The sequence below is a fragment of the Musca domestica genome, unplaced genomic scaffold, assembly GCF_030504385.1.
Source record: "Musca domestica strain aabys unplaced genomic scaffold, Musca_domestica.polishedcontigs.V.1.1 32, whole genome shotgun sequence".
Classification (NCBI taxonomy): domain Eukaryota; kingdom Metazoa; phylum Arthropoda; class Insecta; order Diptera; family Muscidae; genus Musca; species Musca domestica.
This window is the reverse complement of record NW_026712311.1, coordinates 3,814,444-3,937,428: the sequence shown is the minus strand read 5'-3', so window position 1 is coordinate 3,937,428 and position 122,985 is coordinate 3,814,444. Positions and strand designations below refer to the sequence as shown.

The window sequence follows — 122,985 nt, the reverse complement described above, 5'->3', positions numbered from 1 at the left end:
GATTTTTTTAGAACACTGGTTTTCCACTAAAGCCTTGAATTCTAAAAATTTCGGAAATACCTCAGACTTTTTCTTGATTGGATAGACAAACAGTTTTCTTGAGTAGTCATCCACAAATGTCAACAAAAAACGAGCTCCCGAGAACGAACTTTCTTTTAGTGGACCAACAACATCCGAATGAATAATTTCCAATAGCTCTTTGGCTTGAGTACCGACTTCTCTACTCACTTTTCGGGTTTGCTTTCCCTTCACGCAGACAACACATGGTTCAGAACATTCTTTGCCAAAATTTATGCCAACATTTGCGCTCTTGACATCACCCAGTTTCGCATTACAGATATGCCCCATCCTTCGGTGCCACAAATTGAAATCATTGGCCATGGTAAAAGCTTTACCCTTTTCCTCTTTCGAATTGCATTCTAACCGGTACAATTGATTCTGCGCAGTTGCCGTTGCTATAACACGTCCATTTTTATCAGAAATGCGGCATTTTTCACCTTCAAAAGTCACCCTTTTTCCATTCTTAGCCATTTGTCGAACGGAGAGTAAGTTGGTACACAAATCTGGAACATACTCCACGTCTTTGATTGTAACACATCTCTTATTTTTTCCAGAGCCAACTTCAATATCAACATATCCAATGGAGTCCACTACGAGTTCATGCTTATTCGCAATAATCACCTTTTTATTAAAAACATCACGGATGTTGTACATGTGGTTCTTCTCATTCGTCATGTGGTTGCTTGCTCCACTATCAACGTACCAGGCATTTAAACAATCTGAACTTGAAGTGGATTCCGTAGCTTTTGCACACGCGCTCACATCGGTAGTTGTAGCAAATAAAACATCCGACTTCTTTTCATGCTTCCTTGTAGCTCCATTGTCATTTGGCTTCAATTTGCTGGGACAATTTCTTGAGATGTGTCCAAGTCCACTGCAATTGTAGCATTTGATTTGCTTCTTACCTTTCTTGATACCTTTAGATTGTAACGCCGATTCTTTTTCTGGAGCTCGATCGAATTTCGCATCTTGAAGTAGAACATTCTTCACCTTATCCACCGTCAATTTCTCCTTGGTATTTTCCACGGCCATCACAAGCGGTTTAAAGTCATCCGTTAATCCAGCTAACATTAGAGATGCAGTCAACTCATCGTCAATGTTTAAGCCAGCATTTTTCACTTTAATAGCCACTATAACGATGTCATTGACGTATTCCTGAATGGATCCATAGTTCTGTAGCTTGATGTTCACAAATTGCTTCAGCAATTCAACTTTTCTGGTAAGGCCCGTATCTTCGTACGCATTCATCAATGCACTCCAGGCATTTTTCGCGGTAGTTGAAGTTGCAATGTGGCCGTAATTGTCTGGTTCAATCATCAATGTTATCTCGGCTAAAGCTCTCGCATTCAATTCAGCATCAGCGGTATTATCAACACATGCCTTCCAGCACCCTTTAATGACCAGATATGATTGCGCTTGCCTCTTCCAAACATCAAAGTTTTCGCGTCCACGCAATCTTTCTAGCGGAAAAGCTATGTTATTACCAGCCATTTTAATTTTTTTTCACAAACGTCACTAGTTTTCAATATTAAAAAATGTATCTATTTTGTTTTGCCGAATATTTTTTTCAAACGTGACTAAGGCCCATAACCTGTTATAATTGAATTCGTTTATTGAACTGAAAAAACTGAGAATACATATTTGACAACAAACATATTGATATCAAAGCCTATTAAGATTATGTTAATAATATTGGACAAAGTGTTTTATGCTAAAGTACAATATTTGATTCAATTCTCAACAGTTTTTATATTTTTTCTTTGGTAAATAGAACATTTTGTTTATTATAAATATTTTATTTATTTAAAATGCGTTCAATAAAACAGCATCTATGAGTCGTTATAGAAATAATTAAATATGTATGTTAGTAATTAGTTCGGCGATTTTGTTTTCTATGTTCATTTTGCTTACCACAAAATGAAGATAGCTTTTTATTTGTTTGATTTTTTTTTTGTTAAAGCGTAATTATTGCTTATTTTACTTGAGAATAAGAAAAAAGGAAAGGGAGTTTTAAATGAAAATGTTGAAAAAATTGGTATAGACAAAAACAATATAATATTATTTGGCTAATACACGACAGAGGCAGAAACATTGAATATCTCGACCATGATCTACACATCGTGACTTTGCCCCGTCTCCAAATATTGCAGTGTTCGGGTCAACCACGCAGAATAAGTGAGTTTCACATTTTTCACACATTGTGAAATGTGTAGTGCCTGCACCAGTGTCAAGCCTTTCAAAGGTTTTGGCTTTTTATATAACTAATATCAGGGGAGATATTCAAAGGAATGGAAAACAACATGAATTAGTAAAGTAATGAGTATTTTCATATATATGTAATGTATGTATGTATGTAAGTATAAGGCGTTTTTGCAACATTTCTTTGATTTATTTTTTTTTTTTTTTGGTTTTTTCTTTATACAATATATAATAGTTTTTATTTTATATAATAATAATGCCAATTAGTTATGCATATTATAATTATTAGTATAGAATAAGGCTATTCAAGTTTAATAAACATTTGTTTTGTGCATTTTTCGCATGTTCTGTTAGGATTTGTTGTTTATCATTTTTGTTTATTTGTTAACTCAATAGTAAATGTCATTTTGCTTTTGCGTTTCAACGATTCAGAGACGAAGACATTTCGTCATAATACACACTATTTTTTTATTATTTTAGTCTTATAGCTGCTAAAAAGGGGAATTTCGATTGAAAAAGTTTTTCTTTTTTTTATTTTTGATTTTTCATTTTAAATATAAATATATTTAATTTGTACATACATACACATAACAGATTTAATACAATTTGATTTTGTTTTTTTTTTGTTTTCGTTTAAATATAACATTCACACGTTTATTAACAGGGTTTCTTTTTTCCGCTAGATGATGTATATGTAAATAGTTGATGTATTTATTTGTATATATGTATATGTATGAAGTAGTATGTAAATAAATATATGTATGCTAAGAAAACATGTTAAGTTGTGCATTTTAAATGCCATGTTTATGCTTTGTTTTTGGTAAGAATCACATTAGTTAAAGTATAAAAGTAATAGATAGGTAATAGATATAAAATTGAGATTTATGGAATTTGCTCGTGTTTTTTGCGGAGCTATGATTTTTTTCCCAAACTTGCAAAATTTTAGATAAATGAATTGTAGCATCAATGGATTATTACGGAATATTTTCCCGCGTTTAATGTTGGATGCCATTTGCCTTAAGATATATAGTGTCATTGCCCCTTAGAATGTGGCGTATGGCAAAGAAATTTTTGACATTTGATCCTTAATGCCTCGAATTGCATTAAAGAAGAGTGCTTCGCCTAGCGCTTCTCAGAAAGTTGGAAAGAAATCTAGTTTAGTAAAAAAAATTCCAGGGTGGTGTTTTTACCCTGATGGGGTTATTTATTTAGAGAATATCTCTGCACCCGAAAAGGTATTAGCACAAATTGTATCGTTTTCGAAAGGTAAAAGTGGCAGCTATAATTTGGCATCAATTTCGTTGACGCCCCATAATGGGCCCTTTTTCGACTATTTGGGGATTTAATATAAAATCGAGGTCCAAAAAATCGATAATTTGACTAAACTTCCGAACAGTTTCCGGAGTCAAGAGTTTTTACTAAACTAGAGTTAAGCCGAAATTTTTTATAAAAACAGATTGTGTTTAAAGAGCCGTAAATCGTATCTCATGGGATAATCTTGATAAAAAAATACAGGTAGCCGCTAGACACTGCTGGTGATACAACGAAATGTCAAAACAGTTTTATTCAAAAATTTGAATGAACTTTACTTAAATTAGTTTAATTTGATAAAAACGCATATCTTAACAGCTTCTAATAGATATCACATTAGGAATATGTAAAAATCAACTTATTTTTCGAGAATTTTTTATATATTTTTGGCAACATTCTTCTGTCATGGGCTATCCTTTACCACAAAAATATGGAATTTTGTGTACATTAATCAAAGCTCAATACATGATTCCGATAGTGAAGGGGAAGGAAGGAGATAGTTGAGAAATCTTTATTGTATAAATTTAGAGAAGAGAGAGAGAGAGAGAGAGAAAGATGACAAGTGATGCCATGTAATTTTTTTGAAATGAGAGTTGTTTTTTATAATGATGTCACTACTTGATTGATTTTGTTTTTTCTTTTCTTTTTGCTTCAATTTATAGTTAATAGTTAAATCTACTTAAGTTATAATTATAGTTAGCAAGTAAGTTTGTATTGTATATATGTACATTTCAAGACACTTTTACTGAACCATTATTATTTTGTGTGTTTTATAAGAAAAGGAAGAGAGAAGAAATGGAAATGGTGCCAAGATTTAGTACAACAATTTAAGTAAATCACAACGATGGCTCAATTATAAGAGGTCTGGCATTAAATGTGAAAAGGCATTTGGTCTGTTCCAGAACTGCAAGAATGTAAAAGTTTTTACTGCAATAACCGTGTTTCCCTTTATGATATCGAAGAAAATTACAAAATTAGTAGATTCTTGTAGGTACAGGAACCTACAATTGTTGTTAATGAGGTCGTAGTACAAAAAAATAATAATAATAATAAAATAAAAATAGCATCAAGAGCTAGTAAGGAGAGCGTTTTTGACAGTTTAGTTACGGAGAATTTTTAAATAATATTTTTCAACGACCATCTGTGAACGTGGATATTTAAATATATTTTTTCAACGACCGTCAGAGAACGTGGATTTTTAAAAAAATATTTTTTCATCGACCATCAGAGAACCTGGATTTTTTAAAAATATTTTTTTCAACGACCATCAGATGACGTGGATTTTTAAAAAATATTTTTTCATCGACCATCAGATGATGTAGATCTTTTAAAAATATTTTTTTAACGACAATCAAAGGACGTGGATTTTTTTAAAAATATTTTTCAACAACCTTCAGATGACGTGGAATTTTTTAAAAATATTTTTTTAACGACCATCGGAGGACGTGGATTTTTTAAAAAAATATTTTTTTAACGATCTTCAGAGGATGTGGATTTTTTAAAAATATTTTTTCAACGACCATCAGATGACGTGAATTTTTTTAAAAATATTTTTCAATGACCCTCAGATGACGTGGATTTTTTTAAAAATATTTTTTAAGGCCAATCAGAGAACGTGGATATTTAAAAATATTTTTTCAACGACCATCAGAGGAAGTCTATTTTTTAAAAATATATTTTCAACGACCATCGGAGGACGTGAATTTAAAAAAAAAATATTTTTCTACGATCATTTGTGGACGTGGTTATTTAAAAATATTTATTCAACGACCATCTGAGGACTTGAATTTTTTTAATAATATTTTTTCAACGACCATCAGAGGACGTGGATATTAAAAAAAAAATTCAACGACCATCTGAGGACGTGGATTTTAAAAAAAATATTTTTCAATGACCATCAGATTATGTGGATTGTTTAAAAATATTTTTTCAACGACCATCAGAGGAGGTGGATATTTAAAAATATTTTTTCAACGACCATCAGAGGACGTGAATTTTTTAAAAATATTTTTCAACGACCTTCAGATTACCTGGATTTTTTAAAAATTTTTTCAAGGTCCATCAGAGGACGTGGATTTTTAAAAATATTTTTCAACGACCATCTGAGGACGTGGATTTTTTAAAAAATAGTTTTCAATGGCCATCAGAGGACTTGATTTTTTAAAAAATAGTTTTCAATGGCCATCAGAGGACTTGATTTTTTAAAAAATATTTTTCAATGACCATCAGAAACCTTGAATTTCTAAAAAATATTTTTTTAAAGACCATCGGAGGACATGGATTTTTTAACAATATTTTTTTCAACGACCATCAGAAGACGTGGATTTTTTAAAAAAAATTTTCCAAGGATCATAAGAGAACGTGAATTTTTTAAAAATATTTTTTCAACGATCATCAGTGGACGTCAATTTTTAAATAATATTTTTTTCAACGGCCATCAGAGGACGGGGATTTTTGAAAAATATTTTTTTTCAACGACCATCAGAGGACTTTGATTTTTTAAAAATGTTTTTTCAACGACCATAAGAGGAAGTGGATTGTTTAAAAAATATTTTTCAACGACCATCAGAGGAAATGGATTTTTCAAAAATATTTTTTCAACCACCATCAGAGGACGTGTATTTTTTAAAAATATTTTTTCAACGACCATCAGAGGACGTGGATATTTAAAAATATTTTTTCAACGATCATCTGAGGACGTGCTGCGTTTATTACCTATTGATTGAACCATGGTTTAGAATATCGAGAATCTGCTGTTTACTTGGCACCACTTTTATAAACAATTAATATTTTTGGAGATTTTTTCCCTTAATCCCCACATAGGCTTAAGTGTAACTTTTATCTACTGAGGAGAAAGTACACACTCACTAAACAGAAATAGAGAAACTGGTTCAGGGATATACATTTCATATAGTTTTTGTTTTTTTCTCAGGAAAAAAGGATACAGAGAAATTTTGAAAAGTAGAAAAAGAAGAAGAAGAGCTACTACATTTTTGTTTCTTTTAAATTTAATACGTTGGCAAAAACAAATTCGGTTTAATTTTTTCATCGTTGCCACTTTCGTAGTTATTAGTACAGATAATGCGATGAAGCCTGAGCCCGATATTGTTTTGGTGTTAGTTTTATTAATTTCGGATTAAATGCACCCAATTGAGCCTCGTTGGTTGACGATGGGGGCGGGGGAACGGGATTCGAACGAAAACGTGTCCTTAGGAATTTCTGCATTGAACGCAAACGTATGAGCGGAGCGCATGGTGATTGTCGCAGACTGTTGTGATTGAGTGCCCAATAAATGATGGGACTCAGGGCGGAGTATAAATAACCTGTGAAATGGAATGTAAACAAAAATCCGTAGTTGCCACCAGTATTTGGTTGGGGGGAGAAGAAGTAGTAAATCTACTTACCCAAGAGTAAATTAAAATATCGCGATGATTTCGAACAATGTTCCTTGTAGCCCATAATCCGATAGATGACACAAAAGACATGCGGCGTCCAGCATATAATGAATATTAATGCGGAACCAATTAGCATGTTGGCTAAATGGCGTCTTGAGCGCAGCGTGGAGGTTTGTGGCAAGGGTATGCCCGGTGTAGCTACACGCCGACCCCGTGTTGATGAACGATGCATCCTCTGCCTCTGCGAGTGTTCACGAATTTCACGCATTGCCCTGGGGGAAGAAAGAGGATGAAATATTCGTATTTAGAAATGAATATAAACGCGACCCCAAGACAAGTTCCGTTCGTCCATTAAGACGACTTTCAACTCGTCTAAGGGGACGACTTTCAATTCGTCTATAGAGACGACTTTCAAGTCGTCTATAAAATATGACTTTCAAGTCGCCTATAAAAGACGAATTTCAAGTCGTTTATAAAAGACGACTTTCAAGTCGTCTATAAAAGACGACTTTCAAGTCGTCTATAAAAGAGGACTTTCAAGTCGTCTATAAAAGATGACTTTCAAGTCGTCTATAAAAGACGACTTTCAAGTCGTCTATAAAAGACAACTTTCAAGTCGTCTATAAAAGACGACTTTCAAGTCGTCTTTAATAGACTTTCAAGTCGCCTATAGAGACAACTTTCAAGTTGTCTATAGAAACGACTTTCAAGTCGTCTATAGAGATGACTTTCAAGTCGTCTATAGAGATGACTTTCAAGTCGTCTGTTAAAGACGACTTTCAAGTTATCTATAAAAGAAGACTTTCAAGTCGTCTATAAAAGACGACTTTCAAGTAATCTATAAATGAAGACTTTTAAGTCGCCTATAAAAGTCGACTTTCAAGTCGTCTGTAAAAGACAACTGTCAAGTCGTCTATAAAAGACAGCTATCAAGTCGTCAATAAAAGACTTAGAAATTGAAAGTCTATAAAAGACGACTGTCAAGTCGTCTATAAAAGTCGACTGTCAAGTCGTCTATAAAAGACGACTTTCAAGTCGTCTATAAAAGTCGACTTTCAAGTCGTCTTTTATAGACAACTGTCAAGTCGTCTATAAAAGACGACTATCAAGTCGTCTATAAAAGACGACTATCAAGTCGCCTATAGAGACGACTTTCAAGTCGCCTATAGAGACGACTTTCAAGTCGCCTATAGAGACGACTTTCAAGTCGCCTATAGAGACGACTTTCAAGTCGCCTATAGAGACGACTTTCAAGTCGCCTATAGAGACGACTTTCAAGTCGCCTATAGAGACGACTTTCAAGTCGCCGATAGAGACGAATTTCAAGTCGCCGATAGAGACGAGTTTCAAGTCGTCTATAAAAGACGACTTTCACGTCGCCTATAGAGACGACTTTCATCCCCATCTACAAAAACTAAAAATGTCTTTTTAATTGACTTTCCTACCTTGGCGATATGGGATTCTTTGATTTGATGAAATGCCGCGTCGTTGGTGGTATACTACTGCGGGGATTTAGATTTTGCATTTGTATGTCGCCACCACCATTCGATGTGTCATCTGTGGCACCACCACAGCCCGCCGCCTGATGGGCATTGGCAACTCCCGTTACAATCACCATGTGGGTTTGACGTCTTAATATTGGCATCGGAAGTGGCAGTTCACCGTGTGCTGCACGAGCTGTCAGCGACAGTGCACATAATTTCCTTCGAACACCATAATGATTCAGGAGCACCCCGACACCGGGCAAAATGAAAACAATAAAGGTATGTATCAAAATGAAAACAACAAATACAGGATTGGCAGCAGGATCCGAATGGCAACTTATGCTAACGTTGGGAAATTCCCCAGCGGAAATGGCCGTTGGAGTGGGGATGGTTGTCATTTCGGATGCCAACAGCGAAGACGACGACGATGATGAGGATGTTGATGTTAATGCCGACCACGGTGACGTTGTTGGCAATGGTGGTGGTGATGTAGGTAATGACCGGTGTGTAGCAGCGACGGCAGCACCAGCAGCAGCAGAATTCTTAATAACAACTGTGTTTGCAACAATTTTATAGATAAATAAAAATGGAACACTAACAATGGTTGATGTCATCCACGAGAAAATCGCCAAGGAAACGTGCAAATAACGACGTTGACGTAGTTGAGCCAGACGAGGATGTTTTACGGTTGCATAACGATCCAGTGAAAGTAGAAAGAATGACAAAGTACTGGCAGCAACTGGTGTGGCCTGAATTGAAACAAGAAAAAAGCAGAACAAAAAAAAAAAAACAATTAATGTTGACAAAATAGGGTTGGTCAAAGTAAGAATTACACTGTGGAACAAAAAAAAAATCCAGTAAAAAAGCTGTAAGTTCGGTCGGGCCGAATTTTGATTACCCTCCACCATTTGAGACGGATGTGACAATTAAAAAAAAAACAGAATCCGTTAAAAATTCTAATAAAATCTTAAAAATACCGAATATATGGAGGTACCAATATATCGTGGCTATACCAAAACGTGGACCTGCACAGACGATTTTCTGTCACAGGCTGTAGTATTCAAATACCAAATTTAAAAGAATTCCGGAGAAAATGTTGCTAAAACCATTAAAATACTGAATATCGGAAGGTACCGTTATGAGAGGGCTATACGAAGGCTTGGGCCTGAACAGACAATTTTCTGTCATAGGCTGTAGTATCCATTTCGAACTTCAAATACTAAATTTGAAACATTTCCGGTGAAAAATGTCGCTAAAATCATCAAAATACCGAATATCGGGAGGTACCGTTATATGGGGGCTATACGAAGGCTTGGACCTGCACAGAAAATTTTCTGTCATAGGCTGTAGTATCCATTACGAACTTTAAATACCAAATTTGAAACATTTCCGGTAAATAATGCCGCTAAAATCATTAAAATACCGAATATTGGGAGGGGCGAAGAGTAGGACTCGAAGAGTAGAGTCTACTCTTCACTTTCTTGTTTTGTGTGGAACACCCCTTTCCACTTCTGTTTGAAAAATAGGGTGGAAGCATTTTTGCTCGAAATAGAGGAAGAGTATAAATGAGTAGGAATACAATAACGATTTGACAAGAACTGTAAGAGAGTACTCGACAAGAGTGGAATCTGCTCGATTTTGAACGAATTTTGTTTCCACCCAAAAACGGGAAAAATGCTCAATCCTACTCCAGCGACATCTAGAAATTTAGTTAGCACGATTTTTTTGCTCTCAGTAGTGCTCCTACTCAAATTCGAGTGATTTTTACTCTTTGAACAAATTTGAGCGAGTTTTTCAGAGGTCTGGTTTAAAGGTGTTTTTAGGTTAAGAATAATTTGGAGTTGTTTTTAAATACTAATAAAATTGATTTTTTTTTAATTTTTTGGAGGTTTGTTACTGTTGTAGATTTTAAGATTCTTTTTCTGAATATCTGAGATTATTTCGATCATTTAGGGAGATTTTTTTTAAATTTTATTTTAAGCCAAACTCACCTGTATAAAATCAATAACTTTACACAGCTGCAATGGCAGAGTTCTCGTCTTCCGATTCATGGCCAGATTGAGCAGCGTTACCGGTGCCGATATCCCGGTTACCAGTAAATCTGCAATGCACACGGCCAGCAGTAGAGGATTTCGCAGTCTCACCGATGAAGCAGAGCATAGGGTCAGCAGCAGTGTGGCGTTGCCCAGAACTCCACCAAATACCACAAGTCCATAGGAAATTGCCATGAATAACAATGTTAGGGAGGGTATTGAGTTTTCATCGCGATCTCCATCATAGGGGCTTATAAATGTCAAGTTTTCATAGCTGTCAAAGACCCCGGCACCGGGGCCACCACCATTCGAATTTTCAAAGGAATCTTGTTGCTGTTGTTGTTGTAAAGCTGCATGATTGATAAAATCCTGCGAATCATCGAATATTTGCGAACTCAATGTCGAGCTGTAATAGTAATCCGGAAACTGGGTCCGGAATAGGCTGGCATCAAACGCCAGTTGTTGTTGCTGCTGTTGGTTCAAGTGGTGATGATATGTGTTCTCCCACCATTGTTGTAGGCTATTACTGTTCATTATACCTTTAACTGTTCCGTTGTCCACCACAACAATAAAAACCTGGCTGGCTGGCTGATGTCTCTGGGCAGCACCCCCCTCATATCCAAGGCATTATTCTGTAACAAAAAAAAAAAAGGAAAACATGAGGTGAGGTGGTGCGGGGCGGTGAAAACAAGCGGTAAAAAGTTGACTAAACAACATAAAATGGAAAAATAGGAAACTAATTTCATTACTTCAACTTGTTGTCCATTGTTGAAAAGTTTCAACAGCATGCTGCCGCATGCAATCACAAGAGTTCGTTCAAGTCAAATGTCATTAACTTTCACCCCGAAGGGGTCGAACAGACAACAGACAACGGCCAACATCCAAGCACAGCGGACAATAGTTTTTAATATTCAATTTTCAAGCTTTACTTGTTCGAAACTAATAAAATCGTTTCAGCGTTTGAGTGTAAATGTTCTGCAGGAAGAGGAAGACGAAGATAAAAGAAACTGATAATTGAGCAAAAGAGAAGAAAAAAACACAAAAACTATTAAGGGATAACACAACAGGAAGATATAAGCACAGTTATCAGGTCAAATGCTAAGTAATGTTAATATCTATGCCACACAATTAGTTTTGTTTTAAATAAAAAGAGGACCTGTTAAGGGTCTTGGGTAGACGGCTAAGGGCTGTAGCAAAAGTTGGACCTTTATTGATATTTTTTGTGATTAGTGTTTCTACATGAGAAGAACTCAAAATGTCAAAATTTGATGAAGTTAAATAGAAAGACGTGCCGAAAAGTAAGAAAATCTTAAAATCAGAGTTATCCTTAAATCGGGTCTATTTCAAAAAATTGGCCGAAATGACCCTATTTCTGTTCCAGTGATTTTGAAAATCTCTTCTTTCAAATTTTAAAGTTTTTTAATTTCTCTATCCAAAATGTTCGAAGTATACCTCAAAATATAGGAGACCCATTGTACAGGGTGAGATAAAAAAAACTGCAACCAACTTCGGACCGCTGTCGTTTCTCAGCCACTACTTCGACCGCTGTTAAAATTATTCCAGTGACAGCTCAATACAAGCGTACAACAGGGATTTTTATGAGAATTTTCCAGAAAAAAAAGTTATTCGTGATGGAATTCAAGCGTGATAGTGTGATTTCTTTATATTTGGCTGGGAAACCCACAAGTGGCTATCGTTAGAGAACCCCAACATTTAAATGTGAATAAATAATTTGTGTCTCGTACCATCGTTCGTTACCGTGAAACTGGTAGCCTAGCTCGGCGTCAAGAAAGTAAACGGAAGAAAACACCAACTTCAGCAGAAATAGTTTGAAAAGTAAAGAAGCGACTTGATCGCAACCCGTGTCGCAGTGGCCGAAAATGGCTCGTGAGCCACCACAACTCAAGCAACGTCCATGGAGAATATGTGGGCCGTCATAACAGCCGATGGTCACTCTCCGCTCGTATTAATCGACCGTGGCATCACAATAAATGCCGAATGTTATCGCAAAAATATTCTGCAGGGTGTATTAAAGCCTAGGGCACGCAAACATTTTGGACGCAGACATTGGACATTCCAACAGGGCTCAGCACCATCGCACTCAGCACGCGCCATCCAAGAATGGTTACAAAATGAGGTTCCTCTCTTCATTTCCAGCACACAATGGCTACCAAAATCTCCGGATACCAATTCGTTGGACTATTGTGCCTGGAGTATTTTGGAAAACAAGGTTGTCACTACAAAATACCAAAGTGTCGATCACCTCAAGCAAGCGCTTCGCCGGGCATGGATCAAAATACCGCAGAGCAACATTCGGCCAGCGTGTGACGGTTTCATTGGCCGTTTGAAGGCCATAATTCGTGCCAAAGGTGACCAATTCGAACAAATCTAAACTTATTCTAAAATTTGATGCTATTTCCGATTTTTTTGCTTTCATTCAATAAAATTAAAAAAAAAAAATAAAAATTATAGCTTTTGACCTTGTTGCAGTTTATTTATCTCATCCTGTATCATTTGATACGGCTACAACGTGTCTCATCGAAATAATGGTTTTAGACCCTACATCTCCTTGGACCAAATCCGTTTCGGGACATTTGGAGTCGATCTAGCGATGTCCGTCCGTCTGTCTGTCTGGTTGGTGCACACGATAATTCTCAAAGGGAGTATCTGATTTGATCCAAACTTGGTACATCGTAATATTTTTGTCAAAATTATGTCGAGTTCGGAGATGAGCAATATCGGTCCAATTCTTCTGGTACCCCAAAAATGTCAACATTTTCAAATAAAATAATTTACTGCACAGAAAGAGAAAAGATAATCCGATTTTTCTCCAACTTTGCAAATCCTAATATTTGCATCAGTGCTAGGTCAGATGCGAAAATGAACAATATCGGTCCACTCCATCAAGTACCTCTCCCACAGAGTAGTCAACATTTTGAATAATTACAAATCGCATAAAATGTGCACTGAGTGAGAAAGGATCAATAGATTTTGCTACAAATTTGTAAATCCTAATATTTGCATCAGTGTTAGGTCAGGTGCGAAAATGGACAATATCGGTCCCTTTCTTCTGGTACCTCCCTTACAAGGGGTCAACATTTTGAATATCCATAAAGCTCATAAAACACCAAATTAACTTCCGATTCCATTCAGAATTGGTACATCTCAACATTTCCATCAACACAAGATCTGTTAGAAGGATGGTAGAGATCGGATTATTTCTTCAGGTACTTCCCCCCACAAGGTTCAAAGTTTTGAACAACCAAAACGACCATAAAAACCGAAATAAGCATCCGGTTCTCTTCATATTTCACACATCAAAATATTTTTATTAATCCTAAGTCTGGTGTGAAGATGGAATATATCGATCCACTCCTTCTGGTACCTCCCCCACAAAGTGTCAAAATATTGAGTAACCATGGAGCTCATAAAACGCGAAATTAACATCCGATTCCATTCAAACTTGACAAATCTTTATATTTCTATCGACACATGATCTGTTATAAAGATGTTAGAGATCGGACCATTCTTTTGGTACCTCCCCCAGGATTATAAAATCCGAAATGAACATCCGGTTCTCTTCAGATTTCACATATCACAATATTTGTTATTCATTATTTCAATTAACGTAAAATATGTTGTGAAAAAGAGATCGGACCATTCCTCCTGGTACCTCCCCCACAAAGGGTCAAAGTTTTGAATGACCAAAAACGGTTATAAAATCCGAAATAAGCATCCGGTTCTCTTAATATTTCACACATCTCATTATTTCTACTAAACCAAGGTCTGGTGTGAAGATTGAATATATCGGTCCACTCCTTCCATCCACTCCTTCTATCCACTACATTATTCACCGTTTTTTTTGTTTCAAATTTCATATTTGAAGTGCTTAATAGGTACTTCAATATATGAGAAAAAATTGTCTATTTATGTTCAGGTCTTCGTATAACCCCTAAATATCGGTACTCCCCTATTTTCGGTATTTTGATGATTTTAGCGACATTATTCACCGGAATTGTTTCAAATTTGGTATTTGAAGTTCGTAATGGATACTACAGCCTATGACAGAAAATTGTCTGTGCAGGTCCACGTCTTCGTATAGCTCCCATATAACAGCACTTACTGATATTCGGTATTTTGATGATTTTAGCGACATTATTTACCGTAATTGTTTCCAATTTGGTACTTGAAGTTCGTAACGGATACTAAGGTAGAAAATTGTCAGGGCAGGTCAACGTCTTCGTATAGCCCTCATATAATGGTACCTCCCTATTTTCGGTTTTTGGATGATTTTAGCTACATTATTCACCGGAACTGTATCAAATTTGGTATTTGACGTTCGTAATGGATACTACAGCCTATGACAGAAAATTGTCTGTGCAAGTCAACGTTTTGGTATAACCCCCATGGTACCTTCCTATATTCGGTATCTTGATGATTTTAGCTACATTACAAAAAGATTTTTTTCAAGTTTCGCATTTGAAATATAGCTTATGACAAAAGTTGCCTTCGTCGCATAGAGCTTATTATAACGGAAAATTGGCAAATTCGTTCCAAATTGTGGAGGGTATTTAAAGTTCGGCCCGGCTGAACTTACAGCTTTTTTAATTGTTAATATTTAAATCTCTCATAACTTGCGAAACAGGTCAGCAATTCCATTCAAACCTGGTATATCTTAATATTTCCCTCAACAAGAGATCTGACGTGAAGGAGTTTTTTGACCCAAGTATCAGAGGGAACCTCCTCCACCACAAAAAGTAAAAGTTTTTACATTTACAATTATAAGCATAAAATTGAAAATAAATGTTCGATTTTTTTTTTACTTTTTGCAGGTCCCAATATTTTTCTCTTTAGTAGGGGAGGAAATACTTCGATCCACTATATCTGACACCTCACGCATTTTTTAACATTCTCTAAAAATTTTCACATATCTCATATCAACTGATATAGTCGGAATGTGGCACGTGGTAATATTTTTATTAGCTATATATCAGAGAAGAGTTGGACAATGTGGGTCAACTCCTTCGGAAACTTCGGAACCATAAAGGCTCAACATGAGGAATAATTAATACTGATGCCAAAATATATTTAAATAAGTGGACTGAGGCTATACATCCGTCGGCAAAAACTGAATGATACTTTACCCCCATTTTTGACTCGCGTAAGATCAGCGATTTAACGGCTTTAGACTATTTTTTGTGGAGATAAGGTGAAGCTCATGTCTATACAGACGGGAAGGAAAAGTTGCCAAGGTTTAACCAGGAAAAACGATTCTAAATCTCTGTTCGTACATTTGCCTTGTTTCATATTAAAAATATTTTTTAAGCCCTTCTAAGTCTCTGTAGGCTGTAGCACTTATTAGAGCAGAATCTATATATTTCCATTAAAGAGTAAAAAACTTCCATTCTACTCAGGGTTATCACGGATTTTCAACTCTTGACACCCACTCTCTACTGTCCCCTTCACTGACACTTCCTGTTGTGATTTTTAGCTTTTGTTGCTGCTGCTTCTGCTGTTGCCGTTGCCGAACATCATTGTAATGTTGATGTGTAGTGGTATTTGCCGTTTTGCAATTTAATCTTGTTTATAATTTTAACGATTGCGGTCGATGAGATAGATGCCTTTGCGGTTGATGGTCGTTTAGCGTGAATATTTCATATATTCGTGTGTGCCGCTGTTGCTCTTAGTTGTTGTTGCTGTTGTTTTTGTTGTATAATGAATTCGTTAACACTTCATTGCAAATCATCCCCCTCAGTTGGCACGATAAAGTTAGAGACATTGTGTGGCGCCCAATGCGGGGTTGGATTTTGTGTGTGTACATAGTAGTACCTTTGTCCCTACAACAAACGAAGGAACGAACGAAAACACCCACGCATACAAACACAACCAGCCAGTCAGTCATGTTTGAAAACATGCTGCTGGAACAGCGAACTTGATTTGTTTGAGATCTGTTATACAAACATATACAAACCCACCTATCTACATGTGTACGAAGATAGGCTGAGGCCTGTTTATTTATGTAGATATACTAAAGGAGTCTTCTTCTTCGTCTTTTTTGTCACATTCAGCCACACACACGCACAAGGTAGGTAAAAAGTCAAAAAGTCTTTAACCTGTTGAATTTTTGAGGGAATAACAAAGAAGCGATGTGTGTGAATGTGTTCGCACGCAGTTGAAAATTTTTTGGAGCCCTAGAACAAATGTGGATTTTAAAAGATTTTTTTTGTCAAGGCCTAGAAAAGGAGTAAATTAAAACAATATATTTTTTTCAGGATCCATAAATGAATATTAGAAGACATCAGTGGTGGGATTCTCTGACTCATTTTTTGAGTTACCGACAAAAATCGGTAACTTTGTAACCCGAAATTTTGATATAAAAAATAAGTTAAAATTGACAACACTGGTATATGTCGGTAGGTCTTAGCGACTACTTTGATTTCGTCGCTATCTTACCGAAAAATTTCGTAAATTATCGAAATTATGAGCATTTTGATTTAACCGACTTTTGTCGGTAACTCAAAAAATGGGTTAGAGAATTCCACTACTGAAGTCCTCATACGGTCCTCGCCTCACCAGATAATTTTCATTTCGGTTTTAAAAACATCCGACATCATTATGCCATGTTCCACTCATTATTGTTGGACCACAATGAATCTTCCGATGAAACATCAGCGCGTAAAACATCATCATTGAAGCAAGCCAAACCATTCAACCGGATAATGTGTGTAACTGTGCTCTCGTGCCCAATGGGGGTTTCAATTTTGTGGCGCGCTGTTGTTTTGTCCACTTGTCAATGAAGCGTGTGAATCAATATACACGTATGTATGTGTGTGTGTTTGTGTTACTTCGCCATTCATATCCTTCATGTGGTGATGGTGTGGGAAGTTAGGTCACCATGGTTGGCAGAAAATTTTCAACATCCGCCAATTTGTCTACATGAGACCTATCAGATATGTCAATGGAGAAAATTACTTGTAAAAGTTCTTGTATCAGTGGCATGTGACCTTCGATGTAGGGAAGGCCTGTTATTGGTGTTCTGCATATAGAAGGTCTTCTATAGGTCTTATGGACACACTACCTATTATAGAAATAAAACCTGTTATAGAGGAAAAAACACTTATTTTGTACTTTTTAGTGGCAATACTAGTAAGAGAGAGAGAGAGAGTGAGAGAGAGAGAGAGAAATGTTGTATTTGCTCTGAGAGAGAGCTGTTTTGCCCAGAAAACAAGTAAAAAAGTTTTAGTGGGTTTTGACGACAGATTTATACCCCCAGCCTTGACTTATGATTATTCACACTGTTGACCCTTTATGGGGGAGGTTCCGAAGCTGTTGGCCACTATTGACCAATTCGTATCTTACCTAAGACTTCCTCCTTTAAACATTTTTTCTATGTGCAAATTTTTGAAAAATGTGGAAATATGCATGAGATTACGGGGATAGCGGGCAGAAGAATTCCATTTTCATACTTCATCTAATACAGATAAAAATATTGGTATGTGCGAAATGTTAAGGAAATCTAAATTATCAAATTTTATTCGAAATCATAAATTTGAGATTTCTGGTTAAGTGAAAAATTTAAATATATCAAATTGTAAAGGAATCGCCGAGTTGTTTCGCAAGTTATGACAAATAAAAGTATTGGAAATTGTGAATCTTTGTAGGTGAGGTACCAAAAGGGGTTGGCAGTTGTATATCATCTTCACAACAGACCTTGCGTTACTAAAAATATTTGGATGTGTAAAATTTGAAGGGAGTTGGTTGCTTACACAGCCTTCTTTGAGCGTTTTGTTTTTCAAAAATCTTGGACCCCTATGTGGGGGAACTACCAGAAGAAATGGTCCGATCTGTACTATTTTTATAACAGATTTTGTGTCTATGAAAATATTGAGATGTATCAAGTCTGAATGGAATCGGATGTTAATTTTGCGTTTAATAATCTCCATGGATATTCAAAATTTTGACCCTTTGTGGGGAGGTACCAGAAGGAGTGGACCGATATATTCCATTTTTACACCGGACCTTGGGTTATTAAAAAATATTGTGATGTGTGTAATTTGAAGAGAACCGGATGCTTATTTCAGATTTTATGATCTTTTTTGTTATTCAAAACTTTAACCTTTATGGGAGAGGCACCAGAAGAAATGTTCCGATCTGTACCATCTTTATAACGGATCTTGTATTGATGGAAATATTGAGATGTGCCCAGTCTTAATGGAATCGGATGTCAATTTCGTGTTTTATTAGCTTCATGAAATTTAAAATGTTGACCCTTTGTGGGGAGGTACCAGAAGGAGTAGACCGATATATCCCATTTTCACACCGAATCTTGGGTTAATAAATATATTGTGATGAGCGTAATTTAAACACAAACGGACTCTTAAATCGCATTTTATAAGAGTTATAATTATTCCAAATTTTGACCTTTTGTGGGGGAGGTACTTGATGGGGTAGTCCGATATTGTCCATTTACGCACCTGGCCTAGCACTGACGCAAATATTAGGATATGCATAGTGGGAGCAAAATCGAATTATCCTTTCTCTGTCTGTGCAGTAAATGATTTTCTTTGAAAATGTTGATATTTTGTTGGAGAGGTACCAGAAGGAGTGGACAGATATTGCCCATCTCCGAACTCAATCTAAGTTTGACAATAATATTACGATGTACCAAGGTTGGATCAAATCGGATACTCCCTTCGAGAGTTATCATGCACACCAGCCAGCCAGAGAGACGGACGGACGGACGGTCATCGCTAGATCGACCCCAAATATGGCATTGGTACCAAACGGACTTGGTCCAAAGAGACCTATGGTCTAAAACCGTTATTTCGATGAGTCACGTTTGAGCCGTATCAAATGATATAAACCCTCTCTTGCCATATGGCTGAGGGTATAATTAGGGAATATTTTTGGTGTGTTTTTGGGAAAATTGATGCAAATATTTTCTTGATATATAATGGAAATAGAGATTTATTTTCTTTGGTAACTTATGGTAATATTTGATGAAGAATATTTTTTTCTTTAATGCCATCCTTGTAAAATAATGCTTTGTTGGAGATTTTTGCACACATTTACACAAAAAACGGGTTTAACCCTTAATTGTGCTGTTTAATGACACCTGACGTCTTCTAGGATCTATAGTAAAATTGTATGATAAATAATTTTGTAGAATATTTTGACTTGCCACGATTCCGTTAGAAGGGAGATTTTAAGCTTATTTTAAAAAAATATCAAAAAGACCCTTTTCGGGGTAAACATTTTCGACCAAAGTATTCGTTGTATTTTTTATTTCCTACAATGTAAGGATTCTAAGGTATCTAAGTCCGAAATTTTTCAAAAGTGTGGAAGAGGGGTACCTTGCCTACTCTATTTAGACTACTTTTGGAGTTAAAGTTTTAAAACACCGATACACGTGTCTTCTTTTTTATCTCTACTTTTAAAAAATTGAATTTTGCCGCATAATATTATCTATTGAATAAATTTTACATGTCGTTCATAGGACACTGTTATTTCAAGGTCCAAGATAATCGTAGATTTTTAGAGGTTATTTTTTCAATGATATATATTTTATATTTTATTATATGTTAGATTTTACAAAGAATTCTGAAAACCTTTAGACTCCTCCTCGGTCTCATATCCAAGGCTCTCATTTTCAGCTCCTCCAAAAATGCTCCACTCCCTGTTCACCCAACACGAACCCATTTCCATTTCCACCAAAAACTCACTTTCCCTCGTTCAATGATTAACGAGTATTGAGTCCATTACATTGATGTGTGGGTGTCTATTACGTGTTTGGGTGTATGTTTTTTTTTTCTTAAATGATTTCATGTAAAATAATTAAAATTTGATACCAATGCGAAAATGAAATGAAATGCGACGCACAAGCACACAATCATTTCATTTTATTGAAATATAAATTACATTTTTATCATATCATCCATCCATCCATCCATTTCTACGTCCCCACCTAATTGATTGCGTACATTTTGCGTGTAATTACAATTTGTCCGGTATTGAAATTTCGTAACCGAAATGAAAATGGACAACACAGGTATAATTCGTAATTACTTAGCAGTTTTTTTCTCAAACTAAGCTAACTGCCCCTTGGAGAGGCACAGTGCAGGTAAATGTTACATAATTTTGATAAAAATTATTTGTTTTTTTTTTTTCGGCCATAGATTATAAAACATATATAATTTTATGAGAAGATTAATATCGTCTTTATTTAATACCTAATAGGATTTTCCCACGAAAGACTTCCTAAAACTATGTCTCCAATTTCAGTCCTTGTTCTATTAAAATATGAAATGAAAAATATTTCCTTTATAATTTTTACATTTAACCTCTATAGAAGTTATTATTATAAATTTTCATCGAACGAGAATTAAGGCCCTGGAATTTTTTTATTCAAATTTCTAATCCAAAAACTCCCCCCAATGTGCCACCATTATTTTTTTCCTTTCTTCTTTCAACTAAAAGCATTTGTTCCAATTGTAACCTATCTGGCAATCAAACAAACAAAACATTCATTTGTCCTCTCTTTCTCATTCTCTCTCACTCTCTGCCGCCGCTGCTGCTCCCCTGCTGTGCTCATTCGAATTGGTTTCATGTTTATTGTCTCTATGAGATAATTAGTGCGTATGATTAATATCGTTTTGTGGCGTTTAACTTTTTCATAGTTTTTTGCTTTTGCGTCGTTTACGAATTAATTTGTAATTTAATAAACCGCCAAACATTTGAACATTTCTTTTTTTTAATGGAATTAATGTAACAATGAGAATGCAGTGGGTGGCAATGACAATGACAGGTAAAAGGGGACTATTGAAGTGAATGAAAAGAGAGCCTTTACAGATGAGCTGAGAGTATGTATTTATAGATGATCTGAACAAGGGATTTATTTAAGAAAAAGAGAGGGTGTTGTTTAGAAGAAAAAATAGAGGTGTTTTATGGAAAACGATTGAAAAAGGGATACGCTAACACAGTTTGGATAGAAGTCCAAGAGGAAGACTTTAAATAATAACCGGAAGAAAGTCTATACAAAAGACCAATTTTAAAGACAAATGGAGGGCGTTTTTTATAGACGATCTAAAATAGATCTTTTTGGACAAATGGTCTTTATAGTCGACTAGAAGTTTGCTTGATAGACCAGCTGATAAAAGTGGTTTTAATAGACAAGTCAGATTCCCATCTGACTCCAAAAAAATTCCAGAGCTGTGTGTACCAGACGAAAGTTTTCTGGAATGTTAATAGAAAACCACGAGGAAGACTTTAAAGAATACCGGAGGACCAATTTGTAGACAAGAGGAGTGAATTTATTATAGACGAGCTATAACGCTTTTTTAGAGACATCTATAAGAGAGTCTTAATTGTCCTTTGAAAGTGGAACTTAATAGACCAACTAATAAAAGTAGTCTTAAAGATGAGATAGATATGAAACTTCCTAGAATTCCCGAGGCTTGTTTCCAAACTGGAAGGAAGTTTTAGGGAGAATATTTAAAAGTTCAAGGTGGGATGTGTAAACAAGTTTGAAAAGAATCGCTGACATGTTTCTCAAATTATGAGAGATATAAGTATTAAAAATTTGGACTATGGCATCAAAAGGGGTAGGCGATATCTATCATCTTCGCAACTGGAATGTGTGAAGGTTGGACGGAATTACATCCTTATTTATTATGAGCATTTTGACCCATTTGTGGAGAGGTATGAGAAAGGCTGGGTCAATATCTATCATCTTCACACCAGATCTTGTGTTGGAAAAAATATTGGAATGTGAGAAATTTGAAGAGATCCGTTCGTTTATTTCACATTTTATGAGAGTTACAATAAAAAAATGTTGGCCCCATTTGTGGGCGAGGTACCAGAAGGAGTAGTCCGACATATACCATCTTCACACCATACTTTGTGTTAATAAAAATATTTAGATGAGTGAAATTTTAAATGAATCGGTTGATTATTTTGCTTTTTATGACAGTTATAATTAATTCAAATTTTTACCCCTTTGTGGAAGAGGTACCAGATGGAGTGAACAGATATCTACCATCTTCATACAAAATCTTATGTTAGTAGAAATATTGGGATGAGTGAAATTTGAAGAGTATCGAAAGCTTATTTCGCCTTTTAGAGAAGTTGTAATTATTCAAAATTTTAACACCTTTGTGGGGTGGTACCAGATGGAGTGAGCCGATTTTTTCCATTTCCACACCCGATCTTGTGTTAATAGAAATATTGGAACATGCCGAGTTTGAAAGTAATTAGATGTTTACTTCGCATTTTAAAAGCTTCATAGTTATTCAAAATGTTGACCCTTCGTGAGCGAGGTAAGAGAAGGAGTGTGTGAAATTTGAAGGCATTTTATTTTGTATTTTATGTTATTCAGAATTTTGACCCTTAGATAGAGTTATGCAATATTTACCCCACTTGGTCAAGCACTGACACAAATATTAGGATCTGCAAAGTTTGAAAATAATTAAATTAGGTAAATTATTCTGATTTTTTATGGGTTAGGCACCAGAAGTAGTGGACAGATTTTGCCCATCTCCAAACTCGATTTAAGTTTCAAAATAATAATACGATGTACCAATTTTGGATCAAATCGGATACTTCCTTCAAGAGTTATCGTGCGTACCAACCAGCCAGACAGACGGACAACCCTAGAACGACTCCAAATGTCTTGAAACGGATGTGGTCAAAAAGACATGGGATCCAAAATCGCTATTCGATGAGGCACGTTTTGGCCATATTAAATATTCTATACCCTCTGTAGCCATATGAATATTTTATTCGATTTGTTCCAAATTTTGTTAAATTTAGATCACTTTTAAAGCTAGGCACACTTGTTGGATATCTTCCCGAAAAATATTCAAATTTTGGAACAAAAAATCATTAATCTCTTAGAAAGCAGAAAGCGAGACACAAATGTGGTTAAACGGTTTTGTTGTTTAACCATGTTTTGATTTTGAAATGACATCTGTAAGAAAGTGGCGCCCAACATAAAATTTTCAAAATCATAACAGTGTATAAACCCATAGTACTTTCTATATAATTTCTATATTTTCTATTAACATTTCACCCCTGCTATAGGGTTTATATGCCCTTGCAGCGATTCAAAAATTTATCAGCTCATATTTACTTGTTATTGAATATCTTAATGCCTTCTCTTAAGGAGCATTAACATGCTTGCGCCTCTTGACAATGCGATGGATGAATGAATAAATGAGTGATTATATGTCATTATACAGGTGTACTCATGTGTGTGCGTGTGTGGTGAGAGTGTAAAGGGTGTGTGTGTGTGTAACTACGACCTTCATGCCATTCGATGAAGAATTCGTTTTTTTTTTTCATCTTCTTCTTCTTCTCATTTGCAGTGATGAGAAGAATGATATGTATCCTTCATAAATACTTGACATTTGATATGGCCACAATCAACTAAACAAAACAACAACAACAGCAGCAGCAGCAATAACAACAACAACAGCAAAATAAATCATGTGGAAATGTGTAAATGAGGCTATACATGAAGTCAATATTCCACATCGCCACACAATTGGAAAATAAATTTAAGATTGGTAAAGGTTTTTCTAAATGAATGGAAATGAAAAACGAAGGGCAGAAAGTGGGGGAAATGAAATTGGAGGAGATGGAAGAAACACCCATTTGACTTCAATGGCGCCCAATAATGCTAGAACCCAAGTCATTTAAGGATACGTGCAGAAGATCCATTGGAGACTTTGTAGGACTTATATAAAGTCAAAGCTGTTGACTACCTGATGTAACCACAAGTAACGAAATTGATCAGGGAACGCTGCAGTTATTGATTTCATCACAACTCCTGAGGATCTTAAGCAATTTTTCCGCAGGAAGGAACCCAACTTAAAAATTGAAGATTGGAAAAGTTTTTCAAAATGAATCTAAATTGAAGAATGAAGGTATAGCGACAGAATGGGGGGAAATGGAATAAGGGGATTGAAGAAACACGCATTTGATGTGATGGCGCCCAATAATTCTTTAACACAAGACTCATAGAATTTTAAGGATACTTGCAGGGCAGAAGGCCCATTGGAGACGGTATAAGTCATATGCAAATTCAAAGCTGCTGACTACCTGATGTAACCACAAGCGACGAAATTGATCGGGGAACGCTACAGTTAAGGGATCTTATCTACACTCCTGAGAATCTTAAGCATTTTTTTCCGAAGGAAGAAGCCAATCTAAAAATCGGTTACAACCGGTGCTAGTCAAAAAAGTCTAAGCCGAATTCGATAGCTAATCTAATATTGAGCATCTCTGGTCAGGTTGAAAATATGATAATGAGAGATTTGAAGCAATTTTACCGAAAGAAGGAACCCAAGCCAAAAATCGGGTATAACTGGATCTAGTCGAAAAGGTCTAAGGCGAATTCAATAGTTAATCTTATATTGAGCATCTCTGGCCAGGATGAAAACATCACATAACTGGTCTACTTTCACAGTCTGTCTCTCCGTAAGGATGTCTGGCTTCTTAACGGTCTAATTAACCTATGTAGTCATGGGAGTAAATTACAAGGGGAGGAACCCAATCTTAAAATCGGTATAACTAGTGCTAGTCGAATAGCTAATCTTATATATTTGGCATCTCTGGCCAGGATGAAAACATGATAATTAGAGATTTGAAGCAATTTTTCGGAGGAAAGGGACCCAACCTAAAAATCGGAATAACTAGTGCTAGTTGAAAAGGTCTAAGGAGAATTCAATAGCTAATCTAAAATTGAGCATCTCTGGCCAGGTTGAAAACATGATAATGAGAGATTTGAAGCAATTTTTCCGAAAGAAGGAACCCAAGCTAAAAATCGGGTATAACTGGATCTAGTCGAAAATGTCTAAGTCGAATTCAATAGCTAATCTTATATTGAGCATCTCTGGCCAGGATGAACACATCACATAACTGGTCTACCTTCACAGTCTATCTCTCCGTAGGGATATTTGGCCTCTTAACGACCTAGTTAACCTATGATGGGAGTAAATTATAGGACGGGTGCCAACGATAGTCCTACATTTAATATCCTTTGTCCGTAAAATTTAATAATTTGCCTTCGGGTTACCCTAATCAAATGCATATATTTCCATTAGAATACATGTTATGGATATATTAACACACACACATAGATATAACAGATACACACACACACCACAAAACAAACGGCAAAGATAATGAATATGGATCGAGGGTATATCCAAAAGTGGCCTTGCTCTAGTGTCCAAGCAACCTTCAAATATCAAACATAAATTAAAAATAACAAAAACAAAAACACTAGCACAGTAATAGCAATAGATGCTTACATATGTAATGCACAAATGTGAATATATACATGCATACATACACACGTACAGGTACTACCTTCATACCGAACATTTTATAGAAAAATAAGACATGGAATATTAAAGAACATATCATTTCAAAATAAAATGTCAGCTCGTATATGAAGAGACGACTTACAGCAGCTCGTCTATGAAGAAATGACTTTCACCAGCTCGTTTATGAAGATATAACTTTCATCAGCTCGTTTATGAAGAGATGACCTCTCCATCTCATCTATGAAGAGACGACTCTCTCCAGCTTGTCTATATAAGGACACCCTCTAGCCCGTCTCTCCCTCACCATATCGTCTATACGAAGTCTCCCCCTCCAGCTCGTCTAGTTGACTTCTTCTACAGCTTTTTTATATACAGACTCATTCTCCAGCTCGTGTTTAAAGACATCTTTAGCTCCGCTATAAAGATTTCTTTAGCTCGGCAATAAAGTCTCCCTCTCCAGCTCGTCTTTATAAAGTCTCCCTCTCCAGCTCGTCTAGTTGACTTCTTCTACACATTTTTGATATACAGACTCATTCTCCAGATCACGTTTAAAGACATCTTACATCCGCTGTAAAGATTTCTTTAACTCGGCTATAAAGTCTCCCTTCCAGCTCGTTTTTATAAAGACTCCTTTTCCAGTTCGTCTACATAAGGTCTCCCTCTGCAGCTCGTTTATATAAAGACTACCTCTCTCTCTTCAGCTTGTCTATATAAAGACTCCCTCTCCAGCCTTTCTCTCCCTCTCCATATCGTCTACATAAGGACTCCCTCTCCAGCCCGTCTCCCTCTCCATATCGTCTACATAAAGACTCCCTCTCCAGCTCGTATATAGAGTTTCCCTCCCAGCTCGTTTATATAAAGACTACTTCTCTATACAAAGTCTCCCTCTCAAGCTCGTTTATATAAAGACTACCTATCTCTCTCTCTCTTCAGCTTGTCTACATGAAGACTCCCTCTCCACCTCGTTTATATAAAGTCTCCCTCCCAGCTCGTTTATATAAAGACTCCATCTCTATCTAAAGTCTCCCTCTCCAGCTCGTTTATATAAAGACTCCTTCTCCAGCCCGTCTCTCCCTCTCCATATCTTCTACATAAAGACTCCCGCTTCAGCTCGTCTAAAAAGACTCCCGCCTCAGCTCGTCTATAAAGATTCACGCTTCAGCTCGTCTATAGAGACTCCCGCTTCAGCTCGTCTCCCGGTTGTCTTTAAAAACTGCGTTCAGCTCTCCACACCTCTATCTCTAATAGACCTTAAACAAATATTATTGAAAAACAAATAAAAAAGGTGTAAGTTCGGCCGGGCCGGACTTTGAATACCCTCCACGATTTGAAACGAATTTGGTAATTTTTCAAAAATTAAAATCCGTTAAAAATTCTGTTAAAATCTTCAAAATACCAAATGAAGCCGTTATATTAGGGTCTATACGACGACGTGGATCTGCATAGGCAACTTTGGCATAAGCCATTACAATATTCAAATGGGAAACTTGAAAAAAAAAATCGGTGAATAATGTAGCTTAAATCATTAAAATACTGAATATAGGGAGGTACCATAATATGGACCTGCACAGACAATTTTCTGTCTTAGGCTGTAGTATCCATTACGAACTTCAAATACCAAATTTGAAACATTTCCGGTGAATAATGTCGCTCAAATCATTAAAATACCGAAAATAGGGAGGTACCGTTATATGGAGGCTATACGAAGACGTGAATTTGCACAGACAATTTTCTGTCTTAGGCTATAGCATCCATTTCGAATTTCAAATACCAAATTGGAACCAATTCCGATGAATATTGTCGCAAAAATCATCAAAATACTGAAAATAGGCAGGTACCATTATATGGGGGCTATACCAAAACGTGAACCTACATGGCCCATTCTCAATACCAAAAGTCCTGCAGACATAATTTACATTTGAGTAAAATTTTATCCACCCACTTCATTTCGTTCGGAAGCTAAAGTAATTTCCACAGACGGACAGACGGACGGACATCGCTAAATCGACATGGAATTTAATGCTGACCAAAAATATATATATACTTTGTGGGGTCTGAAATGTATATTTCCAGGTGTTACAAAAGGATTGACAAACTTAATATACCCTTCATACATGGTGGAGGGTATAAAAATGTATGTGGAGAGGCAACATCAAGGATGGATCTGCATTCATGAGATCCAATGGCGTATGATTTATTTTTTTTTGGTGAATATGCGAAAGAAATCCCTCATACGCTTAAGTGTACATGCCCGATAGATGAAGATCCTGTGTTTAATAGATTCAATTTCAATTTCAGGGTAATAGTTTTACCCTGAAAGAATTTCACCTCAACAAAGGACATCAATGGTCAATTTTTAGGAAAACCAAAAACAAAACATTTTTCAAAAGTCCCAACCAATTTCTTTAATTACAACTTACCCCGTAAAATGATTGTATTCCTGTCGCGTGTTTTTTTTGTTTTAGTTGTATTATTTTCCTTTGATTCGTTTGTTGTTGTGAAAGGATGTTGGTGGTTTGTTCTTTGATTTGGTTAGTTTGTTGGTTTTGTCTGGTTAGTTGTGCGATTTTTGTATACCCCGATAATGTGTTTGCGGTTTTTCGTGTCGATTTAAATATTTTGTCGACGTTGACGTAGCCGTTTCTCTTAAAGAGTTGGTTGGTTGGGTGGGTTTTTTGTTGTTGCTTTGTTTGGCGGCAGATGGTGGGTGGGCGGTTAAATGGATGCTGGTTTGTTTGGTGGGTGGGTTGGTTGGTTGGTTTAGGTTGGTAGGTGGGTGGGTGGTTGGTTTGGTTGGTTGGTAGGATGCCTGGATATTTATGCACAAATACACACACACACTAACACAAATGTTCCTCTTTGCGAGCCGAGCAAATTGACTTTCAAGACAAGAAACAAACAAAAGAATTGACGTCCTCTACAAACAACAAAGAAGCAGAAGCAGAAGAAGAAGACGATGATGATGATGTGCAAAGTTGTAAAAGTTAAATGTGTGTTCGTGAGCCAACGTCTGCGTGTGTGTGGGTGAGAGTGAGTAAGTCTACGACTGGGTAGATTTCAAACAAAAAAAAATACTCTGAAAACAGCAGACATTTACGTTTGCTTAGAAAAATCAGAAATGTACCAAAATGGAAATAACAATGTAAAATACTGTCAAAAATTTTATTTTTACAGGGTACTTTTTCACAGAAGAAGTTAATTCGGTTTCTAGAGAAAATGTTAATACTGCAATGTTTTTTTTTTTTAATTCAGCGAAATTTTTCTATAGAAAAGGTCAATTCACCTAACTTTTTTCTACAAAAAACTACTTCAGAGAACATTTTCTTTGGAAAAGTCAATACAGGGTATGTATTCTATAGAAAATATCAAATCAGAATACTTTTTCTGTAGAAAACTTTAACTATTTTTTTTTTTTTTTTTTTTTTTTTGTAAAAAAGCTAAGTTTTAGTTTAGAAAAAGTCAATTAAGTAATTTTTTCTATAGTACTTTTGTCCAGAAAAAGTAATTTAAGCTATTTTTTTCTTTAAATAAGTCGATTTTACGACCTAGCGCTTTAGAAGAACTCAATTCTTCTATAGAAAAATTCAACTAAGGTAAACAATCTCTGCAGACAGTTAACAAACTTTTTACTATAGAATTGGGAAATTCTGCAAAGAAAAGCCAATCCAGCTGAACTTTGCTAAAGAAAATCTCATTCCATTTCAAAAAAATATTTAGAACAATTCAAAAAAGCCTGTTCCATAGAAAATGTCGATACAAAAAAGATATCGCTGAATTATTTTTTTTCAGAGAAAGAGTATTCTATTATTTCGGAAAAACCTGTTCCATAATAATTCTAAACCAGAGGACTTTTCTGCAGAAAGGAAAAAACCTGTTTCATAATAATTCTAAACCAGGGGACTTTTCTGCAGAAAACTTTATTTTTTCTAAGTTTTTTTTTCTGTAAAATCGAACTTTTAAATAGAAAAAGACATTAAGGCAGCTTGTTCTATAGAGAACGCCAACTCAACGTACTGTTTCTATAGAAAAAGTGAATTTAACAACCAAATGATATATAAAAAGTCACTTCAGGGAATTTTTTCTACAGAAAAACTCAACTAGGAACATTATTTTCTATAGAAAATGTCTACAAAATGTTCTATAGAAAATGTCGATACAGCATACTTTTTCTCTAGAAAAAATAATTCTGTGAAAAAAGTCAATACAGTGAACCTGTTCCATAGAAAAATCTAAACCAGAGGACTTTTCTGTAGAAAACGTCATTTCAGCTAAGTACTTTTTATACCATCCACCATTGTATGGAGGGTATATTAAGTTTGTCATTCCGTTTGTAACACATCGAAATATGCATTTTAGACCCCGCAAAGTATATATATTCTTGATCAACATAAAATTCTATGTCGATTTAGCGATGTACGTCGGTGGAAATCATTCTAGCTTCCGAAGGAAATGAAGTAGATTGATAAAATTCTACTCAAATGTATATTATGTCTACAGGACTTTTGGTATTGAAAATGGTTCATGGACCTACGTTTGTGGTATGGCCCCCATATGATTTAACAGACGTTGTTCACCGGAATTGTTTCAAATTTGGTATTAGGGGTTTGTAATGGATATTACAGCCTGTGCCAGAAAATTGTCTTTGCAGGTCCAAGACTTCGTATAGCCCTCTTATAACGGCGACTCCTGATATTCGGTATTTTGATGATTTTAGCGATATTATTCACCGGAATTGTTGAAATTCCGTATTTGCACTTCATACTGTGACAGAATTCATTTTGATGATCTGCATAGAATCACATTCTGAGTCGATTTATGCATGTCCGTCCATCCGTCCGTCCGTCTGTCCATGTATTTTTGTAAACAAAGTACAGTTCGCATTTATTACCCGATCCAGATTAAATTTTGCACAAATCATTTGTTTGGCCCAAGGACGAACCCTATTGAAATTGGAGATAATCGGTCAAAATTTAGATATAGCTCCCATATATATCTTCGTCCGATTTGCCTTTTATTGTGCACCAAAAGTGTAATATCAGCCCGAATAGTATGGAATTTTGAACAAACAACCAAATTTGGCCTGAAAATAATTATGCCAAATTTGATCGCATCGGTTCAGATATAGCTATAGCTCCCATATATATTGTTCATCCGACTTGTTATTTTTGTCATCCGCAGCCGTAATATGTATGCCGTAATATCAGCAAATCTTTTCTCTACAAAGTTCAATAAAACAAAAATTTTCAAATACTATAATTTAAAGAACTTTTTTTATAGAAAAATTCAGTTCAGTTCAAGTCAACGAACTTTAACTATAGAAGAAGCTAATTCAAAACACTCTTTCTACGGAAATATTCATGCAAACTTTTTAAAATTGTATTCAAAGTTCTATTCAACAAACTTTTCCTGTGGAAAAAAATTTAAATTCTCTAATTTCATCCAGTATTTTACATTTTTACCATTTAGGATTCTGATGCAAAGCCAAGAAATCTTCATAATTTCGGTTATCCCAGGCTGAAATCCACCAGCACACAAACACATTCACACACTGTCTCACGGATTGACTGACAAACTTTGTAAGAATGAGTATTTATCTTCCATTTGGAAAAAGACAATACTAACCTATTATCAAATATCAAACCATACGAATTAACATTTTGATTTATGTTTCGGCTTTCTTTGTTGCTAACTTTTTGCTTTTTTTTGTTTTTTGTTAATTCAATTTTGGTTTATGTAAAAAAGCAGGGAACGACAATGACGACGACGAGGAGGAGCAGACATCGAAACGACAGACGGCAAAAACTGAGTTATTGTGTCGCAGGCATTTTGTAGATAAAGGCACACATTACAGATTTTTTTTGTCTTGGCTATTTGTTACACCCTAACGGAGGAAGGCGATGTTACGGAGGGAGCTCTTTGTTTGAACAGCTTAAAAAGAGGGATTTTTGATTATTTTTTTCTTACAAGGATTTCAATTGAATTCACTATTTTGATTGCAAATTTTTTTGGGATGAAATTATTTTGTTTAACAAAAAAAATCTTTGCCACTTTCACTGGACACTCGCTAATACAGACACACACAAGTTCACTTGATAACAATGAAAAACTAAATATTTGCACCGTCTTTTTTTTGCTGGTGTGGTTGTTGTTGTTGTTGCTGCTTTTGGTTGGTACTCAATAAACGACGGGACAACTGATAAGAAACGACATGACTCAAAAGGACTACACGGAAGACTAAAAAAGCACAATTGAAAATTTTCTTCATATACAGCCAGCCATACGGATGGCTGGATGTATGGCAGGCAACAGTCGTCGCCCTCACCTCACTGTGGTAGTGAGGTGGTGAGGTGGCGATGGTGGTGGTGGTGCTGACAATGAATATACATAAGTAACTCTTGCTCCTGATGTTATTGTTTGTTTCGTTTGAAGCCAACACTTGGACACACACCAACACCTCTGTCTGAGTCGGCTTCTACTTGGAAATGTTTTGTGGGGAAAAGCTTTTTCTTTATGTTGTGGTGAGCATTTTGCAACAAAGAGCATGGAGCTTTCGATGTAATGTTGCTCAACATTTAGGGTAGTTGGGATAAGGAGACTTTGAATGGTGGAAAAATTACACTGTGGAACATAAATAGCGTTTTCAAATTTATGTTCCTTTTAGAAAATGGTTTAAATTCATCTATATTTTCTGTAAAAGGTCAATTTAGCAAACTTTGTTATAAAAAAAGTCAGTTCCGAGAACTTTTTCTATAGAAAAAGTCAATTCCGTGAACTTTTTCTATAGAAAAAGACAATTTCTTGAAGTTTTTTTTTATAGAAAAGGACAATTCCGTAAATTCTTATTAGAAAAGGTCAAATCCGAGAACTTTTTTTTATAGATAAAGTCAAACCCAAGAAATTTTTCTAAGAAAAAAGTCAGATCGATACACTTTTTACAGAAAAATTTAAATCCATGGACTTTTGGTATAGAAAAGGTCAAATCCGTAAATTTTTCTAAAAAAACGCCAATTCCGTGAAATTTTTTTTAAAGAAAAAGTCAATTGCGTGAACTTTTTCTATAGAAAAAAAATAATTTTGTGAACTTTTTCTATAGGAAAAGTCAATTCCGTGAACTTTCTCCATAAAAACAGCCTATTCGGCGATCATTTTCATTGAAATTTTTCTATAGAAAAAATCAAATCCGTGAAAGTCAATTCCGTCAAAGTCAATTCCGTCAAGTTTTTCTATAGAAAAAAATCAGTTCCGTGAATTTTTTCTATAGAAAAAGTCAGTTCCGTGTATTTTTTCTATAGAAAAAGTCAGTTCCGTGTATTTTTTCTATAGAAAAAGTCAGTTCCGTGAATTTTTTCTATAGAAAAAGACAGTTCCGTGAACTTTTTCTATGGAAAAAGTCAATTCCGTGAACTTTTTCTATAGAAAAAGTCAATTCCGTGAACTTTTTCTATAGAAAAAGTCAATTCCGTGAACTTTTTGCATGGAAAAAGTCAATTTCGTGAACTTTTCAAAGTTTTTCTAGAGAAAAGGCCAATTCCGTAAATTTTTTCTATCGGAAAAGTTAAATCCGTAAACTTTTTCTATAGAAAAAGTCAAATCCGTGAACGTTTTCTATAGAAAAAGTCAATTCCCTGAACATTTTCTATAGAAAAAGTCAATTCTGTGAAGTTTTTCCATAGAAAAGCATTTTCTATAGAAAAAGCCAATTCCGTAATTCTTTCTATAGAATAAATTAATTCCGTAAATTTTTCCTATAGAAAACGTTAATTCCGTAAATTTTTCCTATAGAAAACGTCAATTACGTAAATGTTTCCTATAGAAAAAGTCTATACGTAAACTTTTTCTATAGAAAAGTCAATTCCGTGAACTTTTTCTATAGAAAAAGTTGATTCCGTAAACTTTTTCTATAGAAAATGCCATTTCTGTGAACTTTTTCTATAGAAAAATTAATTTCTGTGAACTGTGAACTTCTCTAGAAAAAACAATTCAGTGAACTTTTTATCTAATCTATGAAGACACGCTCTTCAGTTCATCTCTATAAAGACTCACACTTCAGCTCTTCTTTAAGAGACTTCCTCTGCAGATCGTATATAAAGAGACTCCCTCCGCAGCGTCCACGAAGAGTTTATCGCGTTGTCTTTAGGCATTTTAGTCTTCTGGCCAGCTGGAGAATTATTGATGGTTCAGTATTGGAGAGTGAAGACAAATCATGCAGAGTTAGCTTACCCTTTGGAGCCTCTGTCTGGCTCCAAAAAGAGTCCAAATTTTAGGTCTGATTTCGCCATGGAAGTGAGAGATAGAGATCAACCGCCAAATTTTCTTGGATGTAATATAGACCCTTGCAGAGACTCCCTCTGCAGAGATAAAGAGACTCCTTCTGCAGCTCGTCTATAAAGAGACTCCTTCTGCAGCTCGTTTATAGAGACTCCCACTTCAGTTCGTCAATATATACGCCCTCTGCAGATCGTCTATATAATCTTCTATATAAGCTCGTTTCTTTAGACATCCCTTAGCTTGTCTATAAACACTTTCTTCTGCTCGTCTATAAAGACTCCTTTCTCCTTATTTGTAAAATCTCCCTCCAGCTCGTCTTAAAAACTCCCTCCGTCTCGTTTATAGAGACTCCCTTTAGCTCATCAAAGCTCAAAGCCTCCATCAATATCATCTTATAAATTTTTATCTAGCCCGTCCATAACGACTCCCTTCAGCTTTTTCGTTAAGACCAGGGTCGAAGAACTTAAAAATCTATACCATCTGCTAACGAATGCATTTGCCGCAAAAGAATTTCAATCTCTGAACATACCAATTTGTTAACATTTAAGAAAAATTCACAGGTTCTGTTTATGAGACTAATTATTTAATTGCCTGATCGGCACTTTTGAAATTAATTCTTGGCACATTCTTGTATGCAAAGCAGTTGGGTTGATATTTTAGAAATCATAAATTAGATAATTTATTGTCAGTAGTCATTTCAATCTAATAGAGTAGCTTAGAATCTATTATTAAAATTTTTGAATTTTATAATTTTGAGATAACTTTCATAATCCCACAGGTCTTAATTATACACTGTGCGAAATTGGTTGACTATTTTCGGTATGCCTTTGTGAAATGTTTCATGTTAATGCTCAAATTTCATTGAGTTCTGTAACAAGTCATACGATGAATGTCTTCCCCAGCCCACACATTCGATGTATTCCCAAATTGTCAATTTACGTTCTCCTTGCCCTCACGTCTGATTTATTGCCAAAATATCCATATTCCCCAAGTGTTTTCAATATCCCTTCTCTAAATTAGGAAATGATGGAGCGTCATAATTTCCTTTTGTCATTGAATTTTCATTTGATTTTTGATTTTGGATTACTATTTTTTTTTTCCGGTGTATATGTTTGAAAATTCTATAAGATTCTTAGCATAAATACATTAATATGAATTTGCATAAATTAAAATTCATAGTTCTAAAAAGACTTTCGTAATATGTTTAAGAATATCCCATACTAAAAAACCATTCAGTATTCATTCCATCTCTGGAGAAACATCAACCGGTAACGGAATATCAATTTTTGAAAATAAAAAAAAATAAAAATGAAATTCTTGCAAGTTGCTTTGGTATTATTGGCCTTGTTTGCCACGCTTTTCACAGTTGAAGCCAGAAGGTAATAATAAACCCAAGACCCTTGAAGATAACACCTAACAAAATATTATTGTCTTTCCCAGATATCAATTTGTCACCGCCAAATGTGTGGAACATAATACCAACAATCAAATCGATGGACCTTTGAAAATCTGCACCTTCCCACCAAAGCACACACCGGTGCCCCAGGAAGAAATTAATGCCGTAATACAACACATACAAACACTGAAATTAGACTAATAAATATTAAACAAATCTTTTAATTAAAAGATTTTTTTCGTTTCAATTGTTTTATGGTCATAACAAACTGTTAACCCAGTTGCAGGATTTTTTTATTTATCTTCTTCCTCTTCTTTCACATCATTTCTTCACTCATCATTCCAATTATTATAATGACTTTAAGTTTTAAATTATTATTTTTACTCGTTCTAGTGGTTTTACAAAAAACAAAATTGCTAAACAAAATTATCGCTCGCTCTTCGCTTTTTATTTTCAATTAGAAGCTCTAGCAGCATATTGCTTCATTCTAGCCTCAATTTCTGGTCGGAAATGACGAATCAAACCTTGTACAGGCCATGCGGCACCATCACCCAAAGCACAGATGGTGTGTCCTTCAATTTGTTTGGAGATTTCCCATAACATATCGATTTCAGATGGATCAGCATTGCCGGAAACAAATCTAGGAAGAAAATAAAATAATAAAATTTTAAAACTTTTATAAAAAATAGACATTTTTTTTTGTCACTCGAATGGTCTTCTATAGATAGGCCATATTAAAGTATACTACCAAATTTAAAGGGACTTCTAAATAAAATGAAATACTTAAAGCTTCTCATATAGATAGAGGACCGTTCTATAAAGAGACGATCGTATAAACGGCTTGCAATAAACAAAAAACCGATACTAGGTTCTTTTATGGACAAAAAAATATTTGAAAAGCTTAATCGGGTATATATTCGTTTACAAGGACCTTTTAAACGGGTTTCTAGCTTAGTAAACAGTTCAATCGGCCTTCTATTTGTAGAAGAGCATTAGGAGAATCTTCAACATATTATTTTATAGACCTAAGATCATTCAAAAGGATCTTATATGATTCTGCAAAATACAATCATTCTGCAAATCATTACCAAAACTTAAATTTTACTTAAACTTGACCAAACCTCTCCCGACTCACCTATCCATAATTTTCTTCATCCAGCCAATACCCTCGCGACATGGTGTGCATTGTCCACAACTTTCGTGTTTGTAGAATGAAATCAGGCGGGCAATTGCCTTAATAACATCTGTGGATTTGTTCATCACAATAACAGCTGCTGTACCCAACGAAGTTTGAGCCGCAATTAAGCCGTCAAAGTCCATAATTACATCGGTGCACACATCTTTGGGAATAATGGGTGTGGACGAACCACCGGGAATGACACCCAATAAATTGTCCCAACCACCAATGACACCACCGCAGTGACGTTCAATAAGTTCCTTCAATGGTATGGACATTTCTTCTTCAACAGTGCATGGTCGATTGACATGACCGGAAATGTTAAAAAGCTTGGTGCCAGAATTACGGGTACGACCGAAACTGGCAAACCATGCACCGCCACGGCGACAAATTGTTGGAGCTACAGCAACTGTTTCGACATTGGTTACCGTTGTGGGACAACCGAAGACACCAACATCAGCAGGGAATGGAGGCTTTAGACGTGGCTTGCCCTGTTTACCCTCAAGGGATTCAATCAAGGCTGTTTCTTCGCCGCAAATGTAGGCGCCAGCACCACGGTGCATGAAGACATCAAAATCATAACCGGTACCGCAGGCATTCTTGCCAATCAAACCGGCTTGATAGGCTTCAGCAATGGCCAATTGCATGTTGGAGGCTTCATTGTAGAATTCACCACGAATATAAATATAGGCGGCCTGGGCACCCATGGCACGACCAGCAATCAAACAACCTTCCACCAACTTATGGGGATCGTGACGCATAATTTCACGATCTTTGCAAGTACCAGGTTCACCTGAAAACAAGAAAACCATACAAATAACCTCACTTTAGCAACAATGGAATATCCCAAAAGTAACCTACCTTCATCGGCATTTACAACCAAGTACTTGGGGCGACCATCAGAGGGCTTGTTCATGAAAGACCATTTCATGCCACTGGGGAAACCAGCACCACCACGGCCACGCAAACCGGAGGTCTTGATTTCGTTAATGATCCAGTCGGCTCCCTTCAGTACAATTTCCTTGGTCTTGTACCAATCACCACGCTTCAAGGCACCCTTTAATCTCCAGTCATGGCGACCATACAAATTTGTGAAAATGCGATCCTGATCGGCCAATCCACCAAACTTGGTCTTGGTCTGTGGTGGTGGAGTACCGGGTGGTGGGGCCTGTGTGCCCTGGAAACGGCGTTGCAATGCAGCCGGAACGGCGCATGCTGCAATTACAAGAATTTCACAACATTACATAAATAATAATAACCAGTGTAATTAAATACTATATGCATTAATTGGAAAAATAAGACGGAAAATGTTTGCTGCTTTTCATAATGTCGTCGACGTCGTTGTTGTTGTTCTTAGCGAGAGAAAAAAATTACATAATTTTCACTTATTCCCAAGAAGAAATTGTCGTTAAATGACACGAATAGCCATCAAAGGCCGTATATTTGAGGAGATGTTTTTCATGTTAACACCATGTTTCTTCCAAACTTATGGAATTTCTATTAAAATTCTTACCAATTTGCGATTTTTGTAAAATATTTACTCGCACAAGTGCTCCTGCCATCGTCTTGATAGAATGACACGGTTGCTCTACAGTGTAACGACGACAGTACGAAATTACCGCAGTGCTGTGAGACTAAACAAAATAACACTGGTGGTGTGTGTGTGTATGTTTCGTGTTATCAATTGGTATTGTTTAGAAGAAGAGGGAGTGTGCTTTATACTATGCGATTCGCTACTAAGAAAATAATATATATGGAATTTTTGGATGTTATACTATTATTCTATTCTTTTTATTTGTTATCCAAGGTTTTAATGTCAGCGTATTTCTGTAGACATTTAAATGTAATATAATTAAATATAAATTTATTTAAACTTCTTTTTAATATTAATTTACCTATTTTTGAAACATGGTATATTAAAATGATACAGCTGACTAATTATTTTTTTATGAATGTGCACGACTTTTGCAATTTACAAAAAACTATTAAAAACTTGAAATGAAAAATACATATTTTTTATTTATTTGTTTGTTATTTTGTTTTCTTTTCATATTTACATAGAAGGCTGATTGAGGCTTTGAAACACAACCCTTTACTTTTTGTCAAATTTTCTTGAATGAGAGCTTTATTTTATCACCGATTGGCTTCTACTGAAGAAAAACGAATTTTGTTAAACAAAAACAAAAGAAATATAGGAATAAAGGTAAGAATACTTAAGGTAGTACACATGGTAAAAGAATACAGGTAGTCGCATCGACACAGCTGCTGGGACAATCAACTGTCAAACAGATTTTGACTAGAAAATCTTGAATGAAAAAGTATTAAAATTTGTAAAAATTATTGAAAAATACATTTCATTACAACCTCCGATTTGCGTCGAATAAGAAAACATATAAAAATCTACTTATTTTTGACAAAACACATTAAAAATTTTGACATATCAATGTTCCCAAGCGTTGATGCATCTACGAATCGAACTAAGTCAACCTAAAACTTCTTTGTTCCTCTACGAAGATGCCAGACGATGAGTTAAGCCAGTGAATACATAAGGGTGGAAATGCATAAAGCGCATATTTGGCTGGTTTAAGTCATCGCCTGGGTTCTATGTAGATGAACAAAGAAGTTTTAGGTTGAACTAGTTCGATTTTGGCCCTAGGCTTCTTTGTTCTTTTCTGAAGAAGCCAGCCGATGACTTAAGCCAGCCGATGACTTAAGCCAGCCAGATAAGCGCTTTATGTATTCCCACCTTAAAACTCTTTTTTTACTGCCTTAAGTCATCGGCTGGCTTCTTCGTAAAGGAACAAAGGAGTTTTAGGTTGACTTAGTTCGATTTTGGACCTATGCTTTTATGTTATTTTCTGAAGAAGACAGTGGGGGTACATAGATGGCTTGAAGTCTTCGCATGACTTATTTTATGACATATCATAAAGGGATGTCAGAGCGGCAATCAAATCCTGCCGTCGTTTCCCATTAAAATTTGAAGTTAATATGCCTCGCCGTGATACCAAGCTGCTTATATACCCTCGCCTTAATTGTATGATTATTTTTGCAACTGTTTTGACACATATTTCAGGCAAACTTCGTTCTTTTTGTAACGTTCAGGGGCGTGTGTGAAACCGTAGATTGGTTTGACCATGGTGACAGGAGGCCTACCCTATCATTTTGTATCGGCTATGCTCAGTCGTCCACACACGGCTACGTACAAAAATATTTATGTATGTCACAAAGAAAATATCATCGATTATGTTTGTTGTTGTTGCAGACTCAAAATGTTGTTGTGGTGGGTACCCCTAGATGACAATGGGTACCCCTTATCCCTCCCATGGGTTCTGTAAGAACCCCCATGTGGGCTTCAAAATATTTGAAGACCCCCAAAACTTTCGCTGGCTGTACCTCTTTCCTGCTTACATATCCTTCTTAAATAAATTTACTGGAACATTATTAATTTTCTTTAAATTCAGTCAAACAATTCATATTTATTCTTAAGAACAATTTATACTTAAGGATAATCTTTAGATTTACTTAAATCTATTTACATCCGTAAGTAGAATCAAATACACTAACAAAGAAGTAGCAAAAATAAAGCACAATTTAATATTAGGATACATACAAAAATTATTAAGAGAATTTTTGTTTGTTAATCCCATTTCTTGTGCCAAAATGCACTAAATTTATACGCCGAATGATACCTAACACCTATTGAGCTCAATGGTTAAGGCTTAGCCCCTTTTGAATAATTTGGACTGTACCGCTTTTAAATAAAGGAAGTGGGATCAACAATTGACAAATTGAATAGAACAATTATAAAAAAAATATATAGATCTGTATGAATATATATAGGTATATATATTTATATATACATATATATACAAAATTTTAGGTATAAGGATTTATAAATTTAAATTGGCTTTACAAATTACCCTTAAAGGTAAAAGAAAAAGAGATAAAAAACTTAAACTATGATTTTTAAGAGTACGCCGTCTGCACTAACTACATCAGCTTATAAAGTTCCAAAATTGTTATGAATAAATTCATATTTGAATTTCAATTTAATTTAAAAAAAATATAGCCAAAAAGAAAGAAATCTGAAAAAAAATCAGAAAATTCTAGGCTGCTAATTTAATTCCAATAAGAATGTAGTGGAATAATTTCTCAATTGGAACACAAGGTTCCGTTACCAAAAACAATTTCACAAGGGCACTAAACACGTGGCGAAGAACCGTTACTTTTTGTAGTAGCCAAAATTTAACATTAAAATTTATATAAGTCAACATGTATATACGTACATATGTACAAACTTATATACATATGAGGAAGGTTTTTTTTTAAAAAAATCGTTAAAACACAAAACTAGGAACACTGGATGTATCCGGAAAGTTTCTAAAACAGCTCGGCTGACCGTCGAGGAACAGGTTGCAAAAAAAACACAGGGCCCACCCCTCCCGTCTGTGACTGAAGGAGGTGGGTAACCCAGGGATGATGATTGACTGCTTCAACTGTACCCGTGTGATTGCGTACTTACTCCGTTATTCTCCTTTAGGCATATAGGATTTTCGGCTTACCACAATTTGGGAATATGTTGATATGGTCAGATTTCGGTCTCCTTAACAGTCCTTATATTGGGTAGCACTGCCCTTTAAAGATAGAGTACAAATTGACACGCAAAAATGTCCAATAACCTAACCTTTGGTCTTAGGCGGCGTGGTTGGCGGTCTTTCTTGGAACAGTGTCCAAGCAAAAATTCAGATTCTGCCAAAAAATTGAAAGAAACACAAAAAATGTTGGCGTTAAATTCCCGCTCATGCTAGGGAATCTTCTTAAAATCTCACCTTTATTATTAATCAAAACGAATTTATTCGGCACACAAACACTACGTTATCCACAATGATGGGTAACTTCAAATTATAATTGGAGAGGAGAATACCGGCTCTGACTGGTGTTAAATTGAAATTAAACTTTTCTTTTCCTCTGATGGCTTTTAGTTGTGCTGCTTCAAAAAACTTTTCTGCAATAATGCAATTTTTAAAGTTGGCTGCAGTGCGCCATCGAATTGATAGGTTGCCATAGATCGACTAAAGTTGACACCTGATGTCAGGGCTACCAACGACTGCGCACAATGAGGACGTTTTTACGCCGTCGCTTGCGTCGTCGGGTTGTGGTAGGTTAACACAACAAACCCGAACAGTCTACGAAGACCAGTCGGAGTAACGCTGATTCGGGACGTTAACCTAACTTTAAAGATCGGGTGGGGAAGAACCGCGACCCTGATATCATAAAAAAACAACAACAAAAATACAACAGCGGGGTAACTACTTCAAAGGTACTATATGTTGGAGGTCTTTCGAGTGATATACCCCTATCTTACGTCCTTGTAGATCCTCTATTTCATAAAGTGAGGTCCCTACCTTTTTGACAACTCTACATTTGACAAATTTCCGACAGAGCTTTGAATTAAGATGGCGGGCAGCGTCACTTAATACAAAGTTGCGTCGAAGTATTTCCTGTCCGGGCTTGAAGTGAACTTCACGCGATCTTGTGTTATAACGTGCCGCTGACCTTTCGTAGGAATCGTGGAGTTTCTCTTTAATCGTGTTTCGGATTAAATCGTGTATACTGTGTTTGGGAATAATTTCGACCGATCCGTCTTCTAAAGTGCCTAGTTTACTCGCTAAGGTATACGCGCTACCGTGTGTGATCATGTGTGTTCCGAAAAGGGAAAAATACGGTGAACATCCTATGGATGTATGGATTGTGGATCGAAGTGAACACTCTATAGCTGATAAATATCGATCCCAATCCTTCTGATCTTCGGATACATAAGTTCGAATCGCCGCAATAATTGTTCGGTTGACTCTCTCCGATGCGTTCGCTTGCGGAGAATATACCGCGTTTCGGATCTGAGTACAGCCGTATCGGTCTAAAAATGAAGTGAATTCGGAAGAAATGAACTGTTTTCCGTTGTCCGAATGGACGGTTTGTGGTACTCCAAATTTGTGAAAAACTTCACTTTCCAAAAATCGAATGACGTTTCTCGAGTTTGCTTTCGCTAAAGGCTTCAAAAGAACGAACTTTGTTAAGTGATCTAATACGATAAAGACGTATGCGTTACCTAACTTAGACCTCGGGAAGGGTCCTATAAAATCAATGAAAATTTTTTGAAAAGGTCTATCAGTGACGGTCTCGTTTCCCATTTTCGGTCGTAACACCTTGTTTGGAGCTTTCGTCTCTTTACACAAAACACATGAGTTTATATAATCTCGAACTTGCTTCGCCATTCTCGGCCAATAAAAATATTGTCGAAGTGCAGCTATAGTTCTGCCAATACCACAGTGACTCTTTACTATTGACTTGTGAGCATTTTCTATAAGTGATTCGGTCAATTCGGATGGAACCCAAAGTTTCCATATAAAATTCTCATGTATCGGTGTGCCATCAGACGGAAGTGTCTTTTTATAAACAAATGAATCTAAAATTTTTAAATCCGGAAGACTGTCTTGGTTCTCACGCACCATTTCAACTAATTGTATATATTCTTCATTCTTGAATTCGGGCGAGTTTAAATCAATCAAAGGCTTTTCATCAGTGAACATGTTGATTTCATCCATGTGTATGCGGGATAAAGTGTCCGCAACTACATTTTGCGACCCCTTACGGTGCTGAATATCGAAATTAAAAGCCTGTAGTTTTAAACTCCACCTCGCTAAACGACCACTGAGATCTTTCTGTCCCATCAGCCATTTCAACGCACTATGATCAGTAACAACAGTAAACGGCATCATCTCAATATATGGACGGAATTTCTTTATTGCACTGATCACGGCTAAGCACTCTCGCTCAGTGACACTATAGTTCCTTTCGGCCTTCGTCAACTGGGCAGAATGAAAGGCGATGGGACGTTCCAAACCTTCAGCGTCTAGCTGGAACAACACTGCGCCTAACCCTAAATTGGAGGCGTCACACTGGACATAAAATCTTTTGTCGAAAACTGGATGATTCAATACGGGACTTGTGGTTAGAGCTACTTTTAATTTGTTAAAAGCCTCGATTGCATTTTGATCGAAAGAGAAAACTTTGCCCTTCTTCAAGGTGCTGGTTAAAGCAGCTGTAATCTCAGCATAATCTTTAATAAATCGCCTGAACCAAGAGGCCATCCCTAGAAACCTACGTACGTCTCTAGTGGACTTCGGAATCGGAATATCAGTAATTGAGTTAATTTTGGAAGGATCTGGTTTTAATTTACCTTCGCCAACAATATACCCCAAATATTTAAGTTCTCTGCGGCAAAATTTCGACTTCTTCAGATTGATGGTCAGGTTCGCTCTGGACAACATTTCACCTACCTTACGAAGCAGCTCGACATGTGAATCAAAGTCTGGAGAGACTACTAGCAAGTCGTCGAGGTATACGAAAACTTTGTTCTTCAGTTCCGGTGAGATCACTCTATCCATTAACCGACATAACCGTTGGGCTGCATTGCATAACCCAAACGGCATGACAGTGAATTGATAGTGTGGTCTCCCCGGCACTGTGAACGCAGTCTTCGGACGGCTTTCTATTGCCAGAGGAACCTGCCAGAATGCATCCTTCAGATCGATGCTCGATATGAAGTACGTGTCTTGCAGTCGGCCTAACAAAGCATCAATAAATGGCAGCGGATATGCATCTTTCACCGTGACTTCATTCAACTTACGGGCGTCTAAACATAGTCGATTTTTTTCCCCTCTACGCACTAAGGTGACTGGAGAATTCCATGGGCTTGTACTTGGTTCAATAACACCTAGACTCAACATGCGATCAAGTTCCTGATATATAAGATTTTCGACAGCTGGAGAAACTGGATAGTGTCGCTGCTTTATTGGGACAGCATCCCCTGTATCAATCACGTGCTCTTCCAGATTTGTCTTTCCGAGACCATGCTTATCGGAATCAAGGAAACTTTCTTTAGCTTTCTCAAGTAAAGCTAATTCATCATCGGATAAGATATGCATATCAGAATCTACTTCTTTAGAACTGATCTCTAAGCTGCTAATAAGTTTTGGTGCTACACTGAATTCTTTCCAAAAATCTATACCACAATACATTGAATTCTCTAAGCCAGGTACAAGATAAACCTCCATGGTTTTCGTCTTACCATCGTACGAGAGCTCAACACTAACTTTTCCACAACAAGAAACTCGTTGACCATTCGCTGTACCAACGCTACACTTATATACAGGATTAATATTCAATTTTAATTCATCAATCAACGAAAAACAATTTTTGCCTAAGCAAGTTACCGTGGCTCCACTGTCAAAAAGAGCTAACACTGCTATGCCATTAACAAGAACTTCTCGAAAAGGTCGGGGATCATTTGATTTATTTTCGGAAAATGTGGCAGAAGAAATCGATAGTCTTTTGAAACGTCTAAGCCTATATCGTTCACGTGCCTTCAAGATACGTTTGGAAACACAAACACCAGTATTTACAGAAATTTCGCAATTAAATATTCGTTCTCGGATCTTTAAATATTTTGCCATGCGTACGTGAAATGGTAACGTCAAATCAGGTTTGGATCTAATCAGAGGTTCAGATTGTTTTGGAGTTACTAAATTGTCAACAATAGGTGGATTTTCGGGAATATGGTCTGAATCTAGTCAGTCCACGGTCTGTGTAGAAACTGATTCAGATTTAATAGGATTGGATGGACGAGTACTCTTCTTGCAATTATTGCACTGAGGAGCTGTTATTCCTGGTGAACCGCATTTAAAACAAAACAAAGATCGTTGTGAACTGGTACATTGTTTGAAAACATGACCGTTGTCACCACAGTTCCAACAACGAGAAGTTTCAGTTTTGGGGAAACTAGTTACCTTCGGTCGCAGCTTCAACTCATCAACTTCCTTAGTGATTTCTTTATAATCGGAATCGAAAATTTCATTAACCATGCGAGATGGTGCGTTCGTCCTAACCCTAGCAACTGACTCCCTGTCTAGAAACTCTTCAGCCTTCCTACATTCATTGCGGAGCTGTTCCACAGAATAAATATCAGCACTAAACAACAGATGAGCAATTCTGGGTTTTAATCCTGCCTTTATAATATCGATAACCTCATAGTCTTGGAGTGATTGCCTTAATTGGGTGCGCAAAATAGTGATGGCGTCTATATACTGAGTCACAGTTTCATCGCGACCTTGTTTCCTATCCATCATCTGCCTCAACACATCCAAGTTTGATTGGTATCGCTGAAATTCACGGGTCATATTCAATTTTAAATTTTTCCAGTTCATGTCTGGATATTGCCGAGTTTGAGCCCAGTACCACTGGTTAGCACGGCCTTCTAACAACAAATGAAAACCTTCTAATAATTCTCGCTCTGAAAATCCATAACTCTTCCACAGTCTCTCAACTCTGAATAAAAAATCCTCAATCTGTGGAGTTTTTGTAGTACCGTCAAATTTTACGCCCCATTTGCTGATGTATGGGTATTTGGGTCTACTAAAACAATTCCTATTATCAACATTAATAGAATCATCATTTGGAATATTCGAAACGGTTGGTGCATTAGTATGAACAGGTGCAGTAGGCATTGATGGTAATTCATGCGGCCAATCAACGCTCTGGGCTGCAGGATTGGATGAAGGACCTGCATGTGGACTCGATGTTTGCGAAAGGGCGGTCTTAACAGCTATGGATACAGCTTTCTGCATCTCCTTCCTCATCAGTTCAAGCATCGATGCTTGTGTCGCTTCCAGTGCCGACTCAACTACCTCAACAATTCCTGTACTATTAATTCTCTCAACCTGCTCACCACTGTTACCAAGCATAGTCAGGGGACTAAACGATGGCGTAGTGATCGTACTACCATCTTCAGTTACCTTATTTGGATTTGGCGAATCTTCAACATCACTAGATACTGTTCGATTATTTGCTTCTACACTGGCAGTATTACCAGAGGGTACCTCATCTTGCGTTTGGATTACCTGACCTGTTCGGCTATTCGACCTGGTACTAATACCATAATTTTTGGCTTTGCTCCAGTGCCTTGGTGCATGATGTCCAATCAAAAACAAAACGAATAAAAATTTTGAAAATCTAAACTATGTAATAAATTACTTAATCCGAAAAATAGAATTTGAATAAAACTCAAAAAAAAATGGAAAAAAAATTTTGCAACAGTGTCTATATTCAATCCAAGAACCAATAGATGTGTTACTGTTAATCCGTAACAAAAGCTTATAATAAAAAAAAAACAAAATTATAGTCAAAACTGATTACCGATTCACAAAAATCGAAAGATCTCAAATAAATTCAAAATCACAAACAAATCAAAACTTGAAAATCAAATATGATCAAAATGTTTCATAAACATTTGGTTTCTTTTCTTCTTCAGAAAATCAGATCATACAAATTCAAAAGGATATTATAAACAGTTTTGGTATCTGCCATATAAATCAACAACAACAATAAAATGAGTATATAACTATGATTAGTTATTTGCAACGCAATAATTTTCTTTTCAGAAAAAGGGAAAAAAAAATAAGTGAATATCTTCAATATGTCATAAAATCACAAGCCAAATAAAATATCGCAAATTGTCTTTGACCATAAATGTCAATGACTAATGACCATATATCTTCTATGACTTGTATTTAAATATACGATTTTGATATAATATTTTATCGCAAATTGGATATTATCATAAATACAATACTCCAATGACATATAAAATACCTTTCTATAAGGTGAAATTCTAGAAAATCATTATAATTAATTATGTTGAATCACTATTGACTGTCGTCATCTAACAACAACTCAAGACAGATTCAAAGAAATCAATACAAATCAAAAAAAAAAAAAAAACAAAATATGATACACCAGGATTAAACCTGGCCCCACGTTGGGCGCCATTTTGTAACGTTCAGGGGCGTGTGTGAAACCGTAGATTGGTTTGACCATGGTGACAGGAGGCCTACCCTATCATTTTGTATCGGCTATGCTCAGTCGTCCACACACGGCTACGTACAAAAATATTTATGTATGTCACAAAGAAAATATCATCGATTATGTTTGTTGTTGTTGCAGACTCAAAATGTTGTTGTGGTGGGTACCCCTAGATGACAATGGGTACCCCTTATCCCTCCCATGGGTTCTGTAAGAACCCCCATGTGGGCTTCAAAATATTTGAAGACCCCCAAAACTTTCGCTGGCTGTACCTCTTTCCTGCTTACATATCCTTCTTAAATAAATTTACTGGAACATTATTAATTTTCTTTAAATTCAGTCAAACAATTCATATTTATTCTTAAGAACAATTTATACTTAAGGATAATCTTTAGATTTACTTAAATCTATTTACATCCGTAAGTAGAATCAAATACACTAACAAAGAAGTAGCAAAAATAAAGCACAATTTAATATTAGGATACATACAAAAATTATTAAGAGAATTTTTGTTTGTTAATCCCATTTCTTGTGCCAAAATGCACTAAATTTATACGCCGAATGATACCTAACACCTATTGAGCTCAATGGTTAAGGCTTAGCCCCTTTTGAATAATTTGGACTGTACCGCTTTTAAATAAAGGAAGTGGGATCAACAATTGACAAATTGAATAGAACAATTATAAAAAAAATATATAGATCTGTATGAATATATATAGGTATATATATTTATATATACATATATATACAAAATTTTAGGTATAAGGATTTATAAATTTAAATTGGCTTTACAAATTACCCTTAAAGGTAAAAGAAAAAGAGATAAAAAACTTAAACTATGATTTTTAAGAGTACGCCGTCTGCACTAACTACATCAGCTTATAAAGTTCCAAAATTGTTATGAATAAATTCATATTTGAATTTCAATTTAATTTAAAAAAAATATAGCCAAAAAGAAAGAAATCTGAAAAAAAATCAGAAAATTCTAGGCTGCTAATTTAATTCCAATAAGAATGTAGTGGAATAATTTCTCAATTGGAACACAAGGTTCCGTTACCAAAAACAATTTCACAAGGGCACTAAACACGTGGCGAAGAACCGTTACTTTTTGTAGTAGCCAAAATTTAACATTAAAATTTATATAAGTCAACATGTATATACGTACATATGTACAAACTTATATACATATGAGGAAGGTTTTTTTTTAAAAAAAATCGTTAAAACACAAAACTAGGAACACTGGATGTATCCGGAAAGTTTCTAAAACAGCTCGGCTGACCGTCGAGGAACAGGTTGCAAAAAAAACACAGGGCCCACCCCTCCCGTCTGTGACTGAAGGAGGTGGGTAACCCAGGGATGATGATTGACTGCTTCAACTGTACCCGTGTGATTGCGTACTTACTCCGTTATTCTCCTTTAGGCATATAGGATTTTCGGCTTACCACAATTTGGGAATATGTTGATATGGTCAGATTTCGGTCTCCTTAACAGTCCTTATATTGGGTAGCACTGCCCTTTAAAGATAGAGTACAAATTGACACGCAAAAATGTCCAATAACCTAACCTTTGGTCTTAGGCGGCGTGGTTGGCGGTCTTTCTTGGAACAGTGTCCAAGCAAAAATTCAGATTCTGCCAAAAAATTGAAAGAAACACAAAAAATGTTGGCGTTAAATTCCCGCTCATGCTAGGGAATCTTCTTAAAATCTCACCTTTATTATTAATCAAAACGAATTTATTCGGCACACAAACACTACGTTATCCACAATGATGGGTAACTTCAAATTATAATTGGAGAGGAGAATACCGGCTCTGACTGGTGTTAAATTGAAATTAAACTTTTCTTTTCCTCTGATGGCTTTTAGTTGTGCTGCTTCAAAAAACTTTTCTGCAATAATGCAATTTTTAAAGTTGGCTGCAGTGCGCCATCGAATTGATAGGTTGCCATAGATCGACTAAAGTTGACACCTGATGTCAGGGCTACCAACGACTGCGCACAATGAGGACGTTTTTACGCCGTCGCTTGCGTCGTCGGGTTGTGGTAGGTTAACACAACATTTTGACAATTAATATTTCCCGTTTTTTTAGAAATGCAACAGAGAAACATTTGCATAAATCTGGTTTAATATAATGCCTCATTTATATTGTCAATTTCCATGAATACAACTGTACTTTAAATTATCTATGAACCCCTTTGAAAAGACAACTCGCCCGCTTCTGCCATCCAAATACTAATAACGGCGCTGCACTAATTGCAAATGAGTTTCATTTAATGCAGAAAATCTGCTTTATTTGTTTCATTGTTGCTTTGAAGTTGATCTAGTTCATTACATAAACAAAACCAGTTATCCTGCAAGTGATTATTACTTCATCAATGCTAATGTAGCTGTTTTCGATAAACTGAAATTGGCGCTTTTTTAAAAACACAAAAGCATTAACCCCGAAAGCGAAAAGAGAGGATGAGACAACAGAGGAGGGAGACAACTACATCGTCTGTCTGTTTTGTTAAATAATGGGCAGAATGTACTCAAAAGTTGACAGTTATTTAGGGGGAAAATACATAAAGCTCATATTTGGCTGGCTTGAGTCATCGGCTGGCTTCGTAGATGAACAAAGGAGTTTTAGGTTGACTTAGTTCGATTTTGGCCCTAGGATCCTTTGTTCATTTCCGAAGAAGTCAGCCGATGACTTTAGCCAGCCGGATAAGCGCTTTATGTATTCCCACCTTAAGTCCGAGGCAAGAAACAATCTACTTCCGTTTAATACATATTTAAGGCCAAAACACAATAAATGCTTGGATTCGATTTCTAGCGTCCAATGAAAAACTCTAATGCCGTTTTTTCAAAAAAAAAAAATTAGTAAAAATTTAGGATGTGTTCCAGAACCTGCTATTTGACACAACAAGTCTCCAGTACAGAATGGCATTTTCACAGTTTCGTTGAAGTTGATCAACATTTCTGAATGGCCCATATTTAAACAGATATGTAGATCCGAGCCAGAATCATAAAGGTGGAAGAATATAAAAAGCTTTTTTTGACTGTCTTCTTCGTAGAGGAGCAAAGAAGTTTTAGGTTGACTTAGTTCGATTTCGACCCTAGGCTCCTTTGTTATTTTCCGAAGAAGCCAATCGATGACTTAAGCCAGTCAGAAAATCTTTCTATGTATTCTCACCTTAAGAAAATTATATTATTCAAAAACTTATCAAGAATCGGGGAACCCTTTTCAGTCTTACGTAAACCGGTAAATATCATAATTCTAAATTTCCCACTCACCAAAAATCGCTTCATTGACATATAACGTAAACACAAAGCGTCTTTTTGTCTGAGGATTTTCTGTGTTCTGCAACAATATGCTGCCTGTACGGATGAATAGATGGTGGCAGTGTACTTTGTTTTGGGGGATATTGTGATGCACCTTGCAGGGTTTATTGTTTGTCTAACAAAAGCAACCGTAAAATCATCATACACAAAAGGAAAGCAAAGCATAGCACACAAAGCAAAGGAAAAACAACAGCAACAACAGCAACATCACAATGGAATAATAAGAACAGGGTAAAAGCGCCAACCTGCCAGCCAGCCAACTCTGTCTGTAATGTACAAAAACAACTCTTGTAAATCATTCGCTTGGATGGATGCATAAATGTGTTTGTGTGTACGACATGTAAGTAGGTTTGTAAATCTCCGAACAAAACAGCTAAAACATATTTATACATACATACTAATGGTATTATTTGAAATTGCAGTTCATTGAAATGTAACGTTGAGAATGGAAGTTACCTATGTAGTAACATTTAAGGTGAGAATACATAAATGGCTTTTTTGACTGGCTTAAAGGTGGGAATACATAAGCAGCTCGGCATCATGGCAGGGCATATTAATGTCGATTAATGTAGTTAAATTTCAAAACGTTTCATATGACATCATCTCATTGTCAAAATGTATATTGTTGGATGGGTAATTGTTTTCTATGCAGTGAAATTTAAAAAGGTAAATTATAGGAAATGTAGAGATAGATATGTTTATTTGAAATGACTTTACCATCTTAATTCTACCATGTAAATATGGGTTGCCACCATACGATTTTTCGTCTATTTGTAGCGTTTACAAAATACAATACGACAAAGTTCATGTATTAATTGTCAAAAGGTCAGAGTTTGCCTGTGAAGATAATTGCATGGTAGAATTAAGAAGGTAAAGTCATGCAATCATATGTTTACAATTTTTTCCAAAATAATTCATTTAACAACATCTCATTGTCAAAATATTTATTTATTAATCCACACAAATCAGAGATGGGAACCTGCTTTCTATGCAGTGAAATATGACAAGGTAAATTACAGAAAATGCACAGATGGGAATGCTTATTTGAAATGATTTTACCTTCTTAATTTTACCATGGACAGTTGCAAATAATCGTAAAGGCGGGAAAACATAAAACACTTATTTGACTACTTTAAGTCATCGGCTGGCTTTTTCGGAAAAAATAAACGAGCATAGGACCAAAATCGAACTAAGTCAACCTAAAGCTTCTTTGTTCCTCTACGAAGGTAGAAGAATACAGGTAGACGCATTGACACAGCGGCTGAGACAATGAAAAGCCAAACCAAATTGTAAAAATCGTTTAAAAAAATCCGATTGGCGACGTATGGGAAAATATATACAAATGTACTTATTTTTTAAGAAACGTTTAAAAAAATTTGTCATATCAACATTCCCAAGTGTTGATGCATCTACCTGTATTCTTCTACTATGAGCCAGCCTATGAATTAGGGTGGAAAAAGCGCATATTTGGCTGCCTGAAGTCATCGGCTGGCTTCTTCGTAGATAAACAAAGGAGTTTAAGGTTGACTTAGTTCGATTTTGGCTCTAGGGTCATTTGTTCATTTTCGAAGTAGCCAGCCGATAACTTAATGCTAGGAACACAATTGGAGCGAACGACGAATTTTTTCGCGGCGTATGTTCGTCGTCAAAAATAAAACACATATGTGTATATGGAAGTGCACACAATCACGGCACCGGCGAAAATTTCGTCGGTCGCCGCGAACTCAATTAGCTTTATTTCTATTTCATACGCCGGCGACCGGCGAACAAAACAGTACAAGGTGGCCATACTTGTACGAATTTTATATGTTTTAGTAAATAAAGTTACTTTTTACTTTAAAATTTGTTATGGTCACTCTACTATCTGTTACTCGTATAAAAAAAACATAATTAATTTGATTATTTATTTGTGTACTTGCGCCTGAGTGAAGATGGATATCAGTGAATTTATAATAGAGAAGATGGACATAAGTGAAATTATAATAGAGAACGTAAAGAATTATGTGTTCTTGTATAATTCATTGTAGTCAACAAATGAGCAAAAAGTAAACAACTTCATCAGCTGTTTTATAATTTCGTCGGTATTGTGTTCCATACGACGAATTTTCGCGGCTCATTTTGTCGTCGCGTAGGGCGAAATTCGTCGTTCGCTCCAATTGTGTTCCTAGCATAAGTCAGTCAGATAACCGCTTTATGTATTCACACATTTAAGCTAGTCAAAAAAGTTTTTTATGTACTCTCACCTTAAAATGTTGAATAAAAAGTAAAAAATGTTCCCTTTTTGTCCTCTTCTTTCGTTCTTTAACAAATATTACAGAAAATGCAGAGATGGGTATGCTTATTTGAAATGACTTTACCTCCTTAATTTTACCATGCTTATCTTGTTAAATTTTAAATAATCTCATAATAAAAACTCCTTTTCCGACTTAACTCACTTTCAAAATGAACGTCACATATACACATTGATAACAATGCGAACGAAGTATAGGATAACATTGTTTTGCGTGTTTTGTTATTACAATCAAATGGACACGTTTCCTTTCCTCCTCGCAGAGCTAGCTAGCCAAGTTAAACTAGTATTACTTGCATGTTGTTGTTTTTTTATTGCGACGTTGTTATTTGTTTGCTTGTCGCTTCCTTGGTCGACGACGCTGAGGACGAAAGCTCTCTTGCAAGATTTAACTAACAAGTTTGTGAGTTTATGACATCAGTACTATTCCGTTGTTCAGTTGTGTCGCACGTAAACGCGCTTTGCATCGCTTAACAGTTTGTGAAATATTACTCTGGCAGTATGGCTCGAATATGCTGCCCTTCCGTAGGGATGTGATTGCATTAGAAGTGATTGTGTTTTGTTGTTCGATTAAGGTAAAATAAGAAAAAAATTAACCAAAAGTGACTAAAATAATTGGTATGTTCCCGAACTGCAAGAATGTAAACGTTTTCACTACGATAACCGAGATTCCTTTTAGGAAAATTGCAAAAATAGTAGATTCTTGCAGGTTCTGGAACAGAACAATAGTGTAATATTTTTTGTGTAAATATTTGAGAGAGGGAGAGCTTGGGCGCCACTTTCGGCTTGACATGGCGACACTAGCATTGAGATGATAAACAGCTCTCTATGAAAAAACAGGACAATAAAGGTGAGAATGCATAAAACGCTTTTTTAACTGACTTAAGCCACCGACTTCTTCGGAAAAGGAGCGTAGTTCCAAAATCGAACTAAGTCAACCTTAAACTCCCTTGTTCATCTACGAAGAAGCCAGCCAATGACTTAAGCCAGTGAAAAAAGCGTTTGTGTATTCTCACCTTAAAGTTTATGTATGATTTGTCTACATACCAAAATTTTCAAAATCATGAATGAACAGTTTAGACAATAAAATCCACTCGTTTTAAAATGCCGATTCCGTAGTGTATACGGCACGTTAATCGTATTCATAAATCCAGTGAATATTATGTGACGTATACGCTATAGAATAGACACATTGTAGAATAATACAGGTAGATGCATCAATGCTTGGGAACATCGATATGTTAAAATTAAAAAAAAAATTCAAAAATAAGTAAATTTTTCATATTTTTTATACGTAGCCAATCTTTTTTCAAAAGATTTTACAAATTTCAAAAATTTTTCATTGAAATTTTTCAAATCCAATATTTGTTTGACAGTTCATTGTCTCAGCAGCTGCGACTACCTGTATTGTTCTACCATGAATATAGATTTGCGATCGAGTAAATCTAAACGTACTTTGATATGTTTGTTTATTTTACCGCCTATAAGGGGAGAACACATAAAACACTTTTTTGACTGGCTTAAGTCGTCGGCTGGCTTCTTCGTAGAGGCATTTTAGGTTGTCTTAGTACGATTTTGGTCCTACGCTCCTTTTTCTTTTCCGAAGAAGCCAGCCGACGAATTAAGCCAGTCAAAAAAACGTTTTATGTATTCTTACCTTTATTCTTTTTTGTCCAGATCTTTTGTAATTGTATTTGTTTTTTTATTTGTTTGTTGTGTCAAAAATTGTTAGCTCTTACTGCCTTTAAAAAAATGCTAGACGGTGAAGGAAACAATCGAGCTAGTGTGAAAGTTGTAGTAAATTACAATTCTGATTTAAGACAATGACATATGCCAGAAAAAAAATTATTTTAAAATTTTTAACTAGAAAATCGTTCTCGTACCTGAGGAACTCGTAAACATGGCCCTGGCTTTAGATTCGCAGAAATGTTGTTTTTAAGAGTTGCCAACTAATTTGAGAAAATTTTACTGGTTTTCCGTTTAAATCAGGGCAAGGCAGAGAGCCTCAAAAATTTTTTGTTATTGTATGTGTTTTGAAATAACAAAATATTGCAAGTGTTTTTTTGCCTGACTTTACAGAGTGAGAAATAATTTGTTATCTTTAAATTTTCAATTTAAAATTTTCTGTTTTCAAAACAACTTAGTTGGTAAAAAATTAATATTTTGACAGATAATTCGGAGATATATTTGTATAATTATTATTTTAATTATGATTCATTTTAAAATTAAAAAATATATAAGTTGACATTTTCACAATTTTTTATAAAATCTTGAAGTTATTTTTGTTTAATAATTTCGGACATAACATGCTAACCATCTAAGTTGACCCTTTAAAACGTAATACCGATTTCCACAGGCTGGCAAATAGTCGTAGAATTTTATGCTGATCAGAAACTCATATCCAGCGTTGGGTTCTAAAAGATTATTTTTATGAATTACAAACAGAATGATAAACATCGCATCTCGCTTTTTTTCCTAAAATTGACTAAGAATGTTCATGTCATTCCATAAAAATCGGAGGATATCAAAATGTCTAGTAATTTAGAAGGACAATTAACATGTGAATCCTTATACAAATTCTCTCAAACAGAAATCAATCAAAAATAAATCTTATCAGTTGTAATTTTTACAATTTTGGAAATATTTGTTTCAAATATGTAGTAAGATATATTTATGTGCTCAATATTTCTTACGGTGTATTTATAGAAATATCCGACAGCACCTTCCTCATCGACTGCTCGAATAAAACTAAATATTCTCCCAAAACCAATTTGACAGAAAATTCAAAACAATTTATTTTTTACAATTGTGTTGGTGAACACACAGATATCCCAAGGGATACTCTTTGCCTAGCCTTGGTTTAAATCAGGGCTAGGCAAAGAGTATCCCTTGGGATGTCTGTGTGTTCACCAACACAATTGTAAAAAATAACTTGTTTTGAGTTTTCTGTCAAAATGGTTTTGGGAGAATATTTAGTATTGTTCGAGCAGTCGACGAGGAATGTGCTGTCGGATATTTTTATGAATGCACCGTAGGAAATAATTGTGTACATAAATGTAACATACTACACATTTTCAGGGAGCTTTAAAGATTTTTCTTCTTTAATTGAATTTTTTATTGGCTTTGCAATATTTGGTTCAAATCAAATGCACTTTTCAACACTTTTGAATATTTAATTTTTATTTCTGAAACAGGTGTGACAAAGATGGCCATGGACTAATTTGGGTTTTGATTTGGTCACACAAAGAAGTATTTTCAGTTTCATTTCGATAGTGAATAAGAAAGGTTCTATATATCATTTAGTTCTCCACACAAATTGTTATTACTCATATTATTATCATTATTTTAATAATTTTCATTTCCATAATTTGATAAAACTTTATGAAAATATTTTTTTTAATTAAATATTTTTTGCATCATTCGTGTTATCTATTCTCTTACAAAATAATTTATAGTTTATTTAATAGTTTTAATATAACAGCGTTTTTTTTTTAATGAGTTGAAAAGTTTAATTTGCTATGAAACCCGAAATATAAAAATCAAAAAAAGCCAACAAAATATTTCTCACTGTGCAAAGAGAGGCAAAAAAACACTTGCAATATTTTGTTATTTCAAAACACATACAATCACAAAAAATTTTTGAGGCTCTCTGCCTTGCCCTGGTTTAAATACTTTCTGTGCAAATCATTTCTCTCAGACCGAATTAAATATTGCATCTCTTTTACAGGAAGTCTAACTTTGGATGCCAGCGGGAGATGACACAAACATGGCATGAATTTTAACAATCCTGGAATTTCTTCAAATACAAGCTAAGGCTATGTTTACATTGGGACCCTTCGGCTGACGTCATAATGCATTTGGTGTGAAATTAATCGTTATAAGCACTTTGACGTGATGCGTGACTTAAATGTAAACATGGTCTAAGACTATATATTCGCAATCCGTTTCTCTTCCTTAAAATTCTTTTAATTTCCTTTCTTGTCATTTAATCTTTGTATATAAATATTTCCATTGATATATAGAACTTATGCTAGGAACACAATTGGAGCGAACGACGAATTTTTTCGCGGCGTATGTTCGTCGTCAAAAATAAAACACATATGTGTATATGGAAGTGTACACAATCACGGCACCGGCGAAAATTTCGTCGGTCGCCGCGAACTCAATTAGCTTTATTTCTATTTCATACGCCGGCGACCGGCGAACAAAACAGTACAAGGTGGCCATACTTGTACGAATTTTATGTGTTTTAGTAAATAAAGTTACTTTTTACTTTAAAATTTGTTATGGTCACTCTACTATCTGTTACTCGTATAAAAAAAACATAATTAATTTGTTTATTTATTTGTGTACTTGCGCCTGACTGAAGATGGATATCAGTGAATTTATAATAGAGAAGATGGACATAAGTGAAATTATAATAGAGAACGTAAAGAATTATGTGTTCTTGTATAATTCATTGTAGTCAACAAATGAGCAAAAAGTAAACAACTTCATCAGCTGTTTTTTAATTTCGTCGGTATTGTGTTCCATACGACGAATTTTCGCGGCTCATTTTGTCGCCGCGTAGGGCGAAATTCGTCGTTCGCTCCAATTGTGTTCCTAGCATTACTCGTCCACAATGTATCACTGTAACCTAAAAAAAAATAATATTAAAAAAATATATATTCAATGAAATATTAAGCACATATAAGTAAATCAATTTATAGTCATATATAAAGATATTCTCTTAAATATAAGAAACTCATACAATATTATAATTATAAAATATTCTGCTTATGATTATGGTGAAAGCAATACAATTATAACATAAATATTCTTACAACAAAAAAAATAGTTCTGAATGTATGGTAATTTCTTCAAAAAATATGAATTAATTTAGTTATTAAGTCCAAATCATGTTATGATATTACAGATGTGTGATGTGACATATTATGTAACTATTTAACATCTTGAAACACATATTTAGCGCCATGTGTTCCCCCAGTATGTGATATGTCACATTGTATGTCTGGAAACTTTAAAAATAATTACATAAGTATATAGTTTATGAAAAATATAAAATAAATAGTGCCATATACTCTTATACGCATACTTAATAATAATAAAAAATAATACATATTCAATAAAACTTTGAAGCAAATACGAAAAAACGGAAATATATTGGAATTTTATTTGAATTGTTATTATGTTTACATTACGGGGTTTTAACGGTTTTACCTTTCTATGGCTCAACTAAATTCGGTAAACGGAAAACATTCTGTTATACATGTCAAATTTTGAGGGAAAACGCAGGCAGGATTTTAGTACGGATCTAGCATGCCTTTATGATATGCCACAAAATATGTCAGGCAAAGACTTCTTATGTACCCACACCTTTAGGCACACTAAAGATTTGTTATGTGTGTAATAGCGCGATTATGTTAATCTTTACCCATGTTAACCGTCAACGGCTGGCCAATTTCGGTGTGGACATAAAGACCGTTGACATAAAGGTGAGAATACATAAAACGCTCTTTTGACTGACTTAATTAATTGGCTGTCTTCTTCGTAGAGTAAGGCTGGAAATACATAAAGCGCATATTTGGCTGGCTTAAGTCATCGGCTGGCTTCTTCGTAGACGAACAAAGGAGTTTTAGGTTGACCTAGTTCGATTTTGGCCCTAGACTCCTTTGTTCATTTCCGAAGAAGCCAGCCGATGACTTAAGCCAGCCAAATAAGCGCTTTATGTATTCCCAGCTTAACAAAGAAGTTTTAGGTTAACACAGTTCGGTATTGACCCTAAGCACCTTTGTTCTATTCCGAAGAAACCAGCTGATGGCTTTAGCCAGACAGAAAATTGTTTTACGTATTCTCACCTTAGCAAATCTATTTGTGGTAGAATAATACAGGTAGATCCATCAACACTTGGAAACATTCATATGCCAAATTTTTTAAAATGTTTTTTCAAAAAACGAGTAGATTTTGATATGTTTTCTTATACGTTACCAATCGGAGGTTTTATAATTTTAAAGAATTTGAACAATTTTTCATTTAAAATGTGTCGTTGCGACTACCTGTATTCTTCTACCATAAAACCCATTTGTCAGTTTCATTGCATACGTCGAATAAAATTAACTGGTTTTGAGAGTTTATTTATGATATATACTCAATAAAATCGCTTAATTAAGTAATCGTAAACTAATTTTATGCTATGAAGAAATAAATTTTACAATATAATTAAAAAAATTACTTTAACAATTAACTTCATGCTAGGAACACAATTGGAGCGAACGACGAATTTTTTCGCGGCGTATGTTCGTCGTCAAAAATAAAACACATATGTGTATATGGAAGTGCACACAATCACAGCACCGGCGAAAATTTCGTCGGTCGCCGCGAACTCAATTTGCTTTATTTCTATTTCATACGCCGGCGACCGGCGAACAAAACAGTACAAGGTGGCCATACTTGTACGAATTTTATGTGTTTTAGTAAATAAAGTTACTTTTTACTTTAAAATTTGTTATGGTCACTCTACTATCTGTTACTCGTATAAAAAAAACATAATTAATTTGTTTATTTATTTGTGTACTTGCGCCTGAGTGAAGATGGATATCAGTGAATTTATAATAGAGAAGATGGACATAAGTGAAATTATAATAGAGAACGTAAAGAATTATGTGTTCTTGTATAATTCATTGTAGTCAACAAATGAGCAAAAAGTAAACAACTTCATCAGCTGTTTTATAATTTCGTCGGTATTGTGTTCCATACGACGAATTTTCGCGGCTCATTTTGTCGCCGCGTAGGGCGAAATTCGTCGTTCGCTCCAATTGTGTTCCTAGCATCACTCATTTCTCCAGTGAAAAAACACCTGTTTTGTAAGGAGAAAATGTTGTTCCTAGATCCCTTCACACAGAATTTTTCGCACTTATAAATCCCTTTAAACGGAATTTTTCGATCTTGTAGAACCCTTTTACTAATAATTGTTTTTGCTTTGATTTTCAACTTTATCACGCATTTCGGCATTCTTGACTTTTCCGCAATTATTCTGAACGTTCTGAAAAGTTCTTTATGTTTTAAAAATCCACATTAAAACGTCATATTATAAGCAAATAGCCAGGAACTTAAACAAACTACAACAATGGCAGCTACGGTTGTTCCAACAGACGTGGTGATAGCGCAAACCGAAGTTCTGCCTAGGGAAGAAACAACTACTGATGGCAATGTAAGTTTCGCAGACAACACACAATACAATGAGGAGCAGAACTATATGTCAGTCCCATTTATTTAGAATGAAATTCCTTTTGTCTCTTTGGTCTTAGTTTTCTGCTATGGAAAACACTGAATGTTTGCCTAAGTTCAATAACCGATGACATGAAACGCATTAATTAGGTTTCAGGGCAGGGAAGTAGGTCACCCACCCGAAGTATTCCAAGCTGATTCAGGCAGTACACACATTTGATAAAAAATTTACATATTTGGTACTCCTCACGTACCATTCCACAATTATTTTTCTAGTACTTCGATGCAATGAGTAATCCAGGTGGATAAGTCCCTTAACTTAAGTAGTTGCAAAATGTCATTATGACGAAACAAGCAATCTATTCAACGCGCAGTAAAACAGGCAATTATAATTATTTATTTTAGATAACAAAATATTTAATACCTTAATTGTTTCTTTTGTGGCGAAGATAATTTTAAATGGAAGCTAATTTGTCTTTCGCGATGAGCTGAAGAGCCAGAAGGTAGTTGCAACAAAAAAATGAATTTTTAATTTAAGTAGAATAATTGGAAATTTATATTACAGATCATTGCAAGAAGAAGGAAGGTATTGAAGAAAGCGTTAATATCATTTACATTAGGGACCATTTGGTTTTAGTATTTCAGAATGTCGGAAAAAAGCTTAAGAGTAGCCGTCAATAGTTTATTCTAAATATGATCAACGACTTATTTGTAAAAAGACTGGAAAGTTTTTAAGTAGGCCCCCTTTCGGAGACGGGAAAAAATTGTCATCTAGAACAGAAAATTAGATTATCTTTTAAAAAATACACTCTGATGAGGCTTCCACGAAGCTTAGCAACAAATGTAAAAAAAAATTTTTAAACAAATGTAAAGAAAAAAAACGGACATTTTGGTTTTCCGAAAAATTTCCCCCGAAAAACGTCCAAAACTTCTTTAACAAATGCCAGAAGACATTTTGGAGTTATAAAAGCATGAGATCAGAAAGCAGCAGAAATTATTGAGTCTTTGTCTTATGGATCAGACCATAAGGTTTCACCCTGAAGGAGCCAGAAGACCTTCTATTAAAAATAATGTTATCGTTTCATATCAAGAAACTTACAAACTATTTAAAAGAGAAGAATGTCTTAAAATGCCAGATTTTTTCTTAGTAAGTGAAAATAGTCTTACGAAGACGGTTTCATACTAAAAAATCCCAGAATTACTGATCAAATTGATATCATAAAAGACCCATAAGTTCTCATTTTTCATGAAACACCAGAGGACCAAAAGATCCAGCTTAAGAATAGCACAAAAGTTCCTTGTGGACACAAAGTTGACTTGATACTCTTGTATTTAAATTTATATAAATATTTTTACTTTTTAGTCACCTCCACCTGTTCTACGTTTGCGCCTGAATAAACCAAAACCCAGTAAAAAAGTTGGCTGGCAAGAGGGAACTGTGGACAACGAACATATGGGCAAAAAGAAATCCAAATGTATGTATTCCATTGGACTTTCAAGGTTCTCAAATGCAATATAAAACAATATCATAATTTCATTTTCCAGGTTGTTGTATATACAAAAAGCCCGTTGCCTTTGGTGAAAGCTCTTCGGAAGATGATGAAGATTGTGAAAACTGTTTTGGTCATCCCGAGAAGAAACGACGAAATCGTAAACATCATCATGACGAAAATGGTGATGACAATCACCACCACCATGACAACGAACCCTGCGAGCATCATGATCATGAAACTGGTGATTAAATTTTAGAATTTCTCTAAAAATCTTCTCAATACACACACACACACATAGAGCACATACGAGTATTAGTCTAAGATGTTAAATTAAAAATAGTTATCAACCAATCATACATACAAAAAAGAAACCAGTAAATCATTAGTACGATATGTTTCTTTACATGCCATCCTTTGATCGATCATTGTAGAAAAGAAACACAACAGAGTTCAATTAATTTATATATTTAATAGCCTATATTTATTTGAAATATAAATTTAAAAAAGTAAACATTAAATAATAACAAAAAAAAAATACATAAAAAATAAAATTAACAATTAGAAAAATTAAAAAAATATATGAATATACAGGATATTAAAACAAACAAAATTGAACGTATATTTTGTTATTTGTTGGGGATGATGAACGGTATAAATTAGCTAAATATTAAATTTTTTTTCAATATTAAGAAATATCATTTATTCGACAAGGATTATGTAATTTAGATTACAAAATTTAAAACGATTTGTTAGGTAGGCTTTTTTGGGTAAATGTAAAAATATACTCTGGGAGTCTCTAGACTACGGGGAAGAAAAAGAGTTGTGTATTTATTTGCCATACACAAAGCATCGTAGGATTATATTACGTCGACTTGTAGAGGTATAAAGTTGCCTTAACGGCGTGTTCTATTTATATTGCTTGTTGTTGTTGTTAGTTTTGAAACATGTTTCTATAATCAGCTTATAAATAATAAAAGGGATGCCAGCTTCATCCTATGTTTGTAAAATGGTTTTGCTAAGACTTTTGCTACACTTGTTCCTTATGTTGGTTGGTGGTTACTGCCTTAGCCATAAATAATTAAATGTTAATAAATAAATTATATTGCTTTGCTATAAATGTCTCTAAGTCATATCTCTATTTAACTTCAAATCGAATGCTTCATTATTATCCGTCATATCAATATTGAGTTTTTTGGCCGCAGCCTTTGAACGCCATATCTGTAAATAATTAAAAAAAAAAATTATAAAAATAAGAGAGTTTAAAAAAGGATTTCTCCTACCTTAATTGAAAAGTCATCACTGGTTGTAACCAACATTTGAGAATCTTTTGGATTGAAGGCAACACTGTTGACCACATCGGTGTGCTTGTATTTGACCAATGAGATTCCATAGTAACGATCCCATAAATAGGCATGCATGTCCTCGGCACCACTGTTAAAAGAGAATATGAGTAATTATTTGGAATTTAGAAGCAAATAGTTTTACAAAAGCTCTTGTGCTTGGAGCCAAAATGTATTTCCTAACAGAGAAACATAATGCTTTTAGGAGACTATTAGGACTCCTTGTGAATTTGGCAAGACGATTATCTTATAATGAAAGACCAGATTTTTTTTTTGGGGTCACTAGAAAGGTTAATTTTGAAGGGAAATAAAATGGACCAAAGACAACAGAGGGTTTTTTAAATACTAGGAGGTCTCAAACCGGCTTTCTTTTTGGCACTGAGGCAGAGATCCAGGCCAGACGGTCATCATCATAACATATTTTAAATAAGAATACACGGAAAATAGGAAGACCTTTCATTAAGAAATTAGAAGTTTTTCTTTTAGGAAAACTAAGGTTGGGAATACATAAAGCGCATACATATTTGGCTGGCTTCTACGTAGAGGATCAAAGGAGTTTTCGGCTGACTTAGGTCGGAAATGGACATAGGCTCCTTTGTTCATTTCCGCAGAAGCCAGCCGATGACTTAAGTCAGCCAAATAAGCGCTTTATGTATTCCCACCTTAAAAGACTTATAACAAAATCAGATTTTTGCAAAGAAGGCACTAGTGACTCATTTTATGTGACCGGGACGCTCATTTAAAATGAAGAATCAGGAGGGTTTTTTATATAGAAGACCCCGAGGTCTTGTTTAAGGAAGTTAGTTGGTTTTCTTTTGTAGAAGACTAAATGCACAGGGTGAAATTAAACTGCTGTCATTTCTAAGCCACTCGTCCGAAAACTGTTAAAATTATTCCAGTGGCAGCTCATTATATTGTTTACTAGTGTACGAAAGCATTTTGGTGAGAATTTTCCAGAAAAAAGTTATTCGTCATGGAATTCAAGCGGGATAGTGTGATTTCTTTATATTTGGCTGGAAAACCACAAGTGGCTATCCTTAGAGCATTCCAGCATTTATATGTGAATAAATATCTTGTGTCTCGTACCATCGCTCGTTACGGATTACGTGATAATAGTAGCGTAGCCCGACGTCAAGGAAGTGGACGTAAGAAAACAGCAACATCAGCAGTAATGGTTCGAAAAGTAAAGAACCTACTTGATCGAAACACGCGTCGCTCTGGCCGAAAAATGTCTCGAGAGCTGAACATAACGCCATATTTCATTCGACAAATCTTGAAAAGTGAGCTCGGGGCAAAGCCATTGAAATTCGAAAAAATGCAAGAATTTATCCCGCAAAAGAAAGAAAATTTTAAGAAATTAGAGGGGTTTGTTTTAGAAAGACCAATGGACATATTGCAATCCAAGAACACCCTAAGTCTTGCCTTAGGTGATTAGGTAGCTTACATAAACAGAGAATCAGGAGACATTTTTATGAAAAAGACCAGTAGGCATTTTTAAAGGAAGTGAGTGAGCTTTCCCTTTGTCGAAGAGCAAAAGTTATTTTTAAAAGGAAGGCCAAATTGATGTATCTGAAAAAATGGCCATTGTGATAAGCTGAATTTTAAATATTTTTTATCTGAAAATCATTCGAGATATAGTCGTGAACTTTTCACAACTATTTTTCTGAGATCTTGTATGATTCACAGTCTTGTGTAAAATCTTTTTCTCACCTTGCCACATAATCATCGCATACATCCAAAAATATAAAGAAACATTCATTGCTCGGTGTATAGGCTTTATGGGCTCTCAGCATATTGCCAACACGTTTCAATGTCATGAGATCAATAACATGTATATCAATTTCCTGGGCAATCGGTGGTGGTTCCAAAGGATTTGAGATTACATAATTTTCCGGCCATGGGCGGGTGTTGACATAAAGGTATCTGTAAAAAGAGAAAATGAGAAATTCTATTATGAAACATCATGCTATTAATAAGATGAGACTTACCTGTGATCGGGACTCAATGCCATGCCAATAATATGACCATGCAAATCAATAACTTTGTCAATCTTATCAAAACGATCTGCCACCGAATCGTAGTTATTCCAATCAGGATCGGGTTCACGTACTTGATTCTGGAAGATATAGCAAAAAATTAATAAAATTTAGAACAAAAAATATCTAGGAAAGAAGATAAAATAGCTTTTCCTTTTCTATCAAAAAAAACATCTTTTTGGGGTGGAAAACTCCATCATGCATTTCCGTAGCCAATGCCAGATTTGGAAAGAAGTCATAGAAAGAAGTCATTTTCGTGTTTTGGTGAAATTGGAATGTAAATCCTGTAAACCACGAATTTTCCAATCCCATCTAACAACTAACCTTTTCCTTTTTCGCTGCATATCGCTCCTTTAGCGACGGACCCGGATCCAATTTCTTGGGGAACGTAACATGTCTTATACGTTTGATACCAATTTGATGGGGTGTATAGGTTTTGGAACCCGTTGAAAATATTAAATATTTCGGTATTGAATTTTCCATATCATCAGGTTCTTCTTCTACGACTTTTTCTTCTTCCTCGTCATCGCTGGAATCACTAATGCACCCCTCACCATTGTATAGACGACGGTATTCATCGGCAAAATAAATTGAGATGTCATCCGTTGTATGGGTACGTCGACGTCTCGTCGATGTTGAGGGTAGTGAGTCATCCTCTAGGTCATCATTTTCGATGGTATCAACAGAATGTCGTACCGAAGCTAATTGGGACAGAGGGTTGCCTACGGTGTTTGAGCGTCCCGGATCATTTGATGAAGAACATGGGGCCATATCGACATCATCGGACTGAAATCAAATAAAAAGTTTAACAAAGAAATGTTTGAAAAAGTTTGTTTTTTACTTACATCCTCTTCTTTGCTTGCTGCCGTATGCTCGGCCAAGGGATCATTTGTTTCATCCAACCAGGGACAACGGGCCATCATTATGGCCCTTACCGAACTGGCATTTTGATTGTATAGCTTATATAATTGATTCATAACTGGCACATGCTCCGAATCCACCTCCTGATTGGCTTTATTTAACCACAACACCGAAGTGCTAATCAAATGGGCCAACCAATGAAGATCGCCGGATATTAAATATTGATCACTGAACCATGTTCCAAAGATGTCATAGGGACGATTGCGTACACGGCAACGCATGTGGGAACCTGTTGGAGGGAGAGGGAAAAAAATTAATGAAACAAGAAGCCCATTTTCTACGGCTGTGGCTATTTACCATTTTCGCCAACTGTAAAGACCGCAATTTCCCCGGAAGTACTGTGTGGTGCCCCAAAGTGTACGCCGGACACCAAAAGCAGTGTGTCACTTTGATTGAACTGTGAGTACTGGGTATATTTCCAATTGAAGTGTTTCATATTGTGAAAATAGCGTTCGGTGCAGGGGTGAGTTGAATTCCAAATCTAAAAATAAAAACAAACATAAATTATGGAAATTGTCAGGGTCATAATTTCGGACTTTTGGGAAATTTTTTGTGGATTGGAGAGTTTGTCAAGGTTAAAATCAGGGACATATCGAGGGTTTTTAAAGAGGTTTCAGGATTTTTTTGGGATTTTATTTTTTGCATAATAGTCATTGGTATATCTGTTGAATTTTCCTAAAATTTTGGTCCGCCCGAGTTTTTATATTCATAAATTTGTCTCCTGCGGACTCAATACGCGGTAACAAAGTATTAATACCTTATTAATGGAATGGTTTAAAATCAATTTTTTTTATCAAATCCGCAAATTATCACACCCATGTGCACGTATTTGCTTTTTGTTTTAAAACAAAGAAGTATATATGACAAAAATTATTAAAAATTCAAAAAGACAGGGTTTTTGGGGAATCAGATTGAGATTCAAAGAGAAATGTATTACATCATTTTTGGCAATCCTTCTATTCATTAAAGAGATTCAAAGTCGACTGAGATATGGGATAAGGTGGATGTTGGCCACTCAGTGAAGCTATCGGCATGCCATTTAGTTCGCCAAATTGGGCAATGCCATTACCTCAAGGATTGTCTAAAGGGCCCAATACGTTTTGGACGACAAGTAACTTCCCTTTTCTTTCTAAACGCATCTGATATAGAACTTGTAATCTGGGTGTGTTTACAGACCATTGCAAATTGGGGCCATGGCATACTAAAGGCACCCTTCAAGACATGGATTTTTGACGGCTCTGTGAAGATGGACAAGAAATTAAATCTATGAGACATTTTGCTAAGTTCTGCCTCTTAGACATATACTTCTACTACTTCTCTTTATCGGAATCACTTCACATTCTCTGTCTTGTATGGGTTTGTTTACAGCGATATGAGCAGAATCTTCCCATTTTAGTGCACCCGGTAAATATTTCCTAAACCCATCTTCTTTCCAAAAATATTTTTGACTCTTTCGCCTTTTCTCTTATGTAAAACCTTCTTCCCACTCCCGAGTTCCCACATATCACTTACAATAACATAACCATCCTTGGAACAGGTAGCAAACATTTCACCATTATGCGAAAAGCTAACATGCAGAACCTGATGTGTGTGACCATATAAACGTTCCGACTGAACGAAAGGAATACGTGATGTAAGGCGGGCATATTCATCTTTCCATGAGGCAGCACCTGTTTGGAAAAAAAACAAACAATTGTTACAAAATTCTAATACTAAGGAAAAATCGTAGCGGGTTACCAGGTTTCAATGGTATTGAAGGATCGGTGCGAAAATGTTCTTGAAACTTGTGTTTCCACAAGATATTGTCATTGGCCACCTCATACCAACGACGACACGTTGCCGAGGCATTTAATATATCTTGGGGTTCCAGCCTACGCAGAATATTTATGAGCACCGGCTCGGGGATGGACCACCACAATGTGGCCGCACTTTCGTCGTCTATGGTTTCATTGTCAGGGGAGAACTTTTGCTTTTTGGCTTTGTTGTCATCATCTGTCATCGCCATTTCCTGCGTGCATTCCATGTCGATGACTTGTTAAGTTGTTATTTGGGCTGTGTTTTTTGTTTGTTTCTGGGACTTGTTTTAGGTGGCCTTTCTTTTAGATAATTATTGATGGTTTTGTTTTAAATTTTTTTACGCCTAGTTTCTAAAAAATTGTTTGTATTTTATGTAAAATGTCCCGAACATAACTCTGTTAAATGTTTGCTCCCCACGAAAAATATGTAAAAAATTTCACTTTTGTTTGACACCACAAACCCGTATATTATGCTTGCTGTTTGCTTTAATTGGCTAACAACCCACCGACCGACTAAAGTAAACGATGAAGGCCACCACAAGCAAGCGACGACAACGAAAGACACCACAACATCAGCAGCAGTAGCTAATAGTCGACACACACAGCACAACAAGACAGGCAAAATCAAACTGATATTTTTTTTTGGTAAAACAAAGTGTGGCCATTAAAGCCAACAGTCATCAACGACAGTCCCCAACATCAGCTGTTTCTCGGTGTCTGCGGGGAAGCTGGGGGAACTGCAAAAAACAACGTAATATTTTATTTGATAATCATTAGCTATTTGTTGCGTCTTCTTTTGTTCGTTGTTGTTCTTCTTCTTCTTCTTCGTTTTCTTGTTGTTGTCGTTTCAAAAATAAACTTTCACTAATTTCTTTCTATGGGATGCTCTTGCTCCTCATAATTATTCCATAAATTTTCATGTCATTGGCCACCAACAAATGTTAGTTAACTAATTCTTATTGGAATCTAATTATGCATCCGCGTTACACAAAACAAACACGCTATGCAATCGATAGGTCAGCTCCTCCTGCTCGTCTCTCCTAGGGAATTGAAATAAATTCCATTCTTCTTATTTTTTCACTTGCCATATTCACCAAAATATTTACGAATATTGGGAAGAAACAAAAGAGATAAATAGAAAAGAGAATAAATAGAAACAACCTGCAAGTATGAGTAAGAAATTCGATTTTTTATTTATCGATAAATCGATGTCATGCCATGTCCCTATTGGAATTTCTAACAAAGTATTTGAGGAAATTGCCAATTAATCATTTGATCCATTGCATGGTAGAAGAATATAGGTAGACGCATCGGCACAGCTGCTGGGACAATGAACTGTCAAACCAATTTTGAAATTGAAAATTTTGAATGAAAAATTATATAAATTTGTAAAAATTGTTGGAAAGCACGAATTATAATAACCTCCGAATGACGTCGTATAAGAAAACTTATTAAAATCTACTTATATTTTAAAAAACATTTAAATTTTTTTGACATATCAATGCTCCCAAGCGTTGATGCATCTACCTGTATTCTTCTGCCATGATCCATTGGAGAAGAATACATGTAGATGCATCAACACTTGGGAACAGTGATATGTCAAATTTTTTTTAAATGTTAAAGAGACAAATCGGGGATGTTATGATATGCATTTTCAACAATTGTAACAAATATCAATAATCTCAATTTCAATAATTTTTCATTCAAAATTTTAATTCCATAATTGGTTTGTCGATGCGACTACCTGTATTCTTCTACCATGATTTGATCTGTTCCAGAATCTGTAAGAATCTTCCATTTAGGATTAGAGCTAAAGTAAACTACATAGCTGAATCATGGCCCAATTATATGGTCTTCCTCCTTGGGAATTAATCTAAAACAGATGTTATTTTATCAGATGAAATGTTAAAATTCATGGTTAAGGCGAAAATAAAAGTTTTCGAATATATTTGTTGTCAAATTTTTGACAACTGAATTGAAAAATGTACATATTTATAACAGCGCTGCTGCTAGAGTCTATCAAAAACAAGTTGAAGAAGGATTTTTTTGTTTTTGTCAATTTGTTTCCCATAACAGTAAAAAAAAACGTTTGTTTAGGATGCAGTGAATTCAAATTTATTTGACAGATCGTTTGGTAATCAGCTGAGCTGGAAGGGTGACATAAAAAAACTGCAACAAAGTCAAACGTCATAATTTTTACATTTTTTTTTTAATTTTATCGAATGAGAGTAAAAAAGGTCGCAAATAGCATCACATTTTAGAATAAGTTTAGATTTCTTCGAATTGATCAACTTTGGACCAAACCGTCACACGCTGCGCGAATGTTGCTCGGCGGTACTTTGGCGAAGAGAAGCGCCGAAGCGTTTGCTTGAGGTGATCGACAGTTTGGTATTTTTTAGTGCCAACCTTGCTTTCCAAGATCCTCCAGACACAATCGTCCAACGGTTTGGTAATCGGAGATTTTGATAGCGAGGACCTGATGGAATGTCCAAGGTCTGCGGCCAAAATGTTTGCGTGGCCAATAATACATCCTCCAGAATATTTTCGCGATAATATTCGGCATTTATTTTGATGCCACGGCCGATTAATGTGAGCGAAGAGCAACCGATCGGCTGTTATGGCGGCCCACACCATCACCATGGCTGGCGCTTGAGTTCTGATGGCCAACCGAATGTGCGCATTTTCAGCTGACCTCTTTGGCAAGTAAACAGGATCATTTTGTTTGTTTACGAACTGTTACTTCTCTTTAGCTCTTTTGAGTCTATTTTCTTTCTGTTGCGGTGAAAGTTCTGGCACTTTTTGGAATTTCAATGGCATTACCCCGAGCTCATTTTTCAATAGCTGTCAAATGGAATATTGCGATATTTCAGCTCAAGACCCATTTTTCGGGCACTACGATGCGGGTTTCGATCAAGTCGCTTCTTTACTTTTCGAACTATTTCTGCTAATGTTGCTGTTTTCTTCCGTTCACTTTCTTGGCGTTGGGCTACGCTACGGTAACGAGCGATGGTACGAGACACAAAAGATTTACTCACATTTAAATGCTGGAGTGCTCTAACGATAGCCACTTGTGGTTTTCCAGCATCACGAAGAACTTTTTTTCTAGAAAGTTCTCACCAAAATGCTTGTGGTACACTTGTAAGCAATATAATGAGCTGTCACTGGAATAATTTAAACAGCTGTCGGACCAGTGGCTTAGAAATGACAGCTGTCTGAAGTTGGTTGCAGCTTATAATCTCGGTGTAGATTTTACACCGAATTTGAAATAAATCCGGTCATGAGAAGATCCACAAAATTGGCAAAAGTTGGGCACACTTAGAAAAAAATTGCAATCAGCTGGTAGCTCTACCTTACCTTTTTATTGTACCATGCATAGAACGAATTCATTAGGTTTCCTACGAGACAAGAACTCTTTGTCATCAGTCAATAAAATGCCACAATGATCTTTTGTCCATAAAACACTTTTTAGACCTTGTACTCTTTGCTTGATTTTAGTATGGCTTGACGAGCCCTCAAAAAACGGAACGTGTGGTTAATGAACTTTTTCTTGTTGCATTTATTTAATGTTTTCTTGAAGATAGACACAAAACATATCCCTGACCTTGGACAACAACAGGTATGTGAGTGGAAAAAGCCAATGGAAATAAACGAAGACCGGTTAATGGAGAACAAAACAAGCCAGGCTGAATGAAAAACGCAAAATTAATTGCAAGTGCCTATAAAGAGTAGGAGAATCCGCATCATCGGAAACAGTGGATTGAAATGTATAAAAAAAAATTAATTTTTTTCCTAATGTTTGTATTGGGGAATGATCAGACATCGATCCAAATGAGGACCCAATAAAATAGTTTTCCGCAATGTCAAATTGGACAACATAATCCTCTAATATTTTTACAAGCTAAACTAAAGGTTAAGTCATTGGCTGGCTTCATCATAGAGGAACAACGGAGTTTTAGGTTGACTTAGTTCGATTTTGGCCCAAGTCCAGCCAAGAAAGAGTTTTATGTATTTTCACCTTAATTTATCTTTAACTTTTCACTTAATACCAGAAGTGAAAACACCTCCGATAATCGTAAATATTTTTAATAATAATAATTATTATTGGAATTTAATTATTTGCATAGTTGGTGTCAGTATGCATGTCATTTACATTTATGCATAATCGCCCAAGACTGGTTCTCTGTCGCGGGAAACTAGTTTTCAACTGTAAATCATCTTTCAAACTAGCCGTGATCTTAAAAAAACGTTTCCTTGCTTCTGTAGTCAATAGAGTTCTGAGGCGCTTGGAATCATTAATGAAACCCAACTCAGAGACCGGTTAATTAAAGACGGTCGCCGTAAAGGGTATAGCATGACATGAGGGAGTCTAGCAAAAAAAAATAAAAACAAAAGTTGCATTCTTTGTTGTTTTACTATGGCTTGACATGAGTCATTAAGTCAAAGTGCGTTCGGTGTTGCAAAAAACATGTTATACTGGACAGAGATGGGAAGTTAACTCATATAGAAAAATAAATTGATGTTTTTAGAACTATTTTGTTAATGTATTTAAGAAATTTATATAGCAAAAATAAGAAGTTAAAGTCATTTCAAATAAACACTTCCATCTCTGAATTATCTGTAATTTACCTTGTCAAATTTTACTGCATAGAAAATAGGTTTCCATCTCTGATTTATTTGGATTTATAAATATACATTTTGACAATGAAGATGAGAATACATAAAACGCTTTTTGATTGGCTTAAGTCGACTGGCTTCTTTCTAGACGAGCAAATGTTTTTAGGTTAACTTAGTTCGATTTTGGCCCTACGCTCCTTTTTTGATTTCCGAAGAAGCCAGCCGATGACTTAAGCCAGTCAAAAAAACGTCTTATATATTCTCACCTTAAGATGTTGCCAAATAAATAATTTTGACAAAATTTTATATATTTGTGCTCTGTTCCAGAACTGCAAGAATGTCAACCTTTTTTGCTACGATAACCGATTTTCCTTGATGTTATCGAATAAAATTTGCAAAACTAGTAGATTCTCGCAGTTTCTTGAAAAGAGCAGTGATTGTATGACTTTAACTTTTTAATTCTACCATACACATGTGATACTAATAGTACGTTCACATGTTGCCAGATCTACAAAACCTAGTGAATTTAAATTTTCAATTCCATTGCTTATACAAGATGAGATGAAAATACTGCAACCAACTTCAGACTGCTGTCATTTCTAAACTACTCGTCCGACATCTGTTAAAATTATTCCAGTGACAGCTCATTATATTGTTTACAAGCGGCGTACAAAAGCATTTTGGTGAGAATTTTCCAGAACAAAAATTAATCGTGATGGAATTCAAGCGCGATCGTGTGATTTCTTTATATTTGGCTGGAAAACCACAAATGGCTATCGTTAGAGCACTCCAGCATTTAAATGTGAGTTAATCTTTTGTGTCTCGTATCATCGCTCGTTACTGTGATACTGGTAACGTAGCCCGACGTCAAGGAAGTGAACGGCAGAAAACAGCACGGCAACATTAACAGAAATGGTTCGAGAAGTAAAGAAGCGACTTGATCGAAACCCACGTCGCAGTGGCCGAAAAATCGCTCGTGAGCTGAACATATCGCAATATTTCATTCGGCAAATATTGAAAAATGGGCTCGGGGTAAAGCCATTGAAATTCCAAAAAGTGCAAGAACTTACACCGCAACTGAAAGAAAATAGACTCAAAAGAGCTTAAGAGTTGCTTCGCTTGGCCGAAAGTGGTGAACTGCCGAATTTGGTTTTCTCCGTCTCCGATGAGAAAACATTCGTTGTCCAGCAGTTTGCAAACAAACAAAATGGTCGTGTTTACTTGCCAAAGAGGTCAGCTGAAAATGTGCACCTTCGGTTGGTCACCAGAACTCAAGCACCGGCCATGGTGATGGTGTGGGCCGCCATAACAACCGATGGTCGCTCTCCGCTCATATTAATCAGAATAAATGCCGAATATTATGGCGAAAATATTCTGGAGGGTGTATTAAAGCCTTGGGCATGCAAACATTTTGGCCGCAGACCTTGGACATTCCAACAGGACTCAGCACCATCGCACTCATCACGCGCCACCCAAGAATGGTTACAAAATGGAAATGAAGCGATTTCCAGCGCACAATGGCCACCAAAATCTCCGGATACCAATCCGTTGGACCGTATTGTGTCTGGAATATTTTGGAAAGCAAGGTTGGCACTAAAAAATATTAAAGTGTCGATGACCTCAAGCAAGCGCTACGCCGGGAATGAACCAAAATACCGCACAGCAACATTCTGGCAGCGTGTGACGGTTTCATTGGCAGTTTGAAGGCCATAATTCGTGTCAAAGGTGACCAATTCGAACAGATCTAAGCTTATACTAAAATTTGATTCTATTTCTGACATTTTTTGCTTTCATTCAATAAAATTTAAAAAAAAGATGTAAAAATTATGGCGTTCGACTTGAATGCAGCTTTTTTATTATGAATATTTCGAGGAGTTACGGTGACTGGCTTAAGGGTGGAAATACATAAGGCGCATATTTGGCTGGCTTCTTCGTTAATGAACAAAGGAGTATTAGGTTGACTTAGTTCGATTTTGGCCCTAGACTCCTTTGTTCATTTCCGAAGAAGCCAGCCGATGACTAAAGCCAGCCGGATAAGCGCTTTATGTATTCCCAGCTTAAGTCATCGGCTTGCTTCTTCAGAAAAGAACAAAGGAGCGTAAGGCCAAAATCGACCTAAGTCAACCTAAAACTCCTTTATTCCACTATGAAAAAGCCAGCTGTTGACTTAAGCCACTTAAAAAAGCTTTTTATGTATTTTCAACTTTACAAACGGAATAAATGAGCTAATATACCCACCGTAGAATGATGGAGGGTATAAAAATTGAAATAAAAATTTACCTCAAAACCCGAGGAAATATGAAATGAAAAACATATCCATTTGACATATCTTTATAACAGTTTTCATTCCACACTTTCACTTTCCCGATCATCGTTTTTTATCTTTTATCAATTCCACCTTCCCATTCCTGGTCCAAATGAAATTGTTCTAAACAATGTACCGTATTTAGACTTTCGATGACGTTTGCCCCCAAAAGACCCAGCTGCTGTTGCTGCTGTTCGTCGACTCACAGCATCTTGGAAATGCAGTAAGCAGACAGGCATTGTTGTCGGCTCGTTTACTTGGGCCTTTCGCACACAGACTCTCTCTCCTTTGTTCTGATGAGAATGCAATCAATGATCGTTTGTCGTCTTATCAGTTGTTCTATACTCTCGCTGCCCCTATTCTGGCTGCCGGGCAAAGCTTGGCTTTCGAATATAATTCGAATGCTGGAAAATTGCAATCAGTTTGCTTGTAGCTTTGTTTAAGTTAAGTTCTAGTGTTTGGTCAATATTTGCACACAATTTAACAAGTTGATAAAAAAATAAAGTTTGTTTTTGTTTTTAAATAAATAAAAAAACTTATCAATTGCTGTCAAAATATAATTAAGGTATTTATTATTATGTACGATTTACAATTTTGAGTTGCAAATAAAAATGGAGATTTAAAAACGATTAAAATAAATAATATATATAAAACTAAAATGTTTGAAAAGGTTATACGGAATTCGTTCTCCATAAGGTTTTCAAATACGAAAATTTTGCTTTGAATTAAGGTGTGAGTACATAAGAATGCCAAATTATCAGGAAAAACAATGGCAGGATTAGAGTGCGGCTCTGGAATCTCTTTATGATATGTCACAAAATATGCCATGCGAAGACTTCAAGTTGCCTACGTGCTCTCACCTTTAGTCACATTTACGTTATGTTAGAGTATGTTTAGATTTACGAAATCTACTCGATCTTAAATGTCAATTCCATAGTGTATACGGCAAATAATATCCACAGGATTTACGCGACGTGTATATATAGGGTGAGATAAAAAAAACTGCAACAAAGTCAAACGCCATAATTTTTACATTTTTTTTAAATTTTATTGAATGAAAGCAAAAAATGTCGGAAATGACATGGTACAATGATATCAAGGTAGGGCAGAACTACCATATGATTTTAATTTTTTTTATTTTCTTGGCTTAATATGTCATCTTTATTTGTTTATGTATGTGTTTTCTTTTCAATAACAAAAAAATTGTTCAGAAAACATTCAAATTCGGGTGTTTTCAAAATGTTTATTTCAACGTATGCATCGACAAAATCTAGAGTTTTTGTAGCGAAACAATCCTTTAGAGATATATAGTACATGATTTTGAAAAGAAGTGTTGACCTTTCATTCAATTATCGCGGTTTTCAATTATTTATTCAAAATCAATGCAACAAGTTGTTTGATTTTATATTGTTTTGATACTAATTCTGACATTACAAGCCAAACAGGTAGACCTCTATACTTGCAATTTTTTCAAAGTTGACCTACCTTCTCTTCATTGTACCATGGGAAATGACAGCAAATTATAGAAAAAGTTTAGATTTGTTCGAATTGGTCAAATTTGGCACGAATTATGGCCTTCAAACGGCCAATGAAACCGTCACACGCTGCCCGAATGTTGCTCTGCGGTATTTTGGCACATTCCCGGCGAAGCGCTTGTTTAAGGTGATCGACATATTGGTATTTTTTAGTGACAACCTTGCTTTCCAAAATACTCCTGACACAATAGTCCAACGGATTGGTATCCGAAGATTTAGGGGGTCATTGTGCCCTGGAAATGAAGCGAGGAACCTTATTTTGTTACAATTCTTGGGTGGCGCGTACTGAGTGCCATGGTGCTGAGTCCTGTTGGAATGTCCAAGGTCCGCGGTCAAAATGTTTGCGGGCCCAAGGCTTTAATACACCATCCAGAATATTTTTGTGAAAATATTCGGCATTTATTCTGATGCTACGGTCGATTAATACCAGCGGAGAGCGATCATCGACTGTTATGGCGGACCACACCATCACCATGGCCGGCGCTTGAGTTCTGGTGGCCAACCGAAGGTGCCCATTTTCAGCTGACTTCTTTGGCAAGTAAACACGATCATTTTGTTTGTTTAAAAACTGCTGGACAACGAAGGTTTTCTCATCGGAGAGCGGAGAAAACCAAATTTGGCCTTTCGACCTTTCGGCCAAGCGAAGCAACTCTTTAGCTCTTTTGAGTCTATTTTCTATCTGTGGCGGTGTAAGTTCTTGCACTTTGTGGAATTTCAATGACTTTACCCCGAGCTCATATTTCAATATTTGCCGAATGGAATGTTGCGATATGTTCAGCTCACGAGCCATTTTTCGGCCACTGTGACGCGGGTTTCGATAAAGTCGCTTCTTTACTTTTCGAACCATTTCGGCTGATGTTGCTGTTTTCTTCCGTCCACTTCCTCGATGACGGGCTAAGCTACCAGTATCACGGTAACAAGCGATGGTACGAGACACAAAATATTTATTCACATTTAAATGCTGGAGTGCTCTAACGATAACCACTTGTGTTTTCCAGCCTAATATAAAGAAATCACACTATCACGCTTGAATTCCATCACGAATAACTTGTTTTTTTTTTCTGGAAAATTCTCACCAAAATGCTTTTGTGGGCTTGTAAACAGTATAATGAGCTGTCACTGGAATAATTTTAACAGCTGTCGGACGAGTGGCTAAGAAATGACAGCGGTCTGAAGTTGATTGCAGTTTTTTTCATCTTACGCTGTATATACCTCAAATAAATTTCCATAACGAAGGCTTACCCGGAAAAAAGCTCTATCGCAAGCACGCTTTTACATTCTTGCAGTTCTGGAACAGTCCTATAATAAATCCTGTGAATTTCATCTGTCAATTCCAGACGAAGTTCAAAAAAGACTTTAAAGCGTGTTTAATAAATCTCATGGTAGAAGAATACAAATAGTCGCATTGACACAGCTCCTGGGACAATGAACTGTCAAACCAATTTTAAAAATTAAAATTTTTTAATGAAAAGTTATTCAAATTTGTGAAAATTGTTGAAAAATTCATATCATAAGAACCTCCGATTGACGTCGTATTTTAACTGTCATTTCCATTGCGTAGACGTCAAATAAAACAGACTGGATTTCATATTTGACGCATACGCAATGGAATTGACAGATAAAGTCCACTCGATTTAGTAAGTGTAAACATACTTTTATATAGAGATCTCATACATGGTAGAAGAATACAGGTAGATGCATCAACGCTTGGGAACATCGATATGTCACAAAACTTTAATTTTTCTCAAAAATAAATAGATTTTTATAGGCTTTCTTATACAACGTCAATCTGAGGTTGTCATGATATGTATTTTTCAAGAATTTGTACAAATTTGAATAATTTTTCATTCAACATTTTCAATTACAAAATTGGTTTAACAGTTCATTGTCCCAGCAGCTGTGTCGACGCGTCTACCTATATTCTTCCACCATAAAACATATCATGGTAAAAGAATACAGGTAGTCGAATCGACTACAAAATTGTCAAACCAATTTTGGAATTGAAATTGTTGAATGAAAAATTATTTAATGCATCTACCTGTATTCTTTTACCATGATATGTTTAAAGGCTTATATTACGTTCACACTGTATTGAGAATATCAAATGAATCTTATGCTCTGTTCCAGTACCTACAAGAATCAACTAGTTTTGCATTTTTTTCGATACAATAAAGGTTTCGATATCGTAGTAAAGGCTTTTACATTCTTGCAGATCTGGATCAGACCATTAATAAATTCCCCTTTCTAAAAGAGAGTATGGCTAGCTACTATTTTTTCTTAGTCATTATTCTTTCTATTTACCGGCAATATTTAAAAAAATTCTAAATTTGGAAAGAAACTTTTATGTTTACATCGTAAAGGGGGTTTGAATTTGTGCTTTATTAAAATTTTTGACGGATATGACGTAAGGTGTGAATTTAATGCCAATACACTCATCTCCCCCCGCAAGAAGTTAAGGTGAAAGTACATAAAACGCTCTTTTGACGGGCAAAGAAGCGTAGGGCCAATATCGAACTAAGTCAACCTAAGACTTCATTGTTCCTCTACGAAAAAGCCAGCCGATGACTCAAGCTTTGGCTTCTGGATGGCAAAAAACTCGTTATTACCCATTTACTTCCTTCATTCCAGAATTACAAAGTCTGGATTTAATGGCCGCCTGCCTGTTTTTAGACATCAATTAAAATATTTAATATTATTTTTGGACACACAGCTGCGCCCTTTTGTAAGTGAGACTACTGACCTAAAGAATAAATATATTGAAAATTTAAAAACAAAATAATAAAATTTTGAATGAACAATGGATAATCGTTGTTGTCATTTATTATTTAAGGTGTGAATTTTATTTATTATATATAATATATATGGTTGAGAATATTGTAAAACTCTCGCGTAAATATGTAAATAACAATAAAAACAAATTTTGTTATTGTTTAGCTTGAGTTCGGCATATTTTGTTTACCATTTTGTTTGTTTTGTTATTGTTTTTAATTTTGGGAAACATATTTGTCTTACATATATGGATTATAAATACAGTTAATAAAATTTTAATTTGAACGCGATCAAATGTGGTCTTTACTTAATTCAGAAATATGATGTCAACATGTTTTTTTTAATGGCAAGTTCGGAACATTTTGGGCGCTGATTAATTTACATACAAACTTTGACATTTGATAAGAAGAAAACGCAAAGCGTGTCTGTTTGTTCGTCAATTGTGATCTAGTGACCCAATTTTAAAAATAATGTAGAGTTTTGAGATAATTCTAATATTTTTACTTAGCTTATATTGGTTAAATTTTATATGTATTTAAAAGCAATAAGCGTTTATTGTGTATAAAATAGCCCATAAATCATGCAAGATTGGATGCGGCAAATGTCATCCAACATTAATAGCATTTTCAAAGGTAAATGCCAAATAAATTCCATTGGAATTGAGAGTCGATTTCATTTGACATTGACAGTTGAAATAAACGGGTAGAATAATACAGGTAGTCGCATTGACACAGCTGCTGGGAGAATGAACTGTCAAACCAATTTTGTAATTAATATAATCATAACAACCGCCGATTGGCGTCGTATAAGAAAACTTATAAAAATCAATTTTTTTTGAAAAAATTTTGACGTATACACAATGGAATTGCCAATTGAAATCCGCTCGATTTATTTAGTGTAAACGTAATATTAAGTAGGTTATAAGGCATGGTAGAATAATACAGGTAGACGCATCAAAACAGCTGTTGAAATTGAAAATGTTGAATGAAAAATTATTTAAATTTGTACAAATTCTTGAAAAATGCATATCATAACAACCGCCGATTGGCGGCGTATAAGAAAACTTTTAAAAATCAATTTATTTTTGAAAAATTTTGACGTATAAACAATGGAATTGACAATTGAAATCCGCTCGATTTATTTAGTGTAAACGTAATATGAGGTAGGCTATAAGGCATGATGGAAGAATATAGGAAGACGCATCGACACAGCTGCTGGGACAATGAACTGCTAAACCAATTTTGAAATTGCAATTTTTGACTGAAAAATTATTCAAATTTGTAGAGATTGTTGAAATACGCTTATTATAATAACCTCCACTTGACGTCGTATAAAAAACATATAAAAATCATTATTTGAAATCTTTATTTGAAAAAAAATTTGACATATTAATTTTCGCAAGTGTTGATACATCTATTGTTCTGTTTCAGAACTGCAATAATGTAAATCTTTTCACTACGATAACCGATTTTCTCTTTATTAAAAAATCTATCGAAGAGAATCGCAAAATTCTGGAACAAAGCATACCTGTATCTTTCTACCATACTATAAAGCAACATATAGTCGATTCCACAACCTGCCAGACTGTGAAGGTTTTACAATTGCTCTGCTCCAGTACCGGCAAGAATATACTAGTTTTGCAATTTTCTTCGATATCATAAAGGGTTAAATTGGTTATCGTAGTAAAAACTTTCACCTTCTAGCAGTTCTAAAACAGACCATATGATAACCGATTTTTCCTCTGTTAACAAAAATTACAAAACTGGTTGATTCTAGCCGCCTCTGGAACCGAGCAATAGTATGTAATAATGTTTTCATACTATTGAAGTTAATCCACAAGATTTATGATCTCTTACTACGATAACCGATTTTCCATAAATGATATCGAAAAAAAATTGCAAAACTAGTAAATTCTTGCAGGTTCTGGAACAGAGCATTAATGTATCAGGTGGGTTAACCTTGCATGTTTAGATACACCCTTAAGCTGGGAATACATAAAGCGCTTATGTGGCTGGCTTCTTCGGAAATGAACAAAGGAGTCTAGGGCCAAAATCGAACTAGGTCAACCTAAAACTCCTTTGTTCATTTACGACTAAGCCAGTCGATGACTTAAGCCAGCCAAATATGCGCTTTATGTGTTTCCAGCCTTAGGAGTATGATACAATAAGGAGGTAGAACAGCTTCGTAAAACTACAGAAATACAGCCCTGAGGCTATGCCCGCTTCCTGTCAAACTTGCATGCAAGAAGTTGTTTTAATTTATTCAATATTTTTTCTCATTTTTTTAAAATCAGCTAAACAGCGGGGAAAATTAGTGAAATGCCTGGATTTTCTTTCAAAAATATGATCTAAACAGTTCTATCTTTCAATTTCATAGCATACCTGGCGAATAGCTTCAATGTGCGTCTCGCAATTTAGGCGTCTTCCAATCCTGGATTTTGAAAATGTTCTGTTTTTATTTTTCATAACAATAAATACATACACAAAATTGGCAGAGGCCGGGCACACTTAGAAAAAAATTGTAATCAGCTGGTAGCTCTACCTTAGCTTTTTATTGTACCATGCTTAGGAGTATATAAATGCCGATCAGCTGAGTTTTGTTTACGTATACATACACAACCAAAAGAGAATTCAAAAAATATCCAAAAATTATTTGGCGAAAAAGCTAATATCGAGACAATTAATGTTGAAAAAAATATAAATTTAATTAAATAGGGGACTTTCTGCAAGGAAAATAATACATCTTCCAATGTATTTTCCATGGTAGAATTAAAAAGGTAAAGTCATGCAACCATGTGCTTAAATTTTTTTCAAAATTTATATTTATAAATCCATTGTATTCACAAAAATCAGAGATGTGAACCTGTTTTTTATTCAGGGAAATTTGACAAGGTTAAGTACAGAAAGGGCAGAGATGGATAGTCTTATTTGAAGTGACTTTACCTCCTTAATTTTACATTGGATTTAAAATAAATCCCGTTCTGAGAAGTCTTATTTGTGTATCGTAAATCGGATTGAGTATATCCACATTAAACAAATAAATCCTGATAACGAGAGTTAATCGGTATAAAAATGTGTGTGAAATTACCCTATTACGCATCCAGACAATCACCCCAGTATGTATGTGGTATTAAAATACAACTCTGATTCAAAAAAAAAATGTCTTTTTTATATGCTAGGTATTTCAAATTGTTTATTTACTAGTTTAAGAATTTAAAACAAAGCTGGATCACCGCGGCACTATCATTTTGGATTTGGGAGTCAAGAGTATGCTACACTGCATTGCTATGTCCCCATGAACATCCTAATGCCATGTTCTCATCAGCACTTAAACTGTGGAAAACGCGGCATTTTGTCTCTTCCCATGAACATTTTAATGCCATGTTCTTATTGGATAGTTCAAATGTCATCGTTCGCTCTCAAAATGATGTACATGAGTTTTATTTCTCATTCATGTTGTCAATTTCTTTGATATAATTTTCAAGCAAACAATGAACAAATCAGAAAACTGTGTGTGGGGAATTAAGCAAAACAACGAATATGGATCAAAACAGGTACCATGTGAACATATTTAAAGAGAGTCTACAATAGCGTTATTCATAACAAAGAGTCTATATTCGCTCTTCTCCCTCTTCCTTTAGTTTTATTTTTAATTATTAATGACATCTAGATGTGAAAAATGCAACTTGTTTAATAAACGAAGATATTATTTCTAAAAATGTAATTAATAAATGTCCGAATTTTATACTTCTGTGGTTGTTTAATATCTGGCGGTTGTATAATATTTTAACAGTTCAATATCTTTTGAGGTTCATATGCATAAATTATAAATTTGTAGAATTTAAGTTAATGAGTGGCTACCGAATTGCGCATGCGCCACAATGATATCATCGAACTTTTTTAGGAGATATATCAAATTTTTACCGAGACCAGTTAAAAATGATGCAGTACATAAAAATAACTGAAGATATAAATACATTTTCTTATACCCTCCACCATAGTGTGGAGGATATATTAAGTTTGTCATTCCGTTTGTGACATCTCGAAATATACACACCTCAAAGTATATATATTCTTGATCTGCATAAAATTCTATGTCGATTTAGCGATGTCCGTCCGTCTGTGGAAATCACTCTAGCTTCCGAACGAATTGAAGTAGATTGATAAAATTTTACTCAAATGTATATTATGTCTGCAGGACTTTTGGTATTAAAAATGGGCTATGTAGGTCCACGTTTTGGTATAGCCTCCATATTACGGTACCTCCCGATATTTGGTATTTTGAATGATTTTTGCGACAATATGCATCGGAATTGGTTCCAATTTGGTATTTGAAGTTCGAAATGAGTGCTACAGCCTAAGACAGAAAATTGTCTGTGCAGGTCCACGTCTTAGAATAGCCCCCATACAACGGTACATCCGAATATTCGGTTCTTTGTTGATTTTTCCGACATTATTCACCGGACTTCTTTCAAATTTGGTATTTGAAGTTCGTAGTGGATACTACAGCCTTTGACAAAAATTTGTGTATCCAGGCTAACGTCTTCGTATAGCCTCCATATTCGGTATTTTGACGATTTGAGCGACATTATTTACTGGGGTTGTTTCAAATTTCGTATTTAGAGAGAGAACTGAGAACTACAGTCTATGATAGAAAATTGTCTGTGCAGGTCCACGTCTTCGTATAGCCTCCATATAACGGTACCTCCGGATATTCGGTTCTTTGTTGATTTTACCGACATTATTCACCGGACTTTTTTCAAATTTGTTATTTGAAGTTTAAAATGAATACTACGGCCTATGACAGAAGATTATCTGTGCAGGTCCACGTCTTCGTATAGCTCCCATATAACGGTACCTCCCGATATTTGGTATTTTGACGATTTTAGCGACATAATTCACTAGGGTTGTTTCAAATTTCGTATTTAGAGTTCATATTGAGAACTACAGTCTATGATAGAAAATTGTCTATGCAGGTCCAGGTCTTCGTATAGGCCCTATATATCAGTACCTCCCTATATTCGGTATTTTGACGATTTTAGGTACATTATTCACCAAAATTGTTTGAAATTTCGTATTTGAAGTTCCTCATATGTGCTACAGCCTGTAACTGAAAATTGTCTATGCAGGTCCAGGTCTTCGTATAGCCCCGATATAACGGTACATCCCTATATTTTTTTTCAAGTTTCGTATTCGAATATTGTAATGGCATATGACAAAAGTTGTCTATGCAGGTCCACGTCTTCGTATTACCGGTATTTTTTCTACGGATATATTCGGTATTTTTAAGATTTTAACGGATTTTATTTTTTGAAATATTTTCCAAATTCGTTCCAAATGGTTGAGGATATTCAAGGTTCTGCATTTTTTACTTGTTTTATTTTTATTTAGTTTTTTTTTGTATACATTATTTGAATGCTTTTGTTCTGACATGTCATAAAAGCAACAAAAACAATTGCATTAATGTTCTCCAATACTTTGTCTACAACCACTTCCACTTTTCCACATTTAAATTTTATGATCTATGGAAGGAAATATTTATGCTATGAGTACAATAGCATCAACAATATGACCATCGGATACTGAAATCTCAATATGTATTTTCAATCGTTGTCGTCCGTTGGGTGGACGAGGGAAAGGGGGAGGGATATTTGAAACCGGGCGACCTTTTCATAACACAAAAATTGACGAACGAATCTCACACCTCAAATGAAAAAAAAAAAAAAAACAACTAATTTGTGACAGTCATCAAAATAAAATAAAAAAATCATTCAATCTCACACTAAACGGTTCAGCATGGAGATGGAACAGGTGGATTCTCAGTTTTTGTATGTGTGTCTGTTTGCATAGTTCCACTTATTCAGCAAATCGTTTGTTTGCCAGGGTAATTAGTTAGATAGCTACTTTCGTCTAGAGTTTATCTTGTCATTTTGACAGATGAACAACATCTGTCATGTCTGACGATCTCAAAATGAATTCTGTTTGTGTTTGAAGGCAAAAAAAAAAATAAATAAATAAATAAAAAGTGAATTCCGAGACTCAAAATGCCAAAGTCCAACCATGTTTTTCTTTTTTTAAAAATATTGTAAAAAATAGGATTTCATCGGGGTGTTGACATGCACTGGCCATCAAGCGATAAGAAATACATAAAATGCATTTACCAATGCCTCCCATTTTGGATGTGTATTACAAATTTCGAATTTTGAAATTCCATTTTATTTTCAATTTTATAGATAAGGCATGAGTAAAATTGGAACACAAGTTGTTATCAGCGTTTTACTTTTCAATGACAAAACCGGTTTCCTAAGCTCAATTTGTATGTCACTGGAATTATTTGTTTTTTTTTTTTAAATCCACTATTTTGGCTTCCTTTCGTCCCTAAAAACTTTTTAAAAAATCCATGATTATGAAATAATTTTTTAAAAAATTAACGATCCTAAAAATTTATTTTTTTTAAATATTAAATATTTTTGGCTTTGTTTGCTCCTTAAAATATATATTTAAAAAGTCCCCGTTTATTTTTAGCTTCGTTTGGTCCTTAAAAAGCATTTAAAAAATGCACGTTTTTTGGATTAGTTTGGTTTTTGAATTTTTTTTTTAAATCCACTTTTTTGGGTCCGTTCGGTCATTAAAAATATTAAAAAAATCTAAGTTTTTCGCTTCGTTGGGTCCTTAAAAAGATATTTAAAAAAATCCACTTTTTTGGGTTCGTTCGGTCATTAAAAATATTAAAAAAATTCTAGGATTTTCGCTTCGTTCGGTCCTTAAAAAATATTTAAAAAAATCCAGAGTTTTAACTTCGTTAGGTCCATAAAAAAATGTTAAAAGTCCAGGTTTGTTTCGTCGTTCGTCGTTTTGTCCTTAAAAAATATTTAAAAAAAATCGAGGTTTCTGGCTGCGTTAGATCCTTAAAAAATATTTGTTAAAAATCCAGGTTATTTTTGACGTTTGGTTCTTGAACAAATGTTTCTAAAAAATACACGACTTTGACTTCGTTTGTCTTTTCCAAAATATTTTTTTCAAAATCCACGTTTTTGGCTTCGTTTATCCCGTGAAAAACATTTTTTTAAAAAATCTACTATTTTGGCTTCGTTTGGTCCTTGAAAAAATATTTTTAAAAAATCCACGTTGGTATTTGAAAAACTTTTTTAAAAAATCCACGTTGGTACTTGAAAAACTTTTTTTTAAAATATCCACTTCGGTACTTGAAAAACTTTTTTTAAAAAATCCAAGTTTGTAGCTCTGTTGGTCCTTGAAAAAATATTTTTAAAAAATCCACGTTTGTAGCTCTGTTGGTTCTTAAAAAAATATTTTTAAAAAATCCACTATTGTAGCTCTGTTGGTCCTTAAAAAATATGTTTAAAAATCCACGTTTTTAGCTCTGTTGGTCCTTGAAAAATATTTTTAAAAAATCCAAGTTTGTAGCTCTGTTGTTCCTTGAAAAAATATTTTAAAAAATCCAAGTTTGTACATCTGTTGGTCCTTGAAGAAATATTTTTAAAAAATCCACGTTTTTAGCTCTGTTGGTCCTTGAAAAAATATTTTTAAAAAATCCACGTTTGTAGCTCTGTTGGTCCTTGAAAAATATTTTTAAAAAATCCACGTTTGTAGCTCTGTAGGTCCTTGAAAAAAATATTTTTTCAAAATCCACGTTTGTAGCTCTGTTGGTCCTTGAAAAACTATTTTTAAAAAATCCACGTTTGTAGCTCTGTTGGTCCTTGAAAAATTTTTTTTAAAATTCCACTTTTGTAGCTCTGATGGTCCTTGAATTTTTTTTTTTTTTTAAATCCACATTTGTAGCTCTGTATGTCCTTGAAAAAATATTTTTTTAAAAATCCACGTTTGTAGCTCTGTTGGTCCTTGGAAAAATGTTTTTAAAAAATCCACGATTTTAGTCCTTGAAAAATATTTTTCAAAAATACTATTTAATGGTTCCTGAAAAAATGTTTCTCAAAAAATCCAGGTTTGTGGCTCTGTTAGTCCTATTTTTAAAAAAATCATCCTTGAACATTTTTTCCTTTTCTTACCTCTATCCCGTTTTTTTTTCTTTCAGTTAAAATGCCATCATTTGAATATCGCCTAAATTTGGAGCCAGAGTTACCGGATGACATTAAAAAGGTTGCCATTGAACAGGGCGAGTGTGAAGAGACCCGAGCACAAACAATTGAAGAATTCCGTAACTATATACTCGAGCACAATGGATGTCAACCACATCGCACAGAGGATGAGTATCTGCTGAGATTTTTGAGGGCCCGCTATTGGAATATTCCGCATAGTTATAAATTGGTAAGTTCAGGAGAATATAAATCATAATTTTTCATAAAACCAATGCCAAAATATTTCCTCTCCATAGCTTTGCAATTATTACAAATTTCGCGATCAAAACAAATCGTATTTTGAGAAAGTGCGCCCCATGGACCTAACCTATATTGCGGCCAAGGATATTGTTCATGTCACACCGTACAGAGATCAATGTGGACGTCGGATAATGATTTATCGTTTTGGTCTTTGGAAGCCGAGTGAAGTATCCACCGATGATATATTTCGTGCCTCAGTTTGCCTCCTGGAAATGGGTGGCATGGAACCCATTACCCAGGTTGTGGGTGGTATTGGCATTTTTGATTTACAGGGATTCTCATTGAGTCATATTTTGCACTTGAGTCCAAGTGTGGCCTCCAAAATGATTGCCTTGATGGTGGTAAGTGTTGGGGAACTTTCTGTAGGAGATTTAGGAAATTTGTAAAAGAATTTCGGTTTCTTTTTTCAGACATCTATGCCAACCCGTGTTGCCTCCATACACATTGTGAATCAGAATTTTGTTTTCAATGCTGCCCTGAAAATATTTCAGCCATTTATGGATGCCAAAATGCGTGAACATTTATTTATTCATGGATCGGATATGGCATCATTGCATAAACACATTAATCCAGATTGCTTGCCAAAGAGGTAAGTGTCACCAAAGACATCTATGTGTGGGAAATGACAACACCCGCATTAGCAATGACATCTATGTACTACTGAAGGGTTGCACTTGGTTTTCCTATGTATTGAGAACCAAGTTCACAAATAGTGTTGAGATAGTTATTTACAATTTTCTTTAACAATTCTACATTTAGAGAAAGTATCGAGCGCCTCATCATTTACCAATAATCTGGTGATCAACAACGACATCTATGTGTGGAAATAGCTATATTCATTGTTCCGCCATTCAATTCGTAGGACACCATGTTCTTAACTGCATATATAAAACAAAAAATGGTAAAATATTCACGAGGTTTATTTTTTAAAAAATGGGCGAGATACTGCTTGTCAAAAGGAAAGGGGTCATGAACGACATCTATATGTGGGAAATAATAAGGCACACACTTTTTTGCAATGATAGATATGATATATTGGGCGCCATGTTCATAATTGTAACACTTATGGCGCTTGAAGAAGTCATCTCATCCTTATAGGTCGTTATATTTTATTCCCTCCACCATACATTGTATGGAGGGTATATTAAGTTCGTCATTCCGTTTGTAACTCCTCGAAGTAATAATTTCAGACCCAACAAAGTATATATATTCTTTATCAGCATAAAATTCTATGTGAATTTAGCTTTAGATGTCCGAACGTATGTCAGTCTGTTGAAATTACTTTATATACCTCCCTCGGCATTTTCAGGGAGAGATGAAAAAACTGTAACCAACTTCAGACTGCGGTCATTTCTAAGCCACTCGTCCGACAGCTGTTAAAATTATTCCAGTGACAGTTCATTATATTGTTCACAAGCGTACATAAGCATTCTGATGAGAATTTTCCAGAAAAAAAGTTATTCGTGATGGAATTCAAGCGTGATAGTGTGATTTCTTTATATTTGGCCGGAAAACCACAAGTGGCTACAGTTAGAGCCCTCCAGCATTTAAATGTGAATAAATCTTTTGAGTCTCGTACCATCACTCGTTACCGTGATACCGTGGTAGCGTAGCTCGACGTCAAGGAAGTGGGCGGAAGAAAACAGCAACATCAGCAGAAATGGTTCGAAAAGTAAAGAAGCGACTTGATCGAAACCCACGTCGCAGTGGCCGAAAAATGGCTCGCGTGCTGAACCTATCGCGATATTCCATTCGGCAAATATTGAAAAATGTGCTCGGGGTAAAGCCATTGAAATTCCAAAAAATGCAAGACCTTACACCGCCACGGAAAGAAAATAGACTTAAAAGAGCTGCAGAGTTGCTTCCCTTGGCCGAAAGTTGTGAACTGCCGAATTTGGTTTTCTCTCTGTCCGACGAGAAAACATTCGTTGTCCAGCAGTTTGTAAAAAAACCAAATGATCTTGTTTACTTGTCGAAGAGGTCAACTGAAAATGTGCACCTTCGGTTGGCCACCAGAACTAAAGCGCTGGCCATGGTGATGTTGTGGGCCGCCATAACAGCCGATGGTCGCTCTCCGCTCGTATTAATCGAACGTGGCATCAGAATAAATGCCAAATATTATCGCGAAAATATTCTGGAGGGTGTGTTAAAGCCTTGGGCACGCAAACATCGCACTCAGCACGCGCCACCCAAGAATGGTTACAAAATGCGATTCTTTGCTTCATTTCCAGCCCACAATGGCCACCAAAATCTCCGGCACCAATCCGTTGGGCTATTGTGTCCGGAGTATTTTGGAAAGCAAGGTTGGCACTAAAAAATACCAAAGTGTCGATCACCTCAAGCAAACGCTTCGCCGGAAATGGGCCAAAATACCGCAGAGCAACATTCGGGCAGCGTGTGACGGTTTCATTGGCCGTTTGAAGGCAATAATTCGTGCCAAATAGCGTTTGACTTTGTTCCAGTTTTTTATCTCACCCTGTAAACTTTTTTTGATACGGGAGCTCCACTAAATAGGCATAGTGGTGGCCACTCAAGAATGGTTACAAAATGAGGTTCCTCGCTTCATTTCCAACGCACAATGGCCACGAAAATCTCCGGATACCAATCCGTTGGACTATTGTGTCTGGAGTATTTTGGAAAGCAAGGTTGGGACCAAAAAATATCAAAGTGTCGATCACCTTGAGCAGGCGCTTCACCGGGAAGGAAGCTCTACTTAATAAGCATAGTGTAGGGTATCATATAATCGACCCTGTCCGACTTTTGACACTTGCTTACTGGTTTATTGCTCCTCTTAATGCTAAAGTGTTGGGCGCCACGATCTCGTTAGAAGCTGTGGTGGTTCTTTAAAAAAACTTTCATTATTTCTTAATTCACAATTTTGGCTCGCATTGGGCGCCACGCCGATTTTTTAGTAGGCCTTGCTACGAAAAATGATGATCCTTGCCCCATATTTTACTCCTCCGGAATACTCATTCTTATTTTGCCCTATTGAATACTGATTAAATATTTTTTTCTTACAGATATGGTGGAACCCTTGATGACTTCTCCTCTACGGCATGGCTTGAGGCCATCAAAGAAGACAAACAAGTCCAACAGGAATTGGGGAAACAGGGTTATGTGATGTAAAAAAACAGAGAACTTAAACACAACATAAATTAGCTGATAAGAAAAAAAAACAACAACAAAAACAAATAAAATATATGTTTTTTATTAAATCTGAAAATCCATTCTGCCGATATCCTCTAAATACTAGCATAACCACTTAGGGCATTTGCTGATGGATAATGTGATCTCAGCAGCATACAACGTTCCTGATCTATCCAGAGGGTACGTCTTTTCAACATAATTTCCCGCTCCAATGTGCTGCGAGTTTGCATTAGCTTAGTTTTGACCTGTTCCGCTTCGTCCAGTTCTTGGAGCATAGCGGTGACTCCACTCTGTATGGTGGCAACTTCATCGATTAAATGTTGCTGGGCAGCATCGCGACAATTTTCAACATTGGGACGGAAACTACGATTATCCATGCGTGTTTGAGCCACCTTCATGGCGGCATCGAAGCTACGTACTGCCCGATGCAAGTTTTCGATGCGCGTCTCTGTTTCGGCAAGTTTCTGAAGGCACTGGAAAAGAAGGGGGATTGGAGAGAAGAAATTAGGAGTTTGTAAAAAGGAATCATCTAAAGATACAAGGGTTCTGATGACCTTTAGGTATAAAAATAGCTAAAGGTTCTGCAGCTATAGAAGATCTATGTAAGTTTTATTTAACAGAAGACCTATAAAATTTGGTCTTTAATTTGGAGAAGATAAATGAAAGTTCTTCCAGTTATGGCAGACCTATTTATCCCTTCCTCTGTAGAAGACATTTTGAAGGAATTTTGGGCTTGAGAAGTCTCTATAATCCTTCTAGACATTGGAGACCCATACAGGGTCTTCTATGTAAGTTTTATTCAAGAGAAGGCCTATAAAATAGGATCTTTAATTTAGAGAAGATAAATGAAAGTTCTTCCAGTTATGGCAGACCTATTTATCTCTTCCTCTGTAGAAGGCCTTTTGAAGGAATTTTGGGCTTGAGAAGTCTCTAGAATTCTTCTAGATATTGGAGACCCACAGAGGGTCTTCGTGTTTAGTCTCTAGAAGGTCTTATTATAGAAGACATATGGAAGGTTGTAGATATAGAATACATAAAGGGGGTGAAATAGCAGCCGAAACCTGCAGTCCTTTTTGAAATGACCTTTCGAAGGTCTTCATCTATGGAACATATTTGAGGCGCAATCTATCTGCAGGAACCCAGAAAAGGAAAAAAATATACCTACATCTCTGAGATCAATTTCGAAGCGTCTCAAATTCTCCTGGGTGCAATTGATCCTGGATACAAATGCCTTTTCCACCACATCGGCCTGGGTTCTGAGGTCACGAGCCGCATTGAGCAGAGTGGCATTTAGAGTTTGTCTCAGTTTTACGGATTTCTGGCGACATTTTTCACATTCCTCCAAGGTTTCTTTGCTGAAGTGTTCCCAATACTGTTCAGAGGCTTGTCTGAAAAGGGGATAAAACATAAATGAGACAGAGAGAGAGAGAGAGAGAGAGAGAGAGAGAGAGAGTGTGTGAAAGAGAGGGTGAGAGAAACAATGAGGAAAAGAGAGAAATTCAAAAAAAAAAATCCTGAAAATACTTAAAAAACAAGTCCAACTCACTCCGGTGGTTGCCTTATGGCTCCGGGCCGAAACATAATCGTCAACGACTTATTATGTAAATGGGCATTAACCGAATCAATTTCATAGGCCTCCTTCTTGTCACTCCAATCGTATTCCAAACGCTGACGGGCCGTGCGATTCTCCACCTGTTGTTGTTCGAAATCTTCCAGTGTCTTCTGTAGAAGTCTACGTATTTCGGCAATCAATGCCACCTCCTTTACCAACTCCTCTTCGGGAGTGTCACGCACCAATTCAGTATCAGGACGGCCACATCGCTTATCAATGCATTCCTTGGCAATGGATTCGGGTAAACCCAAAATAACCAGAGATTTTTTCAAACGTACCCTTTCCTCCTCCAGGGTACTAATTTCATCGGCCATTGCCTTGATGGCAGTGCCCAATGTGGTTTTCCATTTGTCAATTAGACGGGCTCGTTGGCGCACCATTTCCGTTGTTTCCGTCTGGGTCTTCTCCACCAGCGAGGTTATGCGATCCAGTGAAGTTTTACAGCTGTATTGATTTCTGCAAAAGAGATTTTCAGTTCTGCTGCTAATTAAGGGGTGCCTTAGGCTTACTTCATTGTCCGATCAAAAATTTTATTCGTGTTCTTCACGGTTTCCAAATTTTTGGCCCTCCACTCATTTGGACTGAACCTTGTAATGGAGTAACGATCGACCACTGGCCGAGTTCCAGTCAACCCTGCCATTGGACTCCAATCAACCTTACCCGTTGCCCATGGGCCTATTGGTCCCATGGATTGTAGGTTATCTTTAATGGGCATGGCATCCTCGGCTTGCGGTAGATAACAGGGTGGATTGTTGAATTCATCAGCCTGGGGACCAATGGACATCTGAAAAACCAACAAATATTTTCAAATGATGAGGATCTTTTAACAGCTGCTTCATAAATAGAAGTGGGTTTCAAGGGAAAGAAATAAACATTTTTATATATAGGATAACTTCTCCTGATCTTCTACAAGGATGGACACTTTAGAAGGTCTTCTGCAGACCTTCATAAGTTATTCTTTCACATTTATAGCTTTGATAGACTTCTAGGTCTTCCATGATTGGAATTCCTTCTATAGAAAACCTACTATTTTCTGTAGAAACCCTCCTAAGGCAGTTTTAAGAATATAAGTCTTCCTATTACTTTCTTGCCCTTGAAGGATTTCCTTCGTAAATTCATGAGAATAATATCCTTGAAGAATCAACCACATAAGGACGAATTGGATGCCATATTCCCAGCCAAAGACATGGAGAAGGCGAACGACATCTACATGTGGTAAGTGAGAAAAACATCACATAGTAGCGACGAAGAACGACATTTATATATGGAAAATGAGAAAAGCTGAAAAAGGCTCCAATTGTTTTACCCTCCAAAAACTTCCTTTCAAAATTTTTAAAAATAATATTCTAAAGCTAGAAAATACTAAAGATAGTATTGGGCGCCACATTATTTTCCAATGGCATAGAGAAAACGAACGACATCTATATGTGGGAAATGGGAACATTTTTAACAGGCACCAAACATTTTTAACAGGTACCTTTGCAATGTGGCATGGGCACCCAAAAATGTCTCAGAAGAATCCACGAAGGCTTCTTTGGCTAATTTCCTTAAAAAAAAATTTGTTGAAAAGAGTGTCTTAAAGAATTAACGACCTATTGGGCGTCACATAGTTTACCATAGACATAGGGAAGACGAACGACATCTATGTGTGGGAAATGGGAACGTCCTTAACAGGCAATGACAACCACCATAGAATATGACATTTCTGCAACCAAATTCAGACTGCTGTCATTTCTAAGCCACTCGTTCGACAGCTGTTGAAATTATTCCAGCGACAGCTCATTACATTGTTTACAAACGTATAAAAGCATTTTAGTGAGAATTTTCCAGAAAAAAAGATATTCGTGGCCGAAAAATGGCTTGTGAACTGAACATATCACAATATTCCATTCGACAAATATTGAAAAATGTGTTCGGGGTAAAGCCATTGAAATTCCAAAAAAATGCAAGAACTTACACCCCCACGGAAAGAAAATAGACTTAAAAGAGCTGCAGAGTTGCTTCCTTTGGCCGAAAGTTGTGAACTGCCGAATTTGGTTTTCTCCGTCTCCGATGAGAAAATATTCGTTGTTCAGCAGTTTTTAAACTAACTAAATTATTGTGTTTACTTGACAAAGAGGTCAGCTGAAAACGTGCATCTTCGGTTGGCCACCAGAACTCAAGCGCCGGCCATGGTGATGGTGTGGGCCGCCATAACAGGCGATCGGTCGCTCTCTGCTCATATTAATCGACCGTGACATCAGAATAAATGCCGAATATTAAAAAATATTCTGGAGGGTTTATTACATCCTATGGCACGCAAACATTTTGGCCGCAGACCTTGGAAATTCTAACAGGACTCAGCATCATCTCACTCAGCACGCGCAACCCAAGAATGGTTACAAAATGAGCTTCATTTCCAACGCACAATGGCCACGAAAATCTCCGAATACCAATCCGTTGGACTATTGTGTCTGAAGTATTTTGTTGGAAAGCAAGGTTGGTATTAAAAAATACCAAAATGTTGATCACCTCATGCAAGCGCTTCGCCGGGAATGGGCCAAAATATCGCAGAGCAATATTCGGGCAGCGTGTGACGGCGGTTTCATTGGCCATTTGAAGGCCATAGTTCGTGCTAAAGGTGACCGAATTCGAACAAATCCAAACTTATTCTAAAATTTGATGCTATTTCCGACAATTTTTTTCCGACAAAATTTAAAAAAAATGTAAAAATTATGGCGTTTGACTTTGTTGCAGTTTTTTTATCTCACCCTGTATAATATGCAATGCCATGCTTCACTTCATAATATAAAATTGTCGGTCCCTTTGTAATATTGCATTAAAAATCTAAAGAATCCATGCCATGCTGAAAAATATACCTAAAAAATCCATTATTATTGGTATTCTATTGATAGGTCAGAGAGTGGTATTGGGTGTCACATTATGTGTCAAGGACATAGCGATGACGAACGACATCTATGTGTGAGAAATGAGAATAATCATTTTTTAAAATAAATTTTAAATGACTCCTACTATATAACATAACATTATGGGTCCCCTGAGAGTTCTTGAAAACAATATTCCTAGTGGAATGCCACCATTAGGCACCACGTTTTTTTGCGAGGAGTTAGAAATCATGTACAACATCTATATGCTGGAAATGGCAATACATTTGATTAGCAGCGACTCCCACCACTTACTATTTGCCAAGTGGTGTCCCCATGTAATGTTGGATTGGGCGCCACTTTCATAATTATTGCATTTTAGTCCTTGAAAAGATATTTTTTAAAACTAAACTACTATAGGTTATATTGGTCGCCCCGTTGCTGGCAATAGACATGGATCATGAGTGTCATCTACATATGGGAAATAACAACCCTAAAAATTAGTAGTGACACTAACCCTTGATTGGGCGCCACTTTCATAATTATTGCATTTTAGTCTTTAAAAAGATATTCTTTAAAAAAAGTCAACGGCTATAGTTTATATTGGTCGCCCCATTTCTGGCAATAGACGTGGATCATGAGTGACATCTACCTATCGGAAATAACAACCCTAATAATTAGCAGTGACACAAACCGTTGATTAATTGAAATTCTGTAGCATTGGATGCCATCTACGATTGTTGTTCTAATGACTCTTCGTAGAAAATTATTTAAAAATTTATGAGAATATAAAAATATTAATAATCTACGGATTTTGGATGACATCTGCATGTGGTATTCCCCGAAAATTAATGAATATAGGTCACATTAGTCGCCTCGTTGCTTACATGGAACATGAATGACATCTTCATGTGGCAAATGACAACACCAATAATTAGCAGTGAAACTCACCAACGGTAAAACGTTGGACGCCACCTACAATTGGAGTTCTAATGGCACCTCAAAGAACATTATATTAAAATCTGCAAGAATATAAAAAAAATCTACAAGTTTTGTTCCTTAAGTCCATGGAAAAAAATAAAAAGTCCACAGTAGCCACATTGTTTGTCGGTAATCTAGGGACTACGAATGCCATCTATATGTGATGTAGATAAATAAGAATGGCATTAACAGATGGCACTCAGTCATCGATGTAGTCCGGAGAGTTTTTCAAACCATTTTCTTAATAATTAGGATAATAGCTTCTATAATGTTTTTTTTAAATTCCAGGAGTGCAAATGACATTGGGCGCCATCTTGAAAATATATTTCCAAAGAATCCACAATTAAAGATCGCTGTGGCCGTCACATTGTTTGCAAAGATGTGGGGATCATTAACGACGACCTACGATTGTAGTTCTAATGGCACCTCAAAGAACATTATTTTAAAATGTGCAAGTATATAAAAAAATCTGCAAGTTTTGTTCTTATAGTCAATGGAAAAAATAAGAAGTCAACATTCATGGGTGGGTTTTTTGGCCACATTGTTTGTCGGTAATCTAGGGACTATGAATGACATCTATATGTGATAAAGATAAATAAGAATTGCATTAACAGATGGCACTCAATCATCGATGTAGTCCGGAGAGTTCTTCAAAACATTTTCTAAATAATTAGGATAATAGCTTCTAGAACGTTTTTTTAAATTTCAGGATTGCAAATTACATTGGGCGCCACCTTGAAAATATATTTCCAAAGAATCCACAATTAAAGATCGCTGTGGCCGTCACATTGTTTGCAAAGATGTGAGGATCATTAACGACGACCTACGATTGTAGTTCTAATGGCTCTTCAAATATTCTTTTAAAATTTGCAAGTATTTAAAAAATTCCATTTTTTTCTTATAGTCCATGGAAAAAATAATAAGTCATAGGTGGGGTTTTTGGCCACATTGTTTGGCAGCCACTTTAAAAAAATATTCCATAAGAATTCACAATTACAGATCGTATTGGGCTCTAATGGCTCTTCGAAAGATATTCTTTTAAAATGTCCAAGTATTTAAAAAAAATTCTGCAATTTTTGTTCTTATATTCCATGGAAAAAAAAAAAATAAAAATTCCACAATCATAGGTGGTTTTTTTTGCCACATTGTTTGTCGGTAATCTAGGGACTATGAATGCCATCTATATGTGATGAAGAAAAATATGAATGGCATTAACAGATGGCACTCAGTCATCGATGTAGTCCGGAGAGTTCTTCAAAACATTTTCTAAATAATTAGGATAATAGCTTCTAGAATGTTTTTTTTTTTAATTCCAGGAGTGCAAATTACATTGGGCGCCACTTTAAAAAAATATTCCCTAAAAATTCACATTTAAAGATCGCTATGGCCGTCACATTGTTTGCTTGTTTGATTGTAGTTCTAATGGCTCTTCAAAGAATATTCTTTTAAAATTTGGAGGTATTTAAAAAATCCATTTTTTTCTTATAGTCCCTGGAAAAAATAAGAAGTCAAGAATCATAGGTGGGGTTTTTGGCCACATTGTTTGGCAGCCACTTTAAAAAAATATTCCCACAAGAATTTACAATTACAGATCGTATTGGGCTCTAATGGCTCTTCAAAAGATATTCTTAAGTCCATGGAAAAAAAATAAGAAGTCAACAATCACGGGTGGGTTTTTTGGTCATATTGTTTGTCGGTAATCTAGGGACTATAAGTGCCATCTATATGTGATAAAGATAAATAAGAATGGTATTAACAGATGGCACTCAGTCATCGATGTAGTCCGGAGAGCCCTTTAAAACATTTTCTAAATAATTAGGATAATAGCTTCTAAAACGTTTTTTTTTTTAAATTTCAGGAGTGCAAATAACATTGGGCGCCACCTGGAAAATATATTCCCAAAGAATCCACAATTAAAGATCGCTATGGCCTTCACATTGTTTTTGTAAAGATGTGAGGATTATTAACGACGACCTACGATTGTAGTTGCAATGGCTCTTCAAAGAATATTCTTTTAAAATTTGCAAGTATTTAAAAAATTCCATTTTTTATAGTCCTTGGAAAAAAAATTAAAGGTCGACAATCATGGGTGGGGTTTCTGGCCAAATTTTTTGTCAGTAATCTAGGGACTATGAACGCCATCTACATGTGATATTTATAAATCACGCCTCAGATGTCATTAGGTTATCTATTTACGTCTAACAACTCTTCACCTAATTTTCCCAAAAAAAATACAACTACGGCCTCTAAAAGTCATTTAAAAATCCAGAATTAAAAATGACATTGGGCGCCACTTTAAAAATATATTCCCAAAGAATCCACAATCATAGATTGTAATTAGCGCCACATAGATTACACATATTTGGCAATCGCTAACGACTTCTATTTATTGAAAATAACATCTTCCTACTTACCGCAAACTGTCCTTCCTTGGGCGCCTCTCTTTGTTCCCTCAACAATTCCTGGCCCTCAGCTGGTGGCATTGGTTCCTTGAAATAATCAAATCAAACATTTTATTTTTAAATTACAAAACTCTCACAACATTTCTTTACCTCCTGACCACAATTCTCACAGGAAGCCATGTCGCAGCAATGGATTCCGCGTAACTCGTCAAAGGATACTGAATAATTTCAAAATTCCTTTATTGAAATAAAAAATAAAACAAATGTTTGTCAAGACAATTTAAAAATTTATTTTGACAACATCAACAATGCACATGAATACAGGTAGGGGTTGCCAGGGGTTACAAAAACAAATAACTGAGAGTATCCTCTGCCAACGAAAAAAAGGCCCTACATTATTGGTGGTGGTTTTCGAAACTTCTGAAAGAAACGCACCGTAAATTCCAATACATTTTCCGGTTTATATTGAATGACATTTAAAAGGTAGTCCATTAGGAAATCGACCAGTTCAGGATGTTCCTGAAAATAGGCCAAGGCATTTTCATAGGTCAGCCTTGTCTTGAGGCGATATTGATCCAAAAGTTGATTTTGACTACGCCACATTAGCTCCAATTTTGGTACAATTCTTTCACATTTCTTAACGAAACCCTTTGTTTCGTGAAGGACATAACGGTAGCCATGCCAAAAGTGCAGAATGGTTTTCCCATTCGCTGTGAAGAAGGTTTCGGTGACCTCCTGCGGGTAGTCGTTGAAATATTGAGTATTCACAACATGTATGATGTTCTTGAAGGTGCGATGGAATATGCGTATGGACTTACGATCCTGGTGGATGGTTAGTTGACAGCGCAGGATCTTACCTAGGAAAGAAAATTGTTAAAGAGACAAATTGAAATCAGAAAGGACACAAAGGAGACTCTTTTGAAATTGTGAGATTGGATACAAGGCCTACATAAGGTCGCCCAGTAAACCCATCTGACATCCAAGTCCTCTGTCAAAAACATAATTGTGATTTGAAATCGAAGGAGATTCATATCAAAATATTGCAAAATCTGATAAATTTCCTGTCAAATTGTGGTCAAAAGTAGTCCTCTTGGCCGACCTTATATAGGCCACGATTGGATCGCTTAGAATTCTCCAACTCACCAAAAAGGTTCATGGTAAAATATTGAAAATCGCCACGAAAATTATTGATGATTAAATGGCGCATTAGCAGCATAACGCCACCATCCAAGAGGATCAAATCATCCCGACCTTTGACATTCATAACAGCCTTGAAATGTTGCACCTCTCTATTGATTTTGTTCTCTCGTTTGGCAATCAATTTGTCATCAATGATACGGGCATCCAACGAACGTTCCTGCAATGGAAAGCGGAGAGGAATTGGAAGTTGGTATTTTCGTCATAGAGGACCTCTGAGAAATCGTTAGAAGGTTTAGAGAAGTTTAGAGTAGAATTTTATGTACTTCCTGAGAACGAGAGGGGGAGAGAGAGAGGGAGGTGAGGTGAGGTAAGAGTGATAGAGGAGAAAGAGAAACAGAAGAGAGATATAGTGAAGAGACTGACAGACAGAGAGTCAGGGAATGGACTGACAGGCAGAGAGTCAGGCTATTCCGCATCCAACAGTTCTTCAGTAAGTCAGGAAAATCATTCCAAGGACAGAAGGTCTTCTATGGATAAAAGATCTTTTTCTAGACCAAGTAGACTTCTAGAAACAATTTTAGCGATTAAAGGACTTTAAGAGATCTTTTTAAGAAAAGTAGCCTGTCTTGAGCGCCGTGACTGAAAGGCCTATTTCAGGTCTTTTATGAATGTGAGACTCCCAGAAATCTTCTATAGTAAGACCTTCAAAAAAGCCATCTACAGATTTTGTATGCTTCTATTTATATCCTCAACCATTCTATGGAGGGTATATGATGTAGGGAATGATATAGCTATTCTGCATCCAACAGCTCTTCAGTAAGTCTGGAAAACCATTTCAAGGACAGAAGGTCTTCTATGGACAGAAGATCTTTTTCTAGGCCCAAAAGACTTCCAGAAACAATTTTAGCGATTAAAGGACTAGCGAGGAAAGGAGAAAGGTCTTTTTAAGAAAAGTAGCCTGTCTTGAGCGCCATGACTGAAAGCCCTATTACAGGTCTTTTGTGAATGTAAGACACTCCAGAAATCTTCTATACTATGACCTTCGAAATTTTATTTTTTAAATTACAAGAAAACCTATCGAGAAAGCCATCTACAGATTTTGTATGCCTCTTTTTATATCCTCAACAATTCTATGGAGGGTATATTGGCTTTGTCATTCCGTTTGTAACTCCTCGAAATATTCGGGAAAGACCCTACAGAGTATTTATATTCTGGATGAGCGTAAAATTCTAAGACGATTTAGCGATGCCCGTCTGTCTGTCTGTCCGTCTGTTGTAATCATGCTATCTTTCGAACGAATTGAGATAAAAGGCCGCCGTAAATTATTTCCTCTTTTTGAGGCATAGAATACATGTGGAAAATACCTATAACCATTAGAGGCTTGGAGAAGCCATGTTAAGGACCTTCCTTCCATTAAATACGCTGTTAGATTTTCTAATCATGGTAGAGATATAATAGGTCTTTTGGCTATAAGGGACCTCCGGAAGGTATTCTAGTGATATAGACTCTGGAGAAAGACCTCCAGCCATAGAAGACCCCTATTTTGATATTCTAACCTAAAAACATAGAAGACCAAATTATTTCCTCTTTTTGTGGCATAGAATACCTCTGGAAAAAACCTATAACCAGAGAGCATTTAAAGAGGCACGAAGAAAACCTTTAAAGGATCTTCCTTCCATTTAAGAGCTCTATTAGATCTTCTAATTTTGGTAGACATATGGCCTTCTGGCTGCAAACAACCTCTGGAAGGTATTCTAGTGATATAGATATTGGAGAAAGACCTCCAGCCATAGAAGATCTTCATTTGATATTTCAACCTAAAAACATAGAAGACCAAAACATTTTCTAAAGAAACTGTGCGGTTAGAAAACTCGCAGGGATCTTCCTTTGATGATCTTTCAGAGGTCTTAGAAAAGTATTTCACTAAGAGACTCTCATAAACAGAGGAGACCTATAAAGGGTCTTCCAGTCATAGACATATTGTAAAGGATGCTGGACATTAGAATATCTGTATTATGTCCTATATCTGTGCCAGTGACCTCGGTACAAAAACACTTTCAAGAAGTCTGCAGGGTCTAGAAGAAAATATCTTATCCTTTCCATATCTATAGAATGATTTTGGAGACTAACAGCGGAATACCCCCATCACTCCCCGACCCTCTGCGTTTTACTGTCCCTCTCTCCACTGTATCTCTCCTCCTCCGATCTGTTTCTGCTTTGATTATCTCTTCCTCCTCTATCACTCACCATCAGCCTCCCTTTTATCTCTTCAGAAATTACAACCTATAACGGAAAAAAACCTATAACTATATAAGATTTTAAGAGATTCAAAGAAGACATATAAAGGTTCTCCCTTCCATTAATAATGCAAGAAAGAAACCTCAGAAAGGATCTTCTAGTCATAAAAATACGGTAGAAATACCACCAGCCATAGAAGACCTCCATTTGATATTTCTACCTGAAAACAAAAAAAAAAAAAAAAACAATAATATTTCCTAGAGATACGGTGTGTTTAGAAAACTCCCAGGGACCTTCCTTTTTGAGAGGCCTAAGAAAAATATCTCACTATGGAAGAGACCTAAAGACTCTCTCCCACAGGGATCGTCCTTTTCAGATATCTAAGAAAAGTATCTCACTATGGAAGAGACCTAGAGGTGCTCATAAACAGATAAGACCTATTAAGGCTTTTCCAGCCATGGAAATATTGTAAAGCATGCTGTGGCATTAGAACATCTGTGTTAGGTCCTCTATCTATGTCAGCGACCTCGGGAAGGTCTTGTGGCCACTGAGTAAGTCTATAGAAACCACGTAGAATTTTTTGTGGTAAGAACTACTACACGATTTCCATAGACTTAATACCTGGGAAAAATGACTTTCTGGAGGGCCTCCGCAGATGAAAGACTTCCAAGAAGTCTTTTTCAAAACAAAAGTAGAAGTCCTCCTTCAAGACTTTTATGGTCAGAAAGATATTTCCAAAGAACATTTACAGATCCAATTAAAGGGTTTTTTCTCAAGATCTTGTCTACGTAGAAGCCCTTCAAAAGATCTAAAAGATTTGAAGGACATGTAAAAGCTCTTTCCGAATTTAATAAATTTAGTATTTTCTGCATGTATACCAAATATTTTGAATATCTTCTGTAGAGATAATACCTTATGTAGGATTCTCAGGTCTTTTCATTTATGGGGTACACTGAATTGCTAAAAGTCGTCAAGGAGGTCCTCATTTAATAGCAGTACTCCCGAAGCTTTCCTTACTATGGGAAATCACTTCAGGATATCTTCGAAGAAATCCAGAAAGTCTTGTGGGAAAAGAAAATCTCTAAACATTTATTTATACCTCCAAGAACTTTAAAAAGTGTGTTCCTCATAGAAGACCTCTTGGAAATCTTCTCGTCACAGAAGAGCTTTACTGGGACTTCTGGAAGATTTTCTATTTCTAGAAATCCTTTGACATTTCTCTTTACTAAAGCGTATTCCTAGAGGCTCTTCTAGACACGGAGCTCGGAAAAGTCTTACAGAACACATTCTCCCATTTACACCTTACTTCTGTTTGCAGATCTCCCTCCTCTTCTTTTTTGTTCCTTTAACTTACAATCCTTGCATTATCCACAAAATCGTATTCGCTTCGCTTCTCGCATATCAACTGGAATTTATCACCATATTTGCCCCTTGTCCAATGGCCAGCTTCGTATTTCCCCTTATCCTTGACCATACGACTTTTGGCATAGATCACATAGCCATCATAACTTTCCTCCACTTTGATGCGCAACTCTCCCACCTCTTCCAGTTCACGTTCCATAAAAATCTTCACCTCCTCGTTTAGTTTACAATCGCCATCTTGCAGCTGGGAAATGTATAGCTTTTCCTCAAATAACATCGATTGTTTTTCATTGTGAAAATCTTTGGCATTTAGATCCCATTTTAGGTTACGAAATTCCTCGGAAGAGGGTTTGATTTTTGACAGGAGCGTGGAGAAGATACTATCCACACTTATTTCATCCTCGGCTCGTAGTTGAAGTTTCTTTTGACACGGCAGCAGGGGAAAGTCTTGGGAGTCTGCTGTGGAAGAATTTTCCGAGTTCTCAGCATTGCAGGGCTGGAATATTTGCGAAGCTGTGTAGGGGAAAAAGGAGTGGGTTGTGAATATTTAGATGTTGAAAGGAGAGAGATCGGAGAAAAAATATATTACCCATCAGAATTTGGACTTTTCAATTTTGACTTTTGGAATATTTATATTTGTTTATTTTCAAAATCAACATTTGAAAATTTTTGTTTCAATACAGGCAGTGGACGGAGGAGGAGATGGATCCTACACTTCAAGCAGTATTCTTAGTAATATTTAAGCTATTTTTATACCCTCCACCATACTGTGGAGGGTATATTTACTTTTTCATTCCGTTTATAACTCCTCGGAATACTAATGTTTGACCCAACAAAGTGTTTATGTTCTCAGCGTAAAATTCGAAGTCGATTTGGCGATGTCCTTATGTCTCTCTCTCCATCTGTCTGTTGTAATCACACTGTCTTTCGAAGAAATTGAGATAGAAGGCTAAGAAGCTTTACACACATGTGTATTTTCCTAGTAGGCCGTTTAAGTTCGTAGGCAGTTTAAGTTCGCCGGTCCACGTTAGCCACCATATAACGGAATCTCCAAAAATGTGGTATTTTGATGATTTTAGCGACATTCTTCAGCGGAATTGTTTCAAATTTCGAATTTAAAGTTCGTAATAGGCCTATACAGCCTATAACAAAAAATCGCGTCTGCTGGTCCGCGTCTTCGTATAGCCCCCATACGACGAAAACTTCCGATATTCGGAATTTTGATGATTTTAGCGACATTATTTAGAGGAATTGTTTCAAATTTAGTATTTGAAGATCATAATGGGTACTACAGCCCATAAAAAAAGACATTTGCAGGCCGACGTCTTCGTATAGCCACCATATAACGGTACCTTCCAATTTTCGGCATTTTTATGATATTAGCGAACATTATTTGGGGGAATCATTTCAAATTTCGTATTTTAAGTTCGCAATAGGTACTGCAAGCTATGACAGAAAATTATCTATGCAGGTTAACGTCCTCGTATTGCCATCATATAACGGAGCCTCCAAAAATTTGGTATTTTGATGATTTTAGCGACATTATTTAGCGGAATTGTTTCAAATTTCGTATTTTAAGTTCGCAATGGGTACTGCAAGCTATGGCAGAAAAATATCTATGCAGGTCCCCGTTTTCGTATGGCCCCCATATAACGGTACCTCCTGATATTCGGTATTTTGATAATATTGGCGACATTATTCACCAGAATTGTTTTAAATTTGGTATTTGAAGTTCGGAATCGGTATTGCAGCCTATCATAAAAAGTTAAATATGCTGATCCACGTCTCCGTAATAGGCCTCACACATGCGGTTTTCGTTTAGACGTTATTTTTCGATGGATTTTTTTTGCAATTTTTCAAGTTCCTTCCAAATGGTGGAGAGTTTTAAAAGTTAGGCGAACCGAACTGCTTTTTTACTCAATCTCTGTAAAACACCAATGATCCAAGAAGATATTTTCTGCAGCGGGTTTAATATATCGGATTCTAGACACACTCTCATCCTCTTATCCTTTCTTGGTAACTTCTAACTCCCTTGGAAGCCTTTTACCTACTCCCTTGGAAACCTTTAAAGCTATGTAAACCTACTCTTAATCAAGACATCCACCGGATGACTTGTTAAAAAAAAAATGGCAATTGCTGTTATCTACACCTGAAAGACAAACGACATCTATAAGTGGGAAATGAAAAAAATATATATTAAATGACACCAACTACATAATATAACATTTTGGGTCTCTTTTGCAATATATCATTGGTCGCTGAAAAAATTCCGAAGAATCCATGCTACAAAAAAATCCCTAAAGGATCCACATAACGCTGAAGAAAAATTTCTAGAAATTAACCCCATCCTGAAAAAATCCTAAGTAGTCCACGGTTATAGATCTTCTATGGTAAGACTTCCTCCTATGGACCTTGTGAACAGAATCTCCCATTGCTTCTTAATCCTCGTATGGCTTCTTATAAAATTTTCTTCAAAATAATATTTATAAAGAATCAATGACTTAAAGACGTATTGGGCGCCATATTGATTGCCAAAGGCGCAGCTAAGACGATTCTAGATCTTCTATGATTAGACTTCCTCCTAAGGACCTTGTAAGCACAGGATATCGTTGCTTATTTACCCTTGGATGACTTCCTTTCAAATTTCTTTCAAAATAATATTCATAAAATATCAACAACTTAAAGACGTATTGGGCGCCACATTGTTTGCCAAAGGTATAGCTAAGACGATTCTAGATCTTCTGTGGTTACACTTCCTCCTACTTTGCAAACATAGGCTCCCGTTGCTTCTTTATCCTTGGATGGCTTTCTTTCAAATTTGCTTCAAAATAATATCCCTTAGGACTCAGCGATTTAAAGTCGTATTGGGCGCCACATTGTTTGCCAAAGGCATATTCAAGACAAGCGACATTTATGGGTGAGAAATGGGAGCATCTTCAACAGGCAAAGGTACCCACAACAGAATATGGAATATTGGCTTCCTATGTAATGTAGCTTAGGATTATAGATTTTCTACGGTTAGACTTCCTTTTATAGATGGGTGGAGTATTTTCAAAGGACCTTAGGCTCCATTGCTTCTTTATCCTTGGATGACTACCTTTTAAATGTTCTTCAAAAATAACAAAACAACAAATAACAGAAATAACAAATTAAAAACGGAATCAACGACTCGAATTCGTATTGGCCGTCACATGGTTTGCCAAAGGCATACCAAGACAAACAACATGTATACTATGTAGGAAATGGGAACGAATTAAAGAATTAAAGAATCTACGACTTCAAGACGTATTGAGCGCCACATGGATTAAGAAAGGCATTCCAAGAAAAACGACATCTATATGTGGTAAATGGAAACTTTTTTTTTTGGTATCTTAAGTAATGTAGCATAGGGCACCAAGTCGATAATTATTGCTCCGATCCGTTCTTTAATAACTTCTTGTTATCCTCCAATTCCCTTGGAAACCCTTTGCCCTTTAAGCTTTGCAAACATTCTCTCAATCAACACCTCCCACAGACGACTTGCTTAAAAACTCATTTTCTAAATGGCAACTGCCATTATCCTTCACTAACCAAATTGCTGAAACAGAAGGAAATGGAGGAGACGCAAGCAACAGAGTCTACAGCCCCATGATGACAGACAAAAAACATTCTGATGGTGTTGACTTGTCCAGTGATCATTGTTGCAATTGCCAGGGCAATAACTTTGATAAATGACTTCAATATTTCAAAACACTACCAACTTCATTTATCTCTCCCCCCTTCGCAAAAAGAGATGATGGGGCAAATGGAGACGATGGGAGTTGTTTTTTCTTTAATGTCGGACAATTGAAGCCATTTGACTTTTTCACACCTTGATTGGTGGCTGCAGGAATGCTCCGAATGGAAAGCTGTCGGCACAAAGGGACAAACGCACTGATGGCAAATCAATATTTCATGAAAGTGTGACGCACACATCCACTGAGGAAAATGGGAAAAAGGATACGAGGCAGGAAAGGAATAGAGAGGGTTCTTACAAGAAAGGTCTTCTTCCGGAGGTCTTCTATAGACAGAAGACCTTCCAAAGGTCTTCTATAGACAGAAGACCTTCCAAAGGTCTTCTATGAACAGAAGATTTTTTGAAGGTCTTATATGGCCAGTAGAATTTTTGGAGGTCTTCTATATACAGAAGACCTTCCAAAGGTCTTCTATGAACAGAAGACTTTTTGAAGGTCTTATATAAGTTTGGAGTAGAACGTTTGGAGGTCTTCTATAACCAGAAGGTCTTTTGAAGGTCTTCTATGCCCAGAATACCTTTTGAAGCTCTTCTTAAGACAGAAGACCTTTTGAAGGTCTCCTTAAGACAGAAGGCCTTAAGGTCTTCTATGAACAGAAGGACTTTTAAAGGTCTTCTATGACCAGAAGACCTTTTGAATGTCTTTTATGACCAGAAGACCTTTTAAAGGTCTTCTATAGACAGAAGACCTTTTGAAGGTCTCCTTAAGACAGAAGGCCTTTTAAAAGTCTTCTATGACCAGAAGGCCTTTTGAAGGTCTTCTATGACCAGAAGACCTTTTAAAGGTTTTCTATGACCAGAAGATCTTTTAAAGTCTTCTATGACCAGAAGACCTCTTGAAGGTCTTCTATGACAGAAGACCTTTTGAAGGTCTTCTATGACCAGGAGACCTTTCGAAGGCCTTCTGTGACCAGAAGATCTTTTGTAGGTCTTCTATGACCAGAAGAAATTTTGAAGGTCTTCTATGACCAAAAGACCTTTTGAAGGTCTTCTATGAAAGAAGACCTTTTAAAGGTCTTCTATGACCAGAAAACCTTTTAAAGGGCTTTTATGACCAGATCAAGAGATCTTTTAAAGGTTTTCTATGACCAGAAGACCCTTTGAAGGTCTTCTATGACCAGAAGACCTTTTGAAGGACTTCCATGACCAGAAGGCCTTTTGAAGGTCTTGAAGGTCTTCTATGACCAGAAAACCTTTTGAAGGTCTTCTATGACCAGAAGACCTTTTGAAGGTTTTCTATGACCAGAAGACCTTTTGAAGGTCTCTATGACCAGAAGGTCTTTTGAAGATCTTCTATGACCAGAAGTCCCTTTGAAGGTCTTTTATGACCAGAAGGCCTCTTGAAGGTCTTCTATAACTAGAAGACCTCTTGAATGTCTTCTATGACCAGAAGACCTTTTGAAGAATTTATATGAACGGATGACCTTTTGTGGGTTTTCTATAGACAAAGACCAGAAGACGTTTTTAAGGTCTTCTATAGACAGAAGACCTTTTGAAGGTCTTCTATGACCAGAAGACCTTTTGCAGGTCTTCTATGACCAGAAAACTTTTTAAAGGTCTTCTATGACCAGAAGACTTTTTGAAAGTATTCTCTGACGAGAAAACCTTTAGAAAGTCTTCTATGACCAGAAGACCTTTTGAAGGTCTTCCTGACCAGAAGACCTTTTTAAAGGTCTTCCATATCCAGAAGACCTTTTGATGGTCTTCTATGACCAGAAGATCCTTAGAATGTCTTCTATGACCAGAAGAGCTTTTGAAGGGTTCTATCGACTTCTATAGACAGAAGACCTTTTGAGGGTTCTATGGACAAAAGACCTTTTGAAGGTCTTCTTTGACCAGAAGACCTTTTAATGGTTTTCTGTTACCAAAAGACCTTTTGAAGGTCTTCTATGACCGGAAGATCTTTTGAAGGTCTTCTATGGCCAGAAGAAATTTTGAAGGTCTTCTATGTCCGGAAGACCTTCAAAAATTATTCTGTCTATAGAAGGCCTTTAAAATGTCTTCTGACCTTTTGAAGGTCTATAGAAGACCTTTTGAAGGTTTTCTGGAGAGAGAAGACCTTTTGAAAGTCTTCTATAGACAGAAAACCTTTTGAAATTGTTCTGAAAAATATTGTCTATAGAAGACCATCTATGGATGCGCTTTTGTCTATAGAAACCCATCTTTGGGAAGAGAAAGTTCTTTTTCGAAAATAAGACTTTCGAGGACCTGTTAAAGATTTTCTATAGACAGAAAACCTTCGAGTGGACTTCCAAGAACTTCTATAGATATAACACCTTCTACAATTTTTCTATAGACAGAAGACCTTTCAAGGGTCTTCTCTATACTGCAGTGAGCTGATGACCTTCTTAAAATCGATGATTTTCTAAAGACCTTCCATTGGTTTAGTCTTTTGTTTTGTGATTTTTCCTTCCTACTTCTGACTGTATTTCCCCTCACTTCCCTGGCCAGTGGCATAACCCCATAATATCATCATAGGCCAAAACATTATTGTCCTTCTACACTGATTTATGTCCTTAGATTAAGACGATAGCAAAACTATTACCGATTGGAGGGAGCGAGAAGACAAATCTCTGTGTTTGTTTTGTAGAGCGAAAGAAAAGTATTTCTATGGGTAAGGAGGGGTTGGGGGCATGGATAGATGTCCTGTGATTATCCTGCTATGTTTTTGGGGGCAATTGATAAATAAGTTTGTTAGTCAAAGTTTGCCTCGGCCATTTGGCGACAGTTTGTTGTTTTCTGACCTGGGTTATGGTTTTTAGCAAATTAAAGAAACTCCCTTTGCTGCAAACGATATGTCCTGACTTTGGACAATTAATCGATGACCATTATTTATGAATTTAATCGATGCGAATTTATATGGACGCATTCTCGTACATATGTATGTATTTAAATAGCATACAAATTGATATCTCAATATCCATTTGTTTAATTGGATATGACCAGTAAGAAAAAGGAAAGGTGTTTTGGGGGGTCAAGAAAGTTAATAGATTGGGCACTAAAAATAAAAGAAAGGACTTTTGGAAGGTCAAAGATTCTCTTTAAATTGTTTATTCTTAAAAACTCCAAGTTTGGGGCTTTTCTGAGGGCTCATTTGATTCTAGGAAAATTATTCTTCAGGAATCCAAGAATCTTTTGTTCCTCGAAAAAATTTTCCTGAAAATCCACGTTTCTTGGTCGGAAAATATTTTTAAAAAATTCACAGCTCAGATGGTCTTAAGTATATGATCCTTCAAAAATACTTGTGACTCCGTTGTTCCTTGAAAACTTATTCCTGAAAAAATCCACGTTACATTGTCAGTTGGTCCTTTGAAAAAAATTGTAAAAAATCCTTGAAAAAATTATCTCAAATTCTCCACATTTATTAACCTGTTAGTCCTTGGAAAAATAATTTTAAAAAATACAAGATTGAGGGACCGTAGCTCCTAGAAAAGGAGCTTGGTCTATAGGAAATTGATTCTTTTAAAATCCATGTTTGTGACTCTGTTCTTCCTCGAAAACCTATTCTTGAAAAATCCAAGTTTCTTTGCGGGAAAATATTCTTAAAAAAATTAACGGCTCAGTTGGTCTTAGGAAAATGATTCTTGAAAAACTCAATTTTTCTGACTCTGTTGTTCCTCGAAAACCTATTCCTGAAAAATCCACGTTACTTGCTCAGTCGGTCCTTTAAAAAATGTTCTTAAGAATACATGTTTAGGGCTCAGATACTCCTTGGAAAATTATTCTTAGAAAAGCTAGTATGTGCTCTGTTGGTCCTTGAAAAAATATTCTCAAAATCTCCACTTTTATCAACCGGTTAGTCCTTGGAAAAATAAGTTTAAAAGATTAAAGTTTGAGGCCCCATAGGTCCTGGAAAAGGTACTCTTAAAAAAATCTAGAAAAATGATTTTTCAAAAATCCATGTTTGTGACTCTGTTGTTCCTCGAAAACCTATTTCAGAAAAATCTACGATTCTTCGTCAGTTGATACTTTAAAAAATATCCTAAAAAATTCATGTCTAGAGCCCAGTTGGTCCATGAAAATATATGCGCTCTGTTGGTCCTTGAAAAAAAAATATTCTCAAAATCTCCACTTTTATCAACCGGTTAGTCCTTGGAAAAATAAGTTTGAAAGACCAAAGTTTGAGGCCCCATAGGTCCTGGAAAAGGTACTCTTAAAAAAATCTAGAAAAATGATTTTTCAAAAATCCATGTTTGTGACTCTGTTGTTCCTCGAAAACCTATTTCAGAAAAATCCACGATTCTTTGTCAGTTGGTCCTTTGAAAAATATTCCAAAAATATTCAGGTTTAGGGCCCAGTTGGTCCATGAAAAATTATTGTTAAAAATCTAGTATGTGACTCTGTCCTTCCTTAAAAAACTATTCTCAAAATCTCCACTTTTATTAACCTGTTAGTCCTTGGAAAAACAATTTTAAAAAATCCAAAGTTGAGGTCCCATAGATCCGGGAAACGGTTCTCTTAAAATAATTTAAGTTTACTGGACCGTTGGATATTGGAAAAATATTCTCAAAAACTCAAATTTTACGGCTCGGTTAGCCCTAATAAAATTTGATTAACCACCCACAGTTGGTAATTGAAGCAAAAAAACAACTAAGTTCGATCGCACCGAACTTTTTATACCATCAACCATTTGGCAGAAACTTGAAAAATTAAAAAAAAATCCTCCGAAAAATACCCTTCAAATTAAACCGTACAAAGACGTGGACCTGCATAGACAGCCGTCATAGGATGTAGTAACCATTACGAACTTTAAATACAAAAACTGAACACTGTTGCTAAAATCATCAAAATACCGAATATCGGGAGGTATAGCTATATGTTGACTATAAGAAGACGTGGTCCTGCATAGAAATTTTCAGTCGTAGATTGAAGTAGCTATTACGAACTTCAAATATGAAATTCGAAACAATTCCGGTAAATAATGTCGCTAAAATCATATAAATACCGAATATCGGGAGGTATAGTTGTATGAGGTCGTGGCCCTGCATAGAAATTTTCCGTCGTAGATTCAAGTACTTATTACGAACTTCAAATATGAAATTCGGAACAATTCCGGTGAATAACGTCGCTAAAATCATAAAAATACCGAATATCGACCTATATGGACAATACTCTTCCATGGTGTAAAGTACTAAGGAAGAACTCCTTTTTTGGCTTTTCAGTCAATTCCGTTCAAGAGTGTGGCTAAAATCATCAAAATAGCGAATATCGTGAGGTACAGTTATATGGGGGCTATACGATATCGTGGACCGGTATAGCCCATCTTCGAACTTGACCTGAAGGCAGACAAAAGATAACTCTATAAAAAATTTTAGCTTCTTATCACATGCCGTATGGACTCTAGAGTGATTACAACAGACAGACAGGCAGATGGACGGAAGGAAGGACAGGGTTAAACTGTCTTAGTCCTAGAATTTTACGCTGATTAAGAAAATTGTTGGGTCTAAAATTAAAGCTTGGGGATATGTTAGTACTTGGAAAGATATTTTTTTCAAGGACTAATAGAAACAGATAAATGCAGATCCTTGAAAAAAATATCTTTCCAAGTACCAACATATCCCCAAGCTTTGATTTATTTTCCAGGACCTATAGAACCTCAAACATAGATTTTTTAAGAATATTTCTGCAAATATCAACAGAGACCCAATAATTGAAAATCATCTCTATTTTATTCCTTCTAAGCCGTCATAACCTATTCCCAATACCCAACCGTTTTTAATTCAATTAAACCCAATAAAGTGAGGTTAGATATTATTTAACCACAAACAATCACTTACCACCACAACCACCAATCCCGCCAGCATTCAAAGGTTAAATGAGCATTTTTGACGTTAACAAATATTTATTTTGACAGAAGTAAATATCAAATAATCCTTTTTCCCGAGTTTACAGTTACAAAATGAAGCTCTCTATTCAAATAGACGAACTGAGGTAAACACCATTATGTGTAGAACTTGGTATCGCTGGTTGGAATAGGGGAAAGGAAGAGAAAGGGGGGGGGGGGTGAGTTAAGCCAGAGAATGAAAGAATTATCCTTTTGTGCAGAGGTTGGCAGAAAAAAAGGGTTAAAGGTAATGTTTCAATATTTGTGTAAGGCCAATTAAAATGGAAAACGTTTAGCTATTCAGCTAAAAATGCTAAGCGTTTTTAAAGTTAAGTAGTGTAAATAGCAGTGGAGGAATGTTGGCAGGTTTGTACGGGCTTTAGAAATGGCAATTGTGGCCAGGAAGTTTCAAATATCCAGATTTTTTTTAAGATTTCAAAACTCTTCAATTTATTTGAATTTAAACATTTAATGACACCAATTGAATCTGCTACCAACCTTGCCAAGAAGCTGTGGCTTTGTTTAACAGAAAATTCTCAATAACCGTGACGATTATGGAAATCCATCCTTTGCCCGCACTGCACAGAGAAGCCAAGATGAATAAATCACGCTGCCACAAAACAGTGATTATATTCAAATCCTTATTTACCCATCCGCCATATAGCGTTTTGCAATCAAAATCAAATCGATTCGGATTACATTTGTCATCATCGTTGTTCTAACATTTGTTGTCAACAAACACAAACACAGCTACACGAATTCATTTGAGGGGTAAATATTTACCCAAAGTATCGCCTGCGTCTTCAATACCCTTACAATGGAATGGATTCTCTCAATCAGCCAGCCATCCATCTTCTCATCAATCTCCCGCCAAGCCATCCATATCCATGTTGGTTGTCAACTGATTTCAATTGTTGTGGATTATTATGATTTAAATCAATTGCGAATCAATCAAATGCTCATTTAGTGCTTCCCGCATCCTGTAATCAGGATACACGCATCGCATTCCTTGCATGTGTTTTGAGGTAAATGGGAAGTGGGAGGAATGGATGCGACGCAATCAAATGTTTCTAGTCATGGCATGATTTGTCACATTCGTGGATTTTTCTTAGGTATTTTTCCGAGCACCAGTAGAGCCTCACACCTGGGTTACTTAAGAGCTTATAACTCAACAAACGTGGATCTTTGTTAATAAAGGACCTTGAGACCCTTGCAAAAGTATGGAAGACTAAACAGCCTATAAACGTGCAAAGTTTAATTAGGTTTTTAAGGATCAGCATATCCTTCAATTATTATTTTAGGGATCGGCATGTCCTTGAAAGATTTTCGAAGACTTCCAAGTCTACCAACACGCATTTTAGGGAATATAAATATTGCAAGCACTTATACATATGAGGCCTCAACTTTGGATTTGTTAAAAAGTATGGTCGTATTCGCAAAGTGTCTTGTTGAGAAGTATGGTCGTATCGCAAAGTGTCTTGTTGAAAAGTATGGTCGTATTGCAAAGTGTCTTGTTAAAAAGTATGGTCGTATCGCAAAGTGTCTTGTTAAAAAGCAAGGCCGTATCCCAAAGTTTCTTGTAGAGAAGTAAGGTCGTATCGCAAAGTGTCTTGTTAAAAAGTATGGTCGTATTCGCAAAGTGTCTTGTTGAGAAGTATGGTCGTATTCGCAAAGTGTCTTGTTAAAAAGTATGGTCGTATTCGCAAAGTGTCTTGTTGAAAAGTATGGTCGTATCGCAAAGTGTCTTGTTAAAAAGTATGGTCGTTTCGCAATGTGTCTTTTTTTCAATTTTTTTAAAAAAGTTCCTCGTTTTTCCTCCCAAAAAATGTCCTTAATCTTTAAATTTCCACTATTGGCCCTAGAAACGATATTCTGAAGTCCTTGAACATCAAGAAAAAAATATTATTTGGTCCCTTAAAATATATTCTAAGTTCATAGAAAAAAAGTATCGTATGGAGCTTGCAATATTTATATTCATTAAAATCCACGAACCAATAGTGGAAATTCAAAGATTAAGACAAATTTTTGGGAGGAGAAATGTTTTTTATTGTTTTTCAAGTATTTGGGAACACATTTTTGAAGACCCAACATAAGGTTTTCTAATTATATTTTTCAAGGACTAAAAATAATTTTTGTTAAATATTTTTCAAAAACCAAAGAAGGTTTTTTGACATCAAAACTTGGATTTCTTTCAAAACCTTGACTGTTTTACAATATTTATTTCCTGAGGCAAAGTTTTATTTTAGGGAAAATTTCAAGGACCAAACGTGAACTGTTTAAGAATACTTTTCATGGATCATTGGCCATTTTGACATTTTATTTTCAAGGACCTCACTGGGCTGCTTTTTCAAGGACCAAATTATAATTCATGGTGAGATGAAAAAACTGCAATCAACTTCAGACTGCTGTCATTTCTAAGCCACTCGTCCGACAGCTGTTAAAATTATTCCAGTGACAGCTCATTATATAGTTTAAAAGCGTACAAAAGCATTTTGGTGAGAATTTTCCGGGAAGAAAAGTTATTCGTGATGGAATTCAAGCGTGATAGTGTGACTTCTTTATATTTGACTGGAAAACCACAAGTGGCTATCGTTAGAGCACTCCAACAAAAATGGCTGGACGAAATGGGTTGAACCATCTCCAAAAGAATCTGGCCCACACTCTCAGAGAAGAGAACAAAGTCGTTACTGTCATTGTCGAAACCTGATCTAAAGCTTGTAGTGGGTATCATCCCAGGTCACTACACGGTGAGGGCAATGACCTCGAAATGGGATATCGACGACATTGACTAGGACTGTAGGATCTGTCAAGATGAAAAAGAACTTGAGACAGTCGAACACTTGCTCTGCCACTACCCAGCACTCATTAATGTGAGGTGAACCAGTGTCATATGATCTGTCTTCGTTTTCAAACACTGACCCTATAGTAATTCTTCAATTAGCCAGAAGATTCAAGTGGCTAAAGACGACACGGCAAATTCCTTAGCCGTAGATCACACTCTATATCTTCTATCTTCACCCCCTTCTATCAACCATTTATTCCTTTTTTTCTTACTTTTCTTCTAGGATGAACACAATGGACCTATAGGTCTCCGCGGTTACCAAATGGTAACTGCGCGTCCTTTGACCTAACCTAGAGTACTCCTGCATTTAATTGTGAATAAATCTTTTGTGTCTCGTACCATTCCTCGTTACCGCGATAATGGTAACGTAGCCCGACGTCAAGGAAGTAAACGGAAGTAAATAGCAACATCAGCAGAAATGGTTCGAAATGTAAAGAAACGACTTGATCGAAGCCTGCGTCACAGTGGCAGAAATTCCACAAAAGTGCAAGAACATACACCGCAACAGAAAGAAAATAGAATCAAAAGAGCTAAAGAGTTGCTTCGCTTGGCCGAAAGTCTTGAACTGTCGAATTTGGGTTTCTCCGATGAGAAAACATTCGTTGTCCAACAGTTTGTAAACAAATGAAATTATCGTGTCTACTTGCCAAAGAGGTCAGCTGAAAATGAGCACCTTCGCCGAATGCCGAATATTACATCGAAAATATTCTGGAGGGTGCATTGAAGTCTTGGGCACGCAAACATTTTGACCGCATACCTTGGACATTCCAACAGGACTCAGCACCATCGCACTCAGCACGGGCCACCCAAGAATGGTTACAAAATGAGATTCCTCGCTTCATTTCGAGCGCACAATGGCCACCAAAATCTCCGGGAACCAATCGGATGGACTATTGTTGGTTGGAAATCAAGGTTGGCACTAAAAAATACCAAAGTGTCGATCACCACAAGCAAGCGCTTCGCCGGGAATGGGCTGAAATACCGCAGAGCAACATTCGGCCAGTGCGTGACGGTTTCATAGTCCGTTATTCGGGCCTTATTCCTGGCAAAGGTGACCAATTCGAACAAATCTAAACTTATTCCAACATTTGATGCTATTTCCGACATTTTTTTGCTTCCTTTCTATAAAATTTAAAAATTATGGCGTTTGACTTTGTTGCAGTTTTCTTAGCTCACCCTGTAAATGGGAAATCTCTCAAAATTAGTGAATATGTAGAATACTATTTACAGGACTCGTATTGATCAAAGAACTTCCAGAGACGTCGTATTGAAAAGTCTGTCTTTAAATATACGTCTTAATAATGTTTTTTTTATAGACGGCAGACCTTTCAGTGGTTCCTTAGATAGAACCGAAATATGCTTTTTATAGAAGCCCCCCTATAACCCTACTTTTGTCAGAGAGATCATTGAGTACATATTTTTTAGTGGTATATTCTAGAACTAAGAACAATGTTCTGTGGGGAGAAGGAGTAGGAACTTTCAGAGTCGACGACAGATTTATCGATGGAATTATTAAGAAAGGTTCTTTTTTTAAGCTACTCTATAAAATAGCTTCCTTTCTTAGATACTATGAACTAAAGACCTTTCCGATGAGTTTTAAGAGATACCGAATGCCTATAAGAAGGTTTTTTTTTGCGAAAGAACATTTCTAAGTGGTCTTCTGTCCATAGAAGAGTGGTGCAAGTTACCAATCAGTTGATCCTGAATATTTAAATCTTAAAACTACACATTGTATAAATGGTTCTTAATTTTAAAGTTCATAATATACCCCTTAGCACATCTCCCACCTCCTCTCACATACACATTCACTCACTGGGGAATGAGGGCAAATATGGCAAAATGTCCTCTCATAAATCGTGGTTTATCACAAACAATTTGTTATAAATCACACAGCCATTGCGACAAGGAAGAAGGATAATAATGACAGCAACAATGAGAACAACAACAGCACCAACTGGCAGAGAGACCACAAATCGATTTTTTATTCTGTCTTGAGTTCATCATGGCATAATCATCATCATCACCATTGTCGACAGCGACAACAACAACATCAACGAGAACTATGAGAGGGGCCACAAGGGTCATGATGGGCATGGCATGAGTTTGACATCCATCCCAGAATGACAAGACTGCTCGGTAAATACTCTCCACAAAAACAAATGAAAAAAAGAGATCCGTGTGATTTGTGACAGAGTGACTAGAACATGATGTGAACAAGTTGTAGTGATTGACGCATCCTTGCACATCCTTGTGCCGCCGGAGGAGTGAGCGAGTGTGTGTGTTTCTGTGTGCAATATTCTGGGATCTACCATGAGTAGTGTTGCTTTATTGTTTTTTTGCCACTTCCATGTGTAATCCTGCGGATTTTTTGTTGTTGTGATGCGGCATTCCTGCTGGTTTTGTGCCGAGTGATGAATGACTCGACTGAAGAGCAAAGACAACACAATATTGTGTGCTAAACATCTTGTCTAGTTCAACAAGAGTCTTCCTTTATTTTTTTTTAAATCATTTGGAATATATTATTTTTATTCGCATTTATTTCTACCCATTTTAGGGCTCTTTGTAATGCGACATTTTGAAAATAATTTCACATTGAGTGGTCTGATGGAGAACATCAAAAGATATGATTTAAATAAGGGAGTATAATAAATAAGGAGACATAATACAGATATCAACAGGCCTCAGGGGACCTGTTTTAACAATTAGATTTTATTATTTTTTAAAAAATTCACGTTTGGAAGGTCTTTGAAAAAAATATTTTTAAACAATAAACGTTTAATAGGCCCTTGAAAAATAATTTAAAAAAAATCCACGTTTTATAGGTCCTTGAAAAATTATTTAAAAAAAAATCTACGTTTTATAAGTCCTTGAAAAAATTCTTTTTAAAAAATCCACGTTTTATAGGTCCTTGAAAAATTATTTTAAAAAAATCTACGTTTTATAGGTCCTTGAAAAAATTCTTTTTAAAAAATCCACTTTTTATAGGTCTTTAAAAAATATTTTTAAAAAATCCACTTTTTATAGGTTTCTAAAAAAAATATTTTAAAAAAATCCACTTTTTATAGGTCTTTGAAAAATTTCTTTTAAAAAAATCCACTTTTTATAGGTCCTTGAAAAAAAAAATATTTTTAAAAAATCTCCATTTTATAGATCCTTGAAAAAATTAGTTTTTAAAAAATCCAAATTTTATAGATCCTTGAAAAAACTAGTTTTTAAAAATCCACGTTTAATAGGTCCTTGAAAAAATCAGTTTTTAAAAAATCCACGTTTAATAGGTCCTTGAAAAAATCAGTTTTTAAAAAATCCACGTTTTATGGGTCCTTGAAAAAATTATTTTTAAAAAATCCATGTTTTATGAGTATTTGATAAAATTATTTTTAAAAAATCCACGTTTTATGGGTCCTTGAAAGAATTATTTTTAAAAAATCCATGTTTTATGAGTATTTGAAAAAATTATTTTTAAAAAATCCACGTTTTATGGGTCCTTGAAAAAATTATTTTTAAAAAATCCATGTTTTATGGATCCTTAAAAAAATATTTTTAAAAAATCCAAGTTTTATAGATCCTTAAAAAAAATTTTTTTAAAAAATCCACGTTTTATAGATCCTTAAAAAAATATTTTTAAAAAATCCACGTTTTATAGATACTTAAAAAAATATTTTTAAAAAATCCACGTTTTATAGATCCTTAAAAAAATATTTTTAAAAAATCCACGTTTGATGGGTCTTTGAAAAAAATTATTTTTAAAAAATCTACGTTTTGTAGGTTCTTAAAAAAAATTATTTTAAAAAAATCCACGTTTTATAGGTCCTTGAAAAAATAATTTAAAAAAAATCCACGTTTTATAGGTCCTTGAAAAAATTATTTTTAATAAATCAACGTTTTATAGGTCCTTGAAAAAATTATTTTAAAAAAATCCACGTTTTATAGGTCCTTGAAAAAATAATTAAAAAAAAAAATCCACGTTTTAGAGGTCCTTGAAAAAATTATTTTTAATAAATCAACGTTTTATAGGTCCTTGAAAAAATTATTTTTAATAAATCAACGTTTTATAGGTCCTTGAAAAAATTATTTTAAAAAAATCCACGTTTTATAGGTCCTTGAAAAAATAATTTTTAAAAAATCCACATTTTAGAGGTCCTTGAAAAAATTATTTTTAAAAATCCACGTTTTATAGGTCCTTGAAAAAATTATTTTTAATAAATCAACGTTTTATAGGTCCTTGAAAAAATTATTTTTAAAAAATGCACGTTTTATAGGTCCTTGAAAAAATAATTTTTAAAAAATCCACATTTTAGAGGTCCTTGAAAAAATAATTTTTAAAAATCCACGCTTTATAGGTCCTTGAAAAAATTATTTTTAAAAAATCCACGTTTTATAGGTCCTTGAAAAAATTATTTTTAAAAAATCCACGTTTTATAGGTCCTTGAAAAAATTATTTTTAAAAAATCCACGTTTTATAGGTCCTTGAAAAAAATATTTTTAAAAAATCCACGTTTTATAGGTCCTTGAAAAAAATATTTTTAAAAAATCCACGTTTTATAGGTCCTTGAAAAAAACATTTTTAAAAAATCCACGTTTTATAGGTCCTTGAAAAAAATATTTTTAAAAAATCCACGTTTTATAGGTCCTTGAAAAAATTATTTTTAAAAAATCCACGTTTTATAGGTCCTTGAAAAAAATATTTTTAAAAAATCCACGTTTTATAGGTCCTTGAAAAAATTATTTTTAAAAAATCCACGTTTTATAGGTCCTTGAAAAAATTATTTTTAAAAAATCCACGTTTTATAGGTCCTTGAAAAAAATATTTTTAAAAAATCCACGTTTTATAGGTCCTTGAAAAAAATATTTTTAAAAAATCCACGTTTTATAGGTCCTTGAAAAAATTATTTTTAAAAGATCCACGTTTTATAGGTCCTTGAAAAAATTATTTTAAAAAAATCCACGTTTTATAGGTCCTTAAATACAAATATTTTAAAAAAATCCACGTTTTATAGGTCCTTGAAAAAATTATTTTAAAAAATCCACGTTTTATAGGTCCTTAAAAATATTATTTTTAAAAAATCCACGTTTTATAGGTCCTTGAAAAAATTATTTTTAAAAAATCTACGTTTTATAGTTTCATAAAAAAATTATTTTAAAAAAATCCACGTTTTATTGATCCTTGAAAAACTCCTGTTACCCATTAAAGCGTTAGGACTTTCCGCAGTTAATTAGAATAAAATTAACATTGTATGTCCAGGACACTCTCAACACACATATGACATTCGAGCACACACACACACTCACAATACAAAGGAACTCATAAATTTTATTACTTCAATAAAGTTTAAGTTATTGTCTGGCTGGCCATAGCGGAAATGCACAAGCCTTAAAAAGTTTTTTGTTTTGTTCTCGAGCGTAGCGAATTTTTTTATTGATTTTTTTTTTGTAATCGCCCTCCTCTTGTTGTTGTACAAATACGAGGAAGCATTGATTTATACACGCCCATTTGAACAGAAAAAAAACGGAAGATATTTTCAAACGAAAGATGATGCCATTCAAATGGCTGGCTGGCCGACTAGTTAGCTGGCGGTCATAGGGAAATGTGTGGGGACACTAAAAAAAGGAGACAAACAGGAAACACACATTCTCGTTGTCCAGTCGTACTTATGTTGTGAGGCCGCAAAATGGCCCAGAGTGGTAGTAGTTGTTTGTTGGCCATTGAATCTTCTTATGTCCTCCGTTGACAATACAAATTGATTCTGATTGCCTTTAGGACTTTTAGGGTGGTGGCGGGGGGGAGTTGAACATAAATGTTTTTCAGAATCATAAAAAACGCCATTTGGCGATTACAGAGACAAGATTAAAAAATTTATTGCAAAAATATTTATGGTTGTGTGCGGGTGGGTGGCGGTATGTGTCGGTGACACTTTCGTTTTCTTTTTACTGTCAAAAAACAAAAACAAACATGTGCGACACAAGCTGGACATGGAAGCAGGACAATAGTGTATAAGCATGGCCAGTCCCCTTAGGAACAAAATATTGTTACAATCTTCTTCGTTTTTAGGGAAACATATGTCGCAACTTCTGCAAGGACTCGGGCATTTCTTCCTTGACCAGACACATGTGTAGGGAAATAAGTGTCAAGATTTTGATTTCAATATTGCCCCAAAATGTAATTTCAATTTATAATTTATGGCAACCAAGAATTTGAAATTGGGGAGATGAGGCAAGCTGTTGCATTGTGTAATGACCAAGAGCTAAAAATAGTTGTCGTAAAGATTTCGTCCGAATACTTGGCAAAGCAATAAATCCATGCTTGGAAGGTCCGTAAAATTTTTTTTTCAATAAATCTAGGCTTGGGAGGTCCTTGAGAAAATGTTTTTTTAAAAATCAACGTTTGGAAGGTCCTTAAAAAATATTTTTAATAAATCCATTTTTGGAAGGTCCTTGAAAAAAATATTTGTAATGAAAACGCTTCTTGGATGGTTCTTCAAAAAAAATATTTTAATGCAACTGGAACGTGCTAGGAAAAATATTTCGATTAAATCCAGGCTTGGAATGACCTTGAAACAAATATTTTTCATAAATCCAATCCTAATAGGTCCTTGTTTTTAATAAATCCACTTTTAGAGGGTCCTTGAAAAATATGTTTTTAATAAATCCAAGCCTAGGAGTTCCTTGAAAAAATGTTTTTAATAAATCCACGCTTGGAAGTTCCTTGAAAAAATATTTTTAATAAATCCACGCTTAGAAAGACCTTCAGAAAATGTTTTTAATAAATCCAAGCCTAGGAGTTCCTTGAAAAAATGTTTTTAATAAATCCACGCTTGGAAGTTCCTTGAAAAAATATTTTTAATAAATCCACGCTTAGAAAGACCTTCAGAAAATGTTTTTAATAAATCCAAGCCTAGGAGTTCCTTGAAAAAATGTTTGTAATAAATCCACGCTTGGAAGTTCCTTGAAAAAATATTTTTAATAAATCCACGCTTAGAAAGACCTTCAGAAAATGTTTTTAATAAATCCATTTTTAGAAGGTCTTTGAAAAAATATTTTAAATTTTTACCGGCTTGGAAGATCCTTGAAAAAATGTTTTTAATAAATCCACGCTTAGAAGGTCCTTGAAAAAAATGTTTTTGATAAATCCCCGCTTAGAAGGTCTTTGAAAAAAATGTTTTTAATAAATCCACGCTTAGAAGGTCCTTGAAAAAAATGTTTTTAATAAATCCAAGCTTAGAAGGTTCTTGAAAA

The 122,985-nt window shown here is 35.6% G+C and overlaps 8 protein-coding genes across 9 annotated transcripts; 2 read left to right on the top strand and 6 right to left on the bottom strand.

Moving 5' to 3' along the window:
* Positions 1-6,153: 6,153 nt before the first annotated feature.
* Positions 6,154-32,373, bottom strand: LOC101897900 (uncharacterized). Its single transcript, XM_059125104.1, has 7 exons — positions 31,431-32,373; positions 28,229-28,725; positions 10,441-11,114; positions 8,991-9,198; positions 8,411-8,930; positions 6,975-7,237; positions 6,154-6,893 (listed from the first exon to the last, which is right to left on the bottom strand). The coding sequence occupies exons 3-7, from the start codon at positions 11,014-11,016 to the stop codon at positions 6,640-6,642; spliced, it is 1,821 nt and encodes a 606-aa protein (XP_058981087.1). The 5' UTR covers positions 11,017-11,114; positions 28,229-28,725; positions 31,431-32,373; the 3' UTR covers positions 6,154-6,639.
* Positions 32,374-35,830: 3,457 nt separating this feature from the next.
* Positions 35,831-38,323, bottom strand: LOC101897732 (NADH dehydrogenase [ubiquinone] flavoprotein 1, mitochondrial). The gene is made up of 4 exons (XM_005177770.4): positions 38,163-38,323; positions 37,511-37,864; positions 36,608-37,442; positions 35,831-36,112 (listed from the first exon to the last, which is right to left on the bottom strand). Exons 1-4 carry the CDS (start codon positions 38,209-38,211, stop codon positions 35,926-35,928), a joined length of 1,425 nt encoding a protein of 474 aa, XP_005177827.1. The 5' UTR covers positions 38,212-38,323; the 3' UTR covers positions 35,831-35,925.
* Positions 38,324-39,803: 1,480 nt separating this feature from the next.
* Positions 39,804-46,698, bottom strand: LOC131803698 (uncharacterized). Its single transcript, XM_059125228.1, has 2 exons — positions 41,479-46,698; positions 39,804-41,398 (listed from the first exon to the last, which is right to left on the bottom strand). Exon 1 carries the CDS (start codon positions 46,450-46,452, stop codon positions 45,283-45,285), a length of 1,170 nt encoding a protein of 389 aa, XP_058981211.1. The 5' UTR covers positions 46,453-46,698; the 3' UTR covers positions 39,804-41,398; positions 41,479-45,282.
* Positions 46,699-60,134: 13,436 nt separating this feature from the next.
* Positions 60,135-62,545, top strand: LOC101897558 (E3 ubiquitin-protein ligase PPP1R11). 2 transcript variants are annotated; one of them, XM_005177769.4, is made up of 3 exons: positions 60,135-60,386; positions 61,767-61,878; positions 61,949-62,545. In XM_005177769.4, exons 1-3 carry the CDS (start codon positions 60,303-60,305, stop codon positions 62,143-62,145), a joined length of 393 nt encoding a protein of 130 aa, XP_005177826.2. In that variant the 5' UTR covers positions 60,135-60,302; the 3' UTR covers positions 62,146-62,545. The 2 variants fall into 2 exon arrangements, with proteins under 2 accessions (XP_005177826.2, XP_058981136.1); XM_059125153.1 differs by lacking the exon at positions 60,135-60,386 and adding an exon at positions 61,518-61,550.
* Positions 62,540-69,025, bottom strand: LOC101897268 (F-box/WD repeat-containing protein 5). Its single transcript, XM_005177767.4, has 9 exons — positions 67,931-69,025; positions 67,706-67,863; positions 66,491-66,674; positions 66,118-66,422; positions 65,597-66,058; positions 65,225-65,352; positions 64,947-65,159; positions 63,177-63,327; positions 62,540-63,114 (listed from the first exon to the last, which is right to left on the bottom strand). The coding sequence occupies exons 1-9, from the start codon at positions 68,214-68,216 to the stop codon at positions 63,019-63,021; spliced, it is 1,983 nt and encodes a 660-aa protein (XP_005177824.2). The 5' UTR covers positions 68,217-69,025; the 3' UTR covers positions 62,540-63,018.
* A 6,290-nt stretch (positions 69,026-75,315) lies between these two features.
* Positions 75,316-90,791, top strand: LOC101897084 (alpha-tocopherol transfer protein). The gene is made up of 5 exons (XM_005177766.3): positions 75,316-75,473; positions 87,265-87,497; positions 87,565-87,909; positions 87,979-88,157; positions 90,589-90,791. Exons 2-5 carry the CDS (start codon positions 87,270-87,272, stop codon positions 90,692-90,694), a joined length of 858 nt encoding a protein of 285 aa, XP_005177823.2. The 5' UTR covers positions 75,316-75,473; positions 87,265-87,269; the 3' UTR covers positions 90,695-90,791.
* On the bottom strand, positions 90,761-98,861 carry LOC101900774 (tektin-4). Its single transcript, XM_020034761.2, has 6 exons — positions 98,725-98,861; positions 98,587-98,661; positions 92,837-93,111; positions 92,262-92,783; positions 91,881-92,103; positions 90,761-91,188 (listed from the first exon to the last, which is right to left on the bottom strand). The coding sequence occupies exons 1-6, from the start codon at positions 98,752-98,754 to the stop codon at positions 90,811-90,813; spliced, it is 1,503 nt and encodes a 500-aa protein (XP_019890320.2). The 5' UTR covers positions 98,755-98,861; the 3' UTR covers positions 90,761-90,810.
* Positions 98,841-104,008, bottom strand: LOC101900594 (uncharacterized). The gene is made up of 4 exons (XM_011291874.3): positions 103,904-104,008; positions 103,307-103,827; positions 99,718-99,931; positions 98,841-99,431 (listed from the first exon to the last, which is right to left on the bottom strand). The coding sequence occupies exons 1-4, from the start codon at positions 103,905-103,907 to the stop codon at positions 98,965-98,967; spliced, it is 1,206 nt and encodes a 401-aa protein (XP_011290176.2). The 5' UTR covers positions 103,908-104,008; the 3' UTR covers positions 98,841-98,964.
* Positions 104,009-122,985: the final 18,977 nt, after the last annotated feature.

What these genes read in the sequence shown, in the direction of transcription:
- LOC101900774 (XM_020034761.2), bottom strand. Translation starts at nt 98,754, where the DNA reads ATGGCTTCCTGTGAGAATTGTGGTCAGGAG. An exon ending in ATTTTTGATCGGACAATGAA is followed by an intron (nt 92,784 to 92,836) that starts GTAAGCCTAAGG and finishes TCTCTTTTGCAG; the next exon opens with AAATCAATACAGCTGTAAAA. An exon ending in TCGAAATTGATCTCAGAGAT is followed by an intron (nt 91,189 to 91,880) that starts GTAGGTATATTT and finishes CTTCTTTTCCAG; the next exon opens with TGCCTTCAGAAACTTGCCGA.
- LOC101897732 (XM_005177770.4), bottom strand. Translation starts at nt 38,211, where the DNA reads ATGGCAGGAGCACTTGTGCGAGTAAATATTTTACAAAAATCGCAAATT. An exon ending in TTTACAAAAATCGCAAATTG is followed by an intron (nt 37,865 to 38,162) that starts GTAAGAATTTTA and finishes TTGTAATTGCAG; the next exon opens with CATGCGCCGTTCCGGCTGCA. An exon ending in ATGAAGAAAATTATGGATAG is followed by an intron (nt 36,113 to 36,607) that starts GTGAGTCGGGAG and finishes TTTTCTTCCTAG; the next exon opens with ATTTGTTTCCGGCAATGCTG.
- LOC101897900 (XM_059125104.1), bottom strand. Translation starts at nt 11,016, where the DNA reads ATGAACAGTAATAGCCTACAACAATGGTGGGAGAACACATATCATCAC. An exon ending in AAGTTATTGATTTTATACAG is followed by an intron (nt 9,199 to 10,440) that starts GTGAGTTTGGCT and finishes GTTTCAATTCAG; the next exon opens with GCCACACCAGTTGCTGCCAG. An exon ending in AAACACAGTTGTTATTAAGA is followed by an intron (nt 8,931 to 8,990) that starts ATTCTGCTGCTG and finishes CTACATCACCAC; the next exon opens with CACCATTGCCAACAACGTCA.
- LOC101897268 (XM_005177767.4), bottom strand. Translation starts at nt 68,216, where the DNA reads ATGGAATGCACGCAGGAAATGGCGATGACAGATGATGACAACAAAGCC. An exon ending in TTCAATACCATTGAAACCTG is followed by an intron (nt 67,864 to 67,930) that starts GTAACCCGCTAC and finishes TTTTCCAAACAG; the next exon opens with GTGCTGCCTCATGGAAAGAT. An exon ending in GCATTGAGTCCCGATCACAG is followed by an intron (nt 65,160 to 65,224) that starts GTAAGTCTCATC and finishes CTCTTTTTACAG; the next exon opens with ATACCTTTATGTCAACACCC.
- LOC101897558 (XM_005177769.4), top strand. Translation starts at nt 60,303, where the DNA reads ATGGCAGCTACGGTTGTTCCAACAGACGTGGTGATAGCGCAAACCGAA. An exon ending in AAACAACTACTGATGGCAAT is followed by an intron (nt 60,387 to 61,766) that starts GTAAGTTTCGCA and finishes TTTACTTTTTAG; the next exon opens with TCACCTCCACCTGTTCTACG. An exon ending in GGGCAAAAAGAAATCCAAAT is followed by an intron (nt 61,879 to 61,948) that starts GTATGTATTCCA and finishes TTCATTTTCCAG; the next exon opens with GTTGTTGTATATACAAAAAG.
- LOC101900594 (XM_011291874.3), bottom strand. An exon ending in TTGTGGATAATGCAAGGATT is followed by an intron (nt 99,932 to 103,306) that starts GTAAGTTAAAGG and finishes TTTCCATTGCAG; the next exon opens with GAACGTTCGTTGGATGCCCG. An exon ending in TTTTACCATGAACCTTTTTG is followed by an intron (nt 99,432 to 99,717) that starts GTGAGTTGGAGA and finishes TTTCTTTCCTAG; the next exon opens with GTAAGATCCTGCGCTGTCAA.
- LOC101897084 (XM_005177766.3), top strand. Translation starts at nt 87,270, where the DNA reads ATGCCATCATTTGAATATCGCCTAAATTTGGAGCCAGAGTTACCGGAT. An exon ending in TTCCGCATAGTTATAAATTG is followed by an intron (nt 87,498 to 87,564) that starts GTAAGTTCAGGA and finishes TCCTCTCCATAG; the next exon opens with CTTTGCAATTATTACAAATT. An exon ending in AAATGATTGCCTTGATGGTG is followed by an intron (nt 87,910 to 87,978) that starts GTAAGTGTTGGG and finishes TTCTTTTTTCAG; the next exon opens with ACATCTATGCCAACCCGTGT.
- LOC131803698 (XM_059125228.1), bottom strand. Translation starts at nt 46,452, where the DNA reads ATGCTTGGTAACAGTGGTGAGCAGGTTGAGAGAATTAATAGTACAGGA.